Raw genomic sequence first — 144179 nt, 5'->3', positions numbered from 1 at the left:
TTTGAGGCTGAAAGTGCCCCCCTCGGCTTATACTCGAGTCATCGCTGTCTGCCCGCTCGATCAGCGTGTCGAGCAGACAGACAGCGGCCATTCTACTATTCAAAAGCCGCGCCTCCGGCTCCGCCTTCGCCTGTGATAGGCGGAACACTGAATTTCCCAGCAGCCTGTGTTCCGCCTATCACGGACATCGTATCATCCTCGTACTACGGACGAGGATGATACGACGTCAGTGATAGGCGGAACACAGGCTGCTGGGAAATTCAGTGTTCCGCCTATCACAGGCGAAGGAGGAGGCGCGGCTTTTGAATTTTACAATGGCCGCCGAAGAGGGCACGGGACGGAGGCAAGGCAAGGCAAGGCAAGGCACGGCACGGCACGGGACGGGACGGAGGCAAGGCAAGGCAAGGCAAGGCAAGGCACGACACGACGGCAAGGCACGGCACGGCACGGCACGGGACGGCACGGGACGGGACGGAACGGAGGCAAGGAGGCAAGGCACGGGACGGAGGCTCGGGACAAAGGTAGGCTGGACACACACACACACACACACACACACACACACACACACACACACACACACACACACACACACACACACACACACACACGGATGGATACACACACACACAGGGATGGGTGGATGGATGGAGACACACACAGGGATGGGTGGATGGATGGAGACACACACAGGGATGGATGGATGGATGGAGACACACACACACACACAGGGATGGATGGATGGATGGATGGAGACACACACACACAGGGATGGATGGATGGATGGACACACACACACACAGGGATGGATGGACGGACACACAGGGATGGACGGACACACAGGGATGGACGGACACACAGGGATGGACGGACACACACACAGGGATGGACAGGCATGTCTCACCCTCGGCTTATACACGAGTCAATAAGTTTGCCAGTTTTTTTGGGGGTAAATTGGGGGCCTCGGCTTATATTCGGGTCGGCCTATACTCGAGTATATACGGTAAGTCCCTTTGAAAGTCCATTAATTTTGAACGTGATGACACAAACGGGATTAAACAAGGAAGTTCAATAGCCAGTAGCCAATAGCTGCCCTTGTGTCGTATTTGGTCCATCGGACTAGCACACAGATGAACGGTTTGCATGCTAGAAAGCCAAGCCCGTCAGACAGATTTGAACCATGTTTTATTTCTAGGTCTGTCTGACTTTTGGGGGAAAAAAAGTCTGCTGGAGCCCACACACGATCTATTGTCCGACGGATTTCAATCCACCGGACCTAGTCTGCCGGAAAGTCAGATCGTGTGTGCATTAGGCAATGGTGCTGGTGCCACAACACAATAACCCCACACAGTTTCTGTTGTTGAGCACAGGAATGAGCCCTGCTGTGAAATATTAGATTTAAAAATTGTAATTACGCGGCCCCTGGTAAACTTGGGCTTTAGGCACTGGTGCTGGTTTTCAAAACCAAAAATGTTCTTAGAATCTATCAACATGAACATTGAGGAGGAATAGTATAGTCACTCGGCATTACAGGATAGTCAGTCTGCATCAGCATAAGCAGTCTTTAAAGGCTCTCACATTCATAAAAACATTATTCGATTACATCAGCATCAGGTGCTTGGTAGCTGGTGATCCTTGATTGATTCATTTTTATGAAGGTGAGCCGATCAACCGAATCGGTGGACAGGCGTACTCTGTGATTGGTTACAAAGCCTCCAGTGGCACTGAATGTGCGTTCCAAAAAAACGCTGGATGCAGGACAGGCCAGTAGCTCAATTGCAAACTGTGCAAGCTCTGTCCAGTGATCCATCCTCAAGACCCTGTAACCCAGAGGATTTTCGACTGGAAAGGTCTTCAAGTCTGATCTTGCCCCAGGTATTCCTGCACCATGTACAACAGACGCTGGCAATGATTGATGGAACCGATCATACCTTGGGGGTGCGGACTAAAAAATTGTCTGAACGCATCGGTCAGACAGCCACCTTCTCCACTGCTCCTTCTGTGACTGACCGAAGCCTCAGCAAACGTTGTCCAAGAACCAAAATTTGTACCCTCCCTACCTCTGGAAACGCATTGCACAAAACATTATGCAAGGCCTCCCAAAGTTGTCTCATCCTCTGCTCCCTCTGTGATGGCTGAATAAGTTCCGTAACATTACCCTTGTAATGTGGATCAAGAAGAGTTGCCAGCCAGTAGTGATCCCTTTCCTTGATCACACATATCTGAGGGTCCTTTCGCAGGCTTTGCAGGATCAGGGAGGCCATGCAGCGTAGGTTTGCTGAGGCATTCGATCAGAAGTCCTCTGGGTCACTAAGGACGACATGATCTGCAGCCACCTCCTCCCAGCCAAGTACAAGTCCATGGGTTTCTGGGGACTGTAAACGATCCTTTGAAGACTGCTGCTGATACTGAGTGCTATGCTCCACCTCCATGCTGACACAATCCTCATTATCCTCCTCCTTTTCCTGTGAGATTGGCTGGCCTGCAGGAATACTGTCTGGATAAAGGGGGTCTTGAGAGGTAAGGAAGTCCTCCTCTTCCTTCTTCTGTTCTGCCTCAAGTGCCCTGCCCATTATTCCATGCAGCGTGTGCTCCAACAGGTAGACAAGAGGGACAGTATCACTAATGCATGCACTGTCACTGCTTACCATCCTCGTGGCCTCCTCAAATGGTGACAGTGCATGCATCCTTGATCATGGGCCACTGACATGGCTAAAAAAAGCCAAGCTCCCCTGACCCTGTCCTGGTGCCATACTCGCACAGGTACTCATTGATGGCCCTCAACTGTGTGTGCAGCCGCTGCAGCATTGCCAACGTTGAGTTCCACCTGGTGGGTATGTAACAAATGAGGCGGTTCTTGGGCAGGTTGTATTTCTTTTGAAGGTCAGCCAGCCGAGCACTGGCATTATATGACCAGAGGAAATGCCCACAGACTTTCCTGGCCTGCCTCAGGATATCCTGTAAGCCCGGGTACCTGCACAAGAACCACTGCACCAAATTAAGGATGTGCACCAAATAGGGCACATGGGTGAAGTGTCCCTGTCGGAGAGTGGAGAGGAGGCTGGTGCCATTGTCACAAACCACCATCCCTAGCTGAAGCTGGTATGGCATCAACCACCTCTGAGCCTGCCCCTTCAGAGGTGACAGAATCTCTGCCCCAGTATGGCTCCTGTCACCCAAGCAGACCAACTCCATCACCGCATGCCATCTTTTTGCCTGAGTGCTTGCGTAGCCTCCAGATCGCCTACAGAGCACCACTGGTTCTGTGGACAAATTTGCACAGGAAGAGGCCTGAGAGGGAGAAGAAGGCGAGGGGTGGAGGAGAGAGGTGTGGCAGAATCACCACTACCAGCATTTTGGAATCGTAGGCACCTTACTGCTGACCACTCTGTCCAACAAGGCCAAGACATTGCCTTCCACATGTCGGTAGAGAGCCGGAATTGCCTTACGAGAAAAAAATTGGCGTTTGGGAACCTGCCACTGAGGTACTGCACATGCCACAAATTCTCGAAAGGGGGCAGAGTCTACCAGCTGAAAAGGCAGCAGTTGGAGTGCTAGCAATTTAACCAAACTAGCATTCAGCCACTGAGCATGTGGATGGCTGGGACCTAATTTATTTAGCCGGTTTAGCAACTGGGGTAGGGAAATTTGCCTGCTACAATCGAACGTTGGTGTAGCGATAGAAGATTGCCCATAAGTACTTGGCACGCCTAATTCTACACCTTTATTCCTGGCAGTGTTGGTTTCTGAGAGGACTGAAGGTATAGTGGGGTTGGAGATCCCAGCTGATGAGGCGCAAGGAGAGGTCCATCTTGTTCTTGGTGTGGGTCTTTTAAGTACTGTTGCCAACAGACTGCATGGGAACATATGTCTGGTCAAGCATGTGGTGCCAAGCAGCTGCTGTTTTGGCCACGCTTACTATGCTTCAGACATATGTTGCAAATAGCAACAGTGCGATCTGCTGCACACATCACAAAAAAGGCCCACACCAAAGAACTTTTGGAAAAACGTGCAGAGTTAGCAGCGCCCTGCACATGTGGAGCTCTGCTGTGTGATACAGTCAGTTGGCTGCCCTTAAGCTGGCCCCTGGAGGGTATCCTGTCTCCTTTCTTCTATCAGGCACCCACCTAGGGTCAGTGACCTCATCATCATCATGCCTCCTCGCTACTGGAGCAAACCTGGCAGTAAGCTGCAGCTGGGGGAACATGACTGCCAGTTTCTTATCATTCTTGGGCACCCCCTCTTCTCTCTTGGCTCACGTTACTGCCTTCAACCTCAACCTGGAGCATGTACCCTACACTGGGGTCAAACAGTTCGGGGGACTCCTCAGGGCATGATGGTGGGGCTAGGGAAGGAGTGACTGATGACATTGAGCCAATGGAAGAGGCCGCTTTGGCAACTGCATTGGCAGACAAAGTACCCTGAGCCTGGGTGACAGAGGATGAGAAGGATGAGAACGGCTTGGTCATCCACTCTACCAACTCTTCTACATGTTGTGCTCAACATGGCCAGCTCCCAAAAAAAAGGACAAGCGTGCCCCACAGCCACATGCTGAGGATACACCGTGTCTAGGACCAGCACTGTTTGCTGTAGACACAGAGCCGGCTTGCCCTCTTTTAGTGGCCTGTAAGCATCTGCCTTTCCTTGGTGGCCTTCCAGACATACTGTACAATTAGATTAGCAAAACAACGCCTGAAGTTTACTAAAAACAGTACACCAGGAATGGCCTACAGTAGGGTATAGGCTTGGCTAGACTACAATGCAGTGGATATATATTTTATGAACTGCAGCTCAGTGAGTCACCTGCCTAGCTGAAAGTATCTTTGAACATGCACTCAGGCAATATATATATATATTATTTTTTTATGCACCGCAGCTCAGTGAGTCACCTGCCTGCCAGAAGTATATTAGAAACAATACACCAGGAATGGTCTGCAGTGAGATGAAGCTAAACTGTATACAATATATACAATATTATATATACATACACATATACATACGCACACACACAGACACACACTAAATACACTGCAGCTGTCTTGCCTGCCTGCAGTATATTAGCAACAGTACACCAGGAACAGTCTGCAGTGAGACAGTGAGATCTAGCTAAACTATATAGAGTGATTATACACACACACACACACACACACACACACACACACACAAAACCAGGATGTATATATATATATATATATATATATATATATATATATATATATATATATATATAAACACACACAAAATACACTGCAGCTACCTGTCTCGCCTTCCTGACTGGAGTATATTAGCAACAGAACTCCAGGAATTGCCTGCCTGCTGAAACTAAATGAAATGACAGTCTCTCTGTCTCTCACTTAAATGCCACCAACACACTACACATGGCCGACATGCAGGCAGCCTTGTATAGTGTGGGGCGTGTACTTAACCCCTTGAGCCATAATTGGCCACAGGCACCCTGCCTTTGGCCAATTATGGTTCTCTTCGCTGACGGCGCTGTGATTGACCAAAGCATGCGGGTCATAGTGCATGACTGGCCAAACATCAGCCAGCAATGCACTGCGATGACGCAGAAGACCCCAGAAACTGACAGAATTATTTACATTGCGGCCACATGGAGGTAAGCAAGATGGTGCCGGCAACACATCTACTCTGGCCCATAGCTCACACTCCCTCTCAGCCAAATCTGCATCAATCAGCATAAATAGTGGGTCCCCGCAATCCTACCCTAAAACTCCCGGTCCGCTAGCCCTGCCAAAACCAAATTCCAAATGGATGGCTCTGGATGCAGTCCCGCAGCCACCCCAAGCCCTGTTTCTGGGAAAGACGCAAGGGAACTACCTGATAGCACAGAGGTCTTCCCCACTAACAATCAGTATGTAATGGACACGATATTAAAAGATATGCTATTATCCTTGGTGCATTCACTCCAAACTGATATGATGTCCTACATGCAGAAGTTTATTAAGGAGATACAGGCAGTAGAATTAAGAGTGGGGCACATTAAATACAAGATGGGGGTGTTTGCAGATACTATGAATGACCTGGTAGATGCCCATGATGAAAGGGATGAGGAGATAGAAGGGCTCAAAACAAAAATGGTGGACATGGAGGACAGAGCTAGAAGGAATAATATAAAGATAAGCGGAATCCTGTAGTCTGTTCAGCAAGGGGATCTGCATGAATAAGCTATCACTCTAATTAAAAGGAATCCTCCTCGAGATTACAGAGCTAGATGTAACTATAGACAGGATCCATCACCTGCCTAAACCAACATATCTCCCTGATCAGATACCAAGAGATGTTATACTGCGTTTACACTTTTACCACACAAAAGAAAAATTTATGACAGTAACGCGTACTAAGGAGCACATTCCTCCATAATATCAAAACCTGCAATTTTTGCAGCCCTATTACAGTATACCCTCCAAAAGAGGAGAAATCTCACTACAACTACTAAGGCCCTCAGGAACCATAGGGTCAACTACAGATGGGGATTCCCACAAAAATTACTGTCACCAAAGAGGGTGACACCATCATAGACTCACTAGAAAAAGATCCAACCAGAACCTGATGGCGGACCCAAATATCCCAGGAGAATCCCTCATGCGGACCCAGAATTGCAAAAGGTCACAGCAAAGAATGCTAAAATAGGATTTTTTAAAAACTGCTCACCTGTAAAATCTTTTTCTTTGAAGTACATCAGGGGACACAGAGCCATAGTAGTTGTGGGTTATAGGCCACCTTTAGGTGATGGACACTGGCACACCCTTAATTAAAAAGTACACTCCCTATATAATCCCTCCAAATACTGGGAACACCAGGTAAATGTATGGATTAAGGACCAAGTTATGGCCTTGCAGATCTGAGCCATGGCTTGGCAATGCACTGCCCAAGAGGCACTAACAGCCTTGGTGGAATGCGCTTTAATATGAAAAGGAACCACCTTCCTCTTTAACCACATGCCGCCCGCCCTATAGCAGATACACGGCGGCATAGTGGTTTCAAAATCCTGACCGGATGTCATATGACGTGATCAGGATTTTGAGCCGCTGCGCGCCCCCGGGGGCACGCATCGCAGCGATCGTTGTTGCGGGGTGTCAGTCTGACACCCTGCAACTACGATCTCGGTAAAGACTCTTTACCATGTGGTCAGCCATGTCCAATCACGGCTGATCACAGTGTAAATAGGAAGAGCCGGTGATCGGCTTTTCCTCACTCGCGTCAGGCTGCTCCTCTGACAGGGGGGGTCTGCGCTGATCGATTATCAGCACAGCCCCCCCCCCGAGGATGCCCACACTGGACCACCAGGGACGCCACCAGACCACCAGGGATGCCCAGGACAAGGTATGCCACCCTAGACCACCAGGGATTCCAGTCAGTGCCACAATGGATGCCAATCAGTGCCCATAATGGATGCCAATAAGTGCCAACAATGGGCATCACTGATTGGCATGCATTATTGTTTGGCACTGATTGGCATCCATTAGTACAGTATAATACAATACAATGCCGCCTATCAGTTCCCATCTGTGCCGCCTATAAGTTCCCATCTGTGCCGCCTATCAGTGCCCATCCATGCCACCTATCAGTGCCCATCCATGCCCATCTGTGCCGCCTATCCATGCCCATCTGTGCCACCTATCCATGCCCACCTGTGCCGCCTATCCATGCCCACCTGTGCCGCCTATCCATACCAATCTATGCCGCCCATCCATGCCAATCCGTGCCAGCTATCAGTGCCAATTTGTGCCACCTATCAGTGCCCATCCGTGTCGCCCATCAGTGCCACCCATCAGTGCCGCCTATCAGTGCCCATCAGCGCCGCCTATCAGTGCCACATATCAGTGTCCATCAATGCCACCTCATCAGTGCCACTTCATTGGTGCCCATCTCATCGGGGTGCCCATCAGTGCCGCCTTATCATTGCCCATCAGTGTAACCCCATCAGTGCCCATCAGTGAAGGAGAAAATGTACTTATTTACAAATAGGGATGAGCTTCGTGTTCGAGTCGAACATACTTTCGACTCGAACATCGGCTGTTCGTCCGTTCGGCGTAGTCCGAACATTTTGGTCCGTTCGCACCAAATTCGTGTGGCACTCACGGCCCACAATGCACTGCGATGGCGCAGTGCATTGCTGGCTCATGATTGGCCAAGCATGCACTGTGACCCCGCATGCTTGGCCAATCGCAGCGCCAGCAGCGAGGAGAGCCATGATTGGCCACAGGCAGGATGCCTGTGGGCAATCATAGCTCAGGCTGTGTAGTGCACACCCCACACTATATAAGGCCGCCAGCGCGGCGGCCTTGTGTAGTGTGTTGGCATCTGAAGCAGTGGGTGTTCTGTGTACCTTCAACACAGTACACACCGATCGTTTTCGGCCGATTTTCGATCTTGCTGTTGTGTAGTGGTTGTTGTCTGCGTGCCCTGACCGCAGTATACACCGCTATATTCACCTCACCTATATAGCTAGTGATCTATCTTTTATAATAGAGCTTGCAGTCAGTAGTGTTAGGAGCTAGTGCGTGCTGTCTGCGTGCTCTGTACCCAGTACATACCGCTATAATCCACCTACATAGCTGTTCTCTATTTGAGCCCAATTGCCATCTGCAGGAGTTATTGGAAGTTGTGTGTGCCTCCAGCACAGCACAGTATACATCTGTATATACCCCTTTATCTCTGCTGTTTTCTGGTTATTGTCTGCGTGCCCTGACCGCAGTATACACCGCGATATTCACCTAACCTATATAGCTAGTGATCTATCGTTAATAATAGAGCTTGCAGTCAGTAGTGTTAGGAGATAGTGCGTGCTGTCTGCGTGCTCTGTACCCAGTACATACCGCTATAATCCACCTACATAGCTGTTCTCTATTTGAGCCCAATTGCCATCTGCAGGAGTTATTGGAAGTTGTGTGTGCCTCCAGCACAATATAAACTACCCAACTGCTGTTTTACCCAACTCCCTTCAGGCCATTACCATGTCTGGAAGGCCAGCAAGGAGAGGCAGACAGGCGCGAGCCGATAAAAGAGGGCAAGCAGGCTCTGTGTCTAGAGACAACAGTGCTGGTCGTGGACGCGGTGCATTGTCATCAGCACGTGGCCATGGGACATGCTTGTCCTTCTTTTCGGCAGCTGGACATGTTGATCCGCAACATGCCAACGACTTGGTAGAGTGGATGACCAAGCCCTCTTCATCCTCCTCATCCTCTCTCACCCAGTCTCAGGGTAGTCGCAAAGCAGCTGCCAGCGCATCGTCTTCCCTCCTCTCAATGTCATCATCAGTGACTCCTTCCCTAGACCCACCACGTCCTCCTGAGGAGTCTCCTGAACTTTTTGAGCACAGTGTTGGGTACATGCTCCAGGAGGATGCCCAGTGTTTGGTGGGCTCTGATGATGACACTCAGCTAGAGGAAGGCAGTAGTGTGAGCGCAGAGAGAGGGGATGCTCAAGAAGGACAGCAATCTGGCAGTCATGTTCCACAAGCTGCAGCATACTGCCAGGTTTGCTACAGCGATGAAGAGGGAGGGGATGATGAGGGCACTGACTTCACATGGGTGCCTGGAAGGAGGGAGGAGGAGGAGGTGGAGGAGGAGGAGGAGGAGGCACATGTCCAACGAGGCAGGATGCCCTCCGGGGGCCAGCTTAGGGGCAGCACACCGACTGAATCACACCGCAGAGCTCCGCCTGTGCAGGGCGCTGCCTCTGCGCGTTATTCTAAAAGTTCTTTGGTGTGGGCCTTTTTTGAGACGAGTGCATCAGATCGCACCGCTGCTATTTGCAACATATGTCTCAAGCGTATCTCGCGTGGCCAAAACATCAGCCGCTTTGGCACCACATGCTTGACCAGACATATGTTGACCTGCCATGCAGCTCGTTGGCAAGCGTACCTCAAAGACCCACACCAAAGAACAAAGCGGACCTCTCCTTGCTCCTCATCAGCTGGCATCTCCAACCCCACTAGACCTTCAGTCCTCTCTGAAACCTGCTCTGAGAGGAATGAAGGTGTAGAATTAGGTGTGTCACAGCCAAGTGCTTCCGGGAACTCTGCTAGCGGTACACCCACGTCCGATTATAGCAGGCAAATGTCCCTGCCCCAGCTGCTGGACCGGCGAAAGAAGTTCACTCCCAGCCATCCACATGCCCAGCGGTTGAATGCTAGCTTGGCTAAATTGCTAGCACTTCAACTGCTGCCTTTTCAGTTGGTAGACTCGGCCCCCTTCCGTGAGTTTGTACAATGTGCGATTCCTCAGTGGCAGGTCCCCAAACGCCACTTTTTCTCATGGAAGGCGATTCCGGCTCTCTACCGGCATGTGGAAGGCAATGTCCTTGCCTCGCTGGACAGGGCGGTCAGCGGTAAGGTGCATATTACCGCTGACTCATGGTCCAGCAGGCATGGACAGGGACGTTACCTGTCTTTCACGGCCCATTGGGTCACTCTTCTGGCAGCTGGGAAGAATGTAGGACAAGGTGCAGTAGTGTTGGAGGTTGTTCCGCCACCACGCCTCCAAAATGCTACTATTGGTTGTGACACACCTCTCTCCTCCACCCCCTCCTCTTCTTCTTCCTCCATGGCCTCTTCCAGTGCTCTGTCCTCAGAACCAGCCGTGCTTCGTAGGCTTTCCAGGGGCTACGCAAGTACACAGGCAAAACAATGCCATGCCGTGCTTGCGTTGGTTTGTTTGGGGGACAGGAGCCACACTGGGGCGGATGTTTTGTCAGCTCTGCAGGGGCAGGCCGAGAGGTGGTTGACGCCATGCCAGCTTAAGCCAGGAATGGTGGTTTGTGACAATGGCACCAACCTCCTCTCCGCCCTCCGACAGGGACAACTGACCCATGTGCCCTGTGTAGCTCACGTCCTTAACCTGGTGGTGCAGCGGTTCTTGGGCAGGTACCCTGGCTTACAGGATGTCCTGAAGCAGGCCAGGAAAGTCTGTGTGCATTTCCGCCGATCATTTAATGCCTGTGCTCGGCTGGCTGAGCTCCAAAAGAAGTTGAACCTGCCCAAGAACCGCCTTATATGTGACATGCCCACCAGATGGAACTCAACGTTGGCCATGCTGCAGCGGCTGCACACGCAGCAGAGGGCCATCAATGAGTACCTGTGTGACTACGGCACCAGGACAGGGTCAGGGGAGCTCGGTTTTTTCTCACAACGCCAGTGGGGCATGATCAGGGATGCATGCACTGTCCTGTCACCGTTTGAGGAGGCCACAAGGATGGTGAGCAGTGACAGTGCATGCATCAGTGACACTGTACCTCTTGTCCACCTCTTGGAGCATACCCTGCATGGAATAATGGACAGGGCACTTGAGGCAGAACAGAGGCAGGAAGAGGAGGACTTCCTTGCCTCTCAAGGCCCCCTTTATCCAGACAGTGTTCCTGCTGTGCCACCCATCACACAGGAAGAGGATGAGGAGGAGGAAGAGGAGGAGGAGGATGATTGTGTCAGCATGGAGGTGGAGGCTGGCACTCAGCATCAGCAGCAGCAGCAGTCTTGTAGGGATGATTTACAGTCCCAAGAAACACGTGGACTTGTACGTGGCTGGGAGGAGGTAGGTGCGGATCATGTTGTCCTTAGTGACCCAGAGGACTCCGGACCGAATGCCTCAGCTAACCTACGCTGCATGGCCTCCCTGATCCTGCAAAGCCTGCGGAAGGATCCTCGTATTCTTCGGATCAAGGAGAGGGACCATTACTGGCTGGCCACTCTCCTTGATCCACGGTACAAGGGTAAGGTTGCCGACCTTATCTTGCCATCGCAGAGGGAGCAGAGGATGAGACATCTCCGGGAGGCCTTGCAGACAGGTCTGTGCAATGCGTTCCCAGAGACTGGGAGGTTAAAAACTCCTGGTCCTGAACAACGTGTTGCTGAGGCATCGGTCAGAAGGAGCGGTGGAGAAGGTGGCCGTCTGACTGATGCTTTCAGACAATTTTTTAGTCCGCAGCCCCAAGGTATCATCGGTTCCAGCACCCATCGCCAGCGTCTGATTTACATGGTGCAGGAATACCTAGGGGCAAGGTCAGACTTGGACACCTTTCCCACCGAAAATCCTCTGGCTTACTGGGTCTTGAGGATGGATCACTGGCCAGAGCTTGCACAGTATGCAATTGAGCTACTGGCCTGTCCTGCATCCAGCGTTCTTTCGGAACGCACCTTCAGTGCTGCTGGTGGCTTTGTTACCGATCACAGGGTGCGCCTGTCCACCGAATCAGTTGATCGACTGACCTTCATCAAGATGAATCAGTCTTGGATCACCCACAGCTACCAAGCACCTGAAGCTGATGTAACAGAATAATTTTTTTGGAAATATCACATCCCTTCAAGACTGCCTATGCTGATGCTGAGTGACTGTCCTGTTATGTTGATTGTCTATCCTCTTCCTCCTCCGCTGATATGTTGGAAGAACATTTCTGGTTCTGGTTGATGCCATCAGCCCAATTTTTCTGCCCCTGTTTAACAGGGGCGTTTAAGTACAATTTTTGATGCAATGCTTTGCAGCAGGGCTAATTCCTGCAATCAAACAAGAGTATATGGAAGAGGTTGCAGTGTGGTGGCACCAGCACCAGTGCCTAAGGCCCAATTTTTATGCCCCTGTTTAACAGGGGCGTTTAAGTACAATTTTTGATGCAATGCTTTGCAGCAGGGCTAATTCCTGCAATCAAACAAGAGTATATGGGAGAGGTTGCAGTGTGGTGGCACCAGCACCAGTGCCTAAGGCCCAATTTTTCTGCCCCTGTTTAACAGGGGCGTTTAATTACAATTTTTGATGCAATGCTTTGCAGCAGGGCTAATTCTTGCAATAAAACTAGGGTATATGGCAGAGGTTGCAGTGTGGTGGCACCAGCACCAGTGCCTAAGGCCCAATTTTTCTGCCCCTGTTTAACAGGGGCGTTTAAGTACAATTTTTGATGTAATGCTTTGCAGCAGGGCTAATTCCTGCAATAAAACTAGAGTATATGGCAGAGGTTGCAGTGTGGTGGCACCAGCACCAGTGCCTAAAGCCCAATTTTTCTGCCCCTGTTTAACAGGGGCGTTTAAGTACAATTTTTGATGTAATGCTTTGCAGCAGGGCTAATTCCTGCAATAAAACTAGAGTATATGGCAGAGGTTGCAGTGTGGTGGCACCAGCACCAGTGCCTAAAGCCCAATTTTTCTGCCCCTGTTTAACAGGGGCGTTTAAGTACAATTTTTGATGCAATGCTTTGCAGCAGGGCTAATTCCTGCAATAAAACTAGAGTATATGGGAGAGGTTGCAGTGTGGTGGCACCAGCAGCAGTGCCTAAGGCCACATTTTTCTGCCCCTGTTTAACAGGGACATGTAATTACAATTCTTGATATAATATTTCACAGGAGGGCCCCTTCCTGTGCCCACCCAGAGTAACGGTGAGGACTTATAGTGTTGTGGCACCAGCACCACAACCACCAAAGGTCAAGTTTTCTACCACTGTTCAACAATGGCATGTAATTACAATTCTTGATATAATCGTTCACAGCAGGGCGCTCCAGCGCCCACCAAGAGTCACTTTGAGGGCTTACAATGTTGTGGCAAAACCAACACCTTGTTCCGCCATTTCTGCAGAGCATATAGGGCAGGCCCCTACTTTCAAACATCCAATTTACAAACATCTCCTACTTGCAAACGGAAGGAGACAACAGCAAGTGAGATGAAAAAAGATGGACGACAAAACAAATTATACAGGGGTGATAACCCTTCCCTATGTTTTCCAAAAAGCTTAAAAATAGTTTTTTTGACTGGAGCTACACTTTAAAAATGTACCAGTTGAAAATTACAAACAGATTCAACTTAACACAACAAACCTACACAGTCCCTGTCTTGTTTGCACCGCCTGTATACTGCTGTTCTGAGTATATAGGGCCTGGGGGCCACACGCATTTCCTTTTTTTAATATGGGTACAGGGTTCCCCTTAATATGCGTAAAAGACCCAAATAGGCTTGTAATGGGCAGGGAGGGCTACCCATGCCATTTTTCTCAATGATTTTCAACCATATTGCAGGAACCAGATATAACATTAAAACCACAAGCAGTTTTAAATGGTGTTATTTCCGTTTAATGTCATTTTGTGCAGGGACTGTTCTAAACACGGGAAACGCGTGGCACTTCACAGGCATACTACAGACACCCCCCAGGCACCATATTTAAAGGAATATTTCACTTTTCTTTTTACTTTAATCGTCATTAAAATCAGTGCTCCCGCCAAAACGGCCATTTTTAAAAACATTTTAGGCATTGACCCATGTCCCCTGGGGCAGGAGCCAGGTCCCCAAACCCTTTTTAGGACAGTATCTTGCATATTAGCCGTTAAAATTAGCACTTTTAATTTCGAACGTTCGAGTCCCATAGACTTCAATGGGGTTCTAAAGTTCGTTCGAATTTGGGGTCCGTTCGAAAGTTCTGGTGCGAACCAAACCGGGGGGTGTTCGGCTCATCCCTATTTGCAAAGTTTTGAAACTGAAACAAAAAAAACATATTTTTTTTCAAAATTTTCGGTATTTTTTTATTTGTTTAGCAAAAAATAAAAACCGTAGAGGTGATCAAATACCACCAAAAGAAAGCTCTATTTGTGGGAAAAAATGATAAAAATTTCATTTGAGTACAGTGTAGCATGAACGTGCAATTGTCATTCAAAGTGCGACATCGCTGAAAGCTAAAAAATTGGTCTGGGCAGGAAGGTGTTTAAGTGCCTGGTATTGAAGTGGTTAAACCATAAGTTTGAACAATCACTTGTAACTATATAACCTATTTAGAAATAGTAGATTCCGACGATGCCTGTCCTCTTATAGGATCGTCTAGAAATACAAATAAAAAACATCTGTTTTATGAATCTGACCAGTCACTTAGACCTTGACCGCTCTCAACACATCAAGAGAATGTAGTGACCTTTCTTCCACAGAATGAGGTTCTGGAAAAAAAATGAAGGCAGAACAATATCCTGGTTTAAATGAAAACCCGATACTACCTTCGGTAGGAATTCAGGATGAGGCCACAATACAACCTCATCCTTATGAAGAACCAATATGTCTCTTTACAAGAAAGAGCAGCCAACTCTGCACTCTTTTGCCGAAGATATGGCAATCAAGAAAAAAAATTCCCCGTCAAGAAAACCAAGGGAATATCTCCGTGTTGACTCAAAAGGCTGTTTCCGTAAGGCGGATTGAAGTAGTAGACAGTATAAATAAAATCTTTAACGCTACCCTGGAACCAACGGCTAAGATCTGCTTACTGGGAAGTGTGGAGAGGGGCAGAGTTCCGAAAGAAACTCTGGAGCCAGTTTTGAGATGCCTTTTCGGGCAAGAAAAATGATTACACAGAAATGGCAGGCACATACCCCCCCGCTACTGCAGAGTTGGGTTGATACAGTCAATTTAGTAGTGGGAAATGAGAGAGTGATGTATACTCGACAGGGTAATTATGGGAAATTTATTAGAATGTGGAAATCCTGGCTAGATGAGGGGGGGGGGGGGGTATCCCCCTTAAGGGGGGATTGTGACATATTTATATTTTTCCCCATTTTTCTTTCTTTTTTCTTTCTTTTTTCTTTTCTTCTTTCCTTTTTTATAGTATTTTTTTTTTTTAATAGTATTGTTATCTGATATAATTTAGAATATTGTAACATTTATGTTGTGAAGAAAGTATTTTTCATAATTGCTATTTTTTGATACTATAATTTCTGTTATTGCTATGTTCTTGGTGCTAAATTATTATATAAATGAATAAAAAAATTATTAAGATAAAAGGGGGTCCCCTTGTTAAAGGGGGCTTCCAGATTCTGATAAGCCCCCCGCCCGCAGACCCCCACAACCACAGGCCAGGGTTGTGGGGGTGAGGCCCTTGTCCTCATCAACATGGGGACATGGTTCTTTGAGGGATCACAGACCCCCAAAGCATCCTCCCAATGTTGAGGGCATGTGGCCTGGTACGGTTCAGGAGGGGGGGTGCTCTCTCGCCCCCCCTCTTTTCCTGCGGCCTGCCAGGTTGCATGCTCGGATAAAGGGTCTGGTATGGATTTTTAGGGGGGGACCCCCACGTCAAATTTTTTTTTATTTGACGCGGGGTTCCCTTTAAAATTAGCACTTTAGATTTCTCCCATAGACTTGTACAGGGTGTTCCGGCTTTTCGAATTTGCCGCAAACAGCCCAAATTGTTCACTGTTCGCTGAACAGGCGAACAGGCAATGTTCGAGTCGAACATGAGTTTGACTCAAACTCGAAGCTCATCCCTAGACAGACCCCTCTCCACTATGTATTATCTTTGTCGTCTTGTAAGTGTAATCACATTGTGTCATTAAAACATATTTTTTTAATACTGCACTCAGGTGGCGCTTCCCTTTTTACCCTTCTCTTGCTTACTATAGAGCCAGCTCTCTGAGGACAGCAGCTGCCTTTCTGATCAGCCATTATACTTTGTTTTAAACCCCTGAACTGCCAGATAACATTTTAACCATTGGACTGCCAGTTTGAGTACCATGGACTTAATACTCAGTCATCTATAATTGTCCAATTATTGTATGCACCTTTTCTATTGCACTTACAGTTACTGCCACATTTATGTTTGTTCTCACACTGTGAACAAAGCAGCCGGACTAGCGGATGCTGGTTGGCACGATCAATTGCGCCATAAAGCATCTCCAAACCAAGCCAATGAAGCGCCACGTCTGCAATCTCGTGATTGCATTGATGTGGCGTTTCCCATAGTGCACTGTGTCTGGCGCCTGCACTTAGTTAAATAATTTTTTTTCTTAAAGGAGCAGTTTAGAAAAATGCTGGGAGGACGACACCCAAGCGCCCCCCTATAGATGGGCTGCCACTGATATACAGTCAGTGTAATATATATATATATATATACTGCTGTAGCCTAGATCTACAGTGCATTCCGTGGTGTAATATTTCTAATCTACTTCTACTTCAGGCAGTGTATTTGATATATATATACAGTCTAGTGTATATATATATATATATATATATATATATATATATATAGACTATATACTCTGCAGCTTCCAGTGTAGCCTATATCCGCGGTGCACACACTGCATCCGTGGTGTACTGTTTATAATACTTTTATGGTGGTGTACACAGTACACAATACAGTGCAACCGTAGTGCAGCAGCTACTACTTTTCTGGTGGTGTACACATTACACAATACAATGCAGCCATATTGCAGTTGCTACTACACTTCTGGTGGTGTACACTGTACACAATACAGTGCAGCCATAGTGCAGTTGCTACTCCTTTTCTGGTGGTGTACACATTACATAATTTAGTGCAACCGTAGTGCAGTTGCTACCACTTTTCTGGTGGTGTACACATTACACAATACAGTGCAGCCATATTGCAGTTGCTACTACACTTCTGGTGGTGTACACAGTACACAATACAGTGCAGCCGTAGTGCAGTTGCTACTACTTTTCTGGTGTTGACACAGTACACAATACAGTGCAATGTGGTGTTGCAAAACAAAATATACATCATGTCCGGAAGGCTACCAAGCCACTAAAAGAGGGCAAGCAGGCTCTGTGTCTACAGTCAAAAGTGTTGGTTGTGGACATGGTGCATCCACAAACCTCGCAAATGAAGCATCTTGCCTGCAATCACGTGATTGCATTGGCGTCACACTTCCCATAGAGCACTTTGTCCGGTGCCCAAACACAGTGCACTTAAAGGACTTTTTTTTGTGATTAGCTTTGGGGGGGCCGCGCCCGTGCCCCCCCTATGGACTGGCCGCCACTGCTTCCTACCCTGTTTTACAGAGACTTTTGATGCAAACAGCCAAGCATGTTACCCTGCTCTGCAGAGACTTTTGATAGGAACAGCTAAGCGTCTTACCCTGTTTTACAGAGACTTTTGATGAAAACAGCCAAGGGTGTTACCCTGTTCTACAGAGAATGTTTATGGAAACAACCAAGCATGTTACCCTGTTCTACAGAGACTTTTGATAGAAATGGACAAAGCATATTGTACTTTGTTCTACAGAGAAACCAAGCTCTGCAATCCAAATATATAAACCAACACATCTGGGTCAAATTCTGCGTTCTTCAAGCAACGCATACTATGAACACCACTGATTGTGGATCCAGGGACTAACGGAGCTAGTGATTTCTTCTTATCTTCCTCTTTATTTGTGTTATTTTTCTGACTATGCCAGAAACCCACTATAAAAAACATACATAGTTGGTAAGGTTGAAAAAAAAGGTACCAGTCCATCCAGTTCAACCTGTGGTGTGTGAGTGTGCTTGGGTTTATGTCAATAGTACATGGTATATCCCTGTAGGTTGGAACTTCCCAACGAATGGCTAAATCTAATATTTATGGAAGACTGCCCCAGCCAAACTCTGCTGATTCCAGGGCATCTTGCTGGTTGACAGAGTTCAGATGCGGGGAATCTAGTATGTATTTTGCGTATGGGAGATTATCTCTTTCAAATTATTTGGCATTCTCATATGGACTTGTATAACCAAGTCTGTTTAGAGCATCTGGAGGCCACTCCTTAGAGGGGGGAACTGTCAGCCAGGGTTGCCTTCGAAGGGGGTTACAACCGATAGATGCGTGAGGGGCCCGGGTGTCTCCAGGGGCCAGACTGCAAAGCAGGGCCAGGAGGAGCATGGCTGCTCTGTTTTTCTCTATGCATTCATTCACAAGAGGAGTCGGCAGCTGCTGCTCTGTTATCTTGCTTGCAACGGCCTCTTTACTGCCACCCTAGGCTGCTCCCTGCATGTGCAGTCCTTGTGTGAGTGCTGCTTGTATGTGTTATGGATTATGGCTGACTGCAGCTCCTTTCTGAGTCTCAGGGACATGTGTCAGCTTTGTGGCAACAAGCTGGGACTAGGAAGACCTCCTTTACAAGTAGGAGCTATGTGCATAAGTGAGGGGAGGGTGTTGTTTGTGTGCGGGGGGGGGGGGAGGGGTGTCATAGTTATGCAGTAATCTTTCTCTGTCAGTTTACCTCTTCTCATGTGTTCAGATTAAGAAGTCAGCCACTCTCACCTGGCTGTTTAAATAATTTCTCCTCTAAGCATGGCTCCACCCCAGCCCCTATCAGGGAACTCTATATTAACCTGTGCACTGAAAGCCAGCTGTGCTGGTCAACCATTGTGATTTGGCTTCCGTGTGCTCATTGCTCTGAGGCCTACGTCTGATACTGTTTACCGACTTGTTCTCGACTATCCCTGTTTGCTTGTGACCTTGACCTTTTGGCGTGTTCTATGTTTATCCTTGTCTGCTAGTTGCCCTGGCCTTTGACTTGTCCCCTTACTATCCTTGTTGTTCCTGTCAGGAAATGTTCCATCCGCTGATAATATCTGTCTCTTGGCGTGCAGTACTGAGGTCCACCAGCAGGTGTCTCCTGTCAGTTTTGAGCTGTCAGAGCTTTTCCCTGCTGATGCTATATCATCTTTGGGCCGCAGTACTGGCGTCCACCAGCGGATGGATCCTGGCAGTATGGAGCAGGCAGCACCTCCTGCAATCAGGTGTCACTTGAGGCCAATCACAGGCCTATAAATAGCTGGCAAGCAGTCATATGTTTGCCTTGGTATTGTTCCTTGTGCCCTGACCTGCTGCTTGCGATCCTGTACCCTGTACCCTGTACCCTGTACCCTGAACCTGTGACCCGTGGCTCTGATCCTGTTTCCCTGTCCTGGTCCCAACCCTGTCCCACCTGTTACCATTATTCCTGTCCTGAAGTCTGATCCATCCATCCTCTCCCTGTCCTGTGTTCCTTACCCCATTTGCTGATCTCCCCGTGTATGACCTTGGCCTGGCTTGTGACTCTGATTCTGGACTGCCCTTGTTATTTGCTGATCCTCTGTGTATGACCCTGGCCTGCCTATCGTTTACGGTACTTGCATTTCCCATTTATTGTACATATCTGTCTGTTGTTGTTTGGGGGTCTTTGTTGGTTGGTTTATTGCACTGTGTGGTTGTATTCATATTATTCACTTTCTTTAATAAATCATATTTCACTTATACACGTTTGGGTTTCCTCTGTTGCAGTCCACACAGTTCTGGTCTTATCTGGTACGTGACAGTTCCAGCCTGCTGCTTCCTTCCTCTATCTCCTGTAGTCTACTGTGAGCGTGAGCTGTGAAACCCTGGGGGCCATGACCTGGAGCCAGACTGCAGCCCAGTCCATCCTCACCACTAGAGGCTCAGGTGAACACCTGCTGGCTCTTAGACTCCGCGCCCTGGGGAATCAATGCTCTATCTCCCATTGGGATCTGTGTTAGTGATCCAGTAGACCCGCTTCCTGAACCTCCCAGGGTTCAATCCGCAGCAGTCAGTCCTAGAGTCCACAACTTTAGCAGTGCACTCCTGACTCCTACGGAGTGCATCTGTCACCTGGTCTCAGGTGACCTGACAGTTTGATCAGCCATGGACTCGGCTGACGTGCCGCTTTCTCTGAATTCACAGCAAACTGTGAGCTTCTCCCAGTGTGCATTGGAATCTGCATTAAGTCAGATAGCACCCGCCTCATTTCCAAGATGCACAAAAGATAACTGGATATTAATATTTGGAGATAATAACATCAGGGATAGTTGATCCAAGGAATATCAGATTGCCTCTGGGGGGATCAGGAAGGATTTTTTTCCTCCACTGGAGTGAATTGAACATGCTTTATTGTTTTTTTTTTTTACTTCCTCTGGATCAACTGTGGATATAGGATTGTGTATATGGGGGTTTTCAATATCTTTTTATTGTTGGTTGATTTTGATGACCTAGTCTCCTTTTTCAACCTTAACCACGGAACTATGTAACATGCATCAAGTAGACTTATTGGGAATTACTTTTATTTGCATAGCTAAAGTTCTGTTTTACTATTACAACACACCCTTACTAGTGATGCATTCCTCAATCCTGGAGGTTTACAGTAAATTTGTGAAATATTTACACAAAGCATGGTGACCAAAGGTACAAGGTACAATGGCAACCTTTTTTTACAAATCTTACAGGGGATTTGGAATTATATAATATTTTTTACAGTCTGGGAAATCAATGTATCCGACACAGATGTAAAATATTAGGAAATATTTAAACCATGGAAAAAAAAATCACAATGTTTTTCCAGAAAAAAATGGACATTTTCCAAAAAAATTAAAAACACGTTCAGTCTGGAGTCGTTTTACAAATTAAAAGTCATTTTATTACACTTGGAATGTGAAATTTAGTGTATATAAAAGTATTATGCTTGAAATAAAAGTACAGCTTATTCAGTAAATAAACTAACCTTGCTTTTAAGATTCAATTTTTTTATTACAAATGAAATAACAAGGACTGTCTAAGTTAAGAACATTTCAACTAGACATGAGAACAGGTAATCATCTCCCCTTCTCTCATAATAATTTAAAAGTTTCCTGCCAATATGCATTTTCAGATCACAACGCTGATACAAAAGTAGACATGTGCAGAGTAAAATATTTCGTTTCGGAATTTCGTTTTCGTCTGAAAACTTAATTTATTTAGTTACTCCCGAAATTCGTTTTTATTTATTTCGTTTTTCGTTCAAAAATTGCATTCGTCCGAAAATCCACATGAATTACGGTCGAATCTGTCTTGGAAGGCGTATGGTGTCTGTCGAATGTATAAAGAAGATTCGACGGAGCTAACTATATAGCATACTTTAGAACCCTATTAAAGTCTATGGGACTCCAACGTTCAAAATCTAAAGTGCTAATTTTAAAGGCTAATTTGCAAGTTACTGTCCTAAAAAGTGTTTGGGGACCCGGGTCCTGCCCCAGGGGACATGTATCAATGCAAAAAAAAGTTTTAAAAACGGCCGTTTTTTCGGGAGCAGTGATTTTAATAATGATTAAAGTGAAACAATAAAAGTGTAATATTCCTTTAAATTTCGTAGGGGGGGTTGTCTATAGTATGCCTGTGAAGGGGCGCATGTTTCCCGTGCTTAGAATTGTCCCTGCACAAAGTGTCATTTATGCAGGAAAAAAAGTCCTTTAAAATCACTCGCAGCTATAATGAATTGTCGGCTCCCGTAATACAGAGAACACTCATTGAAAGTCATTGATAAAAAAATAAATAAATAAATAAATAAAAAAAAAAGCGTGGGGGTCCCCCAAATTCAATTTCCAGGCCCTTCAGGTCTGGTATGGATATTAAGGAGAACCCTGCCTCAAATTTAAGAAAAAATTTGACGTGGGGTTCCCCCTAAATATCCATAACCAGACCCTTCAGGTCTGGTATGGATATTAAGGGGAACCCCGCGTCAAATTAAAAAAAAAATTGACGTGGGGTTCCCCCTAAAAATCCATACCAGACCCTTTATCCGAGCACGCAACCTGGCAGGCTGCAGGAAAAGAGGGGGGGACGAGAAAGCGCCCCCCCCTCCCTCCTGAACCGTACCAGGCCACATGCCCTCAACATTGGGAGGATGCTTTGGGGGTCCGTGACCCCTCAAAGCACCTTGTCCCCATGTTGATGAGGACAAGGGCCTCATCCCCACAACCCTGGCCGGTGGTTGTGGAGGTCTGCGGGCGGGGGGCTTATCAGAATCTGGAAGCCCCCTTTAACAAGGGGACCCCCAGATCCCGGCCCCCCCCCTGTTTGAAATGGTAAGGGGGTACAAAAGTACCCCTACCATTTCACAAAGAAAGTGTAAAAAATGTTTAAATAAAACAAACACACTTTTTAAAAATTCCTTTATTAAAAATAAAAAAAGATTCCAGCGGCGGTAATCCACTCTTGCTATCCAGCGACGGACGGTCAGCTCTCCATCGATGTCTAATGTCATCCAGCGCAGCGCAGCATCCTTCTTCTGTCTCCTCCACGGAGACACTGGAGGCATTCCGGCGCTGACGTTTCTTATATACGGAGGGCGGGGCCACCCGTCACCTGACCCCGCCCCCCTCTGACGCAAGGGGAAACCCGGGGTTCCCCGTGACGTATGGGTGACCCCGCCCCCCTCTGATGTAACGGAAACCTGCCTGTGTTACATCAGAGGGGTGCGGGTCACCCCTACGTCACAGGGAACCCCGGGTTTCCCCTTGCGTCAGAGGGGGGCGGGGTCAGGTGACGGGTGGCCCCGCCCACCCTATATAAGAAACGTCAAGCCGCCGGAATGTCTGTAGTGTCTCCTCCACGGAGACAGAAGAAGGATGCTGCGCTGCGCTGGATGACATTAGACATCGATGGAGAGCTGACCGTCCGTCGCTGGATAGCAAGAGTGGATTACCGCCGCTGGAATCTTTTTTTATTTTTAATAAAGGAATTTTTCAAAAGTGTGTTTGTTTTATTTAACCATTTTTTACACTTTCTTTGTGAAATGGTAGGGGTACTTTTGTACCCCCTTACCATTTCAAACAGGGGGGGGGCCGGGATCTGGGGGTCCCCTTGTTAAAGGGGGCTTCCAGATTCTGATAAGCCCCCCGCCCGCAGACCTCCACAACCACCGGCCAGGGTTGTGGGGATGAGGCCCTTGTCCTCATCAACATGGGGACAAGGTGCTTTGAGGGGTCACGGACCCCCAAAGCATCCTCCCAATGTTGAGGGCATGTGGCCTGGTACGGTTCAGGAGGGAGGGGGGGCCGCTCTCTCGTCCCCCCCTCTTTTCCTGCGGCCTGCCAGGTTGCGTGCTCGGATAAAGGGTCTGGTATGGATTTTTAGGGGGAACCCCATGTCAAATTTTTTTTAAATTTGATGCGGGGTTCCCCTTAATATCCATACCAGACCTGAAGGGTCTGGTTATGGATATTTAGGGGGAACCCCACGTCAAATTTTTTCTTAAATTTGAGGCAGGGTTCCCCTTAATATCCATACCAGACCTGAAGGGCCTGGAAATTGAATTTGGGGGACCCCCACGCTTTTTTTTTTATTTTTATTTTTTTATCAATGACTTTCAATGAGTGTTCTCTGTATTACGGGAGCCGACAATTCATTATAGCTGCGAGTGATTTTAAAGGACTTTTTTTCCTGCATAAATGACACTTTGTGCAGGGACAATTCTAAGCACGGGAAACATGCGCCCCTTCACAGGCATACTATAGACAACCCCCCCCTACGAAATTTAAAGGAATATTACACTTTTATTGTTTCACTTTAATCATTATTAAAATCACTGCTCCCGAAAAAACGGCCGTTTTTAAAACTTTTTTTTGCATTGATACATGTCCCCTGGGGCAGGACCCGGGTCCCCAAACACTTTTTAGGACAGTAACTTGCAGAATCTTTTCTCTCTGTCAAATCTTTTTTCTCTGTCGAATATTTTCTCTATATAATCTTGGACTAATAGAGGTAAGGTTAAGCACATTCGACCACAGGTTCTATAGACAGATTGTTATCGTCAGAGTCATGTCGAATCTCCTATTCTATATCGAACTGTTGTAACAATGAAAACGAAAATAAAGCATTTATTTATGTCGGATCTTTCGTTTTTCGGATTTTGTGCTTTCGTTATCGTTTGTCAAAACGAAAACGAAAATAGCTGAAATTTGGACGAAAATGCATTCGGACGAAAACGAATGCACATGTCTATACAAAAGCATATATTGCTCTTGTAAGAGTTTGTTCAATGTTCTCTTTGTTTTCAGAGTCATCTATAAAGAGTTTGTGTATTTTGTGAGACTATGGTTTGCAACACTCAGCCTAGGTTCACACTGGTACAACAAGACAGCCGTACAACTGTGGATCTGACTTTGCCCTGCAACTTCAATGAATGGGATCCCTGGTATGAATCTTGAGGGTAAACTCCACGCCAAAATAAAATATAAATAAAAAGCAGCATAGGGTTCCCTCTCCAAGACACAAAAAGGTGGGAAAAAGCCCCAAAGGAGTTCTAGAGAGAGGAAGAGAATAGGACAACCGCAGTCTCATGCTCTGTAATAAACTTTAAATCAATGAAAAAGTCACAAAAATCACACAAATATATCAAAAATACATGGAAAATAAAAAATTTAAGAGACAACGTTATCGTTTAAGGCCGCGTACACACGCGGGGACTGTTCGCTCAACTTTGTCCGTCAAACAGTTTCAGCGAACAGTCCGCTCAAAATTAGCATGGACGGACTTGCCCACACACGACGAACGAACAGTTTGCTGAAACCGTGCGCGATGACGTGAACGGCACGTACGACGGGACGGAAAATACGACGTCCTATACACTGCATTACAACTTTCGGCGTGTAAATCCTTTCTGAGCATGCGCGGAACTTAGTTTGACGAACAAGCCTACACACGAGGGGACTGTTCGCTGAAACCAAGTTTCAGCGGACAGTTTTTCGGAATTTCCGAAAAACTTTGTTCAGCAGACTGTTCGCTGAAACTGTCCGCTGAAAGCCCACACACGGGCGGACTGTCCGCCGAAACACTGTTCAGCGGACAAAGTTGGGCGAACAGTCCCCGCGTGTGTACGCGGCCTAAAAGCACATACTCCTCACATGCTTACCACAATCTGAAACAGAGGCATAGGACAGATAAATGTACAGAAAAAAGCCAGGCAGGGTGTAATGGCAAGAAACCACAGTGGTGTCAGCCTGGATCAGGCCTTACACAATCAGTGTGGATGTCTGCTCACACCACGGGCCTTCGGCTTGGTAGGTATTTGATGATGACTCTAAATGATAAGTGACAGACTCTGTCCCTAATAGGTCAGCTGCATCAATGGTGACCAGGTATCCAGATGTATTCTTGGTATCACTCTGTACCCCTAATGTGAAAAGGTACAGTAAAAGGACAGGCAAAGTTGTAGTGGCAGGAAACCCACGATGGTGTCCACCTATCACAGGCAATACACAGCAGTGTGGACCTCTGCCCACACCTTATGGCTAGAACCTTAACTGTGATTGCTGGTCGGCCACTCATACTGATGTACGTAAGATTTACTGGTAGAAAGCAGCTGGCAGTCTCAGTAATAAACAAGGTGCCATAATGGCCAATGGTTACACAGTGTGTTGATAGGATTAATCCTCTCAAACAGGGATGACCCTGGTGAGTGGTGAAGTGGCTCCCTATGGGGGATGTCAAACAGCCATATTTACTCACAGTTCATCTCAGGGGTGCAGAATCAGTTCCTCTGTGATTCCTTAGTGAAGAGATTTTATTGACTGTACAAATTGCATCCAGATGATGTTGCTGACCTGTGATGGCCTCAAATGCAGCTGGAGAAAATCTTCTAATGCTGCTGGTGTCCTGGCATAGTCCATCCGGGGTGGCCAGTCAGTGAAGACTTAAAATGCTGTAAGGAAAGCCTTAAGTCCCGCTTTTGGGTGGCCAAGCTGAGCCACGAGTATGTAGTAGCTTTGAGCGCTGCAGTGGTAGCCTCTGTACCCATTGTAGCCTTTAACTCTGCTGCTGGATAGCCAAGCTGAGCCGCAAGCCTGTGGTAGCCTCGAGCACTGCAGTGGTAGCCTCTGCACCCGCCGCAATCGGCCCTCGTGAATTTGAAGAAATTTCAGAAAAAAGCTGGGCCACAAGTATGTAGTAGCTTCGAGCGCTGCAGTGGTAGCCTGTACCCATTGTAGCCTTTAATCCCTCTGCTAAATAGTCAAGCTAAGCTACAAGCCTGTGGTAGTCTTGAGCACTGCGGTGGTAGCCTCAGCACCCGCTGTTACCTTGAATGCTGCTGATGGAACGCCAAGCTGAGTTGCGAGTCTGTGGTAGCCTCGAGCGCTGCGATGGAAGCCTCGGCACCCGCTGCGGTGGTCACGATCGCCCTTCATGAATTTGAAGAAATTCTGAACACATTTAAGCTGCAGGTCAATGTGAGCACATTACTCTGAAAAAGTCCACGCCACCTAGTGTACAAAATGTGTCAGTGCATCCTGCCTGCACACACTCCCAGCTCACCACAACACTTGTGATCTCCTCTTCACCCCTCATCTCTGGTGCTGTCTACTGTCAGCCATCTGTGAAACTCAGCTCATTCTGCCTTCCAGACTGCATTCTGTGCACTTGTGCACCAGCTGTATTGCTTGGCCTCTTCCCGCTCTTTCCCCTTTCCAGGTGGACTTCTCCCATACCAGTGGCGGCTGGTGCTCAAAATTTTTTGGAAAAAAAACGTATAAAGTGAAAAAATGTGCTTATACAATGTTACCACTATAAACAGTATCGGGGAAATGTGCACAAACATCAAAACTGTATAACTCTGTAGTGAAAAGTTATAGTGCAAATTATTTAATTATCAAGTGCAAAATTGCAAAGTTATCAAAAACTGCAGGACACAGGTTTTTAACAATATTTCCCAAAGTCCTCTTCACAATTCTATAATTTAAATCTCATGTGCGTAGTGTGCTCAAAATCACATTCATGCAATTTAAGAAGCCTTTTCACCACTTCGTGCATCACCACCACCTTCTGAAAAGGTCACTCACCAGAACCTAGAAAAAAACTGTGCCTTTGGTTCATATAGGGATAACCACTCCACTTTACTGGTGTTTCTCCAACTAGATTGCCACTAGTTACTCCTCAAATCTTGATATTTCATAAAAAGTAAATAGCCATCATTGCACAATATGCTTTTGTAAAATGTATTTAAACCAACAAGGTAAACATCCCCAATTATAAAAATGTGTACTCACAATTCATGTGCCTTTAGACCGGCACTGAGTCATTCCAGCAGTGTAAAATGAGTGTAGGTGAGTCAGCGCAAGGTATAAATACCAGCAGGAAAAAATATAAAGAAAGAATAAAGGAATTTTTTTTTTATTATTATACAGGTTAGGTGAAAAGAACTGCTGCCTCTACTAGTAATGCTGGCCATACACTATATGAAAAATCGGCTGAGTGCGTTTTCGAAAAATGAACATACGTTTGTGGGAGCAAACGATCACGCCATCAGGTAAGTAACTATTTTCGAACAATAAATCGTTTATGAACATCAATGTACCCTTTTTTCGTGTGGTTTGTGCATATAAAAAGGAAGTGTCAAAATGTTTTTGACCTCTGCACTGTGGTTTCCTGTTATTCACGTAAACGCACAGAGGATCAATGTACTTTCGTCATAATGAGCGATGTGCGTAGTAGAGATCTACTGCACCACCTTCAATATGGATATGGATGAGAGGACCATTGCCATAGTAATGCTTGGAGTGATGGCTATACAGCGAGCAGAGGAACCCAGAAGCAAAAGACGAAGGTTATGGAGTAAAGAGTGTCTGAAGAACCGTGATGACTTCTCTCATATGAGATTGGTATGAGAGCTGAAGGAAAACTATCTGAGGATGTCTGATGAGACCTTTCAGCTACTACTGAGTAAAGTGTTACCCCTCATAACAAAAATGGACACAATCTTAAGACCTAGCATCACAGTGGAGCAGAGACTGGTAGCAACACTTAGTTTTGTGGCAACTGGATGAAGTTTTGAAGACCTCAAATTAACCACTGGAATCTCTGCCCAGTCGCTTGGCCGCATCATACCTGAGACCTGCCAAGCCATCATAAGGATCATGCAAGACGAATACTTAAAGGTAATGACACAGTGCTTTTAGTTTTCAATCTCAAACACTGTACAACTTGCTTTGTTAAACTTTGAATTTAGAAGCTCTAAACATATCAGTAAACTCAAACTAGTTCATAACATGTCAAACTGACAGAAATAACATATTTTAAACCGAATGTATGTGATTCACAAAGATGTGTACTGATAATCCTGTCCCCAGTTGCTTTGTGGACGATCCTGCTGTGTTATGGTAAGTGCCACTGATGCATTTGTTGAGGTAGTTGCGATGATTGGGTGTATGTGGTTTTGTGCTTAGCTAAGTGCGTATTTGTGGTCAGCCCCCCCCTTAACCCTTTTTTTTAAGAAGCTGAATGAGTAATGGTTTCAGTAATTGTTTTTGGTCTTCTGACATCCTACGTATTTTCTTGGCAGCAAATGCACCCAGGTCATCATATTCATCCCTCTTCTGATTTAACACTGCAGATGCTTGTAGTAGAAAGTTGCCTGTATAATCTTGCCTTGTCTTTCTCTTTTTGTTCCTGCTTACTAGTGGTGATGTGGCAGTTTGTGTTTCATTGCCAAATATATCCTGTATAATAAAGCAAAATAAAAAAATTTATCTAGAATAAAGCCTTACATTTTTTTTAACATATATTTTTACCTTTGCACAGCTACCGGCATCTGTGGAGGAATGGAAAGCAACAGCTAAACAATTTAATGAATTATTGGAATTTCCCCAACTGTGGTGGTGCCGCCATAGATGGCAAACATGTTCGCATAACGCCACCAGCAAAATCTGGCTCCTTCTATTATAATTATAAAGGCTACTTTAGCATCGTCCAAATGACGCCCCTTCACAGGCATACTATAGACACCCCCCAGGTACGAAATTTAAAGGAATATTACACTTTTATTGTTTCACTTTAATCATTATTAAAATCACTGCTCCCGAAAAAACGTCAGTTTTTAAAACTTTTTTTTGCATTGATCCATGTCCCCTGGGGCAGGACCCAGGTCCCCAAACACTTTTTAGGACAATAACTTGCATGTTAGCCTTTAAAATTAGCACTTTAGATTTCTCCCATAGACTTGTACAGGGTGTTCCTGGCTTTTCGAATTTGCCGCGAACACCCCAAATTGTTCATTGTTCGACGAACAGGCGAACAGGCAATGTTCGAGTAGAACATGAGTTTGACTCGAACTCGAAGCTCATCCCTATGAGTGGCGTAATGATACAGAAGATAATAGAGAGCCTTCGCGCTACTAAATAAGTAGGATGGTCCTACGTGTAATAAATAGTAAAAAATGGATCAAAGTAGAAAAAAATTGCTAAAATGTTATTCTCAGTGCTAGTAACATGTAAACAGTGCACTAAAAGTAAATAAAATATCATAGACGATAAAATGCTCCAAGTGATATAAATCGGTGAATATACACATATAAAATACACCTAAAGTGCTATATATATATATGCAGCAGGGTCTAATAGTATTCACATAATACTAAATAAATAAATAAAGTATATAGTGATCCTGTGCAAAAAATGTGTATAATAAATTATATAAAAAAAATTAAGAAATCAATATATACAATAATGAGTGATTCAAGGCAAAACGGAGTATGTCACTAGTAATAGTCCTAAATGATATAGAAAATATGCTCTCATCAATCCGGGTATAAAAAGTCTCTCAAATAGTAAATCAAAAATATGTGTCAAAGAATATATACTAAAAGCTGGTTCCCACACATAGAAGAGAACAAAAAAAATCAGGGAGATACAAATCTGGGCTCTCAGAACTCTCACCTCCACTCCTTTCTTATAATCACATCTGACTTAGGGAATTCTCCTGTTTATCTTGTTCTCCATCACCAGGGGGTCTTCCACTCCTTCACTTCTCTTTCTATAGTATTAAAGAGTAGTTGGTGCAGAAGTCAGGCTCACAGTAAGCTCTGCACATCTTTTTGATTTACTATTTGAGAGACTTTTTATACCTGGATTGATGAGATGGTGCATATTTTCTATATCCTTTAGGACTATTACCAGTGACATACTCCATTTGGCCTTGAATCACTCATTATTGTATATATTGATTTCTTAATTATTTAATATAATTTATTATACACATTTTTTGAGCAGGATCACTATGTACTCTAATGATACAGAAGGGTTATTAAACCTAGGCTGTGCCCCACCATGTCTCTCCAGTCAACTTGCTTGTCAGAATGGATAATATGCAATATTTTCTGGGTCGTGGAGCAGTAGATTGGCAAAATAATCTCTAAATGATATATGTATTTTTGAGTGGTACATTTATATCTTATTTCAGTACTAAACACAGGTGTCTTGTTATTTTTTTGTTAAAAATTCAAAAAAGTACAAAGGTACATGTGCTTTCAATTTTGATGTGTTTTGCATTTCTTTATGTATTATCTTCAATTTTTATTATAGGATATTTTGTGATCTGTACATATAAAAGTGTATTCCAAAAAATATGATGACTTACCTGACTGTCTGCCATTTCCTCAAATGTTCCTTCTTCTTCATCTCCTGAAATAATTCCACTGATACTGTCTAAACTTGACACAGAGGGTCGTGCTTCCTCCTGGTCAGTTAGAAATTGAAGACTCTCAAAATACCTCAGGCGTGGCACGTATACTTGATCTGCACCTGCACCAGATTTTTTGGATTCATTCATTTTATTCAATTCTTTTTTGAAGATTGCAATTTTTTGTTTAACATAGGATATATCTGTTTTGGCATACACAACTGTACATAGTTCCGCTAATTTAGTATACGCTTCATTACGTTTTTGAGGGTCTGAATAGTCTTTGGAGCGTACTTTCCATAGACATGGAAGGTCTCGGCACATTTCAAGGAATTTTGGCAGGAAATGTGGTGAGGTCAATTTGTCCACCATTGCTCTGGTAATAAGAAACAATGCATCATTGTTCAGTTGACAAACTACAACTAACAATTAATACCCTAGAACACAGGAGACAAACACAAGGCCCATGTGCCGAATCCAGCCCTCCAGGCCACTTCATGTGGCCCTTGCACCTCTCCTGCAGCTGCAGGAGAGCTCCAGCCCTCCTCTGGTCCTCCTCCAGACCCTTACTTTTTGCTTTCAAGCAATGCATCCAGCTTCTTCCCAGCAGCAGCATAAGGAAGGGGTGGTGCACTGTGATGTATGTGATGTAAGGGAGAGTGGGAGACTCAACTTCTAAAGGTGGGGTGGCTCTTGACATCTAATGTAAGGGGTGGGGATGCGCTGGACATCTAATCTTACAGATACAACCGGCCCTTTTGAGGGCAATAATAATGTTGATGCGGCCCACGATGAAATTGAGTTTGTCACCCTTGCCCTATAACTATTGTACTGGTCTGCTTACCTTCAGTTGTTCCGAATCTTCTGTGTATTGGTCAGTGTAATCATTTGGCTGGTCAGTGGCATCGAGCGAGAGTATGTTCTGTGTGCCGGGTCGGACTGTACCATGGTGCTTTATGGGAGTTTATAAGCTCCGCCCCTCTTCATCCAGCACCATCTTTAGCAACAGAACGATGGCTGAAGAAAAGGGGCATGCTGTTCAAGACCAATTTAGCCTGGAAAGTTTAAAAAAAAAAAAAGGCAACACTTATGTCCCTGGATGAGATGAAAACTATGGTGAAGATTCTGTAAAAAAATGATTATGATGGGAGACGCAAAAACGACCCCAGGCCTAATAGAAGAAAAGACAACATCATGGAGAAGGTTGTCCATGTGCTGGAGTAGAAATGGTGTGGAGCGAACAGCTGCGCAAGAGATGGTCTGATTTGAAGCATGGGGAGGAAGCCCAGTTGCATAAAATACATAGAATTATCCAAAAAGGTATTTTAGCTTATTTTCTGACATTTCTGCTCTCTCAGCTAGGCATGTAATTCATGTAGTCTCTCTGCAATGTCTTCATCAATGCAAACTATATTCTTTAGCATGCATGCTTTTTTTCATGATTTTTTTCTTTCATAAACCTAGAAAGACCCAGGAAAGCACACTTTGAGAACAGAACCATGACAACAGGAATGGATATTGTTCTGGTTGATGACACAGTCCCAGCTACTGCTATAGGACCAGACGATGATGATGATGCAGAACCATCCCAAACTATAACAGACGTTGAAGCAGACTAGGCCCAGCATTCCTCTGAGACCATCACAAGTAGCACAGGTAATCGACTACACATACACTTTTTAACATCAACTCCATTTCCCAAACATTTCCTGTTTTTTCTTTATTTTTTCTTATCTTCAACAGCACATCATCTGTCTGAGGAACAGGGATTAAATTTCCTCACTGCCCAAAGATTGGTATCTGATATTTTTAAGTGCTCATCAAAGTTAGGCTCCATGCACACTGAAGCTGATAAACTGCAGTTTATTGGCGTTTGGGCGTTTTTTGTAAAAGCCCATAAACTCCACTCTATGTTAGCCTATGTGTCCATGCACACATGGACGTTTTTCAGCTTTAATGAGCAGTGGAGTTTATGGGCTTTTTTCTGAACGCCAGAAATTCGCGTTCAAAGTGCCGTTTTTCAGCGGCAAAAAACGACAAACGCTCATTAACGCTCGTTCATTAGTGTTCGGCATTCTATTTTTCAATGCATTGTGGGATTTTTGGAGTGTCCTCTGTGTATTTTTATAAAAAACGCCCATTAACGCTAACGCTGTAAAACGCTCATTAACGCTCATTAACGCTAGTATAAAAAGCTGTTAAAAGCAGGTTTTTCAACCAGCGTTTTCTGCCAGCAATCTGGCGTCCAGAAATAGCTTTTTTGAGCTTCAGTGTGCATGGAGCCTTAGAGAAAATCAAAGATCACTTGACCTCTGTCCAAAAAAGTTTTATGGTTGTAGTTGACATACTATGTAAAATTGAACACGTGTCACTTTTGTACATATTTTTTTGTTCTTTTATGTTTGTATAGTTAAGTTCATGTGGTCATTGTTTGCAGAAATATGCACCAAAACTTCAGATAGTTCTACTGTTAAGGACAAGAACTTTATTGTGGAAATACACATGGGATAACAGACAGGAAGGCAACTTACCAAAAAGAATACAACAGACACAGAGTTTATCATACAACATCGGTTGCCAAAAAAAAAAAACATTTTTAAAATTTTGTGTGGGAGGGTGGGTAGCACCATGGCTATGCCTTCTGAGGCGAATGAGCTCCCCTTCACGGAACACCCTTTTATAGGCAGGCTCAGGTGGTTTATGGAAGGTTCAGAGGTAAAATTAACACAGCCTATCCTACTCTGCCATGTGACAGTACCTCAAATTTGCCAATCCTAGCCTAGTATTCTCCCCCCTACAGGCCATGTGACCTCACCTCAGTGCACTTGACCTAACAAGGCACCTGTGTGACTCATTCACACAGGAGGGGCCTTGAAACTGCCTCCTGCCCTAATCCCATGATGAAAGGGGTGTTCTTAGAAACCTCTTCTCCTTTCCTTCTACTCTATTTGTAATGTGGGCACTTCATGCACATTTAAACTTCAGGCCTGCCATGTAAAAACATGGTTGGAGCAAAGCTGTCTTTTAAGTTTGTGCAGCCAGCCACCTCTACTATAGTTGTGTTCAGACACAACAAGTCAAATATGTATGGATACATATGGTAGTGTTTTCATGCACACAAATATCACATATGTGGACATGCACTTATAGTAGAGTTGACTCTGTCCAGCCAGGAGAGATCACTTCTGGCTCATCATTCTAAGTCCTCTGTCATCTTCTTATACAGTGGGGGATAGTTAGCCTTATAGAGTTGGTCTATACTCGAAGCCAGGTTAACCCCCAGATAAGGGATTGTAGATGGGCTCCATGCAAACGGGAAATGGGATTTTATCCTCTGACACCAGATTGGGTGGGGGGTGGTGATATTCAGAGCTATTGACTTGGACATGTTCACCTGAAGTCCCTGAAGCTTTCCCAAAGTCTTGTCAGATTTTGACAATATTGGGAGTAGAGATTAATGGAGATGTGACCAAAAGAAGGAGATCTTCAGCAAAGAGAGCACACTTGTGGGTTTGGAAGCCACAACTTACCCCATGTATATTAGGGTTATTTCTGATTGTTATGGCCAGGGTCTCAATTGCGATTGCAAAGATCAGGGGGGAAAGGGTGCACCCTTGTCTCGTCCCCCCTAGTAATGGGGAAGGGATCCGAGTAGCACCCCTGCAAACTTACCTGTGTGATTGGATTTGATTATAGAGTGTGACATGTCCCCAGAAAGTTGGGGCAAAAGCCCCAGCTCTATAAAGCTTCAAATAGATATGGCCATTCTACTGCTTCCAAAGCCTTCTGTAAACCAGTAGTAAGTAAAAATCCTTCCTGGTGAGTACCACCATCCCATGGAGAGTGCAGGAGTAAAATCATATCTATTGCCCTCCTGATCTGGTCCGAATCTTGTCTACCTGGGATATCCCCCACCTGATCTTTATGCACATACAAACTAATAAATGTGGACATTCTATTGGCTAATATTTTTGTCAGGATCTTGAGGTCGTTGTTGATCAGGGAAAAGGGTCTATAATTGTTAACTTCTGTAGGAATGACTGAAATAAAGGTTACATTTGATGCGCAATCAGTGGGCTTACCATTACAAATTGAATTAAAGAAACGTGTCAGATATGGAGATAGGAGGGGGCCAAAAGATTTTAAGAACTTTTCAAAAGACCATCTGGGACCAGAGCAGAGCCTCTTTTGAGATTATGAAATCACCTGCGCTACCTCCTCACCCCAGAAAGGTTTCTCAGTGTTAGAACACTGAGATTTTGATAATTGAGGGAGAGAGATGCTATTCAGAAATTCACAGAGGAATTGGGGTTGAGACGAATTGTCTCCTCCATATTATTTTTTTGGCTTTCTCTTTGCTCAATAAATTGGAAGGGTGTCCACATACTTTTGGCTATACAGTTAGGTGTCCACAAACCTTTATTCATGTACTGACAGTTTGTGCTGTTAGCTGTCTCCTACATCTGTCTGTTAAGTAGTTAATTAATTCCAAAGACTTCGTTTAGTAAAAAATTAAATAAGTAACAGTTTGTCCTTCTAAACAGGTTAAACCTTTGTTAACATCACTATGTGGCTGAAAGTTTGGGGATACCAGACCATCATACCTAATATATGGCCAAAATTATGTGGACACCCCTTCAAATTTTTGATTTCCAGTGTTTACAGTGAAGGGCTCTGTTAATAATACAGAATACAAAGGTGTTTTTATACTATTGTGATCCTTTAACTTTATGACAATACTTTGAGGAATGACCATCTTGCTTTAGCATGACTATGCCCCCGTGCACAGAGCTATGTCCATAAAGATATGGTTTGACAAGTTTTTTTGTGAGGGAACAAGAGTGGCATACACATAACCTTGACCTATATGGTAGTGCAGAGTTCTCCAAACTTTCTAAAAAATGGACTTTTGGGAGGTTTGGTCTATGGCCATTGGGAGTAGAAAAGGTCTCAAAATCAGTGGGAAAAAACAATTCCCCATCTTTGGTGTCAGTGGGAGGAATTGTGCCATAGCATTTTTGTCATTGGGAAGAATTGTGTTCCATCATTGGTGTCAATGGGCCTGATTGTTGACGTCATTGGTAGAAAGTGTGCCCCATTGCTGGTGTCATTAGGAGGAATTCCAATTCCAAACTAGGTCTTCTTTTGGAACACCAGTACCTGGTCTTGCAAATGCTCCTTTTCCACAAATACACTCCACAATCTTGTAGAAAGCCTTATCAGGGGAGTGGAGGCTTTTGTAGCCACAAAGGGGAGGCCAACTCCACATTAATGGCCATTGCTTTGGAATGGGATTTCCAACCAGCTCCTATTCTGTAGGTATGATGCTCAAATATCTAGAAACGTTAACACCATATAGTGTAGATGTCCTATCTACTCTATACAAATGTAGCAGGGTTAACTTAGTATGCTACCACAGGACACAGTTCCCTATCGACCCTGTGCCAACTTTCTGGATAACCTCACAATCGTGCTGTAGCCTTATAATTGCTGCAATAAACTGGACAGCTACACAATACTCAACAAAACAAGGAATGTGAAGCTCTTCGGCATAACATTTTATCCGTTTTCCAACATTAGCAACCCAACCTAAGCAATGATGGGATGAGGAGCTTAAAAAAGGACCAATTTTTCCTTGCATAACATTATGTTGGAAAAACACCACATGCCGTGGGGAGAATATGATACATCAAGACTTTCCAAAACATGATAGCATGCTGTAGCTTTTGAAAGGGGGATATACCAGAACTTTTCAGGTGTATTGAATTATTCTGCCTTAACACTTCACTGTAGCAAAATAAAACATGGGTGCCTATTTTTCTAATGCTATTATAGGGAACTCTATATAATAAGCACAGCCCACTTTTTTCTTTATATATTTTTTTTTTATCTACAGTAGTAGTAAACTTTCAGATTTTTACCAAAAGGAGAATGCATGAAAAACATACATGTTCCAGATCTAGACATTGACCTTTTTCACCAAGTACAAAGTTCCAGACAATCCAGAATAATCGATATCTTTGCAAATAAAACGAACACATGCCACAGAAATAGTTTTTTGTGATACAAGTTTGGTTGGGAGCAGATCCAGATAGTAAAGAAAACTGAATTACTTCAACAATACCTGGGCAAGTATTATTTTATGACATTAACGTTGAACAATACATATATGTAATACATGAAGGGGAACTGATGCTTTTATTTTGTCACAGATTGAACGGCTGAACTATGAATTATCTTACAAAGTGTCTATGCATTCTAGTTGTTGTGGCTGTTTTTTTTACTCTGGGAGATTCAGAAACACCAACCACTTGCTCCATTGTACAAGGTCTTCCAGGTTTAAATGGTAGAGATGGAAGAGATGGGGCTATTGGACCAAAGGGTGATCCAGGTGAGATTCATTATTTTTTTACTTTAACTTTAATCTCAACATTTGTTTGAAATACCCATACATGTTCTGAAATGTTCATATTAGTTATGTCCATGCAGCAGTGTTATGCCCTGTACACAGGGTCGGAAATTCCGATGGAAAAAGACCGATCGGATTATGTTGTCGGAAAATCCGATCGTGTGTGGGCTCTATCGGACTTTTTCTGTTGGATTTTCCGACGCACAAAATTTGAGAGCAGGATCTAAAATTTTCCGACAACAAAATCCGATCGCATAAATTCCGATCGTGTGTAGACAATTTTGACTGACAAATTGCCACGCATGCTCAGAATAAACTAAGAGACCAAAGCTATTGGCTACTGGCCCGTTTATAGTCCCGACATACGTGTTTGATGTCACCTCGTTCAGAACGATCGAAATTTCCGTCAACTTTGTGCGAACGTGTATATGCAACACAAGTTTCAGATAAAATCCATCTGGAAAAAATCAGACGGATTTTGTGGTCCGAATGTCCGACCGTGTGTACTGGGCATTACTGTACATTATCTGTCATTTGGCTGGCAGGAAATAAAATGCCTAATAAACATTTGTTAGCCCTTATGAACCCAGTATAGAAATAGACAAGAAAAATCATGCCACTGTTTAAAATTACTGCACAGTAAAAAATATATAAATATGTTTTACCAAGATGATACATATTTGCAGCTGACTGAGGACAAACAATGTCTTCACAAGCCATAATGCTAATGTTCAGAGCTGTGCATTTCAATACTGCTTTTACCCCAAAGAATGTGTGCCTGATTGTAATATACAGTGGATATAAAAAGTCTACACACCCCTATTAAAATGTCAGGTTTCTGTGATGTAAAAAAATGAGACAAATATAAATCATTGCAGAACCCTTTCCACCTTTAATTTGACCTATAAACTGTACAACTCAGATGAACAACAGACTGAAATCTTTTAGGTGGAGGGAAGTAAAAATAACAAAATAAAATATGGCTTCATAAGTGTGCTCACCCTTAAATTAATACTTTGTTGAAGCACCTTTTGATTTTATTGCAGCACTCAGTCTTTTTGAGTAAGAGTCTATCAGCATGGCATATCCTGACCTGGCAATATTTGCCTACTCTTCTCTGCAAAAAGACTCCACATCTGTCAGATTGAGAGGGCCATCTGCTGTGCACAGCCCTCTTCAGATCGCCCCACAGATTTTCAATCAGATTCTGGTCTGGGCGCTGGCTGGGCCATTCCAAAACATTATTATTCTTCTGGTGAATCCATTCCTTTGTTGATTTGGATGTATGCTTTGGGTCATGGTCATGCTGAAAGATGAAGTTCCTATTCATGTTCAGCTTTCTAGCAGAAGCCTGGAGGTTTTGTGCCAACATTGACTAGTATTTGGAACTGTTCATAATTCCCTGAACCTTGACTAAGGCCCCTGTTTCAGCTGAAGAAAAACAGTCCCAAAGCATGACGCTGCCAGCACCATGCTTCACAGTGGGTATGGTGTTCTTTTGGTGATGTGCAGTGTTGTTTTTGTGCCAAACATATCTTTTGGAATTTTGGCTAAAAATTTCAACCTTGGTTTCATCAGACCATAGCACATTTTCCCACATGTTTATGGGAGACTTCATATGTGTTTTTGCAAAATTTTGTTGGGCTTGGATGTTTTTCTTTGTAAGAAAATGCTTCCGTCTTACCACTCTACCCCATAGCCCAGACATAAGAAGAATACGGTAGATTGTTGTCACATTCAGCTTTCAGCTTCTTTAATGTTGCTGTAGGCCTCTTGGCAGCCTCCCTGACCAGTTTTCTTCTCATCTCTTCATCAATTTTGGAAGGAAGTCCAGTTCTTGATAATGTCACTGTTGTACCATATTTTCTCCACTTGATGATGACTGTTTTCACTGTGTTCCATGGTATATCTAATGCCTTGGAAATACTTATGTACCCTTCTCCTGACTGATGCTTTTTTAACAATGAGATCCCTCTGATGCTCTGGAAGCTCTCTGCTGACCATGGCTTTTGCTGTAGGATGCGACTAAGAAAATGTCAGGAAAGACCTACAGTTGAACTTTATTTGGGGTTAATTAGATGCACTTTAAATTAAGGCAGGTGTGTACTGACCTCTATTTAATATGAGTTTGAATGTGATTGATTAATTCTGAACACAGCTACATTCCCAGTCTTAAGAGGGTGTGCACACTTATGCAACCACATTATTTTAGTTTTTTATTTTTACTCTCCACCCCTAAAAGATTTCAGTTTGTTTTTCAATTGAATTTTACCATTTATATGTTACATTAAATGTAGAAAAAGTTCTGATTTGATTCATCTTTGTCTCATTTTTTTTAAATCACAGAAACCTGACATTTTAACAGGGATGTGTAGACTTTTTATATCCATTGTATTTCTGACAACCTCTACTCCTAGCTGTTCATAATGTGGACAAGCATTTGGGGCCCCTGCAGACACTGTGTGCTCTTTTAGACTGGCTTCTAGTAGTTAAATGGTTTTGCTAATTTAACACATACTGTTTTACTTTTTTTTCTATGCTGTCCACCTTTTTTTTTTGCTCTGATATTTTGGATCTTTCTGAGAAAAATATCACGTCATACAAGTCATTTTTAAAAGGGCTATAGGGAGCAAAAAGCCATAAGCATTGATTTTTAACTGGTTCCAGGCCATGTCACATATACAGATATAATGTGGCAAAATGGCTCCCCTGGGCGAAATCCCATCCGGGTATGTCCTTCCATTTTTTGGCCACCAGAGGGCACATGTTCCTGCTGCACAACGGGGGACCATGCACGATCGCATGCACGAGAGCCGCAGAGTGGGGATTTGTGTATGTAAACACACAAATCCCTGTGCTGTCAGAGGGGAGGAACCATATTGTTTGTTCCTACTACAAAATGCCATAAATCTTTTCCATAGTTTGCAGACGCTATAACTTTTGTGCAACAAACCAATCAATATATGCTTATTGCAATTTTTTTTTATCAAAAATAAGTACAAGAATATATATTGACCTAAACTGATGAAGAAATTAAAAGTATAAAATGTTGTTTTTGTGTCAAAACTGTCGCTCTTTTTTTGTTTATAGCGCAAAAAATAAAATCGCAGAGGTGATCAAATACCACCAAAAGAAAGCTCTATTTGTGGTAAAAAATGGACGCAAATTTCATTTGAGTACAGTGTCGAACGACCGCACAATTGTCAGTTAAAGTGACGCAGTGCCAAATTGTAAAAAGTGCTCTGGTCAGGAAGGGGGTAAAATCTTCTGTGGTTAAAGGTTTTATTGCAATGATCTCTAGCAGTCTTGCATAAGGAGTCTTCAGACTCTAAAAATCTGTGGTAGCAATTTGTTTTGATTTGTTTTTTTACAAATTGTGACAAATTTCTTATTTTAGAAATATCCAAATGAACAAAAACCGTTTAACAAATTTTCCTGAATATTCGTAAATTTGAATATTCCTAAATTCGAAAATTAGTAAATTTGAAAGTTCGTAAATTCGTAAATTGGAAAATTAGGAAATTCAAAAACCCCAAATTTTGAAAATAGTAACTAATAACTTAACTATTACTAGCTATTAAATTATAGGTACAGTATTGGAATTTCCTTTTAAAATTTGGCTGTTAGTGAATGTAACAAATACAAATTTATCCAAAGTTACGAATTATCCGAAATAATGAATGCTGTATCTAAACGAATGGAATGTAACAAATTAATAATAATAAATTATAATACATTTTTTTTATTATTCATTATGAATTCATTCCGTTCCATGTGGAGTTCGTTATTTTGTTTCTCCCTCTTACTCACTTTTGTTGCCACCGGTTTAGACATTAATGGCTGTGTGTTGAGTTATTTTGAGGGGACAGCAAATGTACACTGTTATATAAGCTGTACACTCACTACTTTACATTGTAGCAAAGTGTAATTTCTTCAGTTTTGTCACATGAAAAGACATAATAAAATATTTACAAAAATGTGAGGGGTGTACTCACGTTTGGGAGATACTGTATGTGTGTCCTGTAATGATGTCACACTTGATGACCCCTCAGTCAAGAAAGTTGACCACACTCCTGTAAATAGAAAGGGTATAGAGACCTTACATCAGCAGCATTTACTTTATAATGGAGACATTTGTTTTGCCATAATGTATAAGGATTTAACATGATCCTTGGGGGGTGTGTCCAAGATGGTCACTTGAGCGGTTGCATATACCAGAGCTCTGCTGACACTGTTTAAAAATCCTGTTTCTCCTGGGCACTAAGAACAGAGCAGCAGAGGAGCCTGCACTCGGGGGATACGCGGTTCATCTGGGGTGGACATGAGTGAGGGGTAGAGAATCCGATTCCCACAGAACTAGGAGGTGAGGTCCCCCATCCCACGCATGTATGAAGTGCCGTGCCGTGAGGCAATCTGATATCCTGTCCTGCCTGGGCACTGTGAGCAGAGCAGCAGAGGAGCCTACACCCGGATGAGACATCGTTCATCAAGGGCTGCCGTGGGTATGGGGAAGAGGCTCCGATTCCCACAGACAGGGGAGGTGTGAACCCTGTCCCCCCCACACGTGTGGAGTGCTGTGTTGTGAGGCAATTCAACACGGCATCTCAGGCAGTACCTCCAGAGCCTCAGGAGCTGGATGTCTCCCCCTATGTCAGCTTTGTTGCAGAGATAATGTCAGCAATAGCTTTGTGTCAGGCCACCCTCACAGCTTAATATGGGGATTATGAGACACAATGTGGACAAGCTCAGATCCCGTGTCTCAGAGATGGAGCAGTGAATCAGCCACACAGAAGATACGATCGCAGAGCACTCACCGGTGCTCCACAACCTACAAACAAAGATGGCACTGGAATACAAGGCAGACGATGTGGAGAACCAGACCAGGAGAAACAACCTCTGTATAGTGGAGTTGGCTGATGGAGCAGAGGGCACTAATCCAGCTGTGTTCATAGGTTAGTTACTGTGTGGCCTTCTGCCTAATGCACAATTCTCTCCCTACTTTACGGTGGAGAGAGCTCATCGCATTCCCCCCAAACTGACTATCCTGGAGCCGCCACCGCGCACCTTCATCCTGCAGCTTTTGAACTTCCATGACAGAGATGAGGTCTTCGTGCTGCTGGGATACAGGGAGAAGTTCGGTACCAAAATGGAAAGCTGCTTATATTCCCTACCTACTCGATTGAAACGCAAAAGCGCAGAAAGTCCTTTTGCCCAGGTGAAAGCAACATTGTGAGCCCGCAATATTAGATATAGTGTTCTGTTCCCTGCTTGCCTGAGGGTTCAAGACGGAGAATTGGCTTTTTTCTTCAGCTCTCCACATGAGACCTCAGCCTGGATAGACACCCTGCCACCCTACAGCTGACTGGCACGGAGGTGAGATGTACTACTTCCAGCTCTTTGTACTTGATCATTGACTGTCTTGCAGTGTGTGGCTCTCTCCCCCCCTTTTTTTTTCTTTTTTCCTTTTCTGTTCCTACATCTGAGGAAGATATAGTTTGATGGGGAAGGCCCACCTTGGCCACCATTACTATACCAGGAACACACAAGGTTTTTACATGTTTAAGGTTTGTGCCCCTGCTTGCAGGATTTTTTTCAGCAGCATATTATGCAATATACCCTGTTACTTAGCAGAACGTATCCCTGAGTCATGGCGACTCCATGACCTCCTATTGATGCTACCACCGTGACTGAGACTTCCACGGGGTCTTGCCCAGGAGGATTATAAATCTTTCTTTTCGATAACTGACCCTACATAGATATCAACATATGCTATTTGAGTGCCAGCATTTCTCAGACTCTGAAGCTGTTCTCTTTAGTGGACTTACACATCTGGTTCACGTCCACCTAGGGTTGTCTTATTGACTGGATGTTCGGGATTCATGCTCTCCATGATTGGGATGGGGGTGCAGGGAGGGGGGTGTGGGTTGGGAAAGTTTATTTGTTCTTTATTTGTTGTTCGTTATTATACAGTTAGTGTGGTGCTTGCTGACTTATTTTTTGACATAGGCCTTGAAATACAGATTTGTTTATTACAGTCATTGATGTATGGTTTCTCCTGTGGGGTATATTTGTCACCTGGCATCTTTATTATGCTGCGGGCGACCTGTGTAACCCAGACCCGAGTGTTGTTTTTTATACATGTTTACCAATGTCCCAGTTTAAAATAATCTCATGGAATGTCCGCGGCCTTAATGCGGCAGTGAAGAGGTCTCTGGTATTCAAATTTCTTCAAAAATATAAGCCACACATCTGCATACTGCATGAAACGCACCTTCAGGGCTCCAAGATCAAAGGGCTCCAGAAGCCCTGGGTCAGTGATCATTTCCACACAACCTATTCCAATTACTCCTGTGGAGTAAGTATTTTAATATGGAAAAGCCCTGCCTTTTCAAGTACTAGAGGTGCATACTGACCCAGATGGGAGGCATGTTATCCTGCATGCTAGAATAAATGACAAAAAAATGGTTTTGGTGGGATTGTACTTGCCTCCTCCAGCTTCATTTAGTATACTAAACGACATTATGAACATGGTTTTTACGTTACGATACACCAGCTATATTTCTGTTGGGGGACTTTAACATGGTTCCTTTCCCAGACCTGGATAGACTACAGGGAACGCCAAAAGGTTCCTCAACATTGAAGCAGTGGGCCTCTACTTTTGTCTTGACAGATGTGTGGAGACATCTGCATCCAGAGGCAAGAGAGTACATGTGTCACTCTGCTTCCTTTTAATCCCTATCTCGAATAGACCTGGCCTTTGCCTCCTCTGACAGCCTTCATTTGGTTACTGAAGCGAACCCCTTTAGCTTAACCCTCTCCCTGTCAACCTCGCCTGCTACTAAGCTGTGATGGCTGTCTAGATTTTGGGCAAGGGGCGACTGGATGCAAGAACCCATAACGGAATCTGTGTGTAACTATTAGACAATGAATGGGGATACTGAATCTCCTATTGCACAGTGGGACTCCTTTAAGGCATGGGTCAGAGGAGTGTATATATCTTGCATTGAGACACTTCAGAGGGAGGGCTTTGCTCGTTGGAATTTCTGGAGGCTGGAGGGTTGAAGGCGGACTATGTCTCTTCTCCGACTCCGGACAGGTATCGGGTGTGGCAGAGGACCCTGAGACAACTATCTCTTCTCTGTGTAGAGAATACAAAAAGGTCCTCTTTTACTCCCAACAAAAAGTATTCGAACATGGTGGGAAGAATGGCAGGCTGTTGGCATGGTTGGCAAAAAGCCAAAATCCCACTATACATATTCTTAGAGTTAGGGATGCAGATGGACATTTACTGGTTGCCCCGGACCTTTGTTGATCAATCAGCATTTTTTGCAATTTTACAGGTCGCTGTACGAGTCCAGAGCAGAATATTCAACCAATGAGTTGACTGCCTTCTTGGACCTCGTCAAGTTTCCGGTGTTGGATGAGGAGGACAGGAAATGCCTAAAGGAGGAGATACAGTTGGCCATTGAGAACCTACAGGTGGGTAAAACCCCAGGTTCATATGGTCTACCAGCCGAGTTTTACTCTAATTTTGCCGAAATTGTAGCCCCCAAGCTAAAGAGCCTATTCTCAGACCTGCCGTTGTTAGCGGCTCTCCCTGACTCTATGGAAGAGGCGGTCATAGTGTTAATTACCAAAACTGGCAAAGATGCCCGTACAGGCCCATTTCATTGTTTAATGTGGATACAAAGATCCTGGCAACAGTGCTAGCTCTTTGATTATTCACTGTCATTTAAGATGTCGATCAAATGGGATTCATGCCGGGTAAGGGAACGCACATCAACTTGAGACGCCTTTTCCTAAAGCTTTCTATACCACACGATAACCAGGGCACAAGAGTCATTGCATCCTTGAATACCAAGGAGGCGTTCGACTTGGTAGAGTGGGTATATCTATGGAAAGTATTGGAGAGATATGGTTTCGGCCGCAAATACATCCGCTGGTTTAGGTTACTCTATAGAGCACCCAGGGCAAGGGTCCACACAAATGACTGGATGTCTGACATGTTTGCTCTGTGTAGGGGTACAAGGCAGAGATGTCCTTTGTCTCTCTCTTCGCCCTGGCCCTGGAACCACTAGCAATTCTAGTTAGGGAATCACCTGCAGTTAAGGGCCTGAAAGTGAGACAACTGGAGGAGAAAATATCCTTATATTCAGACAATGCCTGAGGCCGCGTACACACGGGCGGACTGTCCGCCCAACTAGGTTCGTCAAACAGTTTGACAAACAGTCCGTTCAAAATTTGCATGAGCGGACTTGACCACACACGACGAACGAACAGTCTGCTGAAAACTTGCGCGATGACGTGAACGGCACGTACGACGGGACGAGAGATTCGAAGTCCTATACACTGCAATGCAACCTTCGGCGTGTAAATCCTTTCTGAGCATGCGCGGAACTTAGTTTGACGAACAAGCCTACACATGAGCGGACTGTCCGCTCAAACCAAGTTTCAGCGGACAGTCTTACGGAAATTCCGAAAAACTTTGTTCGTCAGACTGTCCGCTGAAACTGTCCACTGAAGCCCACACACGAGCGGACTGTCCGCTGAAACACTGTTCAGTGGACAAAGTTGGACGAACAGTCCGCCCGTGTGTACGCGGCCTTATTGTACCTGAATGATGCTGGTCCTTCGCTATCAGTAACCTTAAAACTTTTTGACACGTTCGGTACTTTTTCAGGAATTTGGATTAATTGGTCCAAATCTATCCTTTTTCCTATAGACGACAGTGCAGCACAGGTGGCCCTGTCCTCCCCACTGTGGTGGGTCAGGGAATTTAGATACCTGGGCGTGCAAGTCACCAGACGGACATCTGTTTTTTTTTACCGCAACCTCCAACCACTTCTGCATTTGCTTAAAGCATGCTGTTTGTCCTGGTCCGGGCTCCCACTGAATTTGATAGGCCAAATTAACTTAATCAAAATGCTGCTTCCTAAACGCTTTAACTACATTTTTCGCAACTGTCTGATCTGGATCCCCTTGGCCCTTTTTAAAGAAATAGAAAATATACTCATCTCCTTCATCTGGTATTGAGCCTCCCCTCGTGTGGCAAAAACTTCTCTATATCTGCCTCCCAGGCTGGTGGGCTAGCAGTGCCAAACTTCAGAGTCTATTTTTGGGCGGTGATGCTGGTGTCTGTATACTGGTGGTTCCAGGGCTCTAGAGCTAATGCGGCCATTTATCTAGAAGTGTCCTTCTTGGGATTTTTACTGGATATCTGTAATTTAATCTTTTGGGGACCACAGGCGTATTGGTTATTGCCAGGACCTATACACACTACATGGCGGGTCTGTAGGGCAGCCACACAATGCTTCTAAGCTCCTGGCCAGCTGTCCCCTGCTCAACTCCTTTGGGGCAACAAGGGGCTCCCTCACTTTTGTACCATTCCAGACCCGCAGCTATGGGTGAGATATGGGGTTAAAACTCTCATTATGAGATATTATGCCAACAGGCACCCTCCTGATTTTTTCACTAATTATCCAGAAGTTCGGAATGCCCAGCTGGATGCTGTTTTGGTACTTTCAGTTACAGCTTGATGCTAATGCTCAATTACCCAGATCTCCAGTTCTCAAAGGTAACTCCATTGAGGAGCTGTTGACATCAGGAGATTTAAGCAAACCACTATCGGCCTTGTATGGTGCTCTTCTGTGCACTGACCTTCCCAGGATGGAGAAGCTGTGGGAGTATTGGAAGGGGGATATCCCATCACTGGATAGGGAGGGCTGCTTGGAGTTGGGCCCGAAGCTTGTAATCTCGTCTCAGGATAAGCTGATACAGGTTAAATTTCTATATCATGTATACTATACTAGGGATGAGCCGAACATCCCCTGGCTCAGTTCGCACCAGAAATTTCGAACGGACCAAAAATTTGTGCGAACTTTAGAACCCCATTGAAGTCTATGGAACTCGAACGTTCAAAATAAAAAGTGCTAATTTTAATGGCTAATATGCAAGATATTGTCCTAAAAATGGTTTGGGGACCTGGCTCCTGCCCCAGGGGACATGGGTCAATGCCTAAAATGTTTTTAAAAACGTCAGTTTTTTCGGGAGCACTGATTTTAATGATGATTAAAGATAAAAAAATGTGAAATATTCCTTTAAATATCGTGCCTGGGGGGTGTCTATAGTATGCCTGTGAAGTGCCACTTGTTTCCCGTGTTTATAACAGTCCCTGCACAAAATGACATTTAACGGAAAAAAAGTAATTTAAAACTGCTTGCGGTTTTAATGTAATATCTGGTTCCGTCAATATGGATGAAAATCATTAAGAAAAATGGCATAGGTAGCCCCCCCCCCCCCCTGCCCATTACCAGATCCTTTGAGTCTTCTACAGGTATTAAGGGGAACCCCGTACCCATATAAAAAAAGGAAAGGCGTGGGGCCCCAGGCCCTATATACTCAAAACAGGAGTATACAGGCGGTGCAAACAAGACAGGGATTGTGTAGGTTTGTTGTGTTAAGCAGAATCTGTTTGTAATTTTGAACTGGTACATTTTTAAAGTATAGCTCCAGTCAAAAAATCTATTTTTAAGCTTTTTGGAAAACATAGGGAAGAGTTATCACCCCTGTTTAATTTGTTTTGCCGTCCATCTTTTTTCATCTCACTTCCTGTTGTCTCCTTCCATTTGCAAATAGGAGACGTTTGTAAGTTGAATGTTTGAAAGTAGGGGCCTGCCCTATATGCTCTGCAGAAATGTGGGCCTAAGGTGTTGGTGTTGCCACAACACTGTAAGCCAGCTTTTCTCAACATTTTCAACATGGAGGAACCCTTGAAATAGTTCTCCGGTCTCAGGGAACCCCTGCTAAAAATTAGAAATCTACAACTCATGATACAATAGTGTGATGGTCAGTGGGAAGAATGATCCTCACACTTGTGGTCATTGGGAAGAATTACCTCCTTACAGATAGCTAAAAAGATCAATGGTGTCACTGGGAACTTATCTGAGAGGCAGAAATTGCAAATGCTGAAGGAACCCCTAGCAACCTCTGGAGGAACCCTAGGGTTCCACTGAACCCTGGTTAAGAATCACTGCTGTAAGCCCTCAAAGTGACTCTTGGTGGGCGCTGGAGCGCCCTGCTGTGAACGATTATATCAAGAATTGTAATTACATGCCATTGTTGAACAGTGGTAGAAAAATTGGGCCTTTGGTGGTTGTGGTGGTGGTGCCACAACACTATAAGTCCTCACAGTCACTCTCGGTGGGCACAGGAATGAGCCCTGCTGTGAAATATTATATCAAGAATTGTAATTACATGCCCCTGTTAAACAGGACCTGAAAAATTGTGCCTCAGGCACTGCTTGCTGGTGCCACAATACTGCAACCTCTCCCAGATACTCTAGTTGGAGTGCAGGAATGAGCCCTGCTGCAAAGCATTGCATCAAAAATTGTATTGCATGCCCCTGTTAAACAGGGCTGAAAAATTGGGCTTATACACTAGACATGTGCATTTTGTTTCATTACGAAATGGAAATTCGGATGAATTTTCATTATTTGGACATTCAGATGCATCCGAATTACTGAATTACAATGCTAATGAATTCAACCGAATTCGGACTAAATTTGAATCGAATTCGAAAAAAATTTGAATTTGAAAACAATTCGAATCAAATTCGAAAACAATTCTAGTCAAATCGAATTTGAAAACAATTTGAATCGAATTTGAATAAAAATTGAAAAAATATAAATAGATTTCTAAAAAAGAATACAGTAAAATAGAATATAAAATAATAACACAGTAGAATCAAAATTAAAGAATAGTAAAGAACAGAATAGACTTTAATAGAATGTAATAAAATACAATAGAAGAATATGACCTTCTTCTGAAATTATAATTTCGAATAGTATAAATTCGAATTCAAGAATAGATTTGAAAATAATTTAAAACAATGGAAACTAAAATAATATATATTATATTTTATTATAGTCTATTCTTTTCTATTATTTTATATTCTAATATGTTCTATTCGAATTTGATCCAAATTTGTATACTAAATGAAAATTTCAGAAGATGGTTATATATATATATATCTATAAAAATCTTCCGAAAATCGAATTTCCTATAGAATGAATTAGAATAGAAAAAATTTGAATAGAAGAGAATAGACTAGAAAGACAATTGAACAGAATAGTATAAAATAGTATTTTATTCTATTCCAATCACTGAGTCCAAGCCTTATTCTTCAAGGGGAAAGCCTAATCCCAACCCTAACCCTAAACCTAACCCGAACCCCAAGTTGTGGATTGTCCACTTGCCACATCACCTGCCACAAGGGGTGTATTGTCCACTTGCCACATCACCTGCCACAAGTTGTGTATTGTCCACTTGCCACGACACCTGCCACAAGTGCCACGACACCTGCCACGAGTGCCACGTGACCGACCACAAGTGCCACGTGACCGGCCACAAGTGCCACGTAACCTGCCACAAGTGCCACATAACCTGCCATGTGACCAAGTTGTGGATTGTCCACTTGCCACGTCACCTGCCACAAATTGTGTATTGTCCTCTTGCCAGATCACCTGCCACAAGTTGTGTATTGTTCACTTGCCACGTCACCTGCCACAAGTTGTGTATTGTCCACTTGCCACATCACCTGCCACAAGTTGTGTATTGTCCACTTGCCACGACACCTGCCACAGGTCCTCTTGCCACATCACCTACCACAAGTTGTGTATTGTTCACTTGCCACGTCACCTGCCACAAGTTGTGTATTGTCCACTTTCCATGACACCTGCCACAAGTGCCACGTGGCCGGCTACAAGTGTCACGTGACTGGCCACAAGTGCCACGTGACCTGCCACGAGCTTGCAGATGGCTGTATTAGAGAACACCAGCAATAAAGGGTAGATACAGGTATATACTGCGCTGGAGGGGTCACAGTGCATGCTTGGCCAATCATGAGCCAGCAATGCACTGCGATGGCGCAGTGCATTGTGGGCCGTGAGCGCAACACAAATTTGGCGCGAACGGCCCATAAAGTTCGCTATTCGCCGAACGTGCAAACAGCCGATGTTCACAATGAAAACAAAGCTCATCCCTATACTATACCTCTGAGATACTGAACAGAATCTTTCCAGAGCGAGACTCAGTATGCCCCCGCTGTAGATTGCAACTGGGTACATACTTAGATATGTTTTGGGAGTTCCCCTCGATCTTGTCATACTGGGGGACGGTGTATACTGAAATGAATACTAGAACACAACTTGCATTAAAGCGGTTGTAAACCCTTACAAACCACTTTGACCTACATGTAAGCCTAGATTAAGGCTTACCTGTAGGTCCAAGAAATATCTCCTAAACCTATAAGGTTTAGAAGATATTTACCCGAAGACAGCCACCGCTGTCTACGGCGCATGCGTGGGAGTGACGTCATCGCTGCTCTGGCGAATCACAGCACCGGAGCAGCGAGACCCACCAAGAAGATGGACGCTCGGAACTACAGGGGACAGCGGGGACTTCGCTGGCTCCTGTGTCAGGTAAGTGACACATAATGGACTACTATGCAATGCATAGTAGTCCATTATGCTTTACCTTTGCAGGGAATCAAAGAGGAAGTAAACCCATCAGGGTTTACTTCCTCTATAATACCTACCTCCGCCCTTGCTCTATTGGGAATCCATGACGATGAGCGGTGTCCTTACCATTTAAAGCTGCTTATATCGTTCCTCCTGTACTATGGCAAAAATGAAATATTGCTGAAATGGTTACCTCCTCTTGGACCAGAGGTGGCTGCATGGGAGGTTATGGTCAATGTGGCCTTGCCTCTATACAAAATGACCTATTCTAATAGTGGCTGTCATTGGAAGTTTGAGAAGGTCTGGGCTCCCTGGACTTTAACCTGAACATATATTGTATATTAAATATGATTAAGGGTAGAGGGTTATTTAACCTTGAGAGCATTGATGTCTCAATTAAATTGCTATACTATGTGCCGTGTCCTACACCTAGAAACCACTAATCTTGTTATGCTGTGAGACTTGGTGGACTTTACACACTCTTATGATTTCAAATGTGTAATATTCAACGCATATGGCAAGATGATATATTGATCTGTCGATCTATATAAATCTGTAATCTGTATTTTGTTTTCTTACTTTTTTTCTCAATGAAGAACCACTGTTTGTTAAAAAAAAAAAAAACATTATCCTTTGTATCTATTACTATACCACATACATATTACAAACTGTCAATATTATTGTCCTGTATTACAGGTGAAAGAGGGGATAGAGGAATCCCAGGTCCTCCAGGGAAAGTAGGACCAATAGGCAATCCAGGGGTAAAGGGAAATACTGGAGTTACAGGTAAGATAATCTGTCAGAATGTATCACTGAATTATTCTACATTTTGGGGTAAAACAGAACAAGGTAGATAATAATAAGCACCAATGCTTGCCTTAGCATCTCCTGGATCTTTACCCAACATTCTTTTGTATATCTGAAGAAAACAGTATATATGCATTCATCATAGAAATTATAGGAATTATATTTTGAAAAAAGTTTTTTGTTTCAAATAATTTTATTAAGAAGCCAAATAGTACACACTAGAATAAGCAGAACAGTTTACAATGATAGCAGTATCAAAGAGTAACCAGATAAGCTGCATCTTAAGTTTGCAGGCGTAGTTACATTAGAAAGATCTAAAACAGGCCCTAAGGCCACGTACACACGCGGGGACTGTTCGCCCAACTTTGTTCGTCAAACAGTTTGAGCGGACAGTCCGCTCAAAATTAGCATGGACGGACTTGGCCACACACGACGAACGAACAGTCCGCTGAAACTTGCGCGATGACGTGAATGGCACGTACGACGGGACTAGAAATACTACGTCCTATACACTGCAATGCAACCTTCGGCGTGTAAATCCTTTCTGAGCATGCGCGGAACTTAGTTTGACGAACAAGCCTACACACGGGCGGACTGTCCGCTCAAACCAAGTTTCAGCGGACAGTTTTACGGAATTTCCGAAAAACTTTGTTCGTCAGACTGTCCGCTGAAACTGTCCGCTGAAGCCCACACACGAGCGGACTGTCCGCCGAAACACTGTTCAGCGGACAAAGTTGGGCGAACAGTCCCCGTGTTTGTACGCGGCCTAAGACCTTTTATACAAAAAGTATCCCACGAGGGGACCGGGTAAAAGCAAACTTACGAACTCAGAGGAAGAAGAGTCATATAACAAACATCATTGAAATAACAACTATTACCAGAGGTGACTGTAGACGGTCAAGTTCCGCGAGACAAGTTTTACGTAAAGAAAGAAGAAGGAGAGGGAAAAAGAATTGGAAAAAAAAAAGAAAGGGGGAGGAATGAGAGAAAAAGAAAGAGGAGTAGGGACTCAATAGGGGAAAGAGGAAATACCAGAGGAGAGGGTAGAAAAGGTAAGAAGGAATGGGAATGGTCGGAAGGCCCACGTGAACCACGGACAGTATATTGTGCGCCCATTCTGGGCTAAGGAGCCATGAGACGGGTATCGAAATCTTTCGGTAGGTAATGGTCTACCCAAGGTTGCCATATTTTATTAAATAGTGGAATCCTATCTAGGATGTCTGCCTCTATCTTACCATGAATCATAGCCTGCGTGACTCTATGTTTTGCTTCGGATATATTCAGGGAAGGTGTCCTCCAGGCTTTCGCAATCGTTTGTTTAGCAGCAGTCGTTACTTGAAGAAAAAGTCGGTTTTGGGCGTTAGTAAAATCTTGGGGTAGCCAGTTCAGCAAGGCCATTGCTGGGTCAGGGTCTATGGGGTGTTGCATCAATACAGAAAGTATTTGGAAAATCGTGGACCAAAAATTTTTCACTATAGGACAAGTCCACCGTATGTGAACATGATTGCCCCGATCTTTGCAACCCCTAAAACAGTCAGGCGAGTAGTTAGGTACAAATTTAGAAATTCTAGAAGGGTCCAAATACCACCGCATCAAAACCTTATAGTTCGCTTCAGAGGCAACTACGTTCTGTGAGGAATTTTTAGTATTGGTCCATATATCGGTCCATGACTCTGTGTCGAGATTAATTGACAGATCTGCAGCCCACATAGCAGCGTAACGCGGGAGGTCTTCGGATACAGCGGAGAGACAGGTATAAAGACATGAGATAATGCCTGGGGCATGCGGATCAGAGGAGCATATGGATTCAAATGGGGACAGAGAGCTGAGGTTGGGACTGGGCTTGATGCATGCCTGGAAGAAGTGAACTATCTGAAGATAGTGAAAGCATTCTCTAGGGGGTATTTGGGCCTGGGTCTGCAGGTCAGGGAATGCTGTGAAGGAATTACCCGAAGACAGGTCACACACTCGGGTAAGGCATGCGCGGGACCAAGCCAAAAAGGCGCTTGGTTCCGTGTAGGCCGAATAAAAGTTCGGGTGACCCAAAAACGAGAGCAAGGGCAGGTGAGGAGATTGCAATTTAAAGGGGATGTTTACCATGCGCCATATTTTGAGGGAATGACAGGTAACGGGATTAGTAAGTAATTTATATGTCTGAGGGGGGGGAGCCAAAGTAAATTTAAAACGGATATGGTGAGCCTCAACTGCTTCCAAACTGACCCACAGTGGGATTTCAGAAGTAGCGTGGTAAAGGGCCATTTGAAAAAAGTTTTTATTATCAGAGAGCAAGGGTTACATACAGTATCCAAACAGTAAATCCTAAGATTCATAAATATATGATGCTAACAGGTATACAGTATACATTTATCAAATCCTGAGTTATACATGATATGTAAGGTATGGATATCAATTATACCCTCCCGGCATTAATTGCGAAGCAATAGTGCACCTTATGCCGTGTACACACGATCAGACTATCCGGCGGACTTGTTTCGGCGGACCAGAGTCTGCCAGACAATCCGCCCGTGTGTGGGCTCCGGCAAACTTTTTTTCCCCAAAAGTCTGGCGGACTTAGAAAGTAGTTTTGACTCAAAAATTGAGTCTGTCTGCTAGTCCGCTGGACTTTTGAAATCAACGGACTTTCACGCACGGAGAAAAGTCCGTTCATTTTGAACGCGGCTTCAGGTAGATGGGACTAGCGCAGGAGGTTAATGTCGCTGCCTCCATGGGCGAGATTGACACCTCGCTGGGCCCGTCACCTTGTAAGGACTTAAAGGGTAAGACCTATGTTGAAAAAACAGCGTGGGTATCCCCCCAAAGTCATTATCAGACCCTTATCCGAGCACGCAGCCAGGCTGGTCAGGAAAGGGGGTGGGGACGAGCGAGCGCCCCCCCTCCTGAGCCGTACCAGGCTGTGTGCCCTCAACATGGGGGGGTTGGCCCTTGTCCTCATCAACATGGGAACAAGGTGCTTTGGGGTGGGGAGGCCGTAGGGCCCCCTTCCCCAAAGCACCCCCCCATGTTGAGGGCACACTGCCTGGTACGGCTCAGGAAGGGGGCGCTCGCTCGTCCCCACCCCCTTTCCTGACCTGTCGGGTTGCGTGCTTGGATAAGGGTCTTATATGGACCTTGGGGGGACCCCCGCGCCGTTTTTTAGGCGTAGGGCTTCCCCTTTAAGTCCATACCAGGTGACGGGGCCAGCGACGTGTCAATCTTGCCGCCGAAGGCCGCGACATTGACTTCCTTCGCTAGTCCTGGCTACCTGGAGCCGCGTTCAAAATTAACAGACTTTCCTCCATGTGTGGGCAAGTCCGTTCATTTTCAAAAGTCCGGCGGACTACCGCCAAAAGTCCAGCGGACCTAGTCTGCCGGAAAAGTCCGGTTGTGTGTGGACAGGTCCGCTCGTTCGTAAAGTCCGGCGGAATTTCCGGCGGTTTGTCCGCCAGACTAAGTCTGCCAGATAGTCTGATCGTGTGTACGCGGCATTAGAGTCTGATAAGTACAATTTTTCCCTTTTACCCCCACCCCCCATTAAAGGCAACAACAAGCCTTAACCTCTAGGAAAAAACAACAACTCAAAAACAGCTTTAAACAAAATAAAGAAAACCCACTACCCCCCAGGTCCAGCAAGTGTGCAGTACTGTATTCTCAGCAAAGACATCACAAGACTTAACATCTCGGCTCAGTCATTCTCATAGTCCCTCAAATATAGACCTTCCCTCTAGTGTATCAATAGAATCCACCAATCAAAACCAAACCCTTAATTTTTTGGGAGCACCTCGGGCTTCATACATCATTTAATATAGCGGAATGTCCGTATTAACTTATTTTGCCCACATCTTTAGTGTAAAATTTTTTGTCTATATCCACCTTCTTGCTATGAGTTTGTGGAGTATAAGAAACAATTTAGTTGTACATCCTTCTCCTCATCTTCAACTCATAATAGACAGAGCAAGAGGGTACATACAGTTAGGTCCATATATATTTGCACACAGACACAATTTTAGATTTTTCAGGTATTTATCAAAACATATTCAAGCTCCAGTTATATAATGAATTTGGGTTTCATTTGAGGGTATGTACATCCAGCCACTCTCCCTCCTCACACAGACAGCCTGTGAGGAGGGAGAGATGAACTGCTGTGAGATCTCACAGCGGTTAGTGTAAAAAAAATAAAAAATAAAACAAGGAAAATAAGGTGCCCATCTGTCCCCACTGCCACCTGTCCCCTCTGCCCCCACTGCCACCTGTCAGTGCCATCTGCCCCCACTGCCACCTGTCATCAGTGCCATCTGTCATCAGTGCCATCTGTCCCCAGTGCATCTGTCCTCAGTGCCACCTGTCATCAGTGCCATCTGTCCCCAGTGCCATCTGTCCCCAGTGCCACCTGTCATCAGTGCCATCTGTCCCCAGTGCCACGTATAAGTGCCATCTGTCATCAGTGCCACCTGTCATCAGTGCCACATGTCATCAGTGCCACAGTCCCATCAGTGCCACATAGTGCCACCTGTCATCAGTGCCACGTGTCATCAGTGCCACATAGTGCCATCTGTCATCAGTACCATATCAGTGTCACGTGTCATCAGTGCCACATATTAGTGCCATCTGTCATCAGTGCCACATATCAGTGCCATCTGCCATCAGTGCCACCTGTCAGTGTCACGTGCCATCTGTTATCAGTGTCATCAATGCCAGGTATCAGTGTCAGCTGTCATCAGTGTCACGTGTCATCAGTGCCACGTATTGAAAAAATGACAACATCAAAAAGCTCACCATGCCTCTTGCTAAATACCTTGGAATGTCTACTTTCAAAAAAGAGGTCATTTGGGGGGTATTTTTACTTTCCTGGCTTGTTCGGGTCACAAGAAATGAGATGTGATCAATTTTGTGTGATTCGGATCACAGCTTGTGGACTCTCTAACTTTCACAAAGATCAAATAATATCCACTAATTTGGGTTATTTTTACCAAAGATATGTAGCAGTATAAATTGTGGCCAAAATTTATGAAGAAAAATTAATAATTTGAAAAATGTTATCACAGAAACAAAGAAAAATGTGTTTTTTTCAAAATTTTCAGTCTTTTTTCATTTATAGCGCAAAAAATAAAAAACCCAGAGGTGATCAAATACCACCAAAAGAAAGCTCTATTTGTGGGAAAAAAAGGACAAAAATTTAATTTGGGTACAGTGTTGCATGACTGAGTAATTGTCATTCAAAGTGTGAGAGCACCGAAAGCTGAAAATTAGTCTGGGCAGGAGGGGTGTTTAAGTGCACAGTAGGCAAGTGGTGAAAGTCTATAGGATCCTTCAGGTCTGGTATGGATTTTAAGGATAACTCCACTGCAATTTAAAAAAAAAAATGGTATGGAGTTCCCCCTAAAAATCCATAGCAGACCCTTTATCCGAGCACGCAACCTGACGAGAGCCCCCCCCCCCGAACCATACCAGGCCACATGCCGTCAACATTGGGAGGATGCTTTGGGGTCCCCCCAAAGCACCATGTCCCCATGTTGATGAGGACAAGGCCTCATCCCCAAGACTGCTATCCAGCGCATCCATCCTCTGTCTCCACCGGCAGAGACACTGCAGAGATCCCGGCAGCCTAACACTTCTTATATGAGGAGGGTGGGGCCACCTGTCACCCGACCCCGCCCCTCTGATGCAAGGGGAAAGCCCGGCTTCCTCAATGACGTGCGGGTGACCCCGCCCCCCTCTGATATAACAGAAACCTGCATTCATTTTAAATTTGACGCAGGGCTCCCCTTAATATGAATACCAGACCTAAAGGGCCTGGTAATTGAATTTGGGGGAACCCCACGCTTTTTTTTAAAATTTTGGTTCGGGATTCCCCTGTGGGGAAATTCCATGCCATTTTTATCAATGAACCCCACGTCATTTTTAAAAAAAAAATTGCCGCGGGGTTCCCCTTAATATCCATACCAGACCTAAAGGGCCTGGTAATTGAATTTGGGGGAACCCCACGCTTTTTTTAATTTATTTTTTCTGTTCAAATATTTTATTGACAACAATCAAGAATAAGTAACAGGCACAGTTACAGATATTATAGACGTAAAAGAACATTCCAGCAGAGCATTGGAGTAATAAAAAAGTCACGACCATGCATTGAAGTATAAGTTGTACCTCTGACTCCCTCGCAAAGTGAAACAAAAATCAACAAATAGCATCAGTGGGGGAGGTAAGTGATTGTGAAATTAAAAGCTATAACCAATACATAAAGCAGGGATACTCTGCCCAAGCAGTCCGGGCAACAGTAATGGGTACATAACGTGTATTATATGCCAACATAGGCAGAACAGTCAGTGAAAGAAGAGAGCAAAGCAGGTCGAGGGAAAGAATAGGGGAAAGAGTGAGGGGGGAACTAAAAGAAAAGGGGAATAGAGACTAGAGGGAAAGAAAAAGAGTGAACTAGCATAGTTGGGGAAGAAATAGAACTGGCCAGGCCGTCCACCAACTCCATGAAAAACGGAACAAAGGAAAAACGGAAAAACGGAAAAACGGAAAGCAGCCCTCCACTCCGAAAAATGGAATCATGGCTCCAGGAGGCGGCTATCAAAATCGGGAGGGAGAAAGTGATCTGCCCAGGGGCGCCAAATTTTAAGGTGTTGGGGGATCTTATCTAAAATTGTAGCTTCGATTTTACTGTGTATCATAGCCAAAGTGACTCTGTTTTTAACTTCCACAATATTCACAAAAGGGGACCTCCAGGCCTTCGCAATAGTCTGTTTGGCGGCAGTGGTGAGCTGGAGAAAAAGACGCAACTGTGCCCTAGTGAGATCGTGTGGGGGGAAATTGAGCAGTGCATGGGCTGGGTCTGAACCAAGGGTTATATTAAACAGGGTGGAGGCCATTTGGAAAATAAGTGCCCAAAAGTGTTCTACCACAGGGCATGTCCACCATATGTGAAGGTGGGTACCCCCTGCATCACATCCGCGAAAACAGTTAGGAGACGAGGTTGGAGTGTATTTAGTAATCCTAACGGGGACCAGGTACCACCTCATAAGGACTTTGTAACTGGCTTCTAGTGCCACCACATTCTGCAATGACATTTTAGTGGTTGACCATATCTCTGTCCAGTCCCCCGAGTCCCAATCCTTGGATAAATCTTTAGACCAAGCAGAGGCATAGGATGGTAACGGGGAGGGGGAAGAAATGAGATGCATATAGAGGCTAGAAAAAATACCCGGTGCATGGGGATCCGAGTCGCAGATAATCTCGAATATAGAAAGGTTGTTCGATACTCTGTGGGAACCCATAATTGTTTGAATAAAATGGGATATTTGAAGATATCTAAAACACTCCCGTGAAGGGATGTGGGTCTGCGTCTGAAGAACTGGGAAAGGCGTGATGGCGCCCTTAGAAATAAAATCACGTATTCGAATCAGGCCGGCCTGAGTCCAGGCCCGAAAGGAAACTGGATGAGAGAAGGCTGGGTAAAATAAAGGTTGACCTATCAACGAGAGTAAGGGCAAGTAGGTTTAATTTATTTTTTATCAATGACTTTCAATGACTGTTCTCTGTATTACGGGGAGCCGACAATTCATTATAGCCACGAGTGATATTAACCACTTAAGGATGGCCTCCTGCACATTAAGTTGGCAGAATGGCACGGCTGGGCACATCAACGTACAGGTACGTTGCTCTTTAAGTGCCCAGCCCCGTGGATGGCGTGCGCGCCGGCGGAGGCATGCATTCGCGACCCAGTCCTGAGCTCCGTGACCGTGGCCGCGGGACCCGCGATCGGGTCACAGAGCTGAAGAACGAGGAGAGGTATGTGTAAACAAACCTCTCCCCGTGCTTCCTAGTGTGGCTATCACTGATCGTCTGTTCCCTGTTATAGGGAAAGACGATCAGTGACATCACGTGCCAACCCACGCCCCCAACAGTAAAAAAATACACACGACACATAACCCCTCCCTGCCCCTTAGTGGTTAACTCCTTCACTGCTAGTGTCATTTACACAGGAATCAGAGCATTCAGCACTGATTGCTGAATGACAATGGTCCCAAAAATGTCCGATATGTCCGCCATAATGTCGCAGTCACAATAAAAATCACTGATCGCCGCAATTACTAGTAAAAAAATGAATTATAAAAATGCTATAAAACTATCCCCTATTTTGTAAACGCTATAACTTTTGCGCAAACCAATCAATAATCGCTAATTGCATTTTTTTTTACCAAAAATATGTAGAAGAATACGTGACGATCTAAATTGAGGAAAAAAAGTTTTTTATATATATATTTTTGGGGAAATTTATTATAGCAAAAAGTAAAAAATATAGAATTTTTTTCAAAATTGTCGCTCTATTTTTGTTTATAGCGCAAAAAATAAAAACCGCAGAGGTGATCAAATACCACCAAAAGAAAGCTCTATTTGTGGGAAAAAAAGGACGCCAATTTTTTTTGGGAGCCATGTCGCACGACCGTGCAATTGTCAGTTAAAGCGACCAGAAAATGCTTGAAGCAGGCCTTTCAATGAGCTAAGGCCAAAAATAGACGGGAACTTATCCATCATCCCCAATCTAAACAAAATCGCACCGCTCCAATTAGAATTATAACAAAATTTTCCAATCAACACAAAAGTTTACGAAATATAATATAACGGTATTGGCATGTTTTAAAAATGTACCCCACTATTGGTCCCTTTGTCTCAGATCAACCTTCATTTACATTCAGAAGGGCCAAATCGATTGGTGACAGTCTTGTGTCCAGTGAATATATGGGTGGAGGGGGCAAACAAGATCCGTGTAAATGCATGGGAACTTTTAGGTGTGGGGGCTGCCCTTATTGTCAATTTATGAATATCAATTCCAACATTAGACTTCCAAATGGTGAAAAATACAAACCTCGACACTATGCGAACTGCAAGACGATTGGTGTTGTATATCTCTCAGTGTGTGAATGCTCATGCTATTATGTGGGCAAGACCAACCAAGAATTCTGGAGACAAGCTTACCGGCACATTGCTGCAATGAAATCTTGCAACCCAGATTTACCCCTTGGCAGGCACGTAACTATGATCCATGCTGGAGTTTTTCCACGAATTTCATTTTTGATTCTGAATCGCATACACTCAGGGCTAAGTGGGGGCGATTGGAATAAAATCCTCTTGCAGGCTGAACAGAGATGGATTTATCGCCTCCAGGCCACAAAACCCCCTGGCCTCAATGACGTGATCTCATTCCACCCCTTTCTTGAGGGGTTTACCTCTGGGGGGTTGGAGTGGGACTGTGTTGAGGCCAACATGTCACAATTTTGTTAGGCGCAGCTTATGATCGTCTGAATGACGGGGCTGGTTGACCAGTTGGTTTGCTCTGTATATATCCCTTTGAAAGGCTTGAGAACAGGCAGGTGTCTCTGCAACAATATGGTGGCAGTTTTCCATTAGATATCTCCACACAACTTAATTGTATGAACAGTGTGGAAATTGATGGGTCTATGATGGTCTTATGCACTTTATGTGATGTTCCAAGTTTGATGCATTGATCTCTACTGTTTTTCATATTTATATATTGTCAGAGTTGTATTTTATGATGACATGTAACGTTAATATAAATATTATTTGATTCTTTTATAAACAAATTCCCTTTTTTTTTTCTCTACTCCCCTGCATTGTTCCTCTCCCCCAACCCTGGTGAAGTGGTCTCTGCCCTCCGGGATCTTGTTTTGCTGCCGATATGTGGACGAATGTATGGGCACTTTGATCATCACTTCCTGGGCTGTGCTCTCGGTGCACAGGGGACACGGGGTCACTGTTTGCTTTGAACCCTTGTGGCCTCTATATTTTTGATCATCCGGGCTGGAGATTTGTTATTTCCTGTTGCCCGGGTGACCGGCGCACAGCGAGCAATCGACGCGGACGCCGGCCACCTCTCTCCCTTAACCACGCCCCCTCCAGAGGGTTGGCGTTATGACGCCATTATTATCATCAGGCGTCTCATGGTGGGGATGAAGTTGGGGGCGGGCCTGTGCGCCAATGGCTCGCGGGGCGTGTCCCCTCCCTCCCTCTAACTCTGTCCATCCCTCCCTTCTCCCAGCTGTTACTGATCTAACGATCAGCCGCTGGGCTTAAAGGGAATACACGCTTGTCCAGTCTCATGCTGGTGTGTGCATCAGACAGACAGCGTGGCTTCAGCTCTCAATATACAGGTATACAGTCCACTCTCTCCTTGTGCTAGTTGCTTTGGAACTATCAGGGAGAAATTTGATTATATGGTCCATATACACTGACCCTATATAAGGACATGGATATAGTGGGAAATCCCTGCAATATTATAATCATATATACCATTGTTGTACTATGATGGAGATTTTTTCAGGACTCTATTTTCCAATATATGTTTTTTTATGCTTTCCCCTGCACTGACCCTATACAGGGACATGGCTATAGTGGGAAATCCCTACAATATTAAATCATATATCAATGTTGTACTATCATGGGGATTTTTTCTGGACTCTATTTTCTAATATATGTCTCTTTACGTTTTCCCTTGTGTTCCTTCCTCTCTCTGTATTTGTTAGTTTTGTGAACACCTCTGGAGACCATTATCTCTACTTTTGGGATGGATGGCTGAATCCAGCACCTTTGTGTGAGGAATTTTGATAGGTATGGCATTCGGGTATAACCATTTATGTAGTCACATGGCTGACAAGTCTGGATTGGTAACTTTTCCAATCAGGTTTTATGTCTCTGATGGGCTGTGTTTTGATTTTTTTTCTCCTTGACCATAGAACCGCCTGACCATACCACAAATATCTGCAGGGTGGGATTCGCGCCCCTTGAGTACAGTTTGTTTTGGCTGTTTTTATTGTGCACCTCCGGCCGCCATCGGTGGGTCGCGGTCTGGGTACTGTTCCGCAGACATCTCTCCACCAGGTTTTAGCAATTTGGATGCCCTATGAATAGCGACGCACAACAATATCTGAATTAGAATATTGTTTATGTATTGCTACCTATGGTGTTTTTCTTTTTTGTAATGTCCATATATGGGAATGTAATGCATCAGGAGCCCCTGAGGAAAAGGTTTAATATTTTTAAACAACCTTGAAAAGCGTTGGGCCTTTGTTAGTTTCAGCATTGTTCTGTGATCGACAACGTGGGTGCTTTCAACCCCATTATGTTGCTCTAGAAACACTGGAATTTGTTGTACTCTCTATTAATCATTGTGCATCCGCATATGTATATTGTTTTGTACTATGTAATAAAAATTATTTTTTAACTTCTTTTTGTTAATAATTTTTGAGACTACTGCCTAAAACTAAAGTCCCAACCAAGGAAAAAATTGGTTTTGTGTCTAATGTATTAGGGATGTGGACAGTCAGTCTCTTTCCACACAGTTTTATGCACGTCTATTCTTTGGCTGCAAATTGGTCCGGGGCTTAAGTGGTTAAATGACTTTTTTCCTGCAGAAATGACACTTTTTGCAGGGACAGTTCTAAGCACGGGAACCATGCGCCCTTTTACAGGCATACTATACACACACCCCCAGGTATGAAATTTAAAGGAATATTACACTTTTGTTTAACTTTAAGCATTATTAAAATCACTGGTCCTGAAAAACATCTGTTTTTAAAACTTTATTTGCATTGATAAATGTCCCCTGGGGCAGGACCAGGTCCCCAAACACTTTTTATGACAATAACTTGCATATAAGCCTTTAAAATTAGCACTTTAGATTTCTCCCATAGACTTGTACAGGGTGTTCTGCGGCTTTTTGAATTTGTCACGAACACCCCAAATTGTTTGCTGTTCGGTGAACAGGCGAACAGGCAATGTTCGAGTTGAACATGAGTTTGACTCGAACTCGAAGCTCATCCCTACTCAGCAACATAAAAAGGCCTGGACGTCCACGGAAGACAACAGTGGTGGATGATCGCAGGATCCTCTCTATGGTAAAGAAGAACCCATTCATTACATCCGGACAAGTGAAAGTAGACCTTCACAAATTTTTTTCAGCTTTGCATCTATTAAATCTTCTGCCCTTGCTGTTTTAACTTTGTTTGATAGTTAAGAATTTTTTCAAGGGGCAACAGTCAACCTATTTACATATCATCATCGATGAGGAGCAGCCTCTTCTGGTGACTTCAGTGCAAAACCTGCTCAATTGCCACTCCGTTGCCCCATCTCATGGATTAAGGTCATGACCAATGCCAGCGGTACTGGTTGGGGAGCTCTCTGCAGTTCAGATCTTGCTCAAGGCAAGTTGGGTACGCGTCTTCTCAATCTGGGCTAGAATGTCCTGGAACTTCAGGCAGCCTAGTGTGCCCTTCAGTCCTTCTCCCAATTCCCGAAGAGAAAGTCAGTATTATTAAGAATGGACGACACAACGGCGATCTCCTTTGTGAAGAGTCATAGGTGTACTCGAAGCCCCACACTATTCAGGGAGGTCAAGCCCATCATGTCTTGGGCCCAGAAGTGCCTGGCTGGCAATTCAATGGCCTACATCCCCAGAGTCCAGAATGTCTGAGCAGATTCCCTGTCGGTTAGACACTAAAAATCCACTAAAGTTCATCCTCTGGTTGTAGGCGAAATTCTGAAGGTATACCTACTTCCTCCCTTTTAGACACTCTGTCTACCTGTTCGTCCTGCACTTTGTCAGTAACAAATGGAATCGAGCTTCAACCAGAACAACTGCGGCCTGGATCGTCCAGTTCATCCATCAGCCTTTTAGAACTAGGGGCCTGGCTCCTCTGGAGGTAGTTACAGCACGTTCCACCAGGGGTATAGCAGCTTCATGGGCAGCAGCCTGGGACGTGGCACCAGACCTGATCTGCAAAGCCTCATTATTATTATTATTATTATTCAGGATTTATATAGCGCCAACAGTTTGCGCAGCGCTTTACAATATGAGGGCAGACAGTACACTTACAATACAAATCAATACAGGAGGGATCAGAGGGCCCTGCTCGTTAGAGCTTACAATCTAGAAGGGAAGGTCAAGTTGAAACAAAAGGTAATAACTGTGGGGGGATGAGCTGATGGAGAACATGAAAATACAGTTAGGTGTGGGTAGGATAGGCTTCTCTGAAGAGAAGTGTTTTCAGGGATCGTCTAAAAGCTAATAAAGTAGGAGATAGGCGGACAGATTGGTGTAGGGCATTCCATAGGATTGGGGAGGCTTTGGAAAAGTCCTGGAAGCGAGTATGGGAGGAGGTGATGAGGGAGCTAGAGAGCAGGAGGTCTTGAGAGGAACGAAGAGGACGTGTAGGTTGGTATTTAGAGACTAAGCTAGTGATGTAGCTGGGGGCAGAGTTGCTCATGGGCCTCTATTAAAAACTTTAATGTCACATTACTATATTGAGCCTGCTTCACTATCTTTTGTGAACTTTGGCTTATAAATTCTGTTGGGTGACGGGTCAAATTAAATTTATTTCTGTTCAGCATACCCACCCGTGTTGATTGGCTAGTTATTTCCCACATGTAGGCTGCCATGGAGTCTGTCAGGAAAAAGGAAAATGTATTATCAAATACTTACCGTAATTTTCCTTTCCTGATGGACTCCATGGCAGATGGAGTTCCCACCCTCTTGTCAAAGAGTAGGCTAGTTACGGAACGCAATACCTAGTGGTGAGCTCTCATTTATGGGAATGGGGTCCTATAGCATTGGAGCCCACACATAGGCTGCCATGGAGTCCATCAGGAAAATATTTGATAATAAATTTTCCTTTTTTTTCTACTTTGCTATAATGAATATCCCAAAAAATAAAAACAACTATTTTCCTTATCAGTTTAGGCCAATATGAATTCTTTTTTGGTTTAAAAAAATAAATAAATTCAATAAGCGTATATTGATTGGTTTGCGCAAAAGTTATAGCGTCTACAAAATAGGGGATAGATTTATGGCATTTTTATTATTTATTTAGTTGTTTACTAGTATTGGCCATGATCAGCGATTTTTAGCGGGATTGTGACATTGCGGCAGACAGATCAGACACTTCAGACACTTTTTTGGGACCAGTAACATTATTACAGTGCTAAAAACAGCCACTGATCAGTGCATAAATGATGCTGGCAGGAAAGGGGTTAACACTAGGGGGCAATCAAAGGGTTAAGTGTGTCCTAGGGAGGTGTTTCTAACTGTGGGGGGAGAGGACTGACTGGGAGTACAAAGCGATCCTGTTCCTGATCACTAGGAACAGGCGATTACACTGTACTCCCCTGACAGAACGGGGATCTGTTTATTTACATTGGCAGATCCCTGTTCTGTCTCTCTGAGGAGCAATCGTGGGTGGTCGGCTGTGCAGCGGACATGCACCCACAGCAGCTCATGCACGAAAAAACATACGTGTACATCGTTTCGCGCAATAGGGCCACCCTGCCACAGTATATATGCGGGGCGGTCCTTATAGTGTAAGTAAACCTATAGTTTTCAGCCAAGGAAGCTGCCATATTTGCCTCTGTTTAATCTACAACTGCCATGGTTCTGCACATGTCATCAGTTTAGACACCAGCCATTGTGGAGTGTTGCATTTCTGGCATGTGCCGGAAATTAAAATTTATGGATGGGTTTACTTCCGCTTTAAAGAGGAAGTAAACCCTGATGAGTTTACTTCCTCTTTCATTCCCTGCAAAGGCAAAGCATAATGGACTACTATGCATCGCATAGTAGCCCATTATGTGTCACTTACCTGACACAGGAGCCAGCGAAGTCACCGCTGTCCCCTGTAGTCCGCCGCATCCTTCTTCTCGGTGGGGTCTCGCAGCTCCACCACTGTCATTCGGCGAAGCCGCGATGACGTCACTCCTGCGCATGCGCACGGGAGCCGAGACGCGCGGCATTGCGCGGCATCTTCGTTATCGAGGATGCCACACTCAGTGCGCCTGCGCGCCACTGTCTACGGCGCATGCCGTCTTCGGGCAAATATCTCCTAAACCGTATAGGTTTGGGAGATATTTCTTGGACCTACAGGTAAGCCTTAATCTAGGCTTACCTGTAGGTCAAAGTGGTTTGTAAGGGTTTACAACCACTTTAAGTGAATTTGGATTGTTTCATATTCATTTTATTCTGGTGGCATACAGAGCCCAAAGTATGAAAATTGTGCCTGTGTCCAGATATATGTGGACCTAACTGTATATTGGGGAGGTTGAACTTGTCAGCAATGAATTCCATACAATAGACCATAAGGCCTAGCTTTGGAACACTCCCACACCATGTGAATGAAAGTTCCCTCACTCAGCTGACATTTATGAAATATTGCAGAATATCTCTTATGCATATAAAACAAACGTACAGGGGTGTAGTATATCTGATGTAGAAATCTTAACTAGACATGTGCAGAGTGAAAAAATTTGTTTGGTTTTGGATATATTCCTTATGTTGCTAATTTTGTTTCCTTTTGGGATTCGTTTAGTATAGTTTCGGAATTAGCTTCAGGTTTCCCCACTGACAGCTGAAATCTAAACAAAACAATTCCGGCAATGCTTTTTTTTTTTTAAATGTATATTTATTGAAAAAAGATTTTTGTACAGCAGATAAATTCGTACATCCAATGTAGACAATCAAGATTGACAATGCAACAGTAACAGGAAAAAACCACCGCAGGCGGAATACAGCATGTTAACCTCTTGATACATCTCTTTAAAGGGTAAGGAGAAAAGGACACACCACGGGACCGCTGATTAAGATACATGAATAAACCAAGAGTTGTATTCGTGGGAGGGGACATAGAGTAAGAATCCCGAGATCAAGCCTGAGGAAAACATTCCCGAACGTAAATAGCCACGAGCTAGGATGTTGCCTCAGGGTTGAACGTGGAACTGTCCCATCTGTCCCATATTTTAGAAAACTTGGGTAGGGAGTCTTGTACTAGCGCAGTCATATGTTCCATCCTGCGTATATACGCAATGGCGGAAATTAGCTGTGAATGGGATGGAGGGGAAGGGGACAACCAAAAAGCAGGAATCACTCTCTTAGCAGCCAGGAGGATATAAGCTGTCAGTTTCTTGGCGTGTTTAGATAGCGCCGCAATAGGCAAGCCTAACAAATAATGTCTAGGGTCTAACGGAACATCCATCTCCAAAACAGATTGGAGCAGAGAACGGACCATAGACCAAAAAGGTATAATCAAAGGGCAGCTCCAGAAAATATGATAATGGGTGCCCTCATTTCGTAGGCACCTCCAACACAGCTTAGCTATGGTGTGATCGTATTTATGTAAGATTTCAGGGGTTTTGTACCAAAACATTAGTATCTTATAAGCCGTCTCTCTCTGCTCCACACATCTAGAAACTTTAGAAGTAGAAGTCCAGATGTCCTGCCATTGAGAAATAGTTAAGGGAGTTGGTAAAATTGCGGCCCATCTCCTCATATAGAGATGCGTTTCCGCGGTGGGCGAGATTGAATTGTGAAGGATATTGTAGATAGAAGATATAAGTCCTTTCTGACAGGGACCATGGGAGCACAAAGTTTCAAAGATGCTAGGGTTGGCCAAAGTCAGGTCAGGAGATCTGGAGTGAAAATAATGTTTAAATTGAAGGTATGAAAAGAGGAGCCGATCCGGAATGTCATATTTATCCTGAAGCTCTGGGAAGGTTTGGAATTTGCGAGACACCGGGTGCACCAGGTGGCGTAATTGGAAGATGCCTGACCTGTACCAAGGAAACATATTCTTCACAGAGAGGCTATCAGGCACGTCTGGGTTAAAAATTACATTCAACAGGGGTGAGCATGGAGAAGAGAGAGAGAACCTCTTGTGACATTTCTTCCATATGGACAAAGTAAAAAGCATCGGCCCAAGGCTTAGACGTCTAAGCTGAGCCATAGAGGAGGTCAGATCAGACCACAGCATGGCACAGGGATGAACAGGAGTAACAACACTCATTTCCAGCTCCGACCATCTACTGGTAGCAAAATACAACGACCAGGAGATAGCCGCCAGAAGATGCGCTGCATAATAATACTTCACTATATCGGGGGCTCCCAACCCACCATGAGACCGTGGAGCAAAAACCACTGTTGGGCTATCCTATGTAGCTTATTCCCCCATATAAATTTAGCAAAGGCCCGCTGAATATTCCTAAGCTGAGGCATGGAGATAGCAACTGGTAATGTTTCAAAAAGATATAAAAATGTAGAGAGTATGGCCATTTTTAATACATTAATTCTGCCCAAGAGAGATAGGGGGCACGACGTCCAACTTCTGAGCAGGCTATGCGTTTCCGCAATTAGAGATACATAGTTAGCTTCATAGAGGGTGCTGTACGTGGCGGTCAAGTTGATGCCAAGGTATTTGAGGGAAACGGGGCACCAATGATAGGGATATGTCTGTTTCAAAGAAGCTAGAAGCGGGGGAGGAATATGAATAGGGAGCGCTTCGGTTTTAGTAGTATTAACCCTATAACCCGAGAGTCTGCTGAACGTGTCTAAAAGAGTGTGAAGTTTGGGAAGGGAGACTTGAGGGTTCGCCAGGGTGAGGAGTATGTCGTCTGCAAAAAGAGACAACTTGTATTCTTTCAACCTGAGCAAGACTCCGCTTATGTCTGAGTCCTCCCGTATAGTCCGGCAATGCTTTTGGGTCTGGTATGTGTTCTAAGAGGAACCCCACGCAAAAAAAACCCTCCAAAACCCCCCAAAAAAACAAAACAGCACAGGATCCCCCCAAAATCTATATCAGACTCTTATCCGAGCATGCAGCCCAGAATCCCACTTAAAGCAAAACAATAAAAATGAAATATTCCTTTAAATATAGTGCCCCGGGGGTTAGTGAGGTGGTGCATCTGTATCATGTATAGAACATGCTGCAGCAAAAAATAGGATTTTTAACTTACCATAAAATCGTTTTTTCTGAGTTCTTTAACAGACATAGTGCTCCATTATTCAGATCTGAAGGGTTATATCGCCCCTACAGGAGTAGGATACTAGGCAGAAAAAAGACTTGGGGTAGTCCTAGGTGATATACACCCCCCTCTCTGCTATAGGCCTTCAGTTTAGTAACAAGCAGTGTCAGAAGCATCCAAACTCCTTAGAGGGGTGAGTGTTGTGTCTGTCAATGAACTCAGAGAAACTGATTTTACGGTAAGTCAAAAATCCTTTTGTCTCATTCGTTCATTGGCAGACACAGCGCTCCATTATTCAGAACCATAGGGACATGCCAAAGCAATGCCAAACATGGGGGGTGGGACAACGAAAAAAAAAAACAAGGCTAACACAAGAGCCAATAAGGTAACAGGAGCTCAACACAGAAACAAACTGGAGCCCAACCTTAACAATACAGCTTCAAGAGGGAATAGACCCTCTAAACAGCAGCCTGCAACACCTTGTGGCCAAAAGAAGCATCCTCAGATACCAGCACATCCACATTGTAGAATTTTGTGAAAGTGTACACCGACGACCAAGTGTCCGCCTTGCAAACCAGTGCAGCTGATGATGGAAGGCCCAAGAAGCAACAAGCAACCAAGTAGACTACAACGTACCAGGGAAAGGAGGAACCCAACCCCTGATAGAATAGACCAGAGTCAGCGTCAATCTGATCCGTCTAGAGAGTTCATAGAAGAAGCAGACAGTCCTTTTTTGACCCATCCATGATCACAAACAGTAAGTCTGATCTCCAAAATGACATTGTGACTGCCAAATACACCTGAATCGCCAGAACACAACGAGGGCATGTAAGGTAAATCCCTTAGGACATTTTGACCTGGGACACAGCGAAGGAAATACAATATCCTTAGTCAAAAGGAATCACTGACAAGGGCAAAGAACCACTTCATCTTTGTGGATCACCAGGTAAGAGGTATGACATGGTAACACCTACATTTCCGACACTCTGTGAGCAGAGGAGATAGAAACCAAAAAAGCCACCTTCTGGGACAGAGCAAGCAGAGGAACCTCCCGAATATTTCCAACGATAGACTCCTATAGAACTGAACACACCAAGAGTAGATCCCACGGCTGTTGAAGCGACCGCACCTGTAGAGGCAGATGTCGAATCCCTTGATTAAGAGTAAGCACCAGGGAGTGCGAGACCAGGGGATGCCAACTAAACCTCACAAGGCTGACACCTGGCCCTTTGCGGTATTCAAGGCCAAGTTCTGCTCAACCCCCCATGAAGGAAGGTGAAATCCGAGCCACCGAGAAAGAACGAGGGTAAATGGCAAGCACCTCACACCAGGATATGTATGCTATCCATGTACATTCGTAAATCTTCCCAAAGTAAGGCTTCCTAGCCTTCAGCAGCATTGTAACTTTAGCACCTGGCTCATAACAGCCATGCCTTCAAAAATCAGCGATTGAAGCAGGATGGAAGATCGGCCCTTGAGACAGTAGAACCTCCCTGAGAGGCAGTCACCAAGCGAGGTCAGTGACCAAGCGCACCAGGTCAGCGTACCAAGACCGACAAGATCATCTGGGCCCACTAGAATGACTGGAATCCCTTTGGCCTCGATCCTGCGCAAAATCTGTGGAAGAATCTTGAGAGGAGGAGAGGCATAGATCCGATTATACAGGCCCCACGGGACCACCAGAACATCTGCAGTGTCCACCAGAGCCCGTGACTTTGCCAGAAACCTCAGTACCATTCCGATAAGCCGGGGGGCCAACAGGTCTACCTTGGGAGTGCCCCATTGGAGACATATCCGATGAAACATGTCCTAGTAAATGGACCACCCCGTGGACCAACACTAGCTGACAGAGGCAACCGCCTGCAATTTTTTCAATTTTTCCACTCCTAGAATGCATACAGTGGAGAGGGCTGGAACAAGGCGTTCTGCCCACTGGAGGATGCTGGCTACTGTCAGGGCTGCCAACACACACTTCTTTCCGCCCTGGTGATTGACATAGACCATCACCGTGGCATCGTCTGACTGGATCCGTACCCGGAGCCCCCAAAGTCAACCTCCATGATCCATACATAGTCTGATCACTCAAAGTCCCAGTATATCGATCGGCAGTCTGTATTCCTCCAGTGTCCAGTGACCCTGAGCAGAACCCAGTCCCAGGACACCACCCCACCCAGACAGACTGGCATTGGTGGTGACCACTGTCCAATACAAGGTGAGAAAGGATATGCCCTGCCGAAATCCCGGAGAGCGAAGCAACCAGACCAGGGACTCCCGTTTTTTTGGCTCTGCCAATTTTATAGCCCAGATACCCCTGGCCCTTTACGCCAGGATCTCACCTGAAAGGAGCTTGTATGGAACTGCGCAAATGTAACCGACTCAAAGGTAGATACCAACAGGCCCAACACCCTCCTACAGGACCGCAGGGAGGCCCAGCTGTGAGACAACAGTAGTTGAAACGCAGCATGCAACGTCTGGAGTTTGTCCAGAGGAAGAAACACTCTGGCCAGAGATGAAACCAGAGTCAGGCCCAGATAATCCAATTTTCTGGAAGAAGTCAGAGCAGACTTCAGGTAGTATAGAAGCCAACTGAAAACTGAGGTCTGTATAGCGAGCCATGTTGGCCCTCAGGGTAGCCAAGGACTCTGCTCACAGAAGAATATCATCCAAGCAGCCCAGGACTGCAATCCCTCACTTATGTAACCACGCCAGAACTGGGGCCAACACCTTTGTGAGTAAGCGAGGGGTGGAGGTGAGACCAAAAGTCGACACCGCAAGCTGAAAATGCCCTTTTCCCACAGTAAAATGGAGGAAGTGTTGGTGTTGGGTACATATTTAAGTGCATAAATATGCATCCATGATGTCGACAGAAGCCCGAAAGCCCCCATGATGAAGGGACGCCACTACCGTGCAAATGGACTCCATTCTGTACCCACTGGAACCAGGATAAGCACACCCTGAAGCAACAGGGCTTGCACAGCCCCAAGGAAAACTGACAACAGTCTGGTGACAGACGCCAATTGGAAGGAAAAAACACTTTTTCGGGGTTCAAGGCTGGAACACTAGGACATTCTGCTGAAGGGGCCTTGTCTGTGGGTCTAGGGAGCCCTGCTCTCAGCTCGCCAGACCAGGTCCATTGCGTGCCCAGAAGAAGAATGGTCCTTTTCCCCATTTCAGACTGTGGAAGACATTTACACTTCCCTCCTGTGAGACTCGTAACAATGTCATCCAGGGTAGCCCCAAACAGACATGTGCTTTGAAATGGTAACCCAGTCAGAGCTGAGGCCCCTTACAGGGGGCATCCACTAAGGCCCTCACAGGGGGCATCCACTAAGGCCCCTCACAGGGGATGTCTACGGAGGGCCTACTTAAAAAAACTATATACCAAATGTGCAGCGCTAAAAAAAAATAAAAAAAAAATAAATACATTTAAAAAAATCAATAATAAACTGATAACTTATGCATATATCCTATAATTGACACCTCCCTTCCTTCCTCGTCAATTCCCAGAGGAAGTCACGAGATTGTGACAAAACAGGTAGGAGGAACTTGATCGGCTGAGAGGAAGGAAGTGAGTAGTCTTTTGTACTACAGGCTAAAGACAGGGAGAACACTGGTAACGGTAGCTGCAGATTTGGGCTCCAGGTGACATTATCACCCCCCTTTTGCTGTTCATAAGTATATCAAGGCTTGCTTTTATAGTGCTAAATGGGATTGTAAATCTATGTGGGATTTTAAGTTTAATAAACCTGTTTTAAAACGTTATCACACCATTGCAAGTTTCTATTGTCTTTCACATATGTGATATGTGAGGAGAAATTGGCTTGTGATCAGGAGGAAGGAGTTATATTTTGTAGCACTATTTAAACCATAATTAACCACTACATACAAGAAGAACCATAGGAGAATATTCCCAAGCTGATAATATTATTTATCACAGGCTTTTTTAAAAAGCTCTTAAGGTGAGGGTACACCTGGTGGGGGGGGGGGGGGGGGGGTGTGTGCACACCTGCATGAAAAAATCACCATTGCAGTTTATTATGTTTGGACTGTTGCAATACTAAGGATTTTCTTGTGCAATACACAGAGCACATGCACTTTCCCTATATATATATATATATATATATATATATATATATATATATATATATATATATATATATATATATATATATATATATATATATATATATATATAGTTTTTGGACATTGCATTAAGATTTTACCTCTTGTTCTATGTTTTTTATGTTTGTATAATGGACTTTTTATATCATTGAGGATTTGTCTGAATCACACAAAGCACGTGCACTTTAATTATATATTATATTTTTTTCACATTATTTATTTATTTTATTTCAGGTACTTATATAGCGCCGTCAATTTACGCAGCGCTTTACATATACATTGTACATTCACATCAGTCCCTCCCTACCCTCAAGCAGCTTACAACCTAAGGTCCCTACATTATAGGATATATGCAGTTAGGCAGTTATTAGTTTAATATTGTTTTTCTTCATTTATTTATTTCTAGCGTTGCACATTTGGTATATCAGTTTGTATTGCCACATTTGGGAAGTGTGGGGAGTGCTGTTTATTTTAATTTTAATTGTTATTTTTAATTTATTATTATTTCAATTTACTTGTATTTTAATTTTATTTTTACATTTATATTTATTTTTATTTATTTTTAGTCTCAATTTATTTTTAGTTGTTTATTTAGGTCAGTAGTGTGGCAGCTCACAAAGTTTTACCTACTTGTTCCACTTAAACAATCCCCCCAAAAGGGTGCCCTCAGAGCCCCCACAGCGCCGTCCCTCTGGAAGAAGGTGTATGGTAGAGCTGAGGAATGAGGGTGGATGGCCGCAACGGAAAGCGGTGACCTCCGTCGCCTACTCTAGGGCCGCCCGCACGTCGCCCGGTCAGTAGGCCGCAAAAGCCATGGCCTAAATTTTCGGCCGCCGGCCGGACGTGCTCGGTAGGCCCCAAACCCGCAGCCTAAATTAGTGGAGGACCGCCGAAGGGGGCATGGATCTGTGGATGCCTGGTCACCCAACCATCAAGTGCCAAGGTGTACCCCCCATAGTGACAGCCCTAGAGGGGGGATGGACAGAGTGTCCTAAGCACCTAAGCCAGAGGCCTGGGCCTCACCTGGGGAAGGGAGGATATGGAGGAAAACCCCAGAGGGACCAACCACCCCAAGGAGTACCCGCACCCTACACCACTGCATAGGTGTAGTCAAGTCTTTTTTCTGCCTAGTGTCTGACTCCTGTTACGGGTGATTATAACCCTATGGTTCTGAATAGTGGAGCACTGTCTGTCAATGAACTAATGAAAAATTACATTTGTAAAGAAAAAAAAACAGTCAAATCACATTTAAATTGACTGCAATTGCCAGCCCGACTATTTACAAAAAATAAAGAAGAAAATAGAGTGGGGTTCCCCCCGGTCTATACTGGGCCCTTTGGGTCTGGTATGGATTTTAAGAGGAACCCTATGCCAAAAGAAAAAGAAAACACCTGGGTCCACCCAAAATCCATACCAATCCCTTATCTGAGCATGCAGCCTGGCAGGCCAGGGAAGAGGGGGAAAAAAGCGAGCACCCCCCCTTCCGGACCATACCTGACCAGATGCTCTCAACATGTAGGGGGTGGGTGGCACCCCAAAGCACCTTGACCCCTTGTTCATGGGTCAAGGGCCTCTTCTCGGCAACCCTGGGTGATGGTTGTGGCTGGGACCAATGTGAATATCTACTAAAGAGGGCAAGTATAGGCCGTTTCTAAGCTATCTATAGGTAAAATGTATTATAAGCTTACTTGTAGGGGGGGGCGTTTTAAAGACATGTTCCACACATACAGTATTTAGGGTGGAAGATGTAACATGTTGCAACTGCTTCCACCAGTTCACCCTCTCCCCAAGCCAGTGTGAGAATTAGGGGTGGGCCCGATGTTCGAGTTGAACATCAGATGTTCGTCTGTTCGCCAAACAGCGAACATTATGCAATGTTCACGGGATATTCGAAAGCCGCAAAACACCGTTAAAGTCTATGGGACATTAACATGAAAAAAACAAAATGCTCATTCTAAAGGCTTATATGCAATATAAATCCCATAATGTTTGGGGACCTGGGTCCTGCCCCAGGGGACATGTATCAATGCAAGAAAACATTTTAAAAACGGTAGTTTTTTTTGGGAGCAGAGATTTTAATAATGCTTCAAGTGAAAAAATAAAAATGAAATATTATTTTAAATATTGTGTCTGGGGGGTGTCTATAGTATGCCTGTAAAGGAGCACAATTTTCCCGTGTTTAGAACAGTACCACAGCAAAATAAAATTTCTAAAGGAAAAAAGTCATTTAAAACTGATCACGGCTGTAATGAATTGTTGGCTCTTGGCAATATAGATGATACTCATTGAAAAAAAACGCATGGGTCCCCCCCCTCCAGTCCATTACCAGGCCCTTTGTGTCTGGTATGAATATTAAGGGGAACTCCAAACCAAAAAATAAAAAAATTGCGTTGGGGTCTCCCCAAAATCCATACCAGGCCCTTCAGGTCTGGTATGGATATTAAGGGAAACCCTGCACCAAATTAAAAAAAAATGGTGTAGGGGTCCCCCCAAAATCATACCAGGCCCTTATCCAAGCATGCAAACTGGCAGGTCGCAGGAAAAGAGGGGGGGTGAGAGAGCCCCCCCCCAACTGTACCAGGCCACATTTAGGCTAGGTTCACACCATAGCGATGCGGGAACGCCACGAATCCGCAGCGTTTTCCCACATCGCATGCCTCCCGCCGGCAGTTCACACTGCCCTATGCGGACTGCTGGGAGTGTCAATGAAATCTTAATGAGTCCGCATATCGCAGTGCGATCTGCAAACTCGGACAGGAATCGGATCGCATGGTGTGAATACCCATGCGATCCGATTCTGCTGCGGACCAAAAAAAGGGTCCTGTGCGAGTTTGCGGCGGGTGCGATGCGAATTCAGCCATACTATCTGTATGGCTGAACTCGCATCGCACAGACAGATCGGATGTGATTTGCACTGCAGTGCGGTGCGAATCACATCCGGATCTCTCACCCGCAGCGGTGTGAACCCAGCCTTAAAGTGAGGTCCTTTGCGCTACTAATTAAGTGAATATATGATATAAATGAATGTGAAGTCAGTGAAATCCCTGCGAGATCTAAAGTGTACACTTAAACACAAAAAAGGGTAAATAATAATAAAAGTGCAGACTTCTAACACATTAATATTGAGATGAAATAATCCAAATCATTGGTAAAAAAGTAGTAAATGAAATCCAAAATGAGTGTGTATACATCATAAAAAGTCCAAATCAAAGTGATAAATTAGTGACAATAATCCTGGTGAATCCTGCTGAGTCTTCTAAATAAACAATTATGTTGTGAAATTGATGTTAATCTTTGTGATTAGATAGTCACGTAATGCTCCCAGAGCTCTTACCTCCAGATGGGGAACAATAAGCCTTAAGCCGCGTAAACACGGGCGGACTGTATGGCCAACTTAGTCCGTCAGACAATCCGACGGACAGTCCGTCCTACTTTCGAATGAACGGACTTGACCACACACGATGAACAAACAGTCAGTTGAAAGCTTGCGCGATGACGTGTACAGCATGTACGATGGGACTAGAAATAGGACGTCCAATACACAGCAATGCAACCTTCCGCCGTGTAAATCCTTTCTGAGCATGCGCCATACTTAGTCCGTCCAACTAGCCTACTCACAAGCGGATTGTCCGCTGAAACCAAAGTCTGACGGACAATATTACGGAAATTCCGAAATACTTAGTCCGCCAGACTGCACGCTAAAAAAGTCAGCTGAAGCCCACACACGAGCGGACTGTCCGCTGAAATGTGTTTCGGCGGACTAAGTTGGACAGACAGTCCGCCCGTGTGTACGCGGCTTTAGATCGGTATCCTGAGATGGGATCACCTGTATATCATCCATGTTTCCAATCAATGTCCATATGGATGGTTATGGACGTGGTTTGCGATCTGCTGAATAAACCTTCTCCCTGCTGCTTGGTTAGCCTCAGGATCTTGTGAGTTCCGTTATGGACGTTCAATATTCGGCATTAAAAGAAATAAAAGAAATCAGGCCTCCCATAATGTAATATTTAAAGATAATACAATTTATTAGAAATGCCAAGTTGCCTCTTACATTTAAAAAAGATAAAAAGATAAAAGTTTGTTTTTATCTTTTTATCCTTGTTAAAAAGGTTTATTGATTGCACAATACAATGAAAGTACATTGGTTACATGTACAAGGATGTATAAACATAAGCTCTTTGTTAAACAATAAAACAAATTATATATATAGGTAACATAGTATGTTATTGTTTGCATTGAACTTAATCACATACATTTAATTAATTAATTAATTAACTGCTCTGTTACTTTATCTTATAAGTATGAAAGTTGTAACTATAAATATCTAACAGAAGATATCTTTATAAAAAAACTTAGTACATATATCGGTCTAGTATATATAAATATATAGCATATATGGATGATCAAATATTGAACCATAACATAAAAGGAGATAAAAAAGAAAGGTAAGAGAAAAGGAAGGAGAAGAAAGAATAGATAAGTGTAAGTTCACAAGGTCGGTCCAGGTACCATTGCATGGTTCTGCATATTTATTCCATGTATGGATAAAAATGTGGTTACACGGTTTTGTTAAGTAATCAGGTAATCAGTTAAATAATCAGTTACCATGGCTGAAGGACTGAATCATTGAAATTTGGGGGTAAATTAGTCTTTATCCATGGATTCCATATTTTCTTGAATTTTGGAAATTGATTGCCTTCAATAGCAGACATTTTAGAGTGAGACATTGCAGAATTCATTCTGTTCTTGATTTCAGCCAATGACAGTTTTGGTGATTTCCATATTTTTGCCATTGTTTGTTTAGCAGCGGTTGAAAGTTGAACAAAAAGCTTAAATTGGGAGAATGTTAGATGGTCTGGTTTTAGATTAGGTAATGCAATGGAAGGGTCTGGTGTTAGCAGCGTATTCAAACATTTTGGAGGCTAGTTCAAATATATTCCCCCAATAAAATTACGCTATTGGACATGTCCACCATATATGTAGGTGTGTACCTGGATTTGTACAACCCCTGAAACAGAGGGTTGAATGGTTGGGAGTGTATTGAGCCATTCTGGCAGGTACAAGGTACCAGCGGGTTAGAACTTTATAATTTGTTTCCATCACAGTAACATTGGGCGAGGAAGATTTAGTAGTTAACCATATTTCAGACCATTCTGCATCACCCAGTTTTCGTCCCAAATCTTCCTCACACTTTTGGACATAGGTTAATTTATCAGATTTTGATTTAGTCAAACGTTGTGCGTAAAGAGATGATATAATTCCTTTAACAAGTGGGTCATTATTGCACATTGATTCAAAAGTGGAAAGGCGAGGTAAGGGTGATTCAGCATTTGTGAGGTGTGCACATTTTTTTTTGATTTGTAGATACCTGAATAGACTGCGGTAAACCATAGCTTTCCCTAAGTTTGGAAGAAATTAGGAGTAATGAATTCATGGTGCATTAAGAGGCTGGCATTTGACCAGGCTTTAAATGATTTTGGATATATCCATGTCGGGTAGAACGCAGGATTTTTGAAAAAGGATAATAGGGAGTTATGTTTTGATTTTAGTTGATTTTTAGTTTTCGGGCTGTCCCAGACAGATACAAAGTATTTAGTTATAGGGTTACTGAGTGTAGGATGGTCTATAGGTTGGAGCCATATTAGAGATTGAAAGTGGATCACATTCCAAGGCTTCTATTAGTACCCATAATGGGATTTCCCTTATTGTATGGTACTTGATGATACTGGCCAAGTGGGCGGCTTTGTAGTAGCTGGCAAAATTGGGGAGACCAAGCCCTCCATTAGTTCTAGGGGCAAATTATGCACATGCCGGTATGCAAGGTTTGATAGGGCCCCAAGCAAATGTTGATAGCCTTTGTTGCACCAGTCTTAGATAATAAGATGGGATAGAAATTGGTAGTACTCTAAACAGGTATAATAACTTGGTTTGCTGCAGACCTCCTACTTCAATGCCAGTAATCGTAGGGTTGGTCCTAGTAAATTGAGCTAAGGGTTCTAAAATAAGAGCGAATAAGGGAGGGGATAGTGGGAATCCCTGCCTTGTACCTCTTTTGATTTTGAATGATTCGGATTTGTATCCTGCATATTTTATGTATCCCGTAGGCTTATTATATAATGCCTTTATCCATTTTATGAAATGCGGGCCAAATCCCTATTTTTGTAAAGCGTAATTCAAGTAGGGCCATGAAACCATGTTGAATGCCCTCTTAATGTCCAAGGAAAGAAAGCAAGAAGTGATACAAAGTTTTTAGGTGATATGTGCCAAAAGTACCGCCCTGCGCACATTATCACCCGCTTGTCTATGCGGCATGAAACCTACTTGATCTTTATGTATTAAATTACAAATTATTTGGTTAAGGCCTTTTGCTAAAACTTTTGCTAACAACTTAATATCTAGATTCAGCAGACAGATGGGGCGATAACCTGCTCAGGAGGCCGCATCGGAAAGGGGTTTCGGGATCATGCATACTATTGCCGTCAATGATTCTTGCTTGAAAGAATGGTCATTCAACAGTACATTAAATGTGTTGGCTAAAATGGGGGATAGAAGTTCTGTGAATGTACGGTAATATAGAGCAGACTAACCATCCGGGCCCAGTCTTTTATTTGTCTTTAGTTCTTTAATAGAGGCGGCCACTTCCTTCGTTGATATAGGTTTTTGGAAAAGTGCTTTTTGATCATGGGATAATTCTGGTAAAGTGATGTTAGAAAAGATTGAATCAGCTTCTGTTTCATTAAAATTTTGGGTTCATTTGTATAAAGATGCTAGATGTGTTTTGAATTTATGCACAATTTTGACTGGGTTGCTTGAGTAATTGTCTTTAGACACCTTCAGGTGAATTGGTTTAAATGATTTATTTACTGAATTTAATGCTCGTGCTAAAAAAGTGCCTAGTTTGTTGATATTTGTATAAAAATGATGTCTAGTGCGTTTATCTGCCATTTTTTATTTTTTGCCAAGTTTTATCTGCCATTTCCCTAAGAAATAAGTCATATTCTATACTTTTTTTTCTAATTGGGATTTTGTGTTGTGTGACGGATTGTTTTGAAATGATATAGACGTAGCGTTAAAGTCGTTTTCTAGTATTCGGGCAAGAATTTTGCTTTCCCTTTTGAATAATGCCAATAATCCCTGTATATTGCCTCGCAATACCAGTTTGTGGGCTTCCCGGAGTGTAAGGGAGGATATATCTGGTGTGTTATTGTGCATCAGATATTCTTTTGAAGCCTGCTCAACTTTCTGGCATTGTGATGGAATTTTTAGCATTATATCCGGTATATACCATGTAGGATTATGCGCCTGTGGCATAGTGGAAGCTATGGTTTTAATTACCGCATTCTGGTCTGACCATGGAATGGGGAATATATCCAGGGCCGCTGATAGGGCAGTATAACCAGCCCTGTTGTACCGGACACGGCCAGCAGGGGGGGGGGGGGGGCCGAGCAGCTTTTAACTTCTAGCTAGAAAAAAAAAAAAGCTAAATAACTATATTAACCTGCACCCACTTGATTACCAAGGTATCTAAGGAATATATATTCATTTCCTGGGCCCCAACAGGTTACCAGAGGGGCCCAGGAGGTGAAAGCAGAAGAGGAACTTTTTTTCCATTTTTGGGTGTAGGGATACAAATCCATGCCTCATGCTGCTCTCAGTATACCTGCACAAACTAAAGTTCCTCCTGCTCACTGTATGCCTCTCCGGTGGATGGATATTACTGTTATACGGCTCCCTTCATTCAGTAAGTGCTGCAGCTTTAGGGACTTATCCCTGAGGCGGCTGAGACAGAGCAGCAGGAGTAATCTGGACAACGGCAGTGGTGCACAGGCTAGCAGTCCCCTGCACACACACACACACACACACTGACAGGTCACACTATGATAGAATGTGCAGTCCTCAGACTCTGTGTGCTCATGGTTATTATCATTATGATGATCAGGGCACAGCAGGTGCTGTATGGCTCTGTCAGTGTAACATGGCTGTTGGGTGCTGACTTTCCTGATATATGGCTGTACTGTGTGTTACAGACTGTAACTCAGCACAGCCATAACAAAGTCAGCACCACACAGTCATGTTACACTGACAGAGCCATACAGCACCTGCTGTGCTCTGATCATCATAATGATAATGACCATGAGCACATAGTGAGATGCTACTTTTACACATGTGATGGGGGGAAGGGACAGTAAAAACACACAGCCAAGCTGCATTTTTACCGCCCCCAAACCACTCCCCTTTGATAACCTTTCACCCAAGCTTTGCAATTGGGTCCTTTTTCATGCAGACCTGATTGAAAGCTCCATGTGGGTTTACAGGTATGAACTGACTTGTGTGCATTTAGATCCACCTTCCTCCATGTCCATTCAGGTGGGAAAAACAAAAAATTGGAAAAGAATATCCTTTTCTATTTTTCCAGACCTAAATGTGACAGATCAGAGGTAGCCTGATGTAAATGGACACAAGTCGGTGGTGTATGAAGACACAAACTGAATGGGCACAGATGTCAAAACACTGACTTCTCTACCATTCAGATGCAGTTATGATTGGTGTGGAGGCAGGGGCAGAACGAGGGTCGGAGTTGTGGGCAGAGCCAGGGTGAGTTGTGGGCAGGTCAAGGGGGCCCCATCAGATAGGCTGTATGGGGCCCCATGATTTCTAACAGCAGTCCTGAGTATATCAGATGCGAGTATTTCATGTATCATACCAATAGTTAAGAAAATATGGTCAATGTGGGAGAAGGATTGATGAGGGTGTGAAAAGTAGGTGTATCTTTTTTTTTATTGGGTTATTTTCTGTCCAGATATCAACTAAGTTGTACTTGGAGAGGAGTTGAGAGAGAGATAATTTGGTTGAGGTGTGGAGGGCGATTTATCAAGAAATGGGAAGATAACCTGATTAGAATCACCACCTATAATCACTGTTCCAATTTTGTGTGTATTTACCACTTGCAAAAGATGTGAGAGGAAAGGGGAGGGATTATTGTTAGGAGCCTAGTATGAAACAATAGTGACTGCCGTATCGATCAAATGTCCCCGAAGTATTATGCATCGTCCTTCAGGGTCTTTGATCTCTGATAATAAATTGAAAGGGGTGGATCGTTGGAAAGCTATAAGAGTTCCTCTTTGTTTGGAATTTGCAGAGGCTGTAAAAATGTGCGGGTAAAAAGGAGACATATATTTAGGAGTGGAATCTTTAGTGAAATGTGTTTCCTGAAGACACAAAATATGTGCCTTACGTGCATGGAAAGTGAAAAATGCTTTGGTCCTCTTTTGTGGTACATTTAAAAAAAAGCTGCAACAGCTCCGCCTCTATGGGAGATGCTTCTTCTCTGTGACAGCATGATGTAGCTGAAGGCGGGGTCACCGGGTGATGTAAACAGGTGACCCCGCCTTCCTCTAATGTTGTGTAGCGTCAAATACTGGTTTACAAATACTGTAGCTGCTGACTTTTAATAAAAGAACACGTGCCTGTCCAGGGATCCAGTGCTGTCCTCACTTGATCTGGCTCTTTGTGTGTCTTTTGCCTTGTATACACAGTCGGAATTCATCAGAAAATGCGACCATGTGTATGCTCCATAGGAATTTTGCTGGCCGAATTTCCGCCAGCAAAAGATTGAGAGCAGGTTCTCAATTTTTCCGACAGAAAAAAAGCTTCTATTGGAAATTCCGATTGTGTTTATGCAATTCCGACGGGCAAAAACGCACGCATGCTCAGACTCAACCACAAGACGGAAGCTATTGGATACTGGCCATTGAACTTCCTTTTTCTAGTCCCATCGTATGTGTTGTACGTCCCCACGTTCTTGACGGCCGGAATTTGGTGTGACCATGTGGATGCAAGACAGCTTGAGCGAAATCCCGTCGGATATTCCGTCGGGAAAAGCATCAGAGCTTTTTCCAACCAAAACTCAGATCGTGTGTACGTGCATTTGGGTCCAGACACAGGCCTGTTTACTTGCAGAAGCCGGTTGTGATTGCTTGCGGCGTCACAACCGGCTTCCCACTGTGCATGCATGAGCTGTGCTGCACTTTGTGAATGATCCTGTAGCCTTCTGGGACCTGTGACATATCCCAGAAGGCTGTGGGAGAAGGAGGTGGGATGAACTTCCGCTCAGATTGTCGCGGCTAGGAGGACACTTGGCTCCATAGGCTTGTTAAATCTGATTTAGGGGTCTCAAAACAAGGCAGATGATGAGATAGTGAGTCCAGATCTTGAGATAAGGTGCTTTATTGTATACAAACACTGCAGTGGAGAGACACTACACAGACCGACTTCCATCTCTACCGGGCAGAACGAATCAGGAAGTGTCTCTGACTTAAAAAACTTCAAGTTTAACAATATGTATACTTTATGAATATGCATAAGCACTAGGCGTGTTATAGGTGTAGATAAAATAGTGTAGAAATGGCGTTAAACCTCTGTGGAGTAAAAGTGTATTGTTTGCTAAGTTGTACACTTATTGGTAATAAAAATCCAATTTCTGTGACAAGAGTTACTTGAAGGGGTTCTGCGATACAGAAATAGCGTATAAATCAAAGTGATGAAATCTAAAATCAGTAAATGCCAAAAAATTCAAACTATGGTGTTAGACCCTCTGTCTAATGTGTGAAAATTATGGCCAAAAAATAATTAATTGTTAATGTGCTTGAAGACTCAAAAAAAACAAATAAAAAGAAAAATTGAAATTGGAAAAAGTAAAAATAAAATTACACATTAGACCCTCTGCATCTCAAATCTCTGTTGTTGCCCAAAATGATGAGAGGTAATAGTGCCTAATATTGTCATGTAAAAATTCTGGTGGCTTGTGTGGTCTTTCCACCACCAACACAAAGAAGTCAAACCACATGAATATTGAAAAAAAAAAAAGGAGGACATATTCCAACTGCTTATTAATTATGCTGGAGGTGTGTTAGACCCCCTGGGTAATGAATAGTGACAAATGAAGTTAAATAAAATAACATTTTGGTACCAAATGTATAAAATAGTGAACAATATATTATTATAAAAATGGAAGAGACCTCTAAATAGCACCTAATACTGCTGTGGCAATGAAGATATGTATATTCTCACTGTGTTAGACCCCCTGCAAAATCACAATTTGCATAATCTTAACTGATGCATAATATTCCAAATAAATAAATCATACAAATAATTACACAAAGAAAAATATATAAATATAGAAAAATAATTTATAGTTAAAAAGGTTTCTGTATTAGTCCATTAATATAGTAAAAAATGACTTGGACTCAACAAACGATATCCAGTGCTTGTATAAAGTGCTGTTATCAATCCTTCAGGTGAGAAAAGTGCCAGTGAGCTTATCTGTGATGATAGTGATTTTGCACTCACTAGATAGCCCTACCCCCCCCAGGGGTATCTCGCTTTCACAGTGCAAGCCCCTGTGTAGCTCTGAGGGATCAGCTGGACTCCTCCTCCTTATCAAATGCTGGCACTCCACTGGGTTTTCACATATAGAAGAGAGGAATGCCCATAGTGTAATATTGTTTTGTAAAATTATTTTTTTTTTAAATAGTAGTGTACTCACATATCATAAATGGAAATGCATGCAAAATAGCAAATATGTAGCAGGCGCCGATGTAAACAAGCTGTAACGGCCCTGACCGGAGGTAATGCAAAGACGCTCTGTAGCCACACCCTATGCGTTTCATCATGAAGACGTCATCTGGAGCAGCCATCTTGTTACACCTCCCGTCCTTATATAGGGTGTCGTTTCCCTACCGCGCTTGAACGAACGCCTACCGCTATAATTTTGGATAAGGTTTTGATGGCAATATAATCCTATGGCAATCGTATTAGCCTCTTTGTACAATATCGCCCTGCTCACCTGTTATGTTTTTTCTTGGAGCGAGCGTAATGAAAATAGAAGTGACAAATTATTAATATTAATCCTCTAATAATATAATTTGGAAAAAGGTTTCATTTGATTACTGGCCGGTAAAGTATTATTAGCTGGGTCACTACATCCTATTGGACCTTACCAATATATATTGCTAAATAATGTACATACCTAACATTAACATTTACATATTTGCCCCATAATTAATACAGAAACATCATGTGAAAAAGGATATAAAAACCAACAACAATCATGTGAAAAATTAGTTTATTAATCAATTATTAGTAACTTCTTAGATAGGGCCCATATATGAACTCTATGTATAAAATCTTTATTTATGTGTGCCTGTATTGTGCATTTAAAATAATTTTATTAAAACTTATTAAAATTTATAACCTTAGAAAAATAAAATTAAAAATAAAAATTAGAAATTAAAACTGAAGAGACATTATAAAATGTGAAATGTATATATAAAAAAAAAAAAAATACATGATTAAATCATAAATTTTGGAAAATTGTGGTGATTGAAACCTGAGAAAAATGAGTTAATAGGTCAAAATGTTGGTGCAGGAAATCTGTATTGTATACAATTGTGACCAAGAAAGTGTATTGCTCATGAAAGGAGCAGTGTACTTCCAATAAAATGAAATAAGCTTGAAAATATAAAAAAATGTAAAATCATATGTAGCGGCCATAACCCGTTGCAGGGTGGCCTTGACTGAATGGGCTTACTGGTTACCATCTCCTGGCCTGCTCTTCCACGTCTAGGGGATCCCAGGGTTGATACCCAATGACTTGTACACTGACACAGATAAAGTCCTTTCAAAAGGTTTTATTTTGCAGTAGAACTTTCACAAAACACAGTCTCTTTGGGAACAGAGGGCATGGGTAGTGATGGACGAACTTCCAGCGGGACGTTTCGCAAACGTGGCCAAAAGTTCACGAACCGCAAAGTTCGCGGCGGACCCCATTGACTTTAATGGCAGGCAAACTTTAAAAACCACCAGGTCATATTTTCACCCACAAAATACTTACCAGCTGTGCACACATAGTTCCACAACATGGATACTGACATAACAAAAGTATTAAGTGAATCTGGGATCGACAACGACAAGCATTCTTTTTTTATATGTGAAATTTTGACAATTCAGGAGCGCATGAAGGCCATGGAGGAGAGGCAAGGTCAGGGCAGGCTATGAAGGGGGTGCAGGTGATGATCAGTGCCACAGTCAGGGCAGTACAGTCCAGTGCTGATCCTCAGCCATGGTGCTGGCACTGCCTGCTGATTGGCTTCTCCGTTGCTATCTCCCTCACTGTCTGAAACTAGCACCGCGATAGAGACTGAGCACTGACACCAGTACCGTGATAGAGAGCACTGACACCAGCACCGTGATAGAGAGCACTGACACCAGCACCGTGATAGAGAGCACTGACACCAGCACCGAGATAGAGAGCACTGACACCAGCACCGAGATAGAGAGCACTGACACCAGCACCGAGATAGAGAGCACTGACACCAGCACTGGGATAGAGAGCAGTGACACCAGCACCGAGATAGAGAGCACTGACACCAGCACCGTGATAGAGAGCACTGAGACCACACCAGCACTGAGATAGAGAGAAATTAGACCACACCAGCACCGAGATAGAGAGCACTGACACCACACCAGCACCGTAATAGAGAGCACTGACACCAGCACCGTGATAGAGAGCACTGAGACCACACCAGCACCGAGGTAGAGGGCACTGACACCACACCAGCACCGTGATAGATAGCACTGACACCAGCACCTTGATAGAGAGCACTGAAACCAGCAGCATGATAGAGAGCTCTGAGACCACACCAGCACCGAGATAGAGAGCACTGACACCACACCAGCGCCGTGATAGAGAGCACTGACACCAGCACTGTGATAGAGAGCACTGAGACCACACCAGCACCGAGATAGAGAGCACTGACAGCAGCACTGATACCAGCAACTCGCTGCGGGACCCAAAAATATGACACCCCTCAACCTCTTCAAACAGGAGGGTACGGACATATAGTACAGTGTGCTTTTTTGTACAAGGAAGTGAGCCAAAAGTAGAAAAAAGGTCGTTTATAGAGTTATGCATATACATGGTCTACTGGTCACATGTGTTGAATTCCTCCGAGATCCATGCCTCATTCATTTTTATAAATGTGAGGTAGTCAACACTGTCGTGAGCTAGGCGAGTGCGCTTATTGGTCACGATCCCCCCTGCTGCGCTAAACGTCCTTTCGGACAGGACACTGGACGAGGGGCAAGCCAACAGTTCCATTGCAAATTGGGCAAGCTCTGGCCAGAGGTCAAGCCTGCCCACCCAGTAGTCCAGGGGTTCATCACTCCTCAGAGCATCCACATCAGCCGTTAACCTGATGTAGTCGGACACCTGTCGGTCTAGGCATTCCCTGATGCTGAATCAGGATGACACATGTCGATGGGTTGGCTGAAAGAATGACCTTATATCAGAAGTCACCAACACATCTTCAAACCGCACTCTTCTTGCAGGCGCTATTGGATTGGTACCTGCAACTCTGGGAGTGGGAATTCCTCCTCTGTCAACGCACACAAAAGCAGAATGCAGCAGTTGTCGAAGCAAGGTCTGTAAGTGCTCCATTCTGACAGCCCTCTGTGATGGTGGTAACATTTCCACAATTTTGTATTTGTACCGGGGGTCTAAGTACGTTGCCACCCAGTACTGGTCCTTGACCTTTATGCTTTTTATACGGGGGTCCCTGTTAAATCACTGGAGCATGAAGGCCCCCATTTGCACTAAACTGGAAAAGGTATGGTGGCCTGGCTCCTGCTCATCATCCAGGATAATGTCGTCCTCCTCGTTCTCCTCTCCCCATTCACGCACAACAACAGGGATCTCAGAAAGGTTTAAAGCATGCTCTTATTGCTCCTCCTCATCCGCCCTGGCACCATCCTCCTCTGACTCCTCTTCAGACTCCTGTTGTTGACCTGTCTCAGATAGAGTAGCCCCCCCTGGGAATTCATCCAGCATTGCGACTTCCTCATCTTCCTGCTACTGCTCCTCCATGGCTTGATCAATGACACAACACAATGCATGCTCCATAAAGAAGGCATAAGGTTCAATGTCACTGATGGCGCCATGACTGCGACTGACCAGTTTGGTGATCTCATCAAATGGCTGCAGAAGTCTGCATGCGTCGCGCATGAGCAGCCACTGGCACGGTGAAAAAAATCAAACTCCCCAGAACCTGTTCTGCCGCAGAGTTCGTACAGGTAGTCGTTAACTGCACGTTTCTGCTGGAGCAGCTATCAAGCATATAGAAGGTTGAGTTCCATCGCGTCGGGCAATCGCAAATAAGACGTCTGACTGGCAGATTGTGTCGCCGATGAATGTCAGCAAGGCGAGCCATGGCCGTGTAAGATCTCCTGAAATGGGCCGAGATTTTCCTTGCCTGCCGCAAGATAAATTTTACCCTTTTTCAATGCGCTAAGCAGATTGGCACCATTGTCAGACACCACTTTACCAACTGTCAAATTGAGCGGTGTTAGCCACTGATCTGCCTGTGAAGGCAAAGCTGAAAGGAGTGCAGGGCCAGTATGGCTCTTGGCTTCCAGGCACAACAGACACAGTACAGCATGGCAACGTCTCACCTGGCATGTCGAATAGGTTCTGTTGAGCTTGGGCACGCAGCGGAAGATACGCTAGCAGCGGAAGAGACGCTAGCAGCGGAAAAGGAGGAGTCAGCTGAGGAGGAGAGGGAGGAGGATGGAGTAGGAGGAGGAGAAGAAGAGCCAGACCTGCATGCAATCCATGTCTGTAAAACCAAATCTACACGGGTGCCACGGGTTACATGCTTAACGGCCGTCAGAAGGTTCACCAAGTGGGCAGTAAAAGTGATATACCTTGATCTTGGGTTCCAACACTTTTTTCCCCAGGACTTGACCCCTGCTTCCAGGGCTGAAGTGATTAAGGAAAAAATGCACAGTAAACAGCCCCCATCCAGTACACAGCCCCCTGTCCAGTATACAACCCCCCCATCCAGAGCACAGCCCTCTCTCCAGTACACAACCTCCCATCCAGTATGCAGCCCCCTTCTCCAGTGCACAGTCCCCCGTATACAGCCCCCCTCCCCAGTACACATCCCCCCATCCAATATACAGCCCCTCCTCAGTATACAGCCCCCATTCATTATACAGCCCCCCTCCCCAGTATACCTTCCCCCATCCAATATACAGCCCCCCTCCAGTATACAGCCACTCATCCATTATACAGCCCCCTCCCCAGTACACAGCCCCCCATCCAGTAAACAGCCCCCATCCAGTACACAGCCCTTCCAACCAGTACACAGCACCCCATCCAGTACATAGCCCTCTCCCTGCACTCCCAGGAGACCCCTAGTCTCCTGGGACATCACTGCCAGCATATTCTACAGTTAAGAAAAAAATCACTGCCAGCCCCTTTCACGTTGCTTCTCCTGTGTCACTCCTATTGTAAAATGAAGCTTCCATATACCTCAATAGCTCAGTTTTTTCCACTGACCTGGTCACATGATTGCTCTACTCTGAAGTTACATAGATGGTAATGTGACCACTCTCCTTCTTCAATCTAAAGCTATACTCGGAGGAGGAGCAGGAGGAGGAGAGCAGCCAGAAAAAAACATTGCTATTGAGATATTTACAAGCTTCATTTTACAATGACACTGACACAGGAGGAGCAGTGTAGGAGCAGGGGGTGGCAAGTGATTTTTGTCCGAGGGCCAGGAAAGGCGGGACAGCTGGCCTGATACTGATACCTCCCCAATGGGTGGCTCGTGGGACGGGTCACCCGATCCCCTCTACCTGTTTGTAAAACATGATATTGGCAAATAACACGCAGGCACTATTTACCCTCTGTTTTCAGGGGAAAAAAGTGTGTGTTATATGCCGATAAATATGGTATATCAAAGTTCATAAAACAACTCATTTGCTGAGTTAAAGTGCTTCTCAATTTTTTATTATTATTATTATTATTATTATTAATTATTATCCACCACTGTGATAAACAAATCTTCTCCAGATATTGATATTATCAGAACACCAGGGATGATCTTTATGTTCGAGTCAAACTCATGTTCGACTCAAACATTGGCTGTTCGCCAGTTCGCCGAACAGCGAATAATTTTGGGTGTTCACTGCAAATTCAAAAGCCTCGGAACACCCTTTAAAAGTCTATGGGAGAAATCAAAAGTGCTAATTTTAAAGGCTTATATGGTATTGACATAAAAAGTGGTTGGGGACCTGGGTCCTGCCCCAGGGGACATGTATCAATGCAAAAAAAAAGTTTTAAAAACTGACATTTTTCCGGGAGCAGTGATTTTAATAATGTTTAAAGTGAAACAATAAAAGTGAAATATTCCTTTAAATTTCATACCGGGGGGATGTCTATAGTATGCCTGTAAAGGGGCACATGTTTCCCGTGTTTAGAACAGTCTGATAGCAAAATTACATTTCTAAAGGAAAAAAAAGTCATTTGAAACTACTCGTGGCTACAATGAATTGTCAGTCCGCAACACACATAAAAGTTCATTGATAAAAACGGCATGAGGAACCCTGAACCAAAATTAAGAAAAAAAAATGCGTGGGGGTCCCCGTAATTCCATACCAGAGCCTTATCTGAGCACGCAACCTGGCAGGCCGCACGAAAAGAGGGGGGGACAAGAGAGCACCCCCCCCCTTCTGAACTGTACCATTCCACATGCCCTCAACATTGGGAGGTTTTTGACAATTGTCCAAAACTGTCTCTTTTGTCACTTTTGTACCCCATTACCATTTCACATGGGGGGCGGGATCTGGGGAGCACCTTTTAAAGGGGGCTTCCAGATTACGATAAGCCCATAGACCCCCACAACCAGCGGGCAAGGGTTGTGGGGATGAGGCCATTGTCCCCATCAACATGGGGACAAGGTGCTTTGGGGGACTACCCCAAAGCACCCTCCCAATGTTGAGGACATGTTCCCCCTAATATCCATACCAGACCTAAGGGGCCCGGTATGGAATTTCGGGGGACCCCCACGCATTTTTTTTCTTAAATTGGGTTCGGGGTTTGGTTCGGGGTTCCCCTGTGGGGAAATTCCCATTCCGTTTTTATCAATGAATTGTTATGTGTATTGTCGGACCGACAATTCATTGTAGCCGCGAGTACTTTTCAATTAGTTTTTTTCCTTTAGAACTGTAATTTTGCTGTCAGACTGTTCTAAACACGGGAAACATGCGCCCCTTTACAGGCATACTATAGACATCCCCAAGGTATGAAATTTAAAGGAATATTACACCTTTATTGTTTCACTTTAAGCATTATTAAAATCACTGCTCCCAAAAAAAAGGCCAGTTTTAAAACTTTTTTTTGCATTGATACATGTCCCCTGGGGCAAGACCCAGGTCCCTAAACACTTTTTATGACAATAACTTGCATATAAGCCTATAAAAATTAGCACTTTTGATTATTCATGTTTGTGTCCCATAGACTTTAACGGTGTTCGCGTGTTCGAACTAATTTTTTGCCTGTTCACATGTTCTGGTGTGAACCGAACCAGGGGGTGTTCGACTCATCCCTAGCTGTGATGATCTCTTCCTGAAATTTAAAGAAGGATCCAGTTCACCCTGCCGCTTTGTATAGGATATAAGCATTCAGCAGAGCCAATTGGAATAAGTATACAGATATTTTTTATACCAGCATCTGGCCTTATGGGCAATTAAGTACGGTGCCATCATCTGGTCATTGAAGTCCACCTCTCCCATGTTAAGGTTTTATTCGTGGACACAGAGGGGCTTTACAACAACGCCAGTTGCCGTTGGAATTTCGACTGTCGTATCTGCGTGAAGGGAGGACAGAACGAAAACATTCTGTTTGTCTCTCCACTTCACTGCGAGCAAATTATTACACTTCAAGTGGGCTTTCTCCCTCTAAGTCGGGAATCTACAAGCCGTTGGGGGAAGCCTCGGCGATTAGATTGCATGGTGCGACAGGCACCGATTCCATGATAAAAAAGGTGACTAAAAAGTGGCACGCTTATGTAATATTTGTCCACGTACAAGTGGTACCTCTTTCCAAACAAGGGTGACGCCAAGTCCCAAACAATCTTGCCAGCGCTCCCTATGTAGTCTGGGTAGTTGGGGGGCATCTAAGCACTAGTAAAGGGGCTGGAAACATGTTAGATATTTTATTCTGTGACTCCGTTTGCTGTATGGACTGTTTTTATATAATAAAGATATATTTCTGGAGTGCGGCTATCTGGATTTTTTCCTTTGTACAAAAGATACATATTGATCTTCCCTCGAAATGCAGCGTCCTTGTCACTTCTATTCATTTAACTACCGTAAAAATACAGTGTTTTCTTTCTTCTGTAAAATTATAATCCTCCTTACACTACTGTAATGTAGATAAAGAGATAAAAACATGTTTGAAGTTTAGCCTGGGTTTAGCCTCCCTCCATAGATACAGTGGAGTGAGTGTTGCAAAAAACGTATTCAAAGCATTACTAGGATAAAATAAAGGAACAAATGCTGAAAAAACACCTCCAATTCAGCCACCATATTTAAGCACCAGTACATTGCAATATATTACATTTTTGTTGGAGTATAGATATGCTTAAAGATTGAATTGCCCAGAATTAGAATCTTCATGTGTTTATATTATAGAAATAATAGTTGAACAATGTAGTTATTACTGTTATTTGTTTACCGTGACATCTTAAATCTTTTGTATGATATTTCTTTCCTTAGGACCGACTGGAAATAAAGGGGAGACAGGTCAAAAGGGAGTTGGTTTGCCAGGACAACAAGGGCAAAAAGGAGAGAAAGGAAGCCCAGGTAATTCATTAAAACTAATAGAAGTGATTAAATATAAAGGGGGCTAATGTAGTGATTGGATTGCAACTGTAAAACAAGGACTTACTGAAGTATTTGAACGTGAAGAGCATACATCTATGATCTACATACTGTATGGCATGAATTATATTGCTCTGTAGTCACCTGAGTGAGACATTTATCAAGCAAACTGGAGAGACTTTTGGATGCAAACCAGGATTCCTCACAGGTAGTAAAATCTACATGATAGTTTTATTTATTTGTATTTATAACCACTGCAATTGTATTTCTGAACAACCAGTTAAGACAGGTTTGCACATCTATGGGGAAAATGTATCAGTTTAGATGAGACAGATTTTTACTCTAAAAATCAAGAAGTGATCAGGGTCAGGTTTTATTTAGTCCTAGTGCTTCTTTAGAGCAGATGATAGAGGAATGTATCAATTAAAGTGGTTGTGAACCCAATTGCCCCCAATTAATCAGGCACACACTACATAGTTTTCTATGCATTGCAGCATCTTTTTTATTTATTTTGTGTTTAACCACTTAAGGACCGCCGTATTGCCATTGTACGTCATCGCAATGGCACAGGCAGGCACAAGCACGTACATGTACGTGCCTGCCTTCCAGCGGGTGGGGGGTCCGATCAGACCCCCTCCCGCTGGATACGGCGGTCCGGTTCGCTCCAGGAGCGATCCGTGATGAGGGGATGGCCGTTGGTTTCTGGCCACCCCCTCTGGATCGCTCCTGGTCAATGAGAAGCTTCCTCCCACTGTGTATTGTTTATACAGGAAGGAGGAAGTGATGTCATTCTCCTCGGGGCGGTCTTTTTGACCGGACTACAAGGAGAAGACTAAAAGTAAGTGTGCACCAACACTACACTGACATGTAGGTACACACAGGCACACAAACCCCCCCCCCGATCCCCCCCGCCCCCCCCCCCCCAGTCACAGTGTCACTGATTGCATTGATCATTTCTTTACTGATCACTGCATTCAGTGTCAGTTGTAACAGTAAAAACTGTCAGGGCAGTTAGTGTTAGGTCCAGGGTAGCCCCCTATCACCCCCCAATAAAGATTTAACCCCCTGATTGCCCCTAGAGTTAACCCCCATTTTGCCAGTGTCACTAAGCGATCATTTTTCTGATCGCTGCATTAGTGTCGCTAGGTAGCTAGTTATTTTTTTAGGTTCACCGCCAGGTTTTTATATCGCTAGGTACCCCGATATACTACCCAATAATGGTTTTAACCCCCTGATTGCCCCTAGTTAACCCTTTCACCCCCTTTTGCCAGTGTCACTAAGCGATCATTTTTCTTATCGCTGCATTAGTGTCGCTACTGTCGCTAGGTAGCTAGTTATTTTTTTAGGTTCACCGCCTGGTTTTCATAGCGCTAGGTACCCCAATATACTACCCAATAATGGTTTTAACCCCCTGATTGCCCCTAGTTAGCCCTTTCACCCCCTTTTGCCAGTGTCACTAAGCGATCATTTTTCTGATCGCTGCATTAGTGTCGCTAGTGTCACTAGGTAGCTAGTTTTTTTTTTAGGTTCACCGCCAGGTTTTTATAGCGCTAGGTACCCCGATATACTACCCAATAATGGTTTTAACCCCCTGATTGCCCCTAGTTAACCCTTTCACCCCCTTTTGCCAGTGTCACTAAGCGATAATTTTTCTGATCGCTGCATTAGTGTCGCTAGTGTCGCTAGGTAGCTAGTTTTTTTTTTAGGTTCACCGCCAGGTTTTTATAGCGCTAGGTACCCCAATATACTACCCAATAATGGTTTTAACCCCCTGATTGCCCCTAGTTAACCCTTTCACCCCCTTTTGCCAGTGTCACTAAGCAATCGTTTTTCTGATCGCTGCATTAGTGTCACTAGTGCCGCTAGGTAGCTAGTTATTTTTTTAGGTTCACCGCCAGGTTTTTATAGTGCTAGGTACCTCGATATACTACCCAATAATGGTTTTAACCCCCTGATTGCCCCTAGTTAACCCTTTCACCCCTTTTGCCAGTGTCACTAAGCGATCGTTTTTCTGATCGCTGCATTAGTGTCACTAGTGTCGTTAGGTAGCTAGTTATTTTTTTAGGTTCACCGCCAGGTTTTTATAGCGTTAGGTACCCCCATATACTACCCAATAATGGTTTTAACCCCCTGATTGCCCCTAGTTAACCCTTTCACCAGCGATCACAGTATAAGTGTCACTGGTGACGCTGGTTAGCCAGTTAGTTATTTAGGTTCCCCGTCAGGTTTTTATATAGCGCCAGGGACCCCCATATACTACCTAATAAAAATTTGAACCCCCTGATTGCCCCTAGTTAACCCTTTCACCACTGATCACTGTATAAGTGTTACGGGTGACTCTGGTTAGTTTGCTTTTTATAGCATCAGGGCACCCACCATTTATTACCCAATAAAGGTTTAACTCCCTGATCACCCGGCGGGTGATATCAATTAGGTTTTAGGGTCAGGGTCTGCGTCGCCCCAGGCAGCGCTAGGTTAGTGCCAGTACCGCTAACACCCACACACAAAGCATAAACCTCCCGTAGTGGTATAGAATCTGAACAGATCAATATCTGATCTGATCAGATCTATACTAGCGTCCCCAGCAGTTTAGGGTTCCAAAAAAACGCATTGTTAGCGGGATCAGCCCAGATACCTGCTAGCACCTGCGTTTTGCCCCTCTGCCCAGCCCACCCAAGTAAACACATAACTGCAGCGATCGCAGAGTCAGGCCTGATCCCTGCGATCGCTAACAGTTTTTTTGGTAGCATTTTATATTTAAATCCGGAAGGCAGTGCTTGGTTTTCGGGGTCCCGTACGTAGCTAGGCTCCCAAAAAGTCCCCCACATGTGGTATCCCCGTACTTGGGAGAAGCAGCAGAATTTATTTTGGGGTGTAATTTGACTTATGCCCATAGCATGTGTGAGCAATATATCATTTAGTGACAACTTTGTGCAAAAAAAAAAAGTTTGTAATATTCCCGCAACTTGTGGCAAAATATAAAATATTCCATGGACTCAACATGCCTCTCAGTAAATAGCTTGGGTTGTCTACTTTCCAAAATGGGGTCATTTTGGGGGGTTTTGTACTATTTTGGCATTTTATGGCCTTCGAAACTGTGATAGGTAGTGAGCAGTGAAATCAAAAATCTGCACCCTTAGAAATCCTGAAGGTGGTGATTGGTTTTCGGGGTGCCGTGCGCGACTAGACTCCCAAAAATTCCCACACATGTGGTATCCCCATACTCGGGAGAAGTAGCGGAATATATTTTGGGATGCAATTCCACATATAACCATGGCATGTGTGAGCAATATATCATTTAGTGACAACTTTTTGTAAAAAAAAAAATTTTTTTTATTTTTTGTCATTATTCAATCCCTTGGGACAAAAAAAAATATTCAATGGTCTCAACATGGCCCTCAGCAAATAGCTTGGGGTGTCTACTTTCCAAAATGGGGTCATTTGGGGGGGTTTTGTGCCATCTTGGCATTTTATGGCCTTCAAAACTGTGATAGGTAGTGATAGGTAGTGAGGAGTAAAATAAAAAATGTATGCCCTTAGAAATCCTGAAGGCGGTGCTTGGATTTCGGGGTCCCGTACGCGGCTAGGCTCCCAAAAAGTCCGACACATGCGGTATCCCTGTACTCAGGAGAAGCAGCAGGATGTATTTTGGGGTGTCATTTCACATATGCCCATACCATGTGTGAGCAATATATCATTTAGTGACAACTTTGTGCAAAAAAAAAAAGTTTGTAATATTCCCGCAACTTGTGGCAAAATATAAAATATTCCATGGACTCAACATGCTTCTCAGTAAATAGCTTGGTGTGTCTACTTTCCAAAATGGGGTCATTTTGGGGAGTTTTGTGTTATTGTGGCATTTTATGGCCTTCGAAACTGTGATAGGTAGTGAGGAGTGAAATCAAAAATTTGCACCCTTAGAAATCCTGAAGGTGGTGATTGGTTTTCGGGGTGCCGTGCGCGACTAGACTCCCAAAAAGTCCCACACATGTGGTATCCCCATACTTGGGAGAAGTAGCGGAATATATTTTGGGGTGCAATTCCACATATAACTATGGCATGTGTGAGCAATATATCATTTAGTGACAACTTTTTGTTATTTATTTATTTGTTGTCATTTTTCAATCACTTGTACCAAAAAAATACAATATTTAATGGGTTCAACATGCCTCTCAGCAATTTCCTAGAGGCGTCTACTTTCTAAAATGGGGTAATTTTGAGGGTTTTGTACTGCCCTGCCATTTTAGCACCTCAAGAAATGAGATAGGCTATTTTTTTTTGAAAATTTTCAGTCTTTTCCTGTTTATATTGCAAAAAATAAAAATGCGTGTCTGCGTCATCCACAGGTCTCCTCTCTGCCAATTTTCAGCTCCCCCCTCCTGCCCCTCCCTCTCTATGTCAACATGTAGTCTGGCGTGATTTGTCATTATTCAATCCCTTAGGACAAAAAAAATAAAATAAAATAAAAAAAATAGCCTATCTCATTTCTTGAGGTGCTAAAATGGCAGGGCAGTACAAAACCCTCAAAATTACCCAATTTTGGAAAGTAGACGCCTCTAGGAAATTGCTGAGAGGCATGTTGAACCCATTAAATATTTTATTTTTTTGGTACAAGTGATTGAAAAATGACAAAAAATAAATAAATAACACAAAGTTGTCACTAAATGATATATTGCTCACATATGCCATGGTTATATTTGGAATTACACCCTAAAATGCATTTTGCTGCTTGTGAGACTTTTTGGGAGCCTAGCCATGTACAGGACCCCGAAAACCAAGCAGCTGCTTCAGGATTTCTAAGGGTGTAAATTTTTGATTTCACTTCTCACTACCTATCACTGTTTCGAAGGCCATAAAATGCCAAGATAGCACAAACCCCCCCCAAATGACCCAATTTGGGAAAGTAACCCCAAGCTATTTGCTGATAGGCATGTTGAGTCCATGAAATATTTAATATTTTGCCACAAGTTGCGGGAAAATTACAATGATTTTTTTTCTTTGCATAAAGTTGTCACTAATAGATCTATTGCTCAAATCCGCCATGGGCATATGTAAAATTACACCCCAAAATACATTCTGCTGCTTCTCCTGAGTCTGGGGATACCACATGTGTGGGACTTTTTGGGAGCCCAGCTCTGTACAGGACTCTAAAATCCAAGCACCGCCTTCAGGCTTTCTAAGGGTGTAAAATGGTGATTTCCCTAACTCACTACCTATCACAGTTTCGGAGGCCATGAAATGACAAGATAGCACAAACCCCCACAAATGACCCAATTTTGGAAAGAAGACACTTCAAGCTATTTTCTGAGAGGCATGCTGAGTCCATGGACTATTTTATATTTTGCCACAAGTGTCAGGAAAGTAAAACATTTTTTTTTTACACAAAGTTGTCATTAAATTATAAATTGTTCAAACATGGCATGGTTACATGTGAAAGTACACCCCAAAATACATTCTACTGCTTCTTCTGAGTATGGGGATACCACATGTGTGGGACTTTTTGGCAGTCTAACCGCGTAAAGGACTCTGAAACCAATCAACGCCTTCAGGCTTTCTAAGGGCGTACATGTTTCATTTCACTCCTCACTGCCTATCACAGTTTTGCAGGGCATGAAATGCCCAGATAGCACAACCCCCACCCCCAAATTACCGCATTTTGGAAAGTAGACACCTCAAGATATTTGCCGAGAGGCATGTTGAGTATTTTGCAGCCCTAGCTTTTTGTCACAAAGTTTTGAAAATTGAAAAAAGAAAAAATATTTTTTTTTCTTTTCTTTCTTCATTTTGAAAAATAAATGAGATCTGCAAAATACTCACCATGCCTCTTAGCAAATGCCTTGGGGTGCCTACTTTCCAAAATGGGGTAATTGGGAGGGTGGGGGGTTGTGCTATCTGGACATTTCAGAACCTCCGTAACTGTGATAGGTAGTGAGGAGTAAAATCACACTTTAACACCTTTAGAAAGCCTGAAGGCAGTGCTTGGTTTTTGGGTCCTGTACATGGCTAGGCTCCCAAAAAGTCTCACACATGTATGTATTTTGGGGTGTAATTCCACATATAACCATGCCATGTTTAAACAATATACAGTATCATTTATTGAAAACAAAAATTATATAAAATATTCCATGGACTCAACATGCCTCTCATCAAATAGCTTGGGGTGTCTACTTGCCAAAATGGGGTCATTGGGACGGGTGCTATCTTGGCATTTTATGGCCTTCAAAACTGTGATATTGTAGGTAGAGAGTAGTGAAATCAAAAATCTACACCCTTAGAAATCCTGCTTGGATTTCGGGGGCCTGTACGTGGCTAGGCTCCAAAAAAGTCTCAGACATGAAGTATCTCTGTACTCGGGAGAAGCAGAAAAATTTATTTTGGGGTGTAATTCCACATATAACCATGCCATGTTTGAACAATATATCATTTAGTGACAGACAACTTTGTGTAAAAACAAAAACAAATTGTAATTTAACTTGTGGCAAGTTATTCCATAGACTCAACATGCCTATCAGCAAATAGCTTGGGGTGTCTACTTTCCAAAAGGGGGTAATTTGGGGGGGGGGGGGTGAACTGTCCTGGCATTTTATAAACAACATTAGATGCTTATGCTATACATCACCCACACTCTTTTAACCACTTTAAGACAGGGCCCTTTCTGAAACTTTTTGTTTACATGAAAAAATATTTTTTTGCAAGAAAATTACTTTGAACCCCCAAACATTATATATTTTTTTAAAGCAAAGGCGCTACAGAATAAAATGGTGGGTGTTGAAATTTTTTTCACACGGTATTTGCGCATCGCTTTTTTTTTTAAACACAGGGGTTCTTTTTTTTATCATTTATTTTGCTTTTTTATTTTTAAACTGTTCCTTTTATTTTTTTAAATTTTTTTTATTGTTATCTCAGGGAATGTAAATATCCCCTATGATAGCAATAGGTAGTGACAGGTACTCTTTTTTTAAAAAATTGGGGTCTATTAGACCCTAGATCTCTCCTCTGCCCTCAAAGCATCTGACCACACCAAGATCGGCATGATAAAATGATTTGCCAATTTCCCAATGGTGCTGTTCATATCCAGCAAAACCTAAGTCATGAAATGCTCGTAGCTTCCGGTTTCTTAGGCCATAGAGATTGGAGCCATTCTTCTCTATGATCATCTCTATGGTCAGATGACAGAACCACCGGCCTCATTCTCGGGTTCCCTGTTGGGACAGGAGAGGTTGAGAAAACCATGGAAGACGGTGGGTTGAGGGGGACATTCCATCCCACTGCTTGTAAAAGCAGTCTACAAGCTAACTAGCCACTAGGATTTATTTTACATGAAAGCTGATCGCTGGCTGAAAAGAATGATACCAAGATGATACCTAAACCTGCAGGCATCATTCTGGTATAACCACCCAAAGTCCAGCAACATACCAGTAAGTTGCTGGTCCTTGTTGGGCATACATTGTAATGTTCTTTTTTTCATGCAACCTGTGGGCTGAATAAAAAAAGGAGATGGGTGGATATGCTCACCATTAGAATAGCGCCCTTCATCCACCCACTTCTAATGATGGGCATACATGCACCATTTTATTTTTAACTGTGGTGGTGAAATCACCTCCTACATCAATGGAGTCGCTGATTTACGTATCGTGGGAGCAAACGCTGTTGCTGTCAAGATAAATAAATCAGTGCTGCTGCTAAATTTCGGAACTAGGGATGAGCTATCTGTTCACATGAGTTTGACTTGAACATCGGCTGTTCGATCGTTCGCTGAAGATCGGATATTGTGGGGTGTTCGCACCAAATTCGAGCGGCGCGTCACAGGCCATAATGCACTGCATCATCGCAGTGCATTGCTGGCTGATGATTGGCCAAACATACACTATGACCCACATGCTTTGGCCAATCACAGCGCCGTCAGCAAAGAGAGCCATAATTGGCCAAAGGCAGGGTATATATTCACACTGTATACACACTGTATGCGGTTAAGCTAGATCTCACTGCAGACCGTCCCTCCTGGCGTACTGTTTATAATATACTTTAGGCAGGCAGGCCAGGCAGGATATTCAGTGATCTGCAGTGCATAAAATATATATATACAGTCTCATATATATATATATATATATATATATATATATATATATATATTTATATATATATATAGTTAGAGATAGAGATATAGATAGAGAGATGGATAGATAGATGGATAGATAGATAGATAGATAGATAGATAGATAGATAGATAGATAGATAGATAGATAGATAGATAGATAGATAGATAGATAGATAGATAGATAGATAGATAGATTTATGGTCGGAGCCCTCTGCTCTAAGAGATATGAAAGAACACATAAACACATCACAAGACTAACAACATAAAATAGACCTGAAGTGTGCCCTTGGTCTGCTGTAAGGTAAGCCCTGGTGAGCTGCGCGTTGAGCCCTGATCTGCTGGGCGATATGCCAAGAGAAGGCCGCAAAAGACTTGGTTAGGGAGGTAATTATTAATTTATGTACAACAAGACACTACAGGGCAAAGTTGCTGAAGGCTCATGACATTTCCACTTGTGGATTGGGGATGTATCGAGTAAAGCAGGTGGATTCCCGCCTGCCCATCGTTTGATCGCGTGGTCTGGGACGCCGTTTCGTGAGGCTGCTGGTGCTGCTCCAATGCGAAAGAATGTACAAGAAAATGGCCAGGGTCCAGGCCTAATTTGCTCAAAAGTAACCTGACGTGACTAATGAACTGGTTGCTGCCTGGGGTACTAATCGGGAACGGTAGTAATGGGCTGTCCTGCGAGGGATCAAAAAGGTGAGCCAAAAATTGATCTAGAATGGACACGGGGCACCAGGCTTTGAGAGTTTGGAAAGGTTTGATGTCAACCCCTGGACCGGACTATTGTGTTTTGGACACCCTGAGGTGCAAGATGAAGTAAGTCTGATGGCGTGTGAGGAGGCGTCTACGTAACACTTTACAACTGGGCCGGTGACTGAATTCACTGGGGCGTAAGAAGCTGTAGAAAGCCAGGTAGATGGCTCCTTGAACGACCAGGCTGAATTTAACCAAAGGGGAAAGTGACAGGATGAAAGACACGTCTCGGAATATGGCGCTGGTGATGGGTAGCCGTTTGATACTGATTTGGGGTCACTGCCTGTGAATACTACACAACGTGGTCTTGACCGTATGGGCGGCAAACAAGACGGTTTGTTAGGATCTCATAACGGGATGAAATACTGGATGTCAGCTGAGTAGAGTCTAAGGTATTATGTGACAATGCCAACTGTGTGTGGCGGCATGATATGAAGGCCAGGATGTGATGGAGAACTCTTGGTATTGCTCTGGGGTTTGAGGCTAGTAACCTGACATAGAACCTCTAGGCTGTATGGTAGGCCTTCAGGGTGTTGTGAGATAATGAAAGATTAATAAGGCAGGTAGCGTCGTGAAAGTGTTGTTTGAATCCGAGGTTAGCTACGACCAGTGTGGGATAAGAGACATGGTTGGGTCGGTTCCAGGTTCCTGCAAAAATAATGAAGCAAACGGGTAGTGCGTCGGCCAGATTATTGCATTTGTCTGGGATGTGGACGCATAGAACATTAGATTGGTGCTGTGGGGATAGTGGCACCAGCCTGCGCAGGAAGGCCATGATGGCCAGTGACTAGGACCTAGGACCTCCTTTATTTATAATACTGGCGAACGTCACTGTTTGTCCTGCCCAGTTGTTGCACCAGACTTGAGCTGCTGCGACAATGGGGTAGAGGTCGAACAAAGAGGAGGACTAACTGAACCCAGGAAACAAGAGGATTTCTGACGGCCATGGCCCTATAAACCCAAGTTGGCCAAAAATTGAGGCGAGGACCTGTGGAGGCTGGGGTGTCCATGACTACCTGAGATGAAGAGAGAGATGCTGAGGGAATGAACATTGGCATGCCATTCCAATTTGTGAGAAATTCGACTCCCATGGGCAAATCTGCTATAGCTGGCACATCTTAATTTAAGGATTTAGTCAGGGTCTTGTACCTGGGAGAGAAACACTAAAAGGTGGGAGATAAAGGATCACCTTGAGTCTGGCTGCTGCCTTGACTGAAAATGAGTAGTGATAGTCAAAGGATGGGCACCCTGCGTACTTGTGACCTGCTGCATGCATCCAATTCTACTCTCCTGTTGGAGTTGCCCTGCATAGCACATCTCTGACTGTCCCCATGGCCAGCACAAACTCTGTGACCGTGAGCTTGCGATTAAGTAAAGGGTCTCAGGCATTCAGGATGACAGAGACGTCTCCCCACGAATATGGCTTTGTTCTAGGCCAAGTTGTGTACTGCTATGAGGAGGGATGCTAAGTTAACGTCATTGTCATCCAAGATGTCCTCCTAGATGCCCTGCTAGGACAAGGTGTGCAGGGAAGACAGTGGTGCAGATGTTGGATGTACATGTAAGTGAAGGTACGGGAATGACGGTGGTGACTGGAGCTGGTAGGGGCATGGCTGGGCGTACCTCCAGGGCTGTCATTCTGCTTGGACTTCGGCGACTGCTGTTGACAGTGTGGTCGTCCAGGAGCGCAGCTGAGTAGTCGCAAAGAAAATAGACTGAAGTGGTGCCTGGAAGGGCTGCCACTGGCGGTGGAAACTGTAGCCTAAAAGCTTGGTTTCCTGGCTGTGGCAGGGTAGGATTTACTCCTGCGACACCGTTCTGCTATGAGTTATTTTTTATTTTTTTTGTATTTTTTTTTTTTGTTTTATGTTTTTTTTTTTAACGGTCCAAGCTCTTGTGAGACTGTAAACCGTCGCTTGCTGAGCCCGCAAAGGGTGATGGCAGGGCTGAGGCAAAGTCCTCACTGTCTGCCCGTGACATGATGTCAGATAAAAGCAACGGGGGGGGGGGGTGCGTATGTTTGAGGTAGGTTGCGAAGGTAGGAGGGGATAGTTGCGTTTGGGTAGATAAGATGAAAGGCGGAAGGAAAACAAGAAGAACAGGACAAGGAACGACAGCCATAGTAACAGTTGGTTTGCGCTCGAGCGCTGTTGAGTGTGACTTTAGAAAACTCAAAAGAATGCGTGACAACCGAGGTGAGCCAGGAGGTAACTGGCTAGGCTACTGATAGCTCGGGTGTCCGTCTGTGCTCGGCACAGACTAATTAACCAGAGCGCCCCAGGGCGGACTGGGGTGGGTAGCTGAAGTCTGGTATACTAAGTAGGAATGTTGCGATCTGTAGTTAATTGACGTGGGTTCGGTCTATTAACGCTTGCACTGCCAGCAAGTATAGTATGGAGATAGGCGACCTTGTCTGCGTATTGAAGGCTTGTGCTTCGAAAACAGAGTGAAGTGCACAGAAGTATGTGACAGTTGCTAACGCCTCAGGAGCAGGTCAAATTCTGTATGTGAAGTAAAAATATGTAGTGAAAGAGTGTTTAAGAGAAAGGGGAATCCCATTGAACTACACACCTGACTTTATGCCCTAGTTGTGAAGTCGACTGGTTGGGGTCGAGAACTGAGTTGACCGGGAGCCTGTAGTAAGGTGACATGAGAATTTCATTTTGACAAGGGGGATTGCAGCTGTTTGGGGCAAAGCTGGCCCCCTGGTGAAGATGCAACCCCTCGACAATGTTTTTTTTTTTTTTTGGGGTGAAAGACAGTCCAAGCCTGGCATAGGACGGACCAACTGGCAACCTTACTGACCTGAAAGGGGAAAAGGGATAGAGAAAACGTATGAGTAGCCATGTTGCTACTGGAGACGTTGGCCGTTTTTAAGTCAAATGCAGAAAGACTTGCAGCGACTGCAAGAATGCAGCCTTGTTGAAAGGCGAAAGAAAAGGTTATAGCGGAAATGTGATTATGTAGGAATGACCGTGCGCAACACTGAGCAAATTGGTGGAGGGAATTGTGTATGATCATGCATGGATAGACTGAGAAAGTGAAACGTAAGTATTGCTGAATTTCGTACTGTCAATGTGACTAGTATGAACCGGGCTATAGCTATGGAATAGTCTGTGAAAGTTTTGACTCATTGAGTCGGTGATGCAACAGGATTCGGCTCGGTTGTTAGAGTTGCGTTTGGCAAGGACTCAAATCGGTGCGCCGATGCTGCGACTAGACTCGAATCCTCCGTAGATGCGACTGAGAGGCTCGTATATGGGATCCGACCGTATCGCTGATGATATGGCTGGGTTCGGATTGATTGAATTGTGATGGTGGTTGAAGGGGCTTGTGATTGCCGAGGATCCGAAACATAGAAGCGAAGTTGCGACTAGATTCAAATTGGCCGTAGATGCGAGGTGACTACGGGGCTCGTATGACAGATCTGACCGTATTGCCGATGATATGGCTGCATTTGAATCCACTAAATGGTGATGGCAGTTGAAGGGGCTTGTGATTGTCGAAGATCCAAAACATAGAAGCGAAGTTGCGACTAGATTCGAATCGGCTGTAGATGCGAGGTGACTACGGGGCTCGTATGACAGATCAGACCGTATTGCCGATGATATGGCTGGGTTTGAATCGACTAAATGGTGATAGCGGTTGAAGGGGCTTGTGATTGACGAGGATCCGAAACATAGAAGCGAAGTTGCGACTAGATTCGAATCGGCCATAGATGTGAGGTGACTAAGGGGCTTGAATGTCGGATTTGACCGCATCGACCGTGAAGTGAACGGCTCGAGTAAACCCGCGTTGGGTAGAAAGCATGAAATACATAAAAGATGACATTGAAAGACTTACGGTGGCGTAAGTGTGACTTTTGCAAAACGAACATGATAAACGAACATGATAACGTAACTATTCGAGTTTAGAGGAGCGGAAACAACAAAGTCCTACCTGCGACAGCGAGTGTGTAGCGGTCCGAGCGTGGGACAATCAATGACAATCAGCCTGTGCTGGAGTGGAGGGAAGGCTGCAGGGAAGGGTGGAGGGAAGGGTCGAAAGAGATTCCCTGGCTTCAGTCTGGTTGTCAAGAAAACACAGTTTTTGGAAGTACCACAGCTTGGGTACATATACATCATCTGCTGATGCTCCTGATCTGAGGGAAGCCTGGATCTTATTGTGCTCCTTTCTGTACATGTTCCTCAAGATCCCAATTTTAAGTTATGGTTGCTTCTGGGATCCAAGTCTGCACAAATGCCAGAAGTTGCTCCAGCAATGCCTTCCTTACTTGTTTGTTGTAATAAAACCTGTGTTTCACCTCCCACAGATTCCTCATTTCCCTGTACTTGTCAGTAAATTGGGACATAAATTCAAGGTCCTTAAACTTATTATTCATATTTTCTGTCAGACAATACACAAGACAAAAACACTAATGTTAGCCTAAACTCTCATAATCGTATCCCAACATAGGCATCAATCTTTAAGCAGTATAGGTCACTGATGTTCCAAAATTGTTAAAAAATTACCTTCATTTCGGACACTCGCAACTTCTACTCCTCTTTCCTCCGCGCACGTACGGCACATGTGTGTTAGCTTTATATACACTGCACATGCGTGAAACTCCGCCTGCGTCGCCTGCCCCTGATGTTCTTTTTCACGAATATTCCCTGCCCCTTCTTTCTACGGTGTGCAGTAGGAGCAACATGACGGAGACACAGCAGGTGGTTGGAAATTATTCCAGTAACAAGGAACACCTGGAGTCCAAAACATTCCAATCCGGGAAGAGGAGATTTAAAGCCTCCAATAGGGCCTTTAAAGAAATGCTGGAGATGGTGGACATCTTGCGGAGGAACGATTATGATGGGAAGCATGGATTGTACACCCATCCGAATTTGCACAAGGCCAAAATCATGTCAAAAGTTGTGAAGACTCTGCATCAGAATTTTGGGGTACAACGCTCCAAAGACCAATTAAGGAAACGCTAGTCCAACCTTAAACTGAAGGAGCAGAATCAATACAGAATAAAGAAAGTGCTTCAAAAAGGTAAGTACTTGTGTTCTTATTCTGATTGTTAACTTGCATGCTGCTCCATGTGCTTTTCTTTACTGTTGTACAGTTTTAAATGGCTATTTTTATGTTCATAGGAAACATTGTTTGAAAATATATACAGTGTATTTAGTTGATACAGGGTTTAAAAAACATTTTTGTCTTGCTAATTTGTCTTATTAAAAGAAGTTTAGGACATTGTTGTCTAGATGTCTTTGAAACTAGAATGAATAGCAAACTTCATTCAGTGGAATGTAAGGAGAGGACACTCGGCAGCTGTTTACACATCTGGACTCAGGAGCACTAGTGTGGGAACCAGAGAACATTTTTTAGGGTAACTCACACAGGGGCTCCAGGGGATACTTGGGGTGTCTCTATCTGTGAAACTTGGCCAAAAAAGGTAAGTATTGCAGTTTGGTTAAAGTGGGAATTTTAATCATGTCTTCAACTTGGATCTCTTCCCAAACAGACAATTGTACACCACTTCTAAGCAATGTTTCATATTCCTATTTCTGGACTCAAATATCTGTGTACTAAGTATACCTTTTGTTTCATTCTCATAGGAACAAAAAGACTCAGAGGACACCAGGGACCAGCCTGTACCCATGAGGATCTAGAGGAAGGAGAGGTGGAGGAAGTGGGTGAGATTGTCACCCAAACAGGTGAGTGTCTGACACCCCAGCTTCAGGTAATCTATGTATGCCTGCATATTTGTAATGCATGTTTTTTAACCAATTTTTAGGTGATGTGCTGGTTGTGGAACAGCAAGCTCAACCTTTCACTAGTGACATATTCAAAAAAGGGGGTAGAGGTCAGCCCCAGATAAACACAACAAATAATGGTACCAACATCCCTAAACTGACAAAAGCATATCGAGAAGAAGACTGGGACTTTAAAGGTACAACATTTGAAAAAACAACCCACATTATAAAAATACAAATATTTATTTACGAAAAAAAGGGGGAGGGAGCAGGCTCCCCCCCTTTTTTGTTTGCCTATCGCCTGTCTAGCCCTTTGTCAATAGATCCACGTACGGACACCCAAGGGTGTGCAGTAGGATTATCGGCATGCCCCCTTTGGGGTGGCGCTGTCCCACTGCACACCCACTTTGTGGTATCCTGTTCGCCCATGGCGTTCCGGTTACTAAGTGTGCAGCATTGACATTTCCATCTTCCCAGAGTGCAGGATGGCTGTGAGTTCTGGGACTGTCCTCACTGCTGCTGTCAGCAGTGGATGGCTGCATACCGGAAGTGGTAACTGTTTCTGACTTCCTGTTTCCAGTTTCCAGTCTTCAGTCCATTGTATATAGACCTCCTGTTTGCGTCCACATTGGCATCAGTGTGGCGTGACATCACACGTCGCATTTTGGCACCATAGGGAGGGATATATAAATTCTATACGATTTAGACCTGTTTAGGCCATTTGGGAGCTCATGCGGGACACACATGGCGGCATTAGGTATCTATTTGGTTGCAATTGGGATAGATTGCGCTGATACTTTGTACTTGGTTGGAATTTAGCATGACCCTTCATGTTTGTCCCTTCATATAGATTGTTGGTGGTTACGTTTCCGCTTTTCAGCTGTGATGTTTGGGATAGGTTGAAGTCCTTTACATAGTGGCGAGACACATTGGGGTGAGGAGCGGTTTGGTTCTTTGCAATTATAAGGAGACATGTGATATTTTGTATATTTTGACATGTATTTGTATATTTTTTGGAATCCCTTAGATTGGTGTGTCGATTCATACATTTAGTGCATGCCAACGCCTCCTCCTGTGCTCTCTCCATGTACATGAGCTCCCAATATACCTTTAAATGAGCTATTCAAACAGGATTATGGTGAGTATGGTTCAGTTATCATGGATCTGCTCTCTTTATCCTTTATATAATTGTGTTTAATATTATAATATATATATATATATATATATATATATATATACACATTTAAGGGGGGGGATTAAAATGTATTTAAGGACACACAGACCATTTGGAAACATTTTAAGGGGGGGCTTATAAATTAATTTAAGGATACACATACCATTTGGACACATTTTAAGGGGGGGTTTAGGGTAAAGCACTACAATGGAGCTGACAAAATACATTAAGTGACTAGACTAGGTGCATATGTGCCCAGCATAGCATGCTGGGGAGATTAGTGAAGGCAAATATGCATGAAGGACAAAAAAGGAGCATTAAAAGATTACAGCATGCATGAAGACACAGGGGACATTCCCAGCATATTGCATTCATGGTAATTAAGGATTGAGGAAAGAAATACAATACATTGGTAAACATTAAATACAATAAAATGTGATGTTAAAGGATAAATATTACCTTAATATTGTCCTTCTGCAGGACCTGAATGATGGCAGAACAGGTCTCTGGGATAACGATCCTCAGAGCCTGGGGGGAGATGCTTGTCGAGAACTTGAGGTCCAGCAGGCTTTTCCCAGTCGCCAAGTACCACAATGTGGCGACTAGCCTCTGCTTTGGAGTGATGGCTTGCCTCATCTAGGTATCCTGCCTGCTGATATAAGGGGTCATCAAAGCCAACAGACGGTGAAAAACGGGCTCAGTCATTCTGAGAAAGTTCCTGAAATCATCAGGATTATTCTCCCGGATCTCACGAAGCAAAGGCATGTGAGAGAATTGGTCACGCTGGAGCAATCAATTATTCTTCCATGAACTCCTCCCCATCCTGTTCATGGACTGGGCTTGGGGCAAAAAATGAACCCCAACACCAAGCCGAAGCAAAGCACAAACTATACGACGAGTACGTACACGCAACATGGTGTCAAAACGGTTGGCTGGTCAGAACGAATTTAACCGAACGCACTGAAGAACAGCAAGGCCTGTGAAGAGTGAGCTGTTAATCAGCAACGAGCAGACAAGAATGTACTGAATTAATACAAACTGATTACACGCACTGAAAAGCAGATACAAACCACACAAGCACAAACTGAACAACAGTTAAACGATCTGAAAAAACACGAGTCTGAAAAGAGAAAATCGTCTCTCACCAAACTTCTACTAATACGAGATAAACACGAAATTGGCAGAAGGGGCCCATGGGTAGCGCACTCGCAATTGAACTTCTGTTTTATAGTCTCTTTGGACCTGGTGGACTTTGGTGTGATCGTGATTCAGTCTGACGAGAATTCCGCTCGTGTGTACGCAGCAAAGATTTCCACTAAAGCTATATGCAGGTGCATAGCTATCATTGTACACAGTATAATAATGGTGTATTTTATGGGAAAACTAAAATGACATACCACTATGTATCATACACATATGAAAGAGTACCTTTTTAAAATATATTTATAGTCCAAACTTTTTTCTTTTATTCTGGATAGAGAGGAGTAAGGAAAAGTTAAAATTTCTGTCAGATTATACTATAAGCCGGGCCCTGTTAGAGAGTCCCCCTCATTTCCTCAACATTTTAATCAGACAAGAATGGAAGGAATATGAGTTCTGATGCCACTCTATCCAAAACATACTGTAGATACACTTTAACTTAAATTATAAATAATTTTAACCTGATGTAGATATAAATAGAACTATTTTCTGCAGATGTGTCACATCATTTTGCAGTACCAAGCAGGTTGTATTTTTCAGGTGAAATTAATAAACATTGTCTTTGTAGATGTGGAGAGCATCAAGAAAACGACAGCTTTGGAAAGTCAAATCGCTTCCTTAGAGAGGAAATGGTCCTGGATAAAAAGTGGTAATACTGAATACTGTCATAGACATGAAGATGTGCTTTTCAAATCAGTCCCTAAAGTGAACCAGTCATTATATTAATAAAATGAATAAAATTCATGATGCTTGAGGTAGGCCCTCCAAAGTAGAGTCTTTTTTTTTAGTATTTTTTTAAGTATTTGCATTGTGGAGCACCCAACATACATGTTGGTACCTCTAAGTTTCTGTATTTTATTCATACTTTATGTTTTGTATTTATTTAAAGTGGTTGTAAACCCCATTCCTGAAATTTGATCTAGGCACATATATCTGTAGTGTTCACTTATGTTTCTCAAAAGGTCTAAGTGCTGTGTCTTTCTGATGCTCCATTCCTCAGCATGATAACTTCTGACAAGCTCTCCACAACACACAACATAAAAGCAGCTGAAATTTTGTGGGAGCTGAGAGAGAAATTAGCAAATTTGATGTGCCAAATTCGAGTGGCGCATCACGGCCCATAATCCACTGCGACATTGCAGTGCATTGCTGGCTGATGATTGGCCAAGCATGCACTATGACCATGAGGAGGCGACCATTTTCCCTAACAGTCTCATACACAGCCGAATGGGGGAAGTCCTTCTGCTCAGTATTTTGCTCACCAGAGCCCCTATAGCCATGGCCTTTGGCCTTGGTAGAAACACCCTCCCCTGAGCGGTGTCGATTAGTGATGGATGAACTTCCGATGGGACGTTTCGCGAACGCAGGCCGATAGTTTGCGAACCGTAACGTTCGCGGTGGGCCCCATTGACTTCAATGGGAGGCGAACTTTGCAAACCTACAGGTCAAATTTGCAGCCACAAAATAATTACTAGCTGTGCAAACATAGTCCCACCACATGGCCAATGACATAACACATGTATGAGGTGAATCTGGGATCGACAACTACAAGCATTCTTTTTTTATATGTGAAATTGTGACAATTCAGGACTGTGGAGCGCATGAAGGCAATGGAGGAGAGGGAAGGTCAGGGTAGGCAAAGAAGAGGGTGCAGGAGATGATCACCAGCAGCGTGACATACAGCAATGACACCTGCACCGTGATAGAGTCATCTGACACCAGCACCGTGATAGAGAGCACTGACATCAGCAGCGTGACATACAGCAATGACACCTGCACTGTGATAGAGTGATCTGACACCAGCACCGTGATAGAGAGCACTGACATCAGCAGCGTGACATACAGCAATGACACCTGCACCGTGATAGAGTGATCTGACACCAGCACCGTGATAGAGAGCACTGACATCAGCAGCGTGACATAAAGCACTGACACCAGCACCGTGATATACAGCACTGACACCAGCACCGTGATATACAGCACTGACACCTGCACCGTAAGCAGCCCCAGAAGTAAGTCAGCATAGCACAGGGATGGTGGGAGCCCCTCATAATGAGCATAGCACAGGAATGGTGGGAGCCCCTCAATATGAGCATAGCACAGGGATGGTGGGAGCCCCTCAAAATAAGCAGCCCCAGGAGGAAGTCAGCACAGCACAGGGATGGTGGGAGCCCCTCATAATGAGCATAGCACAGGGATGGTGGGAGCCCCTCATAATATGCACAGCAGAGGTACAGCCCCAGGAGGAAGTCAGCATAGCACAGGGATGGTGGGAGCCCCTCATAATAAGCAGCCCCAGGAGGAAGTCAGCACAGGGATGGTGGGAGCCCCTCATAATAAGCAGCCCCAGGAGGAAGTCAGCATAGCACAGGGATGGTGGGAGCCCCTCATAATGTGCATAGCACAGGGATGGTGGGAGCCCCTTATAATGAGCATAGCACAGGGATGGTGGGAGCCCCTCATAATATGCACAGCAGAGGTACAGCCCCAGGAGGAAGTCAGCATAGCACAGGGATGGTGGGAGCCCCTCATAATAAGCACCCCAGGAGGAAGTCAGCATAGCACAGGGATGGTGGGAGCCCCTCATAATGTGCATAGCACAGGGATGGTGGGAGCCCCTTATAATGAGCATAGCACAGGGATGGTGGGAGCCCCTCATAATATGCACAGCAGAGGTACAGCCCCAGGAGGAAATCAGCATAGCACAGGGATGGTGGGAGCCCCTCATAATAAGCACCCCAGGAGGAAGTCAGCACAGCACAGGGATGGTGGGAGCCCCTCATAATGAGTATAGCACAGGGATGTGGGAGCCCCTCATAATATGCACAGCAGAGGTACAGCCCCAGGAGGAAGTCAGCATAGCCCAGGGATGGTGGGAGCCCCTCATAATAAGCAGCCCCAGGAGGAAGTCAGCACAGCACAGGGATGGTGGGAGCCCCTCATAATAAGCAGCCCCAGGAGGAAGTCAGCATAGCACAGGGATGGTGGGAGCCCCTCATAATATGCACAGCAGAGGTACAGCCCCAGGAGGAAGTCAGCACAGCACAGGGATGGTGGGAGCCCCTCATAATAAGCAGCCCCAGGAGGAAGTCAGCATAGCACAGGGATGGTGGGAGCCCCTCATAATATGCACAGCAGAGATACAGCCCCAGGAGGAAGTCAGCATAGCCCAGGGATGGTGGGAGCCCCTCATAATAAGCAGCCCCAGGAGGAAGTCAGCACAGCACAGGGATGGTGGGAGCCCCTCATAATAAGCAGCCCCAGGAGGAAGTCAGCATAGCACAGGGATGGTGGGAGCCCCTCATAATATGCACAGCAGAGGTACAGCCCCAGGAGGAAGTCAGCATAGCACAGGGATGGTGAACTTTACAAACCTACAGGTCATATTTTCAGCCACAAAATAATTACTAGCTGTGAACACATAGTCCCACCACATGGCCAATGACATAACACATGTATGAGGTGAATCTGGGATCGACAACTACAAGCATTCTTTTTTTATATGTGAAATTCTGACAATTCAGGACTCTTGAGACAATGGAGACAAGGGAAGGTCAGGGTAGGCAAAGAAGAGGGTGCAGGAGATGATCACCAGCACCAGCACCAGCACCGTGATATAGAGCACTGACACCTGCACCGTGATAGAGTGATCTGACACCAGCACTGTGACATAACACATGTCTGAGGTGAATCTGGGATCGACAACTACAAGCATTCTTTTTTTATATGTGAAATTCTGACAATTCAGGACTCTTGAGACAATGGAGGCGAGGGAAGGTCAGGATAGGCAAAGAAGAGGGTGCAGGAGATGATCACCAGCACCAGCACCGTGATATGCAGCACTGACACCTGCACCGTGATAGAGTGCACTGACACCAGCACCGAGATAGAGAGCACTAACAGCAGCACTGATACCAGCAACTTGCTGCTGGGCCCCAAAAATATGACACCGCTCAACCTCTTCAAACAGGAGGGTACGGGCATATAGTACGGTGTGCTTTTTTTGGACAAGGAAGTGAGCCAAATGAAGAAAGAAGGTCTGTGTGCTCGATTAAAAAAATTGTTTATAGACATATACATAGTCTACTGGTCACATGTGTTGAATTCCTCCGAGATCCATGCCTCATTCATTTTTAGAAATGTGAGGTAGTTAACACTGTCGTGAGCTAGGCGAGTACTCTTATCGGTCAGGATCCCCCCTGCTGCGCTGAACGTCCTTTCGGACAGGACACTGGACGAGGGGCAAGCCAACAGTTAGATTGCAAATTGGCAAGCTCTGGCCAGAGGTCAAGCCTGCCCACCCAGTAGTGCAGGGGTTCATCACTCCTCAGAGCGTCCACATCGGCCGTTAACCCGATGTAATCAGACACCTGACGGTCTAGGCATTCCCTGATGCTGGATCCGGATGACATCTGTCGATGGGTCGGCTGAAAGAATGACCTCATATCAGAAGTCACCAACACATCTTCAAACCGGCCTCTTCTTGCAGGTGCTATTGGATTGGTACCCGCAATGCCTTCTCTGGTAGTGGGAACTGCTCCCCTGCCAGTGCACGCAAAAGCAAAATGCAGCATTTCTTGAAGCAAGGCCTGGAAGTGCTCCATTCTGACAGCCCTCTGTGACGGCGGTAACATTTCCGCCATTTTGTGTTTGTACAGGGGGTCTAAGTACGTTGCCACCCAGTACTGGTCCTTGACCCTTATGCTTTTTATACGGGGGTCCCTATTAAAACACTGGAGCATGAAGGCCCCCATTTGCACTAAACTGGAAGCGGTGTGGTGGCCTGGCTCCTGCTCATCATCCAGGATAATGTCGTCCTCTTCATTCCCCTCTCCCCATCCATGCACAACAACAGGGATCCCAGAAAGGATTAAAGCATGCTCTTCTTGCTCCTCCTCATCCGCCCCAGCACCATCCTCCTCTGACTCCTCTTCAGACTCCTGTTGTTCACTTGTCTCAGATAGAGTAGTCCCCCTTGGGAATTCATCCAGCATTGCGACTTCCTCATCTTCCTGCTCCTGCTCCTCCACAGCTTGATGAATGACACGACGCAATGCATGCTCCATAAAGAAGGCATAAGGTACCATGTCACTGATGGCGCCATGGCTGCGACTGACTAGTTTGGCGATCTCCTCAAATGGCCGCAGAAGTCTGCATGCGTCGCACATGAGCAGCCACTGGCGCGGTGGAAAAAACCCCAGCTCCCCAGAACCTGTTCTGCCGCAGAGTTCATACAGGTAGACGTTAACTGCACGTTTCTGCTGGAGCAGCCTATCAAGCATATAGAAGGTTGAGTTCCATCGCGTCGGGCAATCGAAAATAAGACGTCTGACCGGCAGATTGTGTCGCCACAGAATGTCAGCAAGGCGAGCCATAGCCGTGTAAGATCTTCTGAAATGGGGCGAGATTTTCCTTGCCTGCCGCAAGATGTCCTGGACCCCAGGGTATTTGACAACGAATCGCTGCACGACCAAGTTTAAGACGTGTGCCATGCATGGCACGTGCGTGATTTTGCCCTGTTTCAATGCGCTAAGCAGATTGGCACCATTATCACACACCACTTTACCAACTGTCAAATTGAGCGGTGTTAGCCACTGATCTACCTGTGAACGCAAAGCTGAAAGGAGTGCCGGGCCAGTGTGGCTCTTGGCTTCCAGGCACAACAGACGCAGCACGGAATGGCAACGTCTCACCTGGCATGTCGAATAGGTTCTGGGGAGCTTGGGCGGCGCAGCGGAAGAGACGCTAGCAGCGGAAAAGGGGGAGTCAGCCGAGGAGGAGAGGGAGGAGGATGGAGTAGGAGGAGGAGGAGGAGAAGAAGAACCAGGCCTGCATGCAATCCGTGGCGGTAAAACCAAATCTACACGGGTGCCACGGGTTACATGCTTGACGGCCGTCAGAAGGTTCACCCAGTGGGCAGTAAAAGTGATATACCTTCCCTGCCCGTGTTTGCTAGACCACATGTCTGTGGTCAGATGTATCTTGGCACCGACACTGTGTGCCAGAGATACATTCACTTGCCGCTGAACATGGCCATATAGCTCTGGGATGCCCTTCTGTGAGAAATACTTCCTTCCTGGGACCTTCCATTGTGGTGTTCCAATGGCCAAAAATTTCCGAAAGGCCTCCGAGTCCACCAGTTTATATGGCAGTAGTTGGCGGGCTATCAGTTCTGACAAGCCAGCCGTCAACCGTTGGGCAAGAGGGTTATCCGGCGTCATCATTTTTTTACGCTCGAACATTAGGCCCACGGAAGCCTGCCTTTTTGCAGAAAAACGTGAGCTTGGCGTGAAGGAAGGTGGAGTGGAGGACAATTGTGAGGAGAGAGGAGAAGGAGAAGTAGAAGACGAGGCTGGACGGTGAGAGCCTGGAGTATGGCTTTGTGTGTTCCGTTGCTCCCACTGGGCTCGGTGATGGCAGCTCATGTGCCTTCTTAAGGCGGTCGTTCCTAGGAGAGTGTTGGGCTTACCGCGACGAATGCGTTGACTGCAAAGATTGCAGATGGCAACGCTATTGTCAGCAGCGGACACGTTAAAAAAAGCCCACACTGTGGAGCCATGTGCCGGCGTCCTGGGAGCGCCAGATGTGACCGTACATGGTCGATGACTCGCTCCTGATACATTAGCAGTCTGCTTTGTCCCTCCTGTGCAATGTAAGTTATTCCTGCTTCTCCTCCCTATCTGCTGGTCCATATCTCCCTCTGAACTCCCCTCCTCTTCCTCTCTTGTGGGCACTCACGTGACATCACTAGACACGTCATCATCGACGTCACCTTCCCCACCGCTATAAGTAGAGATCTCGGAGTAGGCAGCAACACCGGTGACCAACCTCCTCCTTGGGCTGATCTGGGTACTGTCGTCAGACTGCTGAGTGGTGGTTCTTGCTACCTCCTCTTCCTGATCCAATGCCAAGAGTGGCTGCGCATCAGAAATGTCTTGATATGGATCGGAAAATAATTCCTGTGACTCAAGCGGAAGGTATGTGGTGGTGGTGGTGGTGGTGTTGTTGGTGGTAGTGTCTTTGGGGGTGCACATAGCAGAGAGTGAAGAAGAGGGTGCAGATCGAGAGGATGAGGAGGGTGCAGAAGAGTAAGGCTGAGTGAGCCACTCAACCAATTCTGGTGCTTCCTTTGACTTAATCGCATGCACCTTCTGCAATTTCCCACTTTGGCTCAAGCCTGTTGCTCCTGCCCTACCCCTACCGCCCCTGCAGAAGGGCCTGCCTCTTCCTCTGCCTGTCATTTTTTAAATGACCCTGTGACAAAATTCTCAGTCCCTATACTGATAAAGGACTGCTGCAGAATAGGGCAGCAGTCAGCAGTAGTGCACCTCAACCCCATATATTGTGGACCTATACCAGTACTTAGGATTAGCAGACTGTACCTCACTCAACCCTATATACTCTAGTACGCTATACCTTACTAGTCCTTAGAAGGACCTTTGTGCAACTAGTAGGTTGTGATTAGCAGACTGTACCTCAGTCCCTATACTGATAAAGGACTGCTGCAAAAGTGGGCAGCAGTCCACCTCAACCATATATATTGTGGACCTATACCAGTCCTTAAGGATTAGCAGACTGTACCTCACTCAACACTATATACTGTAGTACACTATACCTTACCAGTCCTTAGAAGGACCTTTGTGCAACTAGTAGGTTGTGATTAGCAGACTGTACCTCAGTCCCTATACTGATAAAGGACTGCTGCAGAATAGGGCAGCAGTCAGCAGTAGTGCACCTCAACCCTATATATTGTGGACCTATACCAGTCCTTAAGGATTAGCAGACTGTACCTCACTCAACCATATATACTGTAGTACACTATACCTTACCAGTCCTTAGAAGGACCTTTGTGCAACTAGTAGGTTGTGATTAGCAGACTGTACCTCAGTCCCTATACTCATAAAGGACTGCTGCAGAATAGGGCAGCAGTCAGCAGTAGTGCACCTCAACCCCATATATTGTGGACCTATACCAGTCCTTAAGGATTAGCAGACTGTACCTCACTCAACCCTATATACTGTAGTACGCTATACCTTACTAGTCCTTAGAAGGACCTTTGTGCAACTAGTAGGTTGTGATTAGCAGACTGTACCTCGGTCCCTATACTGATAAAGGACTGCTGCAAAAGTGGGCAGCAGTCCACAGTAGTGCACCTCAACCATATATATTGTGGACCTATACCAGTCCTTAAGGATTAGCAGACTGTACCTCACTCAACCCTATATACTGTAGTATGCTATACCTTACCAGTCCTTAGAAGGACCTTTGTGCAAATAGTAGGTTGTGATTAGCAGACTGTACCTCAGTCCCTATACTGATAAAGGACTGCTGCAGAATTGGGCAGCAGTCAGCAGTAGTGCACCTCAACCCTATATATTGTGGACCTATACCAGTCCTTAAGGATTAGCAGACTGTACCTCACTCAACTCAATATACTGTAGTACACTATACCTTACCAGTCTTTAGAAGGACCTTTGTGCAACTAGTAGGTTGTGATTAGCAGACTGTACCTCAGTCCCTATACTCATAAAGGACTGCTGCAGAATAGGGCAGCAGTCAGCAGTAGTGCACCTCAACCCTATATATTGTGGACCTATACCAGTCCTTAGGATTAGCAGACTGTACCTCACTCAACCCTATATACTGTAGTACACTATACCTTACCAGTCCTTAGAAGGACCTTTGTGCAAATAGTAGGTTGTGATTAGCAGACTGTACCTCAGTCCCTATACTCATAAAGGACTACTGCAGCAGAAGGGCAGCAGTCAAGTATAATATTCTTTCTATATTTGGAAGAAAGAATATTATACGTGTACAAGCCTATTACCATACCAGTCCTGAAAAGAACCTTTGTGGACCTAATAGTAACAGCTACTGATAAAACTCACTTTCCCTCACTGCCACACACAGCTTCCTGCCTGTCCCTATTTAAACTGACAAAACACAGGCTCCTGCAACAAGAACTTGAATAGCACTCAAAACTATATCCTGTACTACTTTACCATACCAGTCCTGAAAAGGAGTTTTGTGGACCTAATAGTAACAACTAATGATTTAACTGACTGTCCCTGCTGCACACAGCGTCCTGTCCCTCTCCCTACACTGACAAAAGACAGGCTGCTGCAACAATGACTTGAATAGCAGTGCCTCAAACCTATATCCTGAACTACACCTAACACCTATACCATACCAGTCCTTAAAATAACTTTTGTGGACCTAATAGCTAGCGATTTGGGTCACTGCAGTCTCTCCCTGCTCCACACAGCAACCTCTCCCTATAGTGACATACGAAAGAATGTAAAATGGCCGCCGGATCGGGTCTATTTATAAGTTAGGGGGAATGTCCAAGTGTCCAAGTGCTGTAATGTCTCAATTGGCTGTCCTGTACCACATGATGGATGTGTCATCATAGGTCAAAGTTCTTTTACACAGTACACACGTAAGTCCGCCGGGCGAACAGCGGCAATAGTCCGCCGATCGGGCGGACCGCGAACAGCCGAAATTCGCCGCGAACCGACCGCCGGGCAAACCGTTCGGCCATCCCTAGTCCCTGCTGCACACAGCGTCCTGTCCCTCTCTCAGCCCTGACAAAAGACAATCTGCTGCCTTGACTTGAATAGCAGTGCCTCAAACCTATATCCTGAACTACACCTATACCATACCAGTCCTTAAAAGAACTTTTGCGGACCTAATAGCTAGCGATTTGGGTCACTGCAGTCTCTCCCTTCTCCACACAGCAACCTCTCCCTATAGTGACATACGAAAGAATGTAAAATGGCCGCCGGATCGGGTCTATTTATAAGTTAGGGGGAATGTCCAAGTGTCCAAGTGCTGTAATGTCTCAATTGGCTGTCCTGTACCACATGATGGATGTGTCATCATAGGTCAAAGTTCTTTTACACAGTACACACGTAAGTCCGCCGGGCGAACAGCGGCAATAGTCCGCCGATCGGGCGGACCGCGAACAGCCGAAATTCGCCGCGAACCGACCGCCGGGCAAACCGTTCGGCCATCCCTAGTCCCTGCTGCACACAGCATCCTGTCCCTCTCTCAGCCCTGACAAAAGACAATCTGCTGCCTTGACTTGAATAGCAGTGCCTCAAACCTATATCCTGAACTACACCTATACCATACCAGTCCTTAAAAGAACTTTTGCGGACCTAATAGCTAGCGATTTGGGTCACTGCAGTCTCTCCCTGCTCCACACAGCAACCTCTCCCTATAGTGACATACGAAAGAATGTAAAACAGCGCCGATCTACCGTGAACCTTAGATACTTTTGGTGTGCGGGAAATATTGGCACTTGAAGATATGCATCCTTGATATCTATTGATGCCATAAACTCTCCCCCTTGCAGGGAAGAGACCACAGAGCATATTGACTGCATTCGGAAAGACCAAATGTGCAAAAACTGGTTCAAATCCTTTAGATCCAGGATAGGTCTGACATCCCCATTTGGCTTTGGAACGGTGAAGAGATTTGAGTAAAAACCTGAACCCTGTTCCTTTGGGTCCACTTCCACTATCAACCCCTGGGATAGTAAGTGATCTAAGGCCAGAAGTAGCAGTCTTTGCTTTACTGGATCCTTGGGGATCCTTGACCTTAGGAAGCGAGATGGTGGAATCTCCTGGAACTCTAGTTTGTAGCCCAGAGATATTGAGGAGGTTACCCATTTGTCCCGAATCTCTTCCCGCCAGGCTTCTGCAAACTGCAGGAGCCTTCTCCCCACTCGGCCGAGTGGGGGCGCCCCTTCACAAGGAAGCTTTTGGGCTCTGCTTGGCAGGCTTTCGTCCCCAAGTCTTTTTCTGCCCCTGTGCGTGACCTTGGGCCTTTCCTCTAGAGGGAGGTTGGGAAGGTCATCGCCACTGCTTAGAGCTTGATGCTCCAGGAGAAAGAGAATGCATAAATGATGGACGTTTGTTCTTTTTAATTGGTAGGAGAGTAGATTTACCCCCTGTAATCTTTTGGACGAATTTATCCAATTCCTCCCCAAATAAGCGTTCCCCTTTAAAACGGGAACCCAGTCAAATATTTTTTACATGACAGCTCAGCTGCCCAATTTTTTAGCCATAGGGCCCTTCGCATGTGTACCAACAGGAGAGACAAACGAGATGCTTGTTGGACAGAATACAAAATTGCATCAATCATAAAACACAGAATTTGAGGAATTTCTGCATACTTCTCTACTTCCTCACTGAGAAGAAGGCCAAGCATCTGCTTAACCTGTTCCTTGAGGAACTGACACAACCCCACGGCTGCGACTGTAGGTTGCACTAAAGCGGCAGCCATTGAAAAGGAGGCTTTCAATAAAGTTTCCAGCTTCTTGTCAGTTGGATCCTTAAATAACTAAACATTATCCAAAGGACAGGTCAGGTTTTTATTCACACAAGAAACAGCCGCATCGACAGATAGGACCCCCCATTTCTTGGTGAAACTTTCCTCCAGGGGATAAAGCATAGAAAACCTTTTAGGAGGAGAAAACAGTTTATCGGGATGTCCCCAATCCTCATACAACAATTTATCCATTAAGGGATGAATTGGAAAGGAAAAGGCAGTCTGTGGGGTTCTCCTGACCCCCAGGGAAGAAACAGAGGATGTAGCGGCCTCAGCAGCGGGCATTCTGAAAGTGGTACGCACCAATTCAGTGTAATATTGAACCTGCTTTCTGAGTGCCTGGGAGGAGGGAACTCTTTCCTCTTCCTCTGATTCATCCGACTGCTCTTGATCCCTATCCCATGATAGGGATCTCTCCTCATTGTCAGGTGGCATCTGAAAGAGGAATTTCAGCAGAGGGAGGGGATCTACCCCTTTTTCTGCTATTTTTCAGGGAAGCTGAAATAAAATTCACAATTCTCCCTTCAAAATCCTCCAATATAGTCTTAAGGGAGTCTTCAGTGACATACACTGGGGCTGAAATATTAGGAGAGGCTGCAAAACCTGACAGGGGCACTGACTCATCCTGTGAGGCTGGCTCCAGTCTTGCAGGGGGGGATGGTAATCTACAGGCATCTTTAGGACCCCTAGACCTAGGCGGTGATTTACCAGTGCCCTTGTTACCTTCCCCTGAGACCCTCTAACGAGGAGACATAGTCCTAAGCTACAAAGCAGAGGTACTAGTACAAAAGTGCAATCACTGTTGTGCTACAAGTCTCACAATAAACATATATGCTTAAACTGCACAACCTGATGCTGAGTAGGTGTTTCAGGTTTGCCTGGATCCAACCCCTTAGGATGCTTACTGCCCACAGCTCTGTGTCCTCCACTTACAGCCCCCTGGGGTTCTGGGCTTTTAAAATTGCCGCTTTGGCGCCTGCGCAATAAAGCACCATGCACGCTGGCGTGCACGGCCAGCAACCACACCCCCCTCTTCATTTAATATGGGAGTGCGCCCAGCACGCGTGCACACGCGCACGAGGACTGCTGGCGTCCGAGGACCACCTACAGAGCTGCGCGGGACCCCCAGACTACATGGGACCTCTTTTTTACCTTATTGTGGCAGAGTCTGCAGCGGAGGATGTGAGCCATCCTGGAGACTGGCTTCACTGAGCGTGTATACTGAAAAGGCATGTAAGTATGCATCAGGCTGCTCTTACTCCCTCTAGTGGCGGAAACCAGGTAAGATATTCAACTAGTCACATGAAGAAATCCATAATATATGATTTATATAGGATTAACTTCTCTTACCTGTCCCTGCCGCAGGAACTGCTGAAACAGACAGATTCCAGCCTTCACCCATCACGGCGGGCAGAGTTGTGCCAACCTACAGGATTTTTTGGGTTCCTTCTCAGAGGAACCTCTTACCTGGACCTTGTAAAAGACTCTGCCAGAAACTTTCGCGCCACTGTTTAAATAGTACACCAAGTCTGGTTTTCCCAGAGCCCAGTCTTCCAAAGGAGAGGACTTACAGGCAAAACCTTGTTTCTTCGGATGACAAGGCCCGAGTACAGTTAATTATGAAACCACTCCCATTAGACCCACTCAGTACAGAGACACAAACACACATAGATTACTTCAGAATAACGAAAGGTAGGAATCTACAGCAAAGGTTGTTATAATTCTTGCAATGTACATAGATCACCCAGAGGGAAATGTTTTTTTCTCAACAAAAGTGGAGTTACGCTTTAACACAAATAAATCACCAGGACCAGATGGCTTACACCTGACAGTCCTCAGAGAACTCAGTCAAGTTATAGCCAGGCCAAAGGTTGTTATAATTAGCCAGGCCAAAGGTTGATTCCTGATCTTTTGGACAGCATAATGACAGAATTGGTACCAGCTGATTGGAGAAAAGCCAACATGGTACCAATATCCAAAAAAGGCCAGAGACATATTCCTGGGAATTATAGGCCAGTCAGCCTAACATCAATAGAGCAAGAATGGGGATAAGGTTGCGCTATGGAGCAGCTTAGTATATTTGTGGTATGAGCAGCCTCTATTAAATTTCCACAGAGTGTGGGTGAAACAGCTAGTGAGATAAAAAGGGGAATAGACTTGGCGCTATACCTTTGCAAAAAAGTGAAAACTATCATTTGTATAAATTTTCCAGTGTGTTGGTAAGTGATGAAAGAAAACCTTTCTATTTATGACGACCAGTAACCTCTAGTGGTTTTTTATATAAAAGAGAAAAAAACATATGCACCTATATAAATGCCGTGAAGTGCTAATCAAACAAACCATAAATAAACATACAATTGCTATGATTGGTAATAAAGTGCAAGTGACAACCATGCAAAAATCCCAAGTGAAATTTGAGCTTTAAAAATCAAAAACATTCCTAAAAATTAATTTATGTCAGACTAATATCATATATCAATTAGTGAAAGTCCCACTTATTCATAAACCGTGTACTGAAAAATATATATATAAGTGAAAAAATAATAATGATAATATAATAAACAGTGAAAAATCTTCTGTGAGTGTCTTCAAAACTGTGTCTGCAACTGCTGCTCCCAGTGCACAGTGACTGCTAATGTGATTGCTCTCGCCAGAGGTTTTACCCCATCCGAGGTGGATCAGCCTTCACAGTATAAGCCACTGTGTTGCTCCCTGGCTTTAGTCTGCTGTTGTCCTGGGAGATCCCCGTTCCTCCGTTGGTGTAGTGGGAGTTTTATACGTAAAGCAAATAAAATTACTCACAGACATTCGGTGATCAATCGCTTTGTTGTAGTAACAGAGTTTTAAAATCCCGCCGGCCGTATTGCCGTCTGTGTAAGCGGTGTACGCTGTCTAGCCATGCCCTACGCGTTTCGTCATTCAGACGTCATCGAATAAAACTCCTTTTTATACGTACTACACTATGGATATGCCTCTTCCTTGTTACATATAACGTGGCCCGCTACACCAACGGAGGAACAGGGGGTCTCCCAGGACAACAGCAGACTAAAGCCAGGGAGCAACACAGTGGCTTATACTGTGAAGGCTGATCCACCCCGGATGGGGTAAAACCTCTGGTGAGAGCAATCACATTAGCAGTCACTGTGCACTGGGAGCAGCAGTTGCAGACACAGTTTTGATTTTTCACTGTTTATTATATTATCAGTTTTATTTTTTCACTTATATATATATATTTTTCAGTACACGGTTTATGACTAAGTGGGACTTTCACTAATTGATATATGATATTAGTCTGACATAAATTAATTTTTAGGAATGTTTTTGATTTTTAAAGCTCAAATTTCACTTGGGATTTTTGCATGGTTGTCACTTGCACTTTATTACCAATCATAGCAATTGTATGTTTATTTATGGTTTGTTTGATTAGCACTTCACGGCATTTATATAGGTGCATATGTTTTTTTCTCTTTCATATAAAAAACCACTAGAGATTACTGGTCGTCATAAATAGAAAGGTTTTCTTTCATCACTTACCAGCACGCTGGAAAATTTATACAAATTATAGTTTTCACTTTTTTGCAAAGGTAAAGCGCCAAGTCTATTCCCCTTTTTATCTCACTAACATCAATAGAGGGTAAATTATTGGAGGGGATGATTAGGGACTATATCCAAAGATTTACTGAGGAGAAGAATACAATTAGTGGTAATCAGCATGGGTTTATGAGGTTACGTTCCTGCAAGACCAATCTGCTAACATTGTATGAGGAAGTGAGCTGCCATCTAGATAGAGGGAGGCCTGTGGATGTGGTGTATCTAAACTTTGCAAAAGCATTTGATACCATCCCCATAAAAGCTTAATTTACAAGCTGAGGTCCGCAGGCTTGGACCATAGGGTTTGTGCTTGGGTAAGAAACTGGTTACAGAGATGGGTCCAAAGGGAAGTGATAAATAACATGTACTGGTACATGTAGATTGGTCTCGAGTGGTGAGTGGGGTATCCCAAGGTTCTGTCTTGGGACCAATTCTATTCAACATATTCATATATGATTAGGTCACCAGTCCTCCGGAGGGATATGCTGGAGCTGGAGAGATTCCAAAGAAGTGCAATGAAACTAATACGGGAACTGGAGGACCTCAATTACGAGGAATGACTGCAAACACTAAATTTATTCTCGCTGGAGATGAGACGCTTAAGAGGGGACATGATAGCGATCTACAAATATCTTAATGGGGATCCCAGCATATGAAATAAACTATTAGGTTATAGGGATTTTAAAAGGACATGGAGGCACACAATGAGACTGGAGGAGAAGCAGTTTAACCTAAAAGAGGATTTCCACCCTAAAGTGGAACTTCCGCTCATCGGAGCCCTCTCCCCCCTCCGGTGCCAAATTTGGCACCTTTTAGGGGGGAGGGTGGTGCAAATACCTGTCCCACGGAAGTCAATGCCTCTTCCTGTCCCGCTGCACTGTCTGCTGGGACACACACGGGTCCCAGAGACAGAACAGACCATTACCATTGCGCTGTGTGACTCGCGTATGCGCAGTAGGGAAATGGGAAGTGAAGCCGCAATGCTTCACTTCCTGATTCCCTCACCGAGAATGGCGGTGGAAGCAGCCGAGAGCGAACGATCGATCTGCCTCAGCTGCCGACATCTCTGGATCCCAGGAAAGGTAAGTGTCCATTTATTAAAAGTCAGCAGCTGTAGTATTTATAGCTGCTGGCTTTTAATAATTATTTTTCGGGTGGACTCCCTCTTTAAAGTGCGTAGAGGGTTCTTCACTGTTAGGGCAATAATGATCTGGAACTCTCTCCCACAATTGGTGGCGACTACAGGGAGTATGTATATTTTTAAGACTCTTATGTCGCGTACACATGACCGGACTTTCCAGCAGACGATGGACTTCCCGACTGACTTTTGGCGGAGTTCCGATGGACTTTCCCAACGAACGGACTTGCCCACACATGACCGGACTTTCTGGCAGACTAGGTCCGACGGTCTTTCGACGGAGTTACGACGGACTTCCAAATGAATGGACTTGCCCACACATGGACTAAAGTCCGTTCATTTTGAATGTGATTGTTATGGCGGGACTAGAAAAGGAAGTCAATCTCACTGCTTTTATCGGCGAGATTGACACCTTAGGAACCCCATCGCCTGGTATGGATTTTAAGGGGAACCCCCACGCCAAAAAATTGGCATGGGGGTCCCCACCAAGGACCATACCAGACCCTTATCCGAGCATGTAGCCTGGACAGTCAGGAAAAGGGGTGCGGATGAGCGAGCGGCCCCTCCCCCTCCTGAACCATACCAGGCCGCATGCCCTCAACATGGGGGGTGAGTGCTTTGGGGAAGGGGGGAGCCCTGCCGCCCCCACCCCAAAGGACCTTGTCCCCATGTTGATGAGGACAAGGGCCTCTTCCCGACAACCCTGGCTGTTGGTTGTCACCCGGTGACCCCACTCTTTATGACGGCACCGTCCCAGCATGCCCAGGGACTGTGCCGTCATGTCCCGTCCCATGCCTATATAAGTTGTATGTTCTATTTCTAAAGTCCTTCGGATTTTTGGACAGCAAAGGTCCAATGAAGCCCACACACGATCGAATTGTCCGACGGATTCGTTCCATCCGACCTTTGCTGTCAAAAAGTTTGGTTATGTGTACGTGGCATTAGATGTACATCTTAAAGGATACAACATACAAAGATTTGGGAAATCATGATAGACACTGATATGCATACACCTACACAGGTTGAACTGGATGGACAACTGTCTTTTTTCAGCCTTACTGACTATGTAAGTAACTATGTAACATTGTGTTTTCTCACGCTGGTCTCCAGTTGTGAAATTTGCAATACACACTCTTAGCCCCTGATCACATCAGTAAGACTTCAGGTACGACATGCAATTTACAAATTTACCTGAGGTAGCATCTAATGTATTTCTGTTATGCCGCATACACATGATCAGATTTCTCATCGGAAAAAGATGTGATGGCTTTTCTGACGGGATTCCGCTCAAGTTTGCCTTGCATACACACGTTCATGCTAAAGTTTTGCTGAAATTACGACCGTCAAGAATGCGGTGACATACAACTCTACGACGTGTCGAGAAAACGAAGTTCAATGCTTCCGAGCGTGCGCCGAATTGTTTCCGAGCATGCGTAGGAATTTTCTACATCAGAAATGCCACAGACGATTGCATTTTCGGATAGGAACTTTACCCAAACGAAAAATTGGTAGCATGCTCTCAATCTTTTGCTGGCTGTAATTCCAGCAGCAAAAGACTGATGGAGCATACACACGGTCGCATTTTCCTACCAAAATCTCTCATCGGTCTTTTGCAGGTCGAAATTCCGATCGTGTGTACGCGGCTTTGGAGTATCTTAATAGGTATGATTTCAAGTAATGCAATTTGAGAAGTAGTTCATTTATTACTTATTCAGGACTAGACTATAATGTAAATTGTGCTGCAAATCGTACATGTGTCAGCACCACTTGAGCCTGAAAGAAGTTAAATATTAACCCTTTGCAAGTTAAACTTTTGTTCATAATATCACGGTTCCTCCCTGTGACATGGACAGCCTCTCTCACTGAAGTAGCACTGAAGTCATATCAAAACGTTACAAATCTCACAGAAGTAGTGCTGAAGTAGTATTACTGTATATCATGGTTGAAGTTAAGCTTTAAGTTGCACCACTTTAAATCATACCTGGTGTGCCCACAGGCATAACAAACAATGATTATTGTAAATGGTCTCCAGGGCACCTTAATGCCAGAAAAAAATATGTCTAGTTTATTTTGTTTTTAAAATATTTTTTTAATCAGGTACCCTTAAAGACAGTGTCAGTATAAGACTGTAGCCACCAATCTCTTTCACTAGCTGTAATTATATGTGTTTCCAGGAAAATGTGGGGGCACATCTTAGTCAAGCTATTGGAAGGTGTATATAGTCATATGTCATTACATATCTTTGTTTATGGGTACCCTACATCTGATGGTTTCTAAAGCAAGTTTTATTCTACAAATGTCTAGATTCCCATATCTGTCATGCATTTAATAAAATTTTTTTTTTCAGTTCTCCTGTTTCATGAAGTTGGTGCTAAAGAAGTCGGTGGTAAAGTATTTGTGACTAATGGCCGCAAAGAAAACCATAACGATGCCCAGAATATATGTAAAGAAGTTGGAGGAAGCTTGGCTACTCCAAGAAATGAGGAAGAAAATAGTGTTTTACATGAGATAATCAACACTAAGGGAGGGTCAAGTGCAGCATTCCTAGGTATAACAGATTCACAAATAGAAGGAACATTCAGGTACTCAACAGGTGAAAAGGTTATTTTTACTAAGTGGGGCGGAGGACAGCCAGATGACTACTACAACAATGAAGACTGTGTGCAAATGTGGAACACTGGTTATTGGAATGACATCCCATGTAGTGAGAAACACCTAGTTATCTGTGAATTTCAGTAAACTAAAGCTGTGACAGAATGGCACATTAAATTCTTGCTGTATATCCATAAAAAAATTAAAAAACGTTAATTCTACATGTTCATTTTCTAAAGAAATTGTATAAAAATAATGAAAAGAAAGCCACTTATGTTCATTGTTTCCATACACAGATTTTTACAAATCAAAATGTATGTAGCACTACTCCTGGAAGATCCACTGAATTGTTTTGTGATTTCTCTGTATGCATGAAGATGACACATTTCACTAATCCAGCACTTACTGACACACCTTGAATTATTTCAAATGATTTATTAGGCCAAATATAGCCTAACAGATTTTAACAGAACTGAATTGCATTTACCTAGCGACAGTATGTACAGATATAGAGTATCTCACAAAAGTCAGTACACTCTTCACATATTTGTAAATATATATATTTCATGTGAAAACACTGAGTGTACAGCTTGTATAACAGTGTAAATTTGGGCCCATTTAGCCATTTTCCCTCTTCGGTGCCATGTGACTCATTAGTGTCTCAGGTGTGAATGGGGAGCAGATGTGTTAAATTTGAATTGTTGCTCTACAGGAAGATGGCCTAGGCCAGTGATGGCGAACCTCGGCACTCCTGATGTTTTGAAACTACATTTCCCATGATGCTCCACTACACTGCAGAGTGTACGAGCATCATGGGAAATGTAGTTCCAAAACATCTGGGGTGCCAAGGTTCGCCATCACTGGCCTAGGCTATAAGAAGATTGCCAAGGCCCTGAAACTGAGCTGCAGCACAGTGACCAAGACCATACAGCGGTTTAACAGGGCAGGTTCCACTCAGAACAGGCCTCGCCATCGACGACCAAAGAAGTTAAGTGCATGTGCTCAGCGTCATATCCAGAGGTTGTCTTTGGTAAATAGACGTATGAGTGCTGCCAGCATGCCACATACTGCATCAAATTGGTCTGCATGACTGTCGTCTAAAGATGAAGCACAAGAAAGCCTGCAGTTTACTGTAGACAAACAGACTAAGGACATGGTTTACTAAAACCATGTCCTGTGGTCTGATGAGACCACGACAAATGTATTTGGTTCAGATGGTGTCAAGCGTGTGTCACGGCAACCAGGTGAGGAGTACAAAGACAAGTGTGTCTTACCTACAGTCAAGGATGGTGGTGGGAGTATCATGGTCTGGGGCTGCATGAGTGCTGCTGACACTGGGGAGCTACAGTTCATTTAGGGAACCATGAATGCCAACGTAGTTTGACACACTGAAGCAGAGCATGAACCCCTCCCTTCGGAGACTGGGCTGCAGAGCAGTATTCCAATATGATAACAATCCCAAACACACCTCCAAGATGACCACTGCCTTGCTAAAGAAGGTGAGGGTAAAGAGAATGGACTAGCCAAACATGTCTCCACACCTAAACCCTATTGAGCCTCTGTGGGGCATCCTCAAATGGAAGATGGAGGAGCGCAAGGTCTCTAACAGCTCTGTGATGTCGTCAAGCAGGAGTGGAAGAGGACACCAGTGGCAACCTGTGAAGCTCTGGTGAACTCCATGCCCACGAGGGTTAAGGCAGTACTGGAAAATAATGGTGGCCACACAAAATATTGACACTTTGGGCCCAGTTTGGACATTTTCACTTAGGGATGTGCTCACTTTTGTTGCCAACGGTTTAGACATTAATGGCTATGTGTTGAGTTATTTTAAGGGGACAGAAAATGTACACTGTTATCCAAGCTGTACACTCACTACTTTACATTGTAGTAAAGTGTAATTTCTTCAGTGTTGTCACATGAAAAGATATAATAAAATATTTACAAAAATGTGGGGGTATACTCATTTTTGTGAGATACTGTATGTATGTAGTGCAGATCCCAAGCCAGTCTTACTGTTTGTCCCAGGTTCTACTCCCTATTGGGTGCACATCAGCCAGGCACAAAGCAGTTTTCAGTCTCTCCACACAATAACCAGGCAGAAGTTTCTTTTTGGGGGGGGGGGGGGGGGGTTATTGTTTGAAGAACGTTAATGGGGAAAGGGTGTGCCTTGGGATACCCCAGAACCAGAACAACTGAAGGTACCCTCTAACAAGGGTTGCCTACAGGTATGCTAGTTCAGTTAGTGGCTGGCTCAGGCTCAGAGTGAAAGAGTTAATTTGTGTCCTGCTGTTCCCAGACTTTTTGGATCCAGCCTACCCACCTGTGGTATAAAAAGGGCAAAGGCTGGGTTCCCAGGACTTCAGAGCTCTCCCTTCCACAGGTAGTGGTCTCAGCAGGGGGCATTGATAGTTTCAACAAACTATTAGATAAGCACCTGAACTGAACATACAGGGATATACAATGTAATACTGACATATAATCACACACATAGGTTGGACGTGATGGACTTGTGTCTTTTTTTCAACCTCACCTACTATGTAACTATGGGTCCTCTGGTAGCAAGAGGGTCAGTAATCCGGCTCTCTCCCCAATGGTTGGTCTCCCACAGCAAACGGGACTGAACCATCATTACAGAGACCCTTAGCCTGGTCACAGGGTATTTATAAGAAGGAGTTAAGTGCATGCATGAGGTCCACGCTATGTGCATGTCCCATTTTGTCACTTGAAAGGAGGTGGTAGAGGTACACCAGATTGGGGAAGAGGGCATGTGACCTCCTAAATGTAATATACATCACGTTAAAGTGTGTAGTGACACGTGACAGCACTTTTCAGAGGGGCTGTAGGCTCTGGTCATATGATCTTTGCCAAAAGATTAGGTAAACTATAATTAGCAATAATCAAGGATATTGCAGAAAAAAACGCCTCCCTATGCACACCCCTCCGCGCTCTTTGGACCAATCTCCTTATGGTTACACGTGTATCATAAACAGCAGCTGCTTAATATTAGAAAGTCAGAAATAGAAAATTGGCAATACTACAAAAAACAAATGGAAGTCATTTTTATAATATTGCAGCACTGCTTTTTTTCCCTCATTCAAATATGGATGTCACTTTTCATGAACAATACGATGAGGTAAATAGCAGAAAAGCAGAGTCTCTTATTGTGATTTGTACACAGCTTCCACCCACAATTCACCACGTGTGGCAAAAAAACTCCCCTTTTGGGGGTACACTCACCAGACCATAAATAATATAGAGCCTTGATATCACAAGCTTAAAAACTCCACTTTCCACTGCTTGTCTCCAACTGTCCACTAGATGTCAGGGTTGATTACCATAGGGCTCTGGGAATGCATAAAAAATAATACAATGTCCACATAGAGTAATCCCGTTTAAGAAATTTTATTCAATTTTGCCCACAACCCCCCTAGTACAAACATGCGTACCAAAATGTAAAATATATGTAGCATATAATAAAGTGCACTGTGCCTGTTTAGTAGAAACGTTCGCCGGAAAAGAGAGAGACTACCGTTCATATAGAATCAGCGGAAGTCTCCCTGACCCGAATAATCAGGGAGACTTTCGCTGATTCTATACGAACGGTAGTCTTTCTCTTTTCTGGCGGACGTTTCTACTAAACAGGCACAGTGCACTTTATTATATGCTACATACATTTTACATTTTGGTACGCATGTTTGTACTAGGGGGGTGTGGGCAAAATTGAATAAAATTGCTTAAACGGGATTACACTATGTGGACATTGTATTATTCTTTATGCATTCCCAGAGCCCTATGGTAATCAACCCTGACATCTAGTGGACGGTTGGAGACGAACAGTGGAAAGTGGAGTTTTTAAGCTTGAGATATCAAGGCTCTATATTATTTATGGTCTGGTGAGTGTACCCCCAAAAGGGGAGTTTTTTGCCACATGTGGTGAATTGTGGGTGGAAGCTGTGTACAAATCACAATAAGAGACTCTGCTTTTCTGCTATTTACCTCATTGTATTGATCATGAGAAGTGATATCCATATTAGAATGAGGGAAAAAAAGCACTTCTGCAATATTATAAAAAAGGACTTCCATTTTTTTTTTTGTATTGACAGTTTTCTATTTTAAACTATAATTAGCTCTTACTCTCCCTGTTCACAGACGTCGACATGGTCACATGCCTACATATCTGGTTATTTGAGTGGCACTACAGAGAGCTCAAAGCAGCTTTTTCCAGATGTTTACAGTTTCCAATTGATATTTGTTGGTCTGTTTCAACAAGACAGCTACAATAGCATTATAGATTTTTGCTGGTAGAAAAAAAAGTACCTTGGATCCTTCTTGGCAGTCTACTGGAGAATTTATTAAGTGGTAATCACAATCAGCGCAATTACTTTGTGTAAAAATTAAATCCACAATTTACAAAGGCCGCCAGCTTAAACACTGTACAGTTATTTCACAACCCCAAACACATAAATGTGCAACCAAAACAGTGCAGTGCAACACATTTTATTATTCTAATATAAATCTTATATCAATATAGATGTTTAAAAATATATATGTAAAGTCCTGTGTTCAAAAATAATATAGTCCAGCTTCCATAAATAAGGAAGAAAAACACCCTGTGTCCCCACCCTTCATGCATATGCACATCCACCACCAGGTGAAAAAAATGCTCACCTCAGTAATATCAAAACATGCTGATCAATATTATCCCACTACTGCCGCTCTTTAGGGATCACCACCTCAATCCTTCTCTGCTTATACAGGACAATCGTATCATTTGTTTCCTGGTGTACTCATAGGGCTCCAATCATATGTCAAATAGAACAGAAAGACACAGACAGAGTGTACACCGATGTGATGTCATGGGCTCAGTTCCTCTCTCCAAGGGTGGGGCTGAGTCATAGGAGGTGGGCAGAGGGACAAGAGGGGCCAGTGGGACAGCAGGGGGGCAGCTTCACAGGAGGGGGCAGAGTGACAGGTAGGGGGCTGAATCACAGGAGGAGTGCAGCGCGGAACAGGAGGGGGCCGAGGGATAGGGTGGAGCTGCATCACAGGAGGTGGACAAAGGGACAGGGGGGGCAGTGTCACAGGAGGTGGGCAGAGGGAAAAGAGGGGGCAGCAGGAGAGCAGGGGGGCAGCGTCACAGGAAGGGGCAGAGTGACAGGTGTGGGGCAGCATCACAGGAGGAGTACAGTGCAAAACAAGAGGGGACAGTGGGACAGGTGGGGAGCAGCATCACAGGAGGTGGGCAAAGGTACAGGTGGGGACAGTGTCACAGGTGGTGGGCAGAGCTACAGGAGGGGGTCATGAGTCACAGAAGGGGGGCACAGGGTCAGGTGGGGCAGTGTCACAGGAGGTGGGCAGAGGGACAGGTGGGGGCAGCATTAAAGGAGGAAAGCAGCACGGAACAGGAGGGGGCAGAGGGACAGGTGGGGAACAGCATCACAGGATGTGGACAGAGGGACAGGTGGGGGCAGTGTCATATGTGGTGGGCAGAGGGACAAGAGGGGGCAGCAGGGCAGCAGGGGGCAGCATCACAGGAGGGGGCAGAGTGACAGGTGTGGGGCAGCATCACAAGAGGAGTAAAGTGCAGAACAAGAGGGGGCAGAGGGACAGGTGGGGAGCAGCATCACAGGAGGTGGGAAAAGGGGCAGGTGGGGGCAGTGTCACAGATGGTGGGCAGAGGGACTGGAGGGTGTCATTCGTCACAGGAGGGAGGCACAGGGGCAGGTGGGGCAGTGTCACAGGAGGTGGGCAGAGGGACAGTTGGGGGTAGCATTACAGGAGGAGTGCAGCACAGAACAGGAGGGGGCAGAGGGACAGGTGGGGAACAGCATAACAGGATGTGGGCATAGGGACAGGTGGGGGCAGAATCACAGGCGGGGCAGAGGGACAGGAGGGGGTCATGCATCACAGGAGGGGGGCAGAGGGACAGGCAAGGGCAGTGTCACAGGAGGTGGCCAGAAGCACAGGTGGGGAGCAGCTTCACAGGAGGTGGGCAAAGGGACAGGAGGGGGGCAGCATCACAGAAGGTGGGCAGAGGGACAGGAGGGGGTCAGCATCACAGGAGGTGGGCAGAGAAACAGGAGGGGGCGTGCATCACAGGAGGTGGGCAGAGGGACAGGACAGTGGTGGGTGGTGGGACCCATGTAGTCCCAATTAGGGAGGGGAGCTTGGGGGGTGGGTGAAGAGGTGCTCATAGGCCTGGGTGGTCAGGAGATAGAGGTTTACAAGGGGGGTGTCTATCTCTGACAGTTGCTGCGCTCCTCCTGAATATCTTCTCTCAGAGAGAAAGCTGAGCCATATTTTGCCACTTGAAAGGATCAGACTTGTGCCCTCTGCTCACCTCTGCTCCGATGCCAGCTCACCCTCCTCCTCCCCGCTGCCTCCAGTCTAGTCTGACAGTAACTCTCGTCCAGGCAGCAAGGCGGGCAATCTGAATGTATAATCCATCCACCCATCTGGGGGCTGGGCTTCCACGCTGCTCATACTAGGAGCGCTCCGCTCCAATCTGGGACCGACCTCCCTCCTTCTCGCTGTGCCATTGATAGGGCGTGGGGGGAGGCTGGTCCCAGATAGGAGCGTAGCACCCTGATGTTTACACAGGGCTGCTATTAAATTCAGTTACCAGGCAATAGTTGACCTGGACAATTTTTAGGAGCTCAATTGACTTCTCCCTAATTCTGGACTTGCTGCACTTTTCTCTTCTGTCACTAGGTGGCACTATAGCTGGTGACATCAGATAAGACAAGGGCATAGCAAGGACAGATTATGAGTGAATGGGGTGTCTCAGCCAATTGGCAGGGTTTTTTTTAAGTCCCTTGGCCTGCTGGGAGAGCCTATTTATTTGGGTGGAGTCAGGTGATCGGTTTTCAGTGCCACCTGGACGGCTGTCTGGGTAGATGTGTGTTGTGCTCCCCCAGGCTACTAGGCCGGAAGCCTGAGGCCTATCCTGAGGATCTCTGGCTGCTAGGCTGTTTGAGGGCCTATCCAAAAACAGGAGAGCAGGGTAGGGTTGGGACTGCTGGCTTGCAGTCCTACCAGAAGTAACGATTCTGCCGGCCAGAGAAACTGTTGTGGTCGGAGGTAAAGGGGAAGCTGTCGCCACGAAAGGACCTTGTTACCGGGGACCACTGTGAGTAGCTGAAGCAAGTACAAGAGCAGTATTCTCACCAGCCGGGGACAGTGAAGGAAGATACTGAGTGAGAAGATTGTAAGAACTCAGGGTATTCTGACTCTGATTGTTGGGAAGCGATTATCCCTTGTGAGACCTCTATGCCTGGCCTGTATAAGATATAATCACTGAGGACAATACTCATCAGATAGCTTGAACTCACCAATACCGATTCTATCCACAGAGGTGATTTTATTCTGAACATCATGATACAGCAGATGAAGGGATACAACAGATTGTGGTATTGTGCAGTCAAAAGATGATATTGTCTGTAGCTTACAATGCAGAATACATTTGCCCTGCTACATGATGCTTAATAGCTGCATTGATGACACAGGAAGTACAAAAACAAAGTAAGAAGCATGGAGCATTACATACAAAGGAAGTGTGTCATAACATAAGAGAAAATAAACTTGAGAAACAAGTGCATTACCACAAAAGGTCACTAGATGGCAGCATGTGAGCTTAAACGTCCATAGAAAAATGGTTGGGAAAACAATATATATAAATTCTATGCCCCGTTGGGGCAGCACACAGGGGATCCAGTGGCAAGCAGATCTGGTAGTCTAGTGAAAGACTGGGAGCTCAGTTGAGTGAATATATACAATAGGAGATTATAGAAGAAGTGAAGGACTGTTACACTGTATTTTAGTTTTAAAAAAAAGTTCTTGCTTTGGATATATCCCCATTGTATGGAAGAGCCCTGGGGCCATCAAAAAAAAAAAAAATATACAGAATTATGTTTTTGAAAAAAAAAAAATTCTGAATTCTGAGTTTGAAAGTCATAATTCTGAGATTCAAAGTCAGAATTGTAAGTTTAAAATTTTTTTTTTTTTTTTACAGAATTCTGAGTTTGAAAGTCATAATTCTGAGATTAAAAGTCAGAATTCTGAGATTCAAAGTCAGAATTCGAAGTTTGAAAGTCAGAATTCTGAGATTCAAAGTCAGAATTCTAAGTTTGAAAGTCAGAATTCTGAGTTTAAAAGTCAGAATTCTGAGATTCAAAGTCAGAATTCTGAGATTCAAAGTCGGAATTCGGAGTTTCAAAGTAAGAATTCTGAGTTTAAAAGTCAGAATTCTGAGATTCAAAGTCAGAATTCTGAGTTTAAAAGTCAGAATTCTAAGTTTCAAAGTCAGAATTCTGAGATTGAAAGTCAGAATTCTGAGTTTCAAAGTCAGAATTCTCAGTTTAAAAGTCAGAATTCTGAGATTCAAAGTCAGAATTCTGAGATTCAAAGTCAGAATTCTGAGTTTATAAATATAGTAGTCTCTATTAAGAAGATTTTAGGACCAATAATGTAGTAACACCCACAGACCATCATTCTGCAGACATACATGTCTTCTGCTCTATATATGGATATGTAAATCTATCTTAGTTACAGCACACAGTATAGGGAAGCAGGCAGTGCTGGTTTCTCTGGTTCCTCTACTGTATTAATAGTTTCCACCTTTTGCTGTCTTATCCTTCTTCTCTGTCATCTGCTCCAACAAGAAGAGCCATGCTGGAAACGTGTGTATTGTGTGTGAGTGGGGAGACACAGCTTCCATAGATAACAAAACACAATGGCCAGCACAGCTCTGCACCCCAACTTGTAGGAAACATTGGACTATTGTCCCTACATGAGGGAATTGTGAATGGCTAGAAGGCAACAGGACAATGTGTTTTATGGTCATAACGGATTGATCATGGCAATTACCGTACTTGTCTGAACTAACAGAGTTGCTTCACCAACAATTAACCTCATATCAAACATAAAAGCAAGTACAACAAGCTGAGAGTTAGTACAGTGGTTAGAGCAGCAGGCTTATATAGGTGAAATTTAGGGTTCTAATCCAGGTGACAGTGAATGTATTTAAATTTTTTAAATATGAGATAGCGAGGGCTTAAATTGTATTTTATCAGTATATCAAAATTGATTTCAAGGTATATTAACAAAGACACACTAATATATGGAGCACACAAAGTTGTAGTATATGCTGGCTACTATAAATTACAGAGTAGAGATTTAGAAGAAAAAAACAGTGTGTATATTAGGGTGATCAGATGGGAGTATCAGGGGGTCATCTTCAGTTTCCTCCAGGGGCAGGTCACAATTTCAGAACAGATCGATCATAGCAATTACTTGTCTGGACTAGTACAGTGATTTCGCTGAGAATTAATCTCATATGAAACATAAAAAGCACTAATTAAGAATCTTTAAGACCCCTTTCACACCAGGGCGTTTTGCAGGCGCTATAGCGTTAGAAATAGCGCCTGCAAAATGCCCTAAAGAAGCTGCACCATTGTTTGTAGTGTGAAAGCCCGTCCTGCCAGCACACTACAGCGGTGCGCTGGCAGGACGTCAGAAAAAAGTCCTGCCAGCAGCTTCTTTGGAGTGGTGAAGGAGCGGTGTGTTTACCGCTCCTCCACCGCTGCTCCCCATTGAAATCAATGGGGCAGCGCTGTAATCCCGCCGGCAAAACGCAACTATTGCGGCGTATTGCCGGCGGTTTTAACCCTTTCGCGGCCGCTAGCGGGGTAAAAGCGCCCGCTAGTGGCTGAAATGCGCCGCAAATCCGGCGGTAATACGCCGCTAAAAATAGCGGCGTTTTACCACCCACACTATCAGTAGTGTGGAGTAAAAGGGGTCTAAGTGATAGTATAGTGGTTAGTGTGACAGACTCATATTGTTTAAGCTGTGGGTTCTAGTCCAGTTCAGAACATGTTTTATATATATATTTTCAATATATTGATTTTATATTAAACTTATTTTAAAGTATGAGTTAGTGAGGGCTTAAATTGTATTTTATTGATATATCCAAATTGATTTCAAGGTATATTAACAAAGACATATTGATAAAATTGTTGTATATGCTGACTACTATAAGACCCCTTTCACACTGGGGCGCTTTGCAGGCGCTACAGCGCTAAAAATAGCGCCTGCAAAGCGCCCTGAAAGAGCCGCTGCTGTGTCTCCAATGTGAAAGCCCCGAGGGCTCTCCCACTGGAGTGGTGCGCTGGCAGTCCACTAAAAAAAGTCCTGCTAGCAGCATCTTTGGAGCGGTGTATACACTGCTCCTTCACCTCTCCTGCCCATTGAAATCAATAGGGCAGCACGGCTATACCGCCGGCAAAGCGCTGCTGCAGCAGCGCTTTTCGGTGGTTTCAACCCTTTCTCAGCCGCTAGTGGGGGGTAAAAGCTCCACGCTAGTGGCCAAATAGCGCCACAAAATTTTCAGTAAAGCGTCGCTAAAAATAGCAGTGTTTTACCGCCGACACACCCACCGCCCCAGTGTGAAATGGGCTTAATTTAGAGAGTAGGGATTTTTTTACAAATCTGTGTATATATTAGGATGATTTTTATTGACATGGGGCCAGTTCTCAATTTCAGAAGACTGTCCCTGGAAGCTGCATGATAACCACCATGTCTCACGACTCAGCCCTGGGCTCTGCACTATAAAGGTAATCTGTGTGTTTGTACTACAATGTACATGCACGCGCCGATATCTCCCCTTCACTGATTGGCTGTAGTTTATCCCCAGTGACACTGAGGCAGCGCCATTTTCCTCTTAGCTACACCGTTGACACGGGGAAATTTTTTCCAGCTAATGACATCAACCATACAGGATCATTTTTTCCAGCCAGTGACACCACCGATGCAGGGTCATTTTTTCCATCCAGTGACACCACCAATGCAGGGTTATTTTTCTTCTTTACTACTGTTAGTCCCTTATGTGTGCACCAGTTTTAAACTCTTACATATTGCAAATATACAGTATATGCATATACAGGTACAGTATTTTGCTTTGCATGCCACTATTTTCACAAAATCCCCACCTGAGAGGGGGGAGCAGGCATAGTTGGGTACTGGATGACCTTGTCCTATCTCAGCTGGGGAGACTGAGGAGACAGTAGGCTATAGTCCTCCTCTCGGATACATTTTTGGGACTCAGTGCCATTACAATAATCACTGCTAAAGTCACTGAGAACTATATTGGTCATTTCTAGAGACAGAGCTGTCTTTCAAAATCAAAGGGTCCCATGTCGTGTACCTAACAACCCCCCTTCCCCGCTCATGTTACTGTTGATGCTAATGTGTGTGCTATGCATCCACGATATGTAGTCTCTATGCAGAATAGTATGCAGAGATTGTGCAACTGGGGAGGCAGTTAGTAGGGATGGCCGAACTGTTCGCCCAGCGGTCGGTTCGCAGCGAATTTTGCATGTTCGCGATTTGCCCGTTCGGCGGACTATTGCCGCTGTTCGCCCGGCGGACATATGTGTTTAGAGTGTGAAAGAACTTTGACCCATGATGACACATCCATCATGGGGTACAGGACAGCCAATTGAGACATTTCAGCACATGGGCAATTGGACATTCCCCCTAACTTATATATAGATCTGATCTGGCGGCCATTTTACATTCTGTCTTATGTCAGTTTAGGGACAGGACGCTGTGTGGAGCAGGGAGAGACTGTAGTGACACAAATTGCTAGCTATTAGGTCCACAAAAGTCCTTTTAAGGACTGGTATAGGTGTAGTACAGTATATAGGGTTCAGTGCAATTCTGTGCTGGTGATTGCAGCAGCCTGTCTTTTGTCAGTGTAGGGAGGGACAGGACGCTGTGTGCAGCAGGGACAGTCAGTTTAATCACTAGCTATTACTATTAGGTCCACAAAGGTTCTTTTAAGGACTGGTATAGGTGTATAGTATATAGGGTTGTACACATATACTATACTTTCTTCCAAATATAGAAAGAATATTATACTTGACTGCTGCCCGATTCTGCAGCTGTCTTTTATCAGTGTAGGGACTGAGGGACAGTCTGCAAATCACTAGCTACTAGGTCCACAAAGGTCCTTGTAAGGACTGGTATTAGGGTTGCCACCTGTCCGGTTTTGACCCGGACAGTACGGGTTTAGGAGGCTGTGCCCGGGTTTCCCTCTGCCTCACACCCGGACACTATTTCCAGCTGACAGGGGTACCATGGGGCCTCCTTTTACGAGCCCCAGCACACAAGGGGACCTGGACAGCAGGGGCATCGGAGCGGCGGGCGGGGTGAGCAATTACAGAGCAATCAAAACATATGAGAGAGAGCGGGCGACAGACAGCTGCTGGTGCGGAAGGTTTTAATAAAATAAATGCTTAAAAGCAAACAATCCACTCACTCTCCATGTCAGAGCTGTATATGTCAATCTGTGAAGTTGGATGTCCCATTCTCCCCTCCAATCCACGCTGCTCTTATCACTGAATCGCTGGAGGAAGCCAAGGATACAGAGCTGCGGGGAGACTGCAGTGAGCTGTCAGCCTGGGATGCTGTGACCAAGCTTAACCACACCTCCATCATCAGAGGCTGACAGTTCACGTGAGTTTCCCGATTCAGTAATAAGAGCAGCGTGGATCGGAGGGGAGAATGGGACATCCAACTTCACAGACTGACATATACAGCTCTGACATGGAGAGTGAGTGGATTGCTTTTAAGCATTTATTTTATTAAAAACTTCTGCACCAGCAGCTGCCTGTCGCCTCTCTCTCCCTTATGTTTTGACCCTTCTGTGTTTGCCACCCCCTCCTGTGTATTTGCACCCCCCTCCTCTGTAATTGCACCCCCCTTCTCTGTAATTGCCCCCTCTCTGTAATTTCCCCTCTCCTCTGTATTTGCACCCCCTTCCTCTGTAATTGTCCCTCCCTTCTCTGTAATTGCCCCCCTCCTCTGTATTTGCACCCCTCCTCTGTATTTGCACGGGCCCCTCCTGTCACACCGCACGCCCTCCTGTCACGCCGCACCCCCTCCTGTCACACTCTGCACCCCCTCCTGTCACACCGCACCCCCTCCTGTCACACCGCACCCCCTCCTGTCAAACTCTGCACCCCCTCCTGTCACACTCTGCACCCCCTCCTGTCACACACTGCACCCCCTCCTGTCACACACTGCACCTCCTCCTGTCACACACTGCACCACCTCCTGTCACACACTGCACCACCTCCTGTCACACACTGCACCACCTCCTGTCACACCGCATCCCCTCCTGTCACACCGCACCACCTCCTGTCACACTGCACCACCTCCTGTCACACCACACCACCTCCTGTCACACCGCACCACCTCCTGTCACACCGCACCCCCCCTGTCACACCGCACCCCCTCTTGTCACACCACATTCCCTCCTGTCACTCTGCACCCCCTCCTGTCACTTTGCACCCCCTCCTGTCACACCGCACCCCCTCCTGTCACACTCTGCACCCCCTCCTGTCCCACTCTGCACCCCCTCCTGTCACACTCTGCACCCCCTCTTGTCAAACTGCACCCCCTCCTGTCACACCGCATCCCCTCCTGTCACTCTGCACCCCCTCCTGTCACACTGCACTCCCTCCTTTCACACACTGCACCCCCTCCTGTCACACTCTGCCCCCTCCTGTCACACTCTGCCCCCCCTCCTGTCATACCCTGCACCCCCTCCTGTCACATGCTGCACCTAGGGTTGCCACCTTTTCTTCAAGCCAAACCTGAACACTTTCACGGCGCACAGCATTTTTTTTGTAGTATGTGCTATAGGGTTGAAAAATATCTGGAACACCTTTTGGGTTACCCAAAGTGAGTAGTAATGAGGTGTGCTACGGTGAACAATGGCTGCGGCCAAATTGCATTAAGAGTGGACAGTGTCAGTAGAGCAGTGGACGGTGTCAGTAGGGCAGTGGACGGTGTCAGTAGGGCAGTGGACGGTGTCAGTAGAGCAGAGGACGGTGTCAGTAGAGCAGAGGACGGTGTCAGTAGGGCAGTGGATGGTGTCAGTAGAGCAGTGCACGGTGTCAGTGGATGGTTTTCAGTAGAGCAGTGGATGGTGTCAGTAGAGCAGTGCACGGTGTCAGTGGATGGTTTTCAGTAGAGCAGTGGATGGTGTCAGTAGAGCAGTAGACAGTTTTCAGTAGAGCAGAGGACGGTGTCAGTAGAGCAGAGGACAGTGTCAGTAGAGCAGTGTATGGTGTCAGTAGGGCAGTGGACGGTGTCAGTAGGGTAGTGAACAGTGTCAGTAGGGCAGTGGACGGTGTCAGTAGAGCAGTGTATGGTGTCAGTAGGGCAGAGGACGGTGTCAGTAGGGCAGTGGAGGGTGTCAGTAGAGCAGTGGACGATGTCAGTAGGGCAGTGAACGGTGTCAGTAGGGCAGTGGACGGTGTCAGTTAGGCAGTGGACGGTGTCAGTAGAGCAGTGGAAGGTGTCAGTAGGGCAGTGGACGGTGTCAGTACGGCAGAGGACGGTGTCAGTAGGGCAGTGGACGGAGTCAGTAGGGCAGTGGACAGTGCCAGTAGGGCAGTGGACGGTGTCAGTAGAGCAGATATAGAGCAGTGGAAAGTAACAGATTAAATATCAGACAGTGCCTGTGCCCCCCCCCCCCCCCCAATAGAGATCTCCATTACAGAGAGACAAAAAAAAAACCCTTACCTTCCAGGAGCCACTGCAAAGATGTGTGTGTGTGAACCTGTTAGGGGGCGGAGTCTGTAATACCATGTTTTCTCCTGAAAAAGCATCCCTGGTTACTAGGATACCAGTCCAGTGGCCCTCCATTCACTGTCTCTGGTGGCATCGGTGACTGGGAGGGAGAGAGAGCACACAGACAGTGCAGTGTGACCCGGCTGCAGGACATTAGCCCCGCTGAAACAGGGGAATTGCATGGTGTTTGGGGGTAGCTGACAGAGGAGGGGGGTGGCTGACAGAGGAAGGGGGTGCCTGAAAGAGGAGGGGGTAGCTGACAGAGGAGGGGGGTAGCTGACAGAGGAGGGGGGGCAACAGTGAGGAGTGTGGCTGACAGAGGAGGGGGGATGAGGGGGGCTGACAGATAAGGGTGGCTGACAGATGAGGGGGGCTGACAGTGGAGGGGGGCTGGCAGATGAGGGGGGCTGACAGATGAGGGGGGCTGGCAGAGGAGGGGGACTGGCAGAGGAGGGGGCTGACAGATGAGGAGGCTGGTAGATGAGTGGGGCTGACAGAGGAGGGGGGCTGGCAGAGGAGGGGGGCTGGCTGAGAAGGGTGGCTGACAGATGAGGGGGGCTGGCAGAGGAGGGAGGCTGGCAGAGGAGGGGGGCTGACAGATGAGGGGGC

General features: G+C 44.7%; 1 protein-coding gene and 2 long non-coding RNA genes across 4 annotated transcripts; 2 read left to right on the top strand and 1 right to left on the bottom strand.

Annotated features, from left to right (window-relative positions):
• Window positions 1–27243: 27243 nt before the first annotated feature.
• LOC143930050 (uncharacterized) lies at window positions 27244–41420 on the bottom strand. The gene is made up of 3 exons (XR_013262693.1): window positions 41347–41420; window positions 30901–31064; window positions 27244–28985 (listed from the first exon to the last, which is right to left on the bottom strand). It is a non-coding gene; the product is annotated as an uncharacterized LOC143930050 (long non-coding RNA).
• LOC143930048 (mannose-binding protein C-like) lies at window positions 36911–129149 on the top strand. Of its 2 annotated transcripts, XM_077453944.1 has the most exons (8): window positions 36911–37070; window positions 37155–37333; window positions 51565–51654; window positions 93214–93300; window positions 107767–107865; window positions 107946–108101; window positions 110847–110927; window positions 128689–129149. In XM_077453944.1, the coding sequence occupies exons 2-8, from the start codon at window positions 37171–37173 to the stop codon at window positions 129078–129080; spliced, it is 1068 nt and encodes a 355-aa protein (XP_077310070.1). In that variant the 5' UTR covers window positions 36911–37070; window positions 37155–37170; the 3' UTR covers window positions 129081–129149. The 2 variants fall into 2 exon arrangements, with proteins under 2 accessions (XP_077310070.1, XP_077310071.1); XM_077453945.1 differs by lacking the exons at window positions 107767–107865; window positions 107946–108101 and having other exon boundaries at window positions 36912–37070.
• On the top strand, window positions 59961–62918 carry LOC143929850 (uncharacterized). The gene is made up of 2 exons (XR_013262603.1): window positions 59961–62301; window positions 62427–62918. It is a non-coding gene; the product is annotated as an uncharacterized LOC143929850 (long non-coding RNA).
• Window positions 129150–144179: the final 15030 nt, after the last annotated feature.

Source organism: Lithobates pipiens, unplaced genomic scaffold (genome assembly GCF_037356315.1).
Source record: "Lithobates pipiens isolate NorthernLeopardFrog02 unplaced genomic scaffold, aLitPip1_a1.2 Scaffold_25, whole genome shotgun sequence".
NCBI classification, from domain to species: domain Eukaryota; kingdom Metazoa; phylum Chordata; class Amphibia; order Anura; family Ranidae; genus Lithobates; species Lithobates pipiens.
This window is presented reverse-complemented; position numbering and strand designations above follow the sequence as displayed.

Coding starts and splice junctions, on each gene's coding strand:
- LOC143930048 (XM_077453944.1), top strand. CDS start 37,171: ATGAATTATCTTACAAAGTGTCTATGCATTCTAGTTGTTGTGGCTGTT. Junction 93,301..107,766: donor AGGAGAGAAAGGAAGCCCAG/GTAATTCATTAA, acceptor TCATTCTCATAG/GAACAAAAAGACTCAGAGGA. Junction 107,866..107,945: donor TGAGATTGTCACCCAAACAG/GTGAGTGTCTGA, acceptor ACCAATTTTTAG/GTGATGTGCTGGTTGTGGAA.